This window comes from Pipistrellus hanaki (genome assembly GCF_964339955.1).
Source record: "Pipistrellus hanaki genome assembly, chromosome: 14".
Classification (NCBI taxonomy): domain Eukaryota; kingdom Metazoa; phylum Chordata; class Mammalia; order Chiroptera; family Vespertilionidae; genus Pipistrellus; species Pipistrellus hanaki.
The window spans coordinates 4,163,145-4,307,323 of NC_140516.1; the positions used below are offsets into that span (position 1 = coordinate 4,163,145).

Here is a 144,179-nt window from a genome sequence, read left to right on the forward strand (position 1 = left end):
GCAGCCAGGCCCGAAACAGCTCGCTCCTCGCCTGTCCCTGCCCACGGCTGCCTCTCAGACATGGCTGGAAACTTTTGCGGGAACTTGAGGGTCTGCTGAATCAAGTGATGAAGGCTTAGATCTGGATGTGTTGAGTTAGTATAGCGCTGGGGTGTTGATCTGTGAGTGCCTTGGGTGGGGCCTGGATGAGGCTGGTTGACCTATTTGGAAATGTCTTTTGTGTGAAGTGTATCATTGGGCATGTGGAGGTATTATTGATATGAGAAAATGCTAAGTAACAGATTTACTATCTGAAAAGGGATTTACTATCGGGGAAAGGGAGGGAGGAAGAGACTGAACATAAACTGTGCACCTATGGATGAGGACAATTGGGGATGGGGAGGGGGCAGAGGGTGGGGTGGGAACCTAGTGGAGGGGGGAAGAAATGAGGAACCTTTGTAATAATATGAACAATAAAGATTGATTAAAAAAGAAAGAAAGAAAGAAACATGAAAAGATGCTCAATTTCACTAATCATTAGAGAAATGCAAATTATAACCAAAATGAGATATCACCTCATACCTTCAGAATGGCTGTCATCAATAAATCAACCAACAAGTGCTAGTGAGGATGTGGAGAAAAGGGAACCCTCATGCAACTGTTGCTGGGAACATAGACCGGTGCAGCTTGTGTAGAAAGCAGTATGGAGTTTCCTCAAAAAATTAAAAATAGAGCTGCCTAGAACCCAGCAATTCCTCTTCTGGGTGGAATACCTGAAGAAACACAAAACACAGATTTGAAAGAATATATGCACACCTATGTTCATTGCAGTGTTATTTACAATAGCCAAGATTTGGAAGCAGCTCAAGTGCCATCAGTAGATAAATAAATGTAAAAGCTGTGTTACATTTACACAATGGAATGCTGCTCACCCATTGAAAAAAATAAAAAATAAAAAAAGGAAATCTTACCCTGTGAGACAGCATGGTTGGGTTTAGAGAGAATTATGCTAAGTGAAATAAACCAGTCAGAGAGACAAATATCAAGCGATTTCACTCATAGGTAGAATCCAATGAACAAAATGAACTAACAAGCGAAATGGAGACAGGCCCATAGTCAGGGAGCAGGCAGACAGCTGTAGGAGGTGGGGGAGATGTTGGGGCCTGGGTGGTTAGGGAGGAATTGAGAAAAAAAAGAAAAACTTATGGATAGGAACAACAGTGTGGGAATTACTGTGGGGATATGAAAGGGGGTAAAAGAGGGTATGAGATAAAATAAAATTTTTAAAATGAACAGGAAAATATGAAGAGGAAAGGAATCATACATGAAGAAATGTTTAAAATCACTAGTGATTGGACTTCCGGCTTCCTCAGCATGTAGCCTTTCTGGCTCCTCTGTCTCTGTTCTGGCTCCTAACTGCTGGGTCCATCCTGAGGTAACAAGACCAAGAATATGGGGTGTCATGGTCTCTGCCACACAGACATGCGGACGATGCTGGGCGACCTTGCCCAGGTGACCTGCACCAGGCCCGGGACAGGGCTCCCACCTCACCTGCAGCCTCTGCCTGCTCCACCCATAGAGTCTGAAGGCAGCCAGGCCAGGTGGTTAGCTGAGTGTGACCTTTGATGATGAGCCATGTGCTTCTCCTGGGAGAAATGGAATCTCCTGGATGAGGCTCGGAGACACCTGCACCTGGATGTGATGCTGGAGAACTTGGCACTTAACACCTCCTTGGGTTGCTGGTGTGAGGTAGAGGATGAGGCACCTGTGCAGAGCGTATCTGTAGAAAGTGTCGCAGGTCAGGATTCCCAAAGCGGACCTGTCTTCCCAGAGGGCCCACCACTGTGAGAGGTATACCCCGGTGTTGAAAGGTATTTTGATCTCGGCTGAGCACCAGGGAATGCATCATGGACAGAAGCTGCACAGGCTTGGCCTGTGTGAGAAACAATTAAATTTCAGTGCAAACCTCCCTCAGCACCAGATACAGAATATGAGACATAAACCCTTCACAATCAGTGTGAACAGAGCTTCCATTGGGAATGACTGCAAATTTCATGTGTCTGGGAAGCCATTTATCTGCTGGCAGGTTGGGAAGGACTTCCTGGCCACTTCAGGATTCCTCTAAGTACAAACCACTAACACTAAAAAAAAAATTCAAATACCGGAACCAACTGTGTGGCAGCCTTTCCCAAGTGAAAGACTCATTACAACCTTAGAACGTACAAAAGCTTTGTGGTACAAACACAAACTTGTTCATCAGCAGAGAGTCCTCAATAGAGACAGATGTTACATATGCAGTGAATGTGGAAAATCCTTTGGCCAGAGCTACAGCCTCATCAGATACTGAGAGTTCACATGGAAGAAAGGCCCTATGAGTGTGGGAAATGTGGAAAATCCTTCAGCAAAAGCCATACCCTCAGGAACCATCAGAGAGTTCACACTGGAGAAAGCCTTATTAATGTAGGGAATGTGGCAAAACCTTTACTCATAGCTCTAACCTCATGAACACCTGAGTTCACACTGCAGAAAGGCCATATGAGTGCAAGGAATATGGAAAATTCTTTATCTAGAGATTCCTTCTCTTAGGACATGAAAGAGTTCACACTGGAGAAAGGCCTTATGAGTGCAGTGAATGTGGGAAATTGTTTAGCCAAAGATCCCCCTCAGTGATCCTGGGAGAGTTCACTCTGGTGAAAGGCCATATGAAGGCTATGATGGTGGGAAATCCGTTAGCCATAGCTCCAGCCTCACTAAACACCAGATAGTTCACAGTGGAGAAAGGCCGTATGAGTGTGGGGAATGTGGGAAACCCCTTTACCAAAATTCTGCCCTCCTTCAACACCAGAGAGTTCATACTGGAGTCAGCCCTTATGAGAGTGGGGAATGTGGAAAGTTATTTAGTAACAAGACCAACCTCAATAAACATTGGAGAGTTTATACTGAAATAAATAAATAAATAAATAAATAAATAAATAAATAAATAAGATAAGACAAAATAAAATAAAATGTGAATAAGGAAAATCAAATTAAGATCAGGATGAGATTTTACACTTATTTGATCCCCCAAAATTAAAAAGTCAGCTTCAAATGTTGACATAAATCAGCAGATTTTTTTTTTACGTTGCTTGAAGAAGTGATATTTGGTACAATAGGTAGAATTCCTCATTATATGTATAAAGTGTAAAAAAAAAAAAAAAAAAAAAAAAAAGCCTTACCAGGAAGCATATGTCAGAATGTTGATAGCCACAGTGCTGATAATATAAAAACAGAATGTCTTTTTGCCGAAGCCGGTTTGGCTCAGCAGTAGAGCATCGGTCTGCGGACTGAAAGGTCCCAGGTTTGATTCCGGTCAAGTGCATGTACATTGGTTGCGGGCACATCCCCAGAAGGGTGTGTGCAAGAGGCAGTTGGTCGATGTTTCTCTCTCATTGACGTTTCTAGCTCTCTATCTCTCTCCCTTCCTCTCTGTAAAAAATCAATAAAAAATAAAAAAATAAAAAATAAATAAAAAACAGAATGTCTTTTGTTGACCCCAAGAAGAGCATACTTGACAAAGGATTTTTCATGGTTCACTGGACTCAAATTTATAACCAGAGTTTAGCACCTATTTGTTCACCCAAGCTGCCAAGCCTCCTGCACTGTACTCCTGCTATCTGGGTCAACCCTTATAGAAGTCCAGAAATCAACCAATGGGCTGAAGACCTGCCTCAGCCAATGGGGCTGTACTGCTGTATCTTCATTTGCATCTTCACCAACCAACGAGAATGGCTGACCAACTCATCAGGGCAGTGTATTTTGGATCAATAAAACTGTGAGGCTTTGGAGTCCTCATTCGCATGACAACTGACCAATCAGGGACCAGAGGCTGGAACTCCTCCTCATAGCCAGCTTCAGCTCGGTGTCTGTGGAGCCCACTTCCAGTTTCCAGTGGAGACTGCCTTTCCCCAGCTGGAGCTGCGTGGGTAGAGCTAGGGCAGAGAGCCAGTGGAGCGCAGCTGTGCCACCAGGGCCTCCTCCCGGGCTGCCTCCCAGCCACACGATTCCACCACGGACTGCCCCACTGCTGAGCTGTCCCACTGCCATGCTGTCCCACAGCTGAGCTGTACCACCACTGAGCACTCTCACAGCTGAGCTGTTTTACAGTTGATCTGTTTGCTCTGAGTCAAGTCTATCCCCCCCTTGACTGTGCCCCAAGTTGGGATTCCTGTAGGCATTGAATTGGTGGCAGTGGCCTTCAGTTGACACTTTCAATAATAGAACAGATCAGTTGTGGAATGTTCACAACATGACATGTTGTACCATGGTGAAAATTAAAACACAGCTAGATGCAGTAACACAGATGAAACACAGCAGTGTAATATTCACTTTAAAAACCACGTCCCAGAATATAATGTACTACAAGATGCTCTTTGTATTAAGAACTCAAAATAAGTAATGTTGTCCTAGAAATGCATGCTCACATACACAAAACAGGAGAGTGAAACGCTGGGGAACCCGTGCAGTGGTTACTCAGCTGGGGCCGTGGGAAGCAGGAGCTGGGCGGGCTGGGATAGATGGGAAGCAGTGAGCTGTCGGAGGTCCTCTCTCTGGCCGAGCAGCGGCTCCCACCTGCTTATTCTTAAGGACACAAACACCTTGGAGTCAGTCAGGACGGGACAATGACGGGCATCCTGAGCCAAGAATTCCCGCGTATCCAATCCTGAGCACCTACGCAGTAATCGAAGAAATACTAGAAAGAATGACAAAACCAAATGCTTTCTTTAAAAGGGTCCTTTGAATAGACTAGTAAAAGAGACAAACCGCCAGCATGATATGAACATGAAGAGAGAAAAGTCACAAAAACAACCTTAGAAATATAAAGGAGCAATTACAGATACAGTTAAAATTTCAATACCATGAAGAATCAGATAAATAACTCAATGCCAATAAATTTGAAAACCTACATACAGTTAAACATTATCTACAGAAATAGAACTTAATAAAAGTAACATGAGAAGAAACAGAAATGCAGAATAGATTCATATCTACTTATTTAAGTAGAATCGGTAGCTACAACTCTTGCCACAAATATATACACAGCAAAACAGGTGCATTTTCTCAGATTTCAAGGAACAAATCATCTTATACAAATTTCTTCAAAGAGTCGAAAAGCAGGTAACTCTCCCGATGCAACGTATGTTCTAAATGAGAAAGTACACGACAGGAAACCATGGGCCAGATGCCCTTATGAGCCCAGATGCAATGAGCCTACCCCAAAGAGTGGGGAGTGGAGTCGAACAGTATTTTCAAAACAGAAACAGAGTAGATTTATCACAAGATTCCAAGGACAGCTTCACCTTAGACAACAGAGAAGTGTGCTCCATCACATTAAACAATTAAAGGAAGGAATAAAACCACTCTCCTCTCAATAGATATAGAAAGAGCATTTGTAATAATAGTGATTATAATAATGATTCTCAGTAAAATCAGAGAAGGAAATTTCCTTAGTCTGATAAGGCCAACTATCAGAACCTAAAGAAACAATAGAGGATAGTGAAACTTTGAAATTATTACCTTTAAAACAGGAGTACACATTTTTACAAAGGAAAAAGAGGAAGAATCGAGATAAAACTAATCGATCTTAGAGGATTTAATTACCAACTGATTAATACATAAACAAATCATGGGGAAATGTAATTTTTAACAATAAAATTTATAGATATCTTTGAATAAATCTAACAAAAAATGTTCATGAACTTATATTGGGAAAAGCATAAAACTCAGCCGAAACTGGTTTGGCTCAGTGGATAGAGCATCAGCCTGTGGACTGAAAGGTCCCATGTTCAATTCCGGTCAAGGGCATGTTCCTTGGTTGTGGACACATCCCCAGTAGGGGGTGTGCAAGAGGCAGCTGATCGATGATTCTCTCTCATTGATGTTTCTAACTCTCTAACCCTCTCTCTTCCTCTCTGTAAAAAATCAATAAAATATATTTTTTAAAAAAGTATAAAACTCCATAGACGGATTTAAAAGACCTGCATGAATGGAGAGTTTTAACAGACTGTTCAATATCATAAATATAATAAATTTCATAAAATAATCTATAAATCCCACCTAATTCTAATCTATATCCAAATAAGATATTTCATATAACCTTAAGTCATCAGCACACATTATAGTGAGCAATTGAACTCCTGGTCTTCCAGTCCAGCTCCCAAGGGGACACTTTGCATGTTAGCCTTTGCTATACTAGAGGCCTAGTGTGTAAATCTGTGCACAGGTGTGGCCCAGCAGGCCCACCCAGCAGGCTGGGCTGACAGGTGGGAGCAGATACGGGCAGTTGGCCGGCCAGCCCAACCCCTGATGGGGGTGTTGGGGGCTGATCGGAGCCTGGATCAGGCTGGTTGGCTGCCACAGTGTGTGTAGTAGCCACAGGTCGTTCTGCCTTTCCGGTTGCTGGGCTTTTATATATAGAGACTAGAAGCATGAAGCATGAAAATTGTGCAAGGGGCTGAGCCCTCGCAGCCCCAGCAGCTTGCCTTGACCCTCACAGCTACGGCTTCATCCAGAACGTCATCTGGAAAGTCATTGAGCTGTCTGGCCTACTTAGCATATTACGCTTTTGTTATTATATTGATAGATAGATGCCCAAAAGTGGAATTGATTTCTATTTTTAAATTTTTAAGGAATTGCCATATTGTTTTTCATAGTAGTGGTACCATTTTATATTCTCACCAACAGTGCATAAAAGTTTCAATTTTTTTGCATCTCTATAGACTGTTAGGTTCAGTTGGCTTATAGTGTTGATCAAATCTTTTTTTAAACTATATTTTTTAAACTTTTTCACAGAGAGGAAGGGAGATAGAGAGCCAGAAACATCAATCAGTTGCCTCCCACACACTCTCCACTGGGGACATGTCCGCAATCAAGGCACATGCCCCTGGCCAGAATCAAACCCAGGACCCTTCAGGCCACAGGACAACGCTCTATCCACTGAGTCAAACCAGTTAGGGCAGTGTTGGTCAAATCTTGTTTCATTGTTGAATGTCTACCTACTTGCTCCATCCATTATTGAAGATGAGGTGCTGAAGTCTACAAGTATTGTTTATTTCTCCTTTATTTCCATGAGTTTTTGCTTCATGTGTCTTGGTGCTCTCTTATAAGGGGCATATATGATCATTATATGTTCTCAATAGGTTGACCCTTTACTAATGTCCCTCTTTTTCTCTGGTAAACATTTCTTAAATTTTGAAGTCTATATTGTCTGATATTAGCACTTCAGCTTTCCTATGGTTGCATGATCTTTTTACGTTCTTTTTGTCTTTGAATTTAAAGTCCCTTGTAGACAAGTTACATCTTTTTGTTAATTCAATCTGACAACCTCTGACTTTTGATTGGATTGTTTAATTCACTCACATTTATTACTGTACTGGAGGCCTGGTGCATGAAATTTGTGCAGGGGGAGCAGAGGTCCCTCAGCCCGGCCTGCACCCTCTCCTATCCAGGACCCCTCAGGGGATGTCTGACTGCCTCTCGCAATCTGGAACTGCTGGCTCCTAACCGCTGGCCTGCCTGCCTGATCACCTCTAAACCCTCGCCTGCCTGCCTAATTGCCCCTAACTGCTCCCCTCCTAGTCTGATCGCCCCTAACTGCTCCCCAGCTGGCCTGATCGCCCCTACTGCCTCTGCCTCGCTCTGAACTCAAGATCCAGGATTCGCTCCTGTGTCTAGTTGCAGGTTCCTGGGACCCAGGCCAGCTTTGCCCAGGCCGGCTGCAGCCACAGGGGACTGTGGGTCGGTGGCTTTGCCTGGGCTGCAGCCACAGGTGCTGGCACCCGGGACATAGGGCGGGCAGCTTTTCCCTCTCCTGGGCCACGGGTATAGGCACAGCCATTGTGCCTGGGACAATAGGGCAGGCAGCTTGTCCCTCTTCCGGGCAGCAGGTGCAGCTGCCGTGCCCGGGACCATGGGGACCGCAGAGCTTGCGGACTGTCCTCCTGGGCCACAGGCATAGGGGCAGCCGCTGGCACTTGGGACTGGGAAATGGGCGGCTTGTCCCTCTCCCAGGCCACATCCTGGCTGGTTCCCATTCCTCTCTCATGAGCTCATTTGTGCCTTGTCCCCATTTCTTTCTCCCCAGTGTTGAGTGTCTGAGCCATTACAGTATGACAGCGTGATGACATTTGCATATTAGCTCATTATATAGGACTAGAGGCTTGATGCACAAAATTCGTGCACAGGGACAGGGGGGGAGAGGGAGGGTGTCCCTCAGCCCAGCCTGCACCCTCACCAATCTGGGACCCCTCAAGGGATGTCTGACTGCTCATTTAGATCTGATCCTGGTGGGACCAGGCCTAAAAGGGCAGTCGGACATCCCTCTCACAATCCAGGACTGCTGGCTCCCAACTGCTCGCCTGCCTATCTTCCTGATTACCCCTAACCGCTTCTGCCTGCCAGCCTGATCACCTCCTAACCACTCCCATGCCAGCCTGATTGATGTCTAACTGCTCCCCTGCCAGCCTGTTTGCTCCCAACTTCCCTCCTCTGCTGGCCTGGTCACTCCTAACTGCTCTGCAGGGTTGATTGCCTCCAACTGCTCTCCTCTGCAGGCCTGATCCTCCCCAACTGTCCTCCTTTGAAGGCCTGGAGCCTTTCAACTGCCCTCCACTGCTGGCCATCTTGTGACCACATGGGGGCAGCCATCTTGTGTGTTGGAATGGTGGTCAATTTGCATATTACTCTTTTATTAGATAGGATAGAGGCCTGGTGCATGGATGGGGGCCAGCTGGTTTTCCCAGGAGGATGTCCTGGATCAGAGTGGGGATTCCTTTGGGGTGTGGGGTGGCCTGGCAAGGAACCTGTGGTGGTTTGCAGGCTGGCCATGCCCCCTGGCAATCCAAGCAGAGGCCCTGGGATCTGGGATTTATTTATCTTCTATAATTGAAACTTTGTAGCCTTGAGCGGGGGCCTGGGCTGGCCAGGGTGTGCAGGAAGCTTGGCTGGGAAAACCCAAGCCTCCTGCTCTCTTTGTGGCTGCAGCTATCTTGGTTGGGTTAATTTGCATACATGCTCCTGATTGGTTGGTGGGCATGGCTTGTGGGTGTAGCGGAGATATGGTCAATTTGCATATTACTCTTTTATTAAATAGGATTCATTCGGTGCAAGAGAAAACAGTAAAGGAGTAAAAGAAAGAAAAAAGACATAAGATATATAGAGAATAAAAAATAAAGGCCCAGCCAAGACCAGTTTGGCTCAATGGATAGAGCGTCGGCTTGGGGACTGAAGGGTCCCGGGTTTGATTCTGGTCAAGGGCATGTACCTTGGTTGCGGGCATATCCCCAGTAGGGGGTGTGCAAGAGGCAACTGATCGATGACTCTCTCTCATTGATGTTTCTAGCTATCTCTCTCCCTTCTTCTCTGTACAAAATCAATAAAATATATTAAATAAATAAATAAATAAATAAAAATAAAAAATAAAGGCCCAGATATAAACCCAACTATCCTAATAAAAGAATATGCAAATTAACCATCATTCTGCTACACCCACCATCCACGCCCACCATCCAATCAGAGTGAGTATGCAAATTAACCCCAACCAAGATGGCTGCAGCCACAGAGAGCAGGAAGGAGGCTTGAGTTTCCCAGGCAATAAAAAAAGCCAAGCTTTGCGCCTGCCCTAGCCAGCCTAAGCTTCCACTCAAGGCTACAAAGTTTCAATTATAGAAGGTAAAGAAATCCAAACAGAAATGGCGGCAGCCATGGAGCAAGCAGGAGGCTTGGCTCTGCTCCAGGCTACAAAGTTTCAATTGGAGAGGTAAATAAATTCCAGATCCCAGGGCCTCCACTTGGGTCGCCAGGGGGCATGGCTGGCCTGCAAACCACCACAGGTCTCTCGCTCAGGCTGCCCCATGCCCCAAGGGAACCCTCACCCTGATCTGGGACACCAGCTGGCCCCCACCCGTGCACCAGGCCTCTATCCTATCTAATAAAAGAGTAATATGCAGATTGACCATCACTCCAACACACAATATGGCTGCCCCCATGTGGTTAAAGATCCTGCCCCCATGTGGATATAAGATGGCCACCACAAGATAGCCAGCAGTGGAGGGCAGTTGGGAGGGACCAGGCCTGCAAGGGAGGGCAGTTGGAGGTGATCAACCCTGTAGGGGAGGCAGTTAGGGGTGACCAGCCCTGCAGGAGAGGGCAGGTAGGAGCAATCAGGCTGGTAGAACAGTTAGGCATCAATCAGCCTGGCAGGGGAGTAGTTAGGGGGGTGATTAGGCTGGCAGGCAGAAGCAGTTAGGGGCAATCAGGAAGGCAGGCTTGTGAGCAGTTGGGAGGCAGCAGTCCTAGATTGAGAGGGATGTCCAACTACCTGTTTAGGCCCCATCCAGGGCAGCTGGACATCCCTTGAGGGGCCCCAGATTGGAGAGGGTGCAGATTGGGCTGAGGGACACTCCCCCTCATGCACGAATTTTGTGCTCCAGGCCTCTATTAAATTATAATGTGCTATTTTAATTTACCAATGATTTCTTCACTATTTTTTTTCGTTGTTTTCTTAGTAATTGCTCTAGGGTTTACCACATATTTCTTAACTTATCAGAATCTATTACAGATTTATACTAGTTTAATTCCAATCCTGTATTGGCATTATTACCATATAGCTCTATTGCTATTTCCTGTTTTCTGCCTCATTTTGATGATACATATTGTTAGAAATCCACATCATTGTTATAACTATTACTTTACCATCTGTGATCATTTCATTAGCCCATTGTAGCCTTGCTTGCTCCATACACCTTCTTGCTGTTATTGGTGAATGTTACATTCTTACGTGATAGTCCCAGCAATATATTATATACATGTTATTTTATACAATTGCTTTTGGAATCAGTTTAGAGGTGAAACATACTGTCTCATTTATTTTTATTATAAAATCTACTTTTACAGTAGCTCTTTGTTTCCATAGATATGCATTACTACCGTGTTTCCCCGAAATAAGACATCCTCCGAAAATAAGACCTAGCTCATGGAAAGATAAGACATACCCTGAAAATAAGACCTAGCGCAACTTTGAGAGAAAAAATTAATATAAGACACTGTCTTATTTTCGGGGAAACGGTATCTGAAGTCACTGGCTTTCAGTCTAAAGAACTTTAATAATCCTTGTGAGGCAGGTCTGCTAGTAACACCTTTTCTGTTTTTATCTCAGCAAGTCTTCATTCCATCTTCATTTAAAAAATATATATTTCAATGAGTTTTTACAGAGAGGGAGAGGGTTAGAGAGGTAGAAACATCAACGAGAGAGAAACATCCATTAGCTGCCTCCTGAACACCTCCTGCTGGGTATGCCCGCAACCAAGGTACATGCCCTTGACCAGAATCGAACCTGGGACTCTCTATCCACTGAGCCAAACTGGTTAGGGCTAACCTTCGTTTTGTAATACCTTTGCTGGATGCAGAACTCTTCATTTACAGTTTTCTCTCATTGAGCACTTTGAGTGTTACCCTTACCTTCTGGCCTCCATTACTTCTGAGTTACTGTTAATCTTGAAGTTCCCTTGTAAATGAGGTATAATTATTCAATTTCTACTTTTAAGATGTTCTTTTTGTCTTTGATCTCAGCTTTCCACTATGATGTGCCTGTGGGTCTCTTTATATTTATCCTTTTTGGAGTTCATTTAGCTTCAAGGATGTTTTTCAATACATTTGGAATGTTTTCAGTCATTATTTGTTTGAATTTTTTTTCTCCTTTCTCACTCCTCTCCTCTGGTACTCCCATTATGTGTACATTGGTGCACTTAATGGTACATCACGTTTCTCCAAGGCTTGGTACATTTTTCTTCATTATTTCTCTTCTATCTTCTTTGGATAGCATCTCTATCAATCTATCTGCAAGTTGGCTGAGTCTCCTGCCATTTCAAATCTACTTGAGCCTGCCTAGTAAATTTTTAATTTGTTGCTACACTTTTTAACTCTATAAATTTAGCCCCTGAACCTTGAAGCTGGAGAGGATGAGAAATGCTGGCAGCATGCCACTCCCAGTAAGATACTGTTTCCTTGACTGGTAACTGAGCCTGGGAACCCAATTTTGTGAGCTAAACATACCTGAATTATAGCATCTCTCATCACTGAGATGGGGACAAATAAGTTGTGGTTCAAAAGTCATGGACTCTCACTGTAGATTTCTCGACTAAGTGTTTATTTGTTTGCAGTATTCCCTTAAGACTATTTCTGGAAATAATAAATTTTGAGGTGGTGGTGGAAGTGTTTGTCTGTCTTTTGAAATTGTGTCATTATAGTTGCTTTCTGAATAGCAAGTCCACCGTGTCCCTCACATTGCCATTCTGGAGGTGGAAATCTATAAGATGTTCTAAAGTTGGAAAGCTTAACTGTGTATTTTATGATATTTTGAGAGATATTTAAAGGAGAAAAATTACACAATCAAATGAACAGATGCAGAAAAAGCATTTAATACAATCCAGCAGTGTATTCTGGGCTGCAAAGAGCATTTCCTTAACCTGGGAAAGGCCATCTGCTAGAAAACTGGGGGTCCCAACATGTTTACACACCTAACAGCTAATAGCTCAATTTTGAAAATGAAATGTATTTTAATAAACACTGCCATTATAATTATTCAAAGGGTGTGTATACATTTTTGAGGACACCATATATTAAATGGTAAAAACCTAGAAGCTTATCTTCAATGTCAGGAATAAGACAAGGAAGCCAAACATTGTTGTTTATACTCATTATCATATAGGAAATGTATAAAATATAAGTATTAGAACGGAAGAAATACAGTTATCATTATTTACAGCTGATATAACTGTCACATACAGAATAATTTATAGATTACCAGAACTAGTAAAAGTTCAGGAAGATTGCTAGAAGTCAACAATAAAATTAGAAATAATTTTTAAATGTTACTGTAGCAATCAAAACTATAGGATTATTAGGAATAAATATGAGATATGCATAATCTTATAAAATATCAGTGAAAGACAAAACAGAATTATGTCTTTTTAATAAATATGCATTATAAATAACCTATTCATACATGATAAACTCAATATTATAATCACCCCCAAGCAATCTGTACAGTCAATACAATTTCAAAAACAACAAAATCCAAATATGAGAGGTGATCCCAAAATTTATATAAAACAAAGATCTAAGAATTAGAGCATTTCTAGAGGAAGACAGGCAGGGTTCATTCTATCATATATTGATAGTCAATTATAAAGCTACAATGATTAAAACAGTGGGTTACTGGCAGTTAGATATGTGGACCAATTTAATGGAACACAGAGCCTAGAAACATTCCCATAATGTTTCCCATAAAATACATAAAAATGGAATATAATGTTTTTCTGAATATTCAATAAAATTGAATATTAGTTCTTCCTCAACAAAACTAATAATGGAACTCCCCTTTGACCCAGTGATATCACTTCTAGGAATATATCTTACTATCCGAGGAGAAAATGGTGGCCGAATAGGCAGACCTGTTGGACACCTCATCCCTGGGCCAAGCTGGAAATACAACTAATTGGAGAACATTCACCTGGATTTCTAACTGTGGTCCAGCTGAGGAGGTGACCTATACCAGGAAGAACAGGAGGACCTGAGATTGGCAGGAAGGACAAGATGAGAGGTGGGGAGACGGGAGAGGAGGGACCTGAGCTACAGGGAGAACTATTCCAGGGGCATAGGCAGGGCTCCCCACACCTGCCTGCCGAGGTGCTTCCCGACCCACTATAGTGCCACCTGCAGTGCCTGTATCATCTAAGCAGCTGCAAAAGACAGCAGGACTGCTGGCAGCAGAGTCTAGACCTGGCAGACCAGAGCCAGTAGGGGACAGAGCCACAGTTTCAATTGTCTTTAAAAAAAAATCTATAAACCCAGAGCACAGAAGTTTTCATTTGTAACTACACACCTGAGTCATTGCACAGGGAAGGAGGCGTGGATTGAGGTGCCTGAGGACAGGCGGGGGTGGGGGGAGTAGGGCAGGGAGACTTGGAAAAGCCCTAGCCAGGAGTCCTGCATTGCATCATTCAAATGCTTGCAAACTGAAACGGCCATTTTCCCTGGGAGGAGCTTCCAACTCCCAACACCCAGAGGGCAGGTAAATGAAAAAACAAAAACAACAGCAAAAAAAATCTACCCCAGGTGATACAGCCTGCCACTCCCTGCACTGTACTCCCTGAGGAAACAGGCAGAGACCAAGCTTTCAGGTCTGAACAGTCTCTAGGAGCCCTCAGTGACTGGACAGGAGGAGCGGCCGCCTGCCCACTATTCTAGGAACCAGCCTGCTAAGAACTCCAGGGTCCCAGCTGACCCCATTGGTCTCCATACAAGGATCTCTGTCCAAACAAGGGCAAGTGCTGGCGAGGATGTGGAGAAAAGGGAGCCCTAATACACAGCTGGGGGGAATGCAGACTGGTGCAGCCACTGTGGAAAACAGAATGGAGTTTCCTCAAAATACTAAAAATGGAACTGCCATTTGACCCAGTGATGCCACTTCTAGGAATATATCTTAAGAACCCGAAACACCAATCAGAAAGGATATATGCACCCCTATATTCATAGCAGCACAATTTACAACAGCTAAGATTTAGAAACAGCCTAAGTGCCCATCAGCAGATGAGTGGCACATTTACACAATGGAATACTGTGCGGCAATAAAAAAGAAAGAACTCTTACCATTTGCAACAGCATGGAAAGACCTGGAGAATATTATGCTGAGCAAAATAAGCCAATCAGAAAAAGATAAGTATTACATGATCTCACTCATGTGTGGAATCTAATGAACCAGACAAACTGATGAACAAAAATAGACCCAGAGACAGAGAAGCATGAACAGATGTTGAACCTCAGAGGTAAGGCAAGGGTGGGTGAGTGGGAAGAAATCAACCAATGAACTTGTATGTATGTATAACCCGTGGACACGGGCAATGGAGTGGTGAGGATCTTGGTGGTAGGGGGACGGGAGTGGGCTGGAAGAGGTTAATGGGGGGGAGAGACACCTATGTAATACTTTTAATAATAAAGATTTTTTTAAAAGAATATAATGTAGAAGTGGTCTTATGGATTAGGAGGAAAAGAATAAATATATTTTTTTAAAGGTACTATGAAAAATAACTACTTTATGGACTTTACAAGAGAATTTGTGAGAATGTATTCATGACTTTAGGTCATTAAAAAGGCTATTAAATAAGTAAACAAAACAAAGTATGGATAGACTAAATTTTACTGTATTTAAATTAAAAATTTCTGTATAATAAATGACAGCATAAACAAAGTAGATACCTGGATGTTCCAATTTCTCAGATTTTTATGTAAAATTTAAAAATTCTTACCCAAAACTAAAAATCTATAAAATACCTAGAAATAAGCTTAATATGAAACATGCAAGATCTTTATGAAAAAGTTATTTTATCCAAGAGCATAAGATATTTTAATTAATAAAGAGACCTATCATGATACTAATGGGAAAAATTATATTACAATTAAGTCTATCTCCACAATTTTAGTGGAACTTAATAAATTAATTCTAAAATATGTACAAGAATAAGACAATGGAAGAAGGGGGAACGAAGGGGGAACTTGCCTATAGACAATAAGACGCATATGAAGTCAAATGACAGTGAAGAGCACGGTTGGTAGGACAGACATCTAGATCCATTGTCCAGAAATAGGCAAATTATCATATGGTAAACTTGGCATTTCAAATAAATGAAGAAAGAAATGGACTAGTTAATACTAGTTGGAACAATTGCCTTTACATTTTTGCTTGTAGGAGGGGAGGAACCCTTAAAGATAAATAACCAAGAGTAAAACCAGGCAAATATGACATAAACAGACAACATACAATAGAGGATCTATAAATGACAAGAAAATATGAAATTTTAGTTTTAAAAGTAATCAGGGAAATTCAAGTTAAAAGCAAGATTATTTCCAACCACAAGATTGGTTAAAAAAAAAAAGTATCTGTTGTTGTCAAGGATGTAGGGTATGGTCCTTTGAATAGAACAGTTTCAAAGCCCACACCTCTCCAATCTGGGACCCCTCGAGGGATATTCCACTGCCCATTTAGGACAGTCGGACATCCCTCTCACAATCCAGGACTGCTGGCTCCCAACTGCTCACCTGCCTGCCTTCCTGATTGCCCCTAACTTCTTCTGCCTGCCAGCCTGATCACCCCCTAACCATTGCCCTGCCAGCCTGATTGATGTCTAACTGCTCCCCTGCCAGCCTGTTTGCCCCCAACTTCCCTCCTCTGCTGGCTTGGTCACCCCAACTGCCCTCTCCTGCAGGCTTGATCGCCCACAACTGCCCTCCCTTGCAGGCCTGGTCCCTTCCAACTGCCCTCCACTGCTGGCCATCTTGTGGTGGCCATCTTGTGTCCACATGGGGGCAGGATCTTTGACCACATGGGGGCAGCTATCTTGATCTTGTGTGTTGGAGTGATGATCAATCTGCATATTACTCTTTTTATAGATAGGATAGAGCCCTGGTGCATGGGTGGGGGGCCAGCTGGTTTGCCTGGATCAGGGTGGGTGTTCTCTTAGGGCAGGGGTCGGCCTGAGCAAGGAGCCTGTGGTGGTTTGCATGCTGCCATGCCTCCCGGCAACCCAAGCGGAGGCCTTGGTATCTGGAATTTATGTACCTTCTGCAATTGAAACTTTGTAGCCTGGAGTGGAGCCAAGCCTTCTGGTCTGCTCCATGTCAGCAACCATTTCTGTTGGGGTTTGTTTACCTTCTATAATTTAAACTTTGTAGCCTGGGCCAGGGCAGGTGGAAAGGTTGGCTTCCTCTGTCACTGGGGACAACCCTAGCCTACTCTCTCCAGCTCTGTGGCTTCTGCCATTTTTCTTGGGATTTATCTTCTATAATTGAAACTTTGTAACCTTGAGGCCTGGGCCCAGTTAGACATCAATCAGGGTGTGTGGAAAGCTTGGCTTCTCCATTGCTGGGAAAACCCAAGCCTCCCTCCTACTCTCTGTAGCAGCACCCATCTTTGTTGTGGTTAATTTGCATATTCTTGCTGATTGGCTGGTGGGCGTAGCAGTGTGGCGATTAATTTGCATATTACTCTTTTATTATATTAGGTAGGCTATAATAAAAGCCTAATATACTAAGGGTGCTCAACCACTCACAATGATGTTCACTGACCATCAGGGGGCAGATGCTCCAACCAGTAGGTTTGCTTGCTCAAGGTTAGATAGGTTAGATCAAGACGGAGAGCAAGATGGGTTGGACACAACCCGAGGTCCCTCCCGACTGGCCAACCTCCCGGATCCCTCCCCTGCCTGGGTCGTACACCAGTGGATTCCCTTGGCCTGACCTGCACCCTCTTGCAATCTGGGACCCCTCGGGGGGCACACTGACTGTCAGATAGTTACATCTATATAATAAAATCCTAAGCAACCGTTATGGCAGAATGACCAGTCGCTATGATGTGCACTGACCACCAGGGGCAGACGCTCAATGTAGGAGCTGCCCCCTTGTAGTCAGGGTTCTCCCACAGGGGAGCGCTGCTCAGCCAGAAGCCAGGTTACAGCTGGCGAGCGCATGGCAGTGACGGGAGCCTCTCCCGAGCAGTGGGCAGTAAGGAGTGAGGGGTCCCAGACTGTGAGAGGGCACAGGCCCGGCTGAGGGATTCACCCCATACCGTCCCCATGCATGAATTTTGCGCACCGGGCCTCTAGTCTCCATTAGAATTAAAAATATACTTGATTTTTATTCCCGCAATTCTATGAAGGTAGAGGTGTCATTATAGGAATGAAGACATCTTGCATATAATGTTAAAGAAAAAATTAATTGCAAAATAAGGATATAATCCCACTTATGTAAATCACATGCATTGAAATAAACAAAAATGGCCGCTGCAATAGAGACTCCAAAGAACAGCGATTTAAGCAAGTCAGAAATTAATTTCACTCTAAAGTTACAGGACAAAGGGATCTTCCACCTTAACACGACTTCTGCCGATGCCATGCCACTGCTTAAGGTCGCACTTGCATCTCAGCCAGCAAGAAAGGGGAATGACAGGATTGTGCACTAACTCTTAGTTAAAGACCTAATCTGGAAGGTCTACTCACGTCCACTGCCTGGTCATGTGGCCACAATTACTGTAAGAGGCTTGGAAATAGCCTTTAGCTGGGCAGCATCTGTCCAGATACAACTTTATCAGTAAAGGAAGGAGAACCGTGTAGATTTCAAATGATGCACACACACTTCCCACTGACTAACTGTATCAGGACTTCAATCTCTCTTAGGCTAATGACTACATAAATAAAAATACCAGAGGACTTCTCAGAAACAAAACAGTCCTGAGCTGGGCTCCCTTCTGAGCCAAGTACTCAAGTTTAAAAATCCCTCCCATGACTTCTAGATAATGATGGCGAATGAGGGAAACATAGAACCTTTCTCCTCTGAGATATAATGAATCGCTCTATAAATAGAAAAAGAAATGAACAAACCAGAATCCCCCAGAACAGCAGAAAACCCCTGTGGTAATCGCGACTCGACTTCCCCTGCCAAAGCGGAGGGTGCTGGCCAGCCTGCTGCCCAGAACCTCAGAATGGAAAAGTAACACGTCCTCACCAGAGCTGCCTGCTGCCCGCAGAGCTCCTGCCCCCACGCCCACGCCCCTCTCGCGGTGGCAGGGGGAGCGTACAGAAGACCCGGACACAGCTGCTCTTTCAGCAGGCATGGGGCATGGGACGGAGGAAGGCCAGCATAACACATGAAAGGAGAGGACCAACAGCAAGTCAGAGAACACAAATCCAAGAAACAAACATGTAGCACTGAATAGCCCTAGGACAAAAAGTCTAAGACTACAATGACTTTAAGAAAAGACTTCAGGCCATGGCCGTTGTACTCAGTGGTTAGAGTGCTGGCCCTGCACTGAAGGGCCCCAGTAGGGCTACATGTAAGAGGCAACCATCAGATGTTTCTCTCTTTCCCCCTCCTACCCTCCCTTCCACTCTCTGCACAAACAAAAAAAATTAAGACTTCATAGTTGAGATCTTAACGTAACAATGAGAAGGAAACAAGGACAAACAGGCTCAAACAGCACCGTCACAGAGCTGCAAGCACATGGCTGACAGCCTGTGAGAGCAGCTGAAGCCCCTCTCCCACAGGAGCCGTCACCAAGGCCACGGAGATGGAAGCAGCACAGACACACCTGACACAAAGCCCAGCGCCACGGAAAGCCGCAGCCCAGGACAGGAATCCGGAGGTCACCTCGCAGCCGAGCAGAGAGGGCTGGGATGGCTCACCGCACAGCACCCACCGCGGATCCGGGTGGCTCTGGAGTGCTGTTTGTTCGCGCGTGTGTGTTGGTTGTGTTATCTGTACTTACTTTTGGTTCTGCTTGTTTAGTCTTTGTTTTTGAAGATAGCATTTCATTTTCCTAAAACCAACAGTCACCGCAGGGACTTCGATTGCTATAAAGCTGAGTACACTGCAACCTTCTACAAGCACGTCTTGTTTACCCGGGCTATTTCGTGCTTTACTAACAAGAATACCTGCCAAATCAACAGCATCTTAAAAGAAAGACCATTTATAGACAATTAAGATGATTCAAAAGATAAATCTCTTCTTTTTTGAAGTGGCAAATGATAAATGTAAACATTTTAAAAAGTTAAGCACCAAAAATAATGCTGTTATCAGATATTGCTAAATTAATTTATTGAGCAGGTCTCACCGAATAGAAGACAGGTTTTAGTGCAAGGAAATAATTCCTGCGATTCCGGGTCATAGACTTCTCAATGAGAACAGCATGCTCGGGGACAGTGGCTTTTGGGAAAAGGAATAAATGTGTCCAAGGACTGTCAGGCCCATGGCTTTATAACTAATTCATAGCATCAAAAAAATCAACCCCTGTGCTTATAAATCCTTAAGTCCCAAAGAATTTCTTCTTCCTTTAAGTTTTAACTATGAGGTAGCTATCATTCAAGTAAACATCAAATGCAGCCAACCTCTGCTGACAGACATGAGCACCAGTCTTAATTATTGGAAATCGCCACTGGAAAGTCAATTGAAAGTTTAGAAATTAATGTTAATCAACAGTATTCTGGCTTGAGTTTCCAAATTCCTTCCCCACCAGAAGTTCTATGAAAAGTGCAGAGGTTTCTCAACAGTTCTCGAAAGACACAAGACTGGGAAACTGATAACTTGGACTCGAACTCCTGCAGAACCTCCTGCGTGCTGGCCTGGCCATCCACCCGGGCCCGGAAGGCAATGAAGTTCCTCATCTCCACCAGGAGGTCGTCCTGCTCCGTGCAGGGGGGCGGCGGGGCGCCGGCCTCGTGAGGGGGCACGTTCTCACTTTCCAGCCGCTCCGGCAAAATCAGGTGGTTCCTGGCTCTCATTTTAGCCAACAGAGAGGACGACGCGAGGGCCCCGGACGAGGACTCCACAGCTTCCACGTTTCCACTAAAATGCTCTGAAATGAGGTCTTTCCCGTCCTTCTTCACGATGGCGTCCTGCAGAAGGAAGAGCAGTGAGTGCACTGTACGTCTCAGGTCTCACTACGGCCCGCTCTCTCCCAGAGCTCTGAGGGACACATCCGTGGTGCCCGGGCCAGGGGTCCAGTCCGGGGAAGAATGGAACACCAGATACCCCAGAGGGAAAGGAGAGTCACCGTCTAAACCCGCCTGCATTAAAACCAACAACAAGGACATACCCACAGCTACACTAGGCACTGGCGGCCACTCTGCGTTAAGAGGCCGAGGGAGCAGAGGGGCTGGGAGCAGGAGCCAGGAAACTGCCTCCAGGAAGCTGGAGTTCCGGGGGTCCTCCTCTTTTCCTCCCAGTCTATCCCTGTCTAGGCTGGCTGTGGGGCAGGAACAACATGGAGCTGTACTCTTCTTCACTTGTTATCATTTTACTCTTTACTAATTTATACCTCACGTGTTACCTTAAAAACAAAGGTTCTCTATTCGCATTCATGTAAAATAGGAGCCTGAACCTGACAGTTCCAAAGGTTCTCAGTAGCACAGCCTTAACCAGAGGACCAGAGAGAGCACTGAGGGGCGAGGCCCGGCTGCTCTGTGGCGGAGACCGTCAGAGCTCCGGCAGCCGGTGAGTGCCAAGCGCCCCAGGCCTTTGTTCCAGAGGGCAGGGCAGTGGTCTTTGGAAGCACGGAGCCTCCGGGGCGGCAGGCTGCAGGGGCCACGCCTCCCACCTGTCACCTATCCCTGTGTGACTCCCGCGCCACCACCCCCCCCCACCCCCGGGGCCTCCACACACACACATTAACTTTCTCAGCGCAAAATAGAGAATTTGCTCCAGATCGTGAGTTAAAGACTTTTTCTGTTAGGAAGTTAGCTGGCCTTTTAGATTGGAATAAAGGGGTTCATAAATCAGAGCAGACAGCACAAATCGCAGGTGGCATTAGCCAGCGACTTTTTCACTTCCGAATCGGGTTACATTTTCCTGGGAATGCAATCAAGTCTCCCAGGTGAGAAGCGGACAGCGATCTCATTACCTGGCGTTTCTGCTGTGAGGACGCCGAAGGACGCTGCACAGAGAGGCTGGAATTCCTTTTCTGACCAAACCTACTCCTAAACAAGGAAAGAACCAGGTAAAGTGTTTTAGTGACTAAGAGATGAAAATGCCTTTCCAACAACTGAACTCCTCCTGGAAGACGTTTTTCTGCGTGCCTCTTCCTTCGCAGCCATGGCCGCCTTCCCTCCGCTTCATTCTCCTGGGAGAAGCCCTCAGTGTGCGTGTTCAGCACTCGGGCCACCGCCTCCCCGGGGAGGGAGGCCCTTCCAGGAGAGTGACTGAGCAGCACAGCCACGCCCCTGCGGAGCTGGCGAGAGGTCTTATGAGGCTTAACGGTGATTTTGCATCTCCTCCTGGTTTTAACAAAACGGCTCTCCTTCCCCCTGAAAGCTTGTCTTTGGGAAGAAGGACAAAAGCGAAGAAGGTGAGGTTACAAACGTGTTTCTCTGAGTCCCACAAGTTGGCTGGCCGTCCCTCCCTGAGGCCTCCTACTGTTTATGCCTGCCCTGACTATGCCCAGCAGACAGCCTGGCCTATCCCAGCACAGCCTTCTCTCAGCCCAGCCTCTCCCAGCACAGCCTCTCCCAGCCCGGCCTTCTCCCAGCCCGGCCTCTCCCAGAACGGCCTCTCCCAGCCCGGCCTCTCCCAGAACGGCCTCTCCCAGAACGGCCTTCCCCAGCCCGGCCTCTCCCAGCTCAGCCTTCTCCCAGCCCGGCCTCTCCCAGCCCGGCCTCTCCCAGCACAGCCTTCTCCCAGCCCGGCCTCTCCCAGCCCGGCCTCTCCCAGAACGGCCTCTCCCAGCCCGGCCTCTCCCAGCCCGGCCTCTCCCAGAACGGCCTTCCCCAGCCCGGCCTCTCCCAGCTCAGCCTTCTCCCAGCCCGGCCTCTCCCAGAACGGCCTTCCCCAGCCCGGCCTCTCCCAGCTCAGCCTTCTCCCAGCCCGGCCTCCCCCAGCACAGCCTCTCCCAGCACAGCCTCTCCCAGCCCGGCCTCCCCCAGCCCGGCCTCTCCCAGCCCGGCCTCCCCCAGCCCGGCCTCCCCCAGCCCGGCCTCCCCCAGCCCGGCCTCTCCCAGCCCGGCCTCCCCCAGCCCGGCCTCCCCCAGCCCGGCCTCCCCCAGCCCGGCCTCTCCCAGCCCGGCCTCCCCCAGCCCGGCCTCCCCCAGCCCGGCCTCTCCCAGCCCGGCCTCCCCCAGCCCGGCCTCCCCCAGCCCGGCCTTCTCCCAGCCCGGCCTCTCCCAGCCCGGCCTCTCCCAGCCCGGCCTCCCCCAGCCCGGCCTCCCCCAGCCCGGCCTCCCCCAGGACGGCAGGGCAGCCCTTTTCACCTTGTTCCCCCTGGGGCCCCGGAGACGCCCCGGCGGCCGGTCCAGGTGGGCACACCAGACGCCACGCCCAGACAGCGCTGCCGGGAGAGCCTCAGTGCCTTCAGCGCATCCTGGGCCACTCGGTTGGCCTCCGCCTCCACCAGCACATAGTCAGGGCTGGCTCCATCCATGATGGCGTCGTGCTTCATGACACTGTGCACGCCAACTAGCAAGAACACGGAAACAGGAAACGTGTTAGTTCGGGTGGGAAACAAGCGCCGTTTTCCTTCCGCAGCCTAGCATGTTGCAGGTAGAGGAAAACAATGAGTATTTTTGCTCACTGAGACCCAGACACTTACAGGCTGTGCCATTACCTTCACCCATGGTGTGAGCGAGGGCCTATCACTGTCCCTGTTTACAATGATGGAAGCATGATGCTGCGATCATAACCCCAACATCACCTCTTCCCACCTAGCTGAGAATTTTAAAGCCTTCTATGGGATGGTATAGAAATTATATCTCAATAAGCTATCTTTCTGAATCATTCAAAAGAAAACAATTTTTTATTGAAGGGAAAAATATAAACCAGAATTATAGAATTTCTAAAATATAATAACCATGAAAATATTACACATTAGACTGATTTAATGTAGTTATTAGTGAAAAATTCATAGCCCTAAATATTTATTATCAATAAAAATAAATGAATACAAAAATTATATTTTCAAGTCAAGTGGTTTTATAAAAAGCAAAAAAAATTCACCAAAACACAATAAAAACAAAAACATAGTGAAGAAAGTAATGAAGATAAAAGCAAAAATTTTGAAGTAGAGAACAATCATGGATCTAATTAATAAATCAAAATCTTGATTTACTAAAAAAAAACACAAAAAAAAAATAGACAAACCACTAGCTTAACTTGATCAAGAAAAAAGGAAGGTGTGTGGGGGACATAGAAAATTAGAAATGACAAGGGGGAAATTATCTTGAAAAAGAAGTAAATTAAAAATGAAACATTTCAAGAGTATTTTCTATGTCTCTATGCAAATGAACTTGAAAACTAGACAAAACAGGTAATTTGCTAGGAAAACAGATCAATAACAAGTTACAGGAAAGCATCAGGCCCCTACGGTTTCTCTCTGAAATGCCGTTAAGTCCTTGAACAAAGGACCATCCCAGCGACCTGTTCAGTTCAGGCCTAAACAGGACCACACCCCTCTGACAACTAAGCTGGCAGGACGGCCTGTCCCCAGGGTCCTGACACATTGCTGAGACTCCTTCCTAATTGTTCTCCCCTGACATTAGCCATCAGCTTTCCTGCTTCTAGATACCTGCCTCTGGCCATTACACACACCCCAACCTTGCTGCAATCTCCTGTGGTTGGAAAATCAGATAAATATAACATGTAGGGAAATTTCCTATTAATGTTCAGACCGGACAAATCATTTAACGTATTGCACCCCTCCCGCAAGTGCTTATGTCAAGTACTACCATTCTCCAAAGTTTCAAATCCTAGGTCTTCAAAAGGGAGAGGTGAATATAGTTTTCAAAAATGTCAATACATTTCAAATCTTAATTTCAGAAAAAAAAGTTACTTCCAGCAGACAGCACTGTCAGCAGAGCCTGCTCGTGCTCTGTCCCAGCACACCTATGGCAAACTCAGCACAGGATGGCCTGACTTCTTTTGTTTGTTTATTTCGTTAATCCTCACCCATTGGTTTTTAGATAGCATGAAAGGGAGGAGAGAGGAGGAGTGCGCAAGAAGCATTGATGTGAGAGAGACACATCTATTGGTTGCCCCCTGCACATGCCCCAACCAGGGCCGGGGATTGAACCTGTAACCCAGGTACATGCCCTTGACCAGGAATGGCACTTGGGACCCTATGGTGCACGGGCTGACACTAACCACCAAGCCAACACCGGCCAGAATGGATTACCTGATTTTTTGAAAAGCTTTTCTAGAACATAGTCATCGTGGTTCTGCTGTGTGCTCTCATGCTCATTTTCACTGTCCTGCTTCCGGTACTTTCTTTTCTTCACAAGGTGTGGAATTCGAGTTCCTTCGAACTTGGCGTCTCTGCGGCACTTGGAGCTCTTAGGCTTTTGCTTTGGCCTCAGAAGTGTCTCCTGGGCCCCTTCTTCTGCCACACTGTGTTTTGTTTTCGACTTGTGCTTACAGAAGGTATTGCCCATTTGTCCATTCTCACAAAGAGGTTCAGTTTGGACCTGGCAGCTTTCTCTTTTATCATCAAGACCCTGCTTTTCACCGATCCTTTCTCCACCAGATGTCCTGCCCATGTCACTGGTTCTTGGAGAACGTGCACACTGCCCCTCTGCGCTCGGCACTGGTGAGTCCTCCAGTCTACACACCGCGTCTGTCTCCTCAGCAAGGCTGTCACCGCGAGCTCCAGTGCCAGGCATCGGAGGGGCCTCTCGCAAAGGGTCCCCTTGATTAGAAGGGACTGCATTTACAGCAGCTCCTCCAGCTGTGGAGTTCTCTGCTAACGCTGTGTCACCGCCGGCCGGTGCATCAGGATCGGGGAACTTATTGCATATTGGAATGTTATGGTCTGTTCCAGAGGCCAGCTGAAGTTTTCTTTTTAAGTGGCATTTGGGTGTTTGAACATCTGAGCCAGTTCCTGTAAAAGGAAAAACACACTCGTGTTACATTTTGTAATTCTTATATCAGTTATTCCTTCAAGTTAAACGATCTTCTGCAATACCTGCAAAAATAGCACTTGTTTCAGTGCCCTGGGAAGCATCAGGACTGGTCAGAGTGAACAGCTCATAAAGGTCATTGGACTTGAAGAACCGCCGCTGCTTCGGATCCTTTAGCACTCTATTCGTCAAGAACTGCTTGAAGATTTGTCTAAAGATAAAAAGCAAACTGGTATGAAACAATATTCAGCTCTACCTCAAATGCTAATAATAAAACTATGTTAAGAGAGAGATGATAACTGCGGTATCCAGGTGTTAAAATGCCTAAAACTTCTAGCCTTGGACATTAACATTCAAAAAGTACACAAAACATCAGTGTCTCCCATGTTCTATAGAATATAGTTAGAAATAATGCCTTATTATTATTATTACCCCATAGGTTTCTGCAAATTCCAAGATTCATCACACTTCAAGAAACACCTTTTCCACACAATCAAGTGGCGCACAGCCTGTCTACGCTGCAAAAGCCAGCCTTGGACTCCTGGACTAGGGCCCCTTCCCGTGACGGGCTCAGCAAGCCCCGCCTGGGCTCTGCAAAGTTTTCACATGGAGCCACCTCACCAGCTTCCACCTACTGAGCCACACCCATGCTAAAGGACCATGCCACTGTCACTCTGGCTCAGATCCCTCCACAAAGCAGCCCTGCCCCCTCAGTGGCTTATTCTTCAGGCGAAGGCGTGTATTTCTAAGCGAGAGCTCTCCCTCTCAGGACTCAACTGGTCTCCAGCCCTCTCAGAGCCAGGCCCCTGAAGAACATGCCCGGTTCCACATGGGATGTGGCTCAATAGTCTTTAGCAGGGGAGGGCAAAACTGGCAGAATCTCCATCCCACTGTGTAAGTGCTCCTTGCTCAAATCCCTCTTCTTCACAGAGAGAAACGGAGGAGGAAACAGGTGTCCTGGTCAACCTTCCTCTATGGGCATCTGAGCCAAAGTGAACAGAACACCCACTCTATTCACACCCACACCGATCACACCCACATGCTATGTGTTAGCATTTCAATTCTGTCACGCCTTAAAATTTTTCTGAAAAAAAGATGGCACACTATAGTAGGCAGGAAAATTTCTTTCAAATAACAATAGTATAAAGTTTAAACAGAAGCAGTCCTTGAAGTTTAGTAAAGTAGAACAATGACCATGTTCAAAGACACCTTTTAAACAACTCACAATAAGCCATTTAAAAAAACTAAAAGTAAGGCTTATTTTAGTAAAAAAAAAAAAAAAAAATATATATATATATATATATATATATATATATATATATATATACACACACACACACACACACACACACAAATACATACATACATATATATATATATATATATATATATATATATATATATATATACACAAAACAAAAAATTCAAAAACCACATTATCCCTCATTATAGCAACCGTTGCTTTATAAAAGACGCCTGCCTGCCCCGCGGTGGGTCCTGTCCTGCACACACATGCAGGAAGGTGGGCCAGCTGCACTGACCGGTGGTAGATCTTCTCCTCGATGGTGCCCGCGGTGAGGAGCCGGTACACCGTCACCTGCTTCCTCTGGCCGATCCTCCACGCGCGCTCCCGGGCCTGCGGCAGAGAGCACGGGTCAGCAGGGCCTCCCAACGACAAGCACTGGCTCAGGGAGGTGGCTGTGCTGCCCTCTGCTCCCAGTCAGAGTGCTGGCTAATGAGTGCACACACCTCAGGCCCGTTAGGAAGACAAACTGGCAGGTGACAGAGGGACCGCCATCTCTGCCTGAAAAACGAGTCTGTGGCATTCCCTTTCTCAGACCTGGCAATGGAGGCTGAACAACAGAAGCGCGTCCTCCTCAGGCAGAAGCCCAGCAGCAACTCGGAGCGCAGGGCCCTGCAGACACCCAGGTGGGGCCCATAACTGACTGCCGCCCGCACAAAAACCCGAGATAACTTCACTCCAAAGCTTAACCACTGACAGCCCACTGCTGAAGCTGACCATAACATAACCAGTCGGTAAACACATACCGTGTATGTTGTATGTACTATATACTGAAATCTCAGAATAAAGTAAGCTGGAGAAAAAAAAAATCTTAAAGAAGACAAAGGATATTTACTGTACTTATTTTTAAAAAGCCTCAGATAAGTGGACTCATGCAGTTCAAACCCGGGTTGTTCAAAAGCCAAGTATGTCACAACACACTCCTTTTTAAAAACGAACAGACCTGCGTGTCTGTGCTTGGGTTCCAGTCGGGGTCGTAGATGATGACTCTGTTGGCTCCCGTCAGGTTGACTCCGAGGCCACCCACCCGAGTGGTCAGAAGAAACACAAATATGGACGTGTCCTAGAGTGAGACACACAACACTGAGTGCACGCACTGAGGACCAGAGAGACCCTTCACCTCTGCCGCCCGTACTCCACCCACGGGAAATGGTCCTGATATAAGGCCTGGGCTATGGACTAGAGACCTGGGCAGTCAAAGATGCCATCTCACAACTCCCACTCTTACTAGCAATATTAGTTGACATGTAAAAGTTGGGTTTTCAAGAAAAAATACACACACATCAATAATCCAGAAATGCACAGACTTAAAAACAAAAATTCCCCTCCCCCTTCTGCCCAACCCAGACCCAGCCGCTCAGGCGGTGGCATGCCTGCTCCTGCACCCAGCAGCAGCTTCGGCATCACTGCATCACCAGTCACCTCGTTGTATCTTGTGATCAGTGGCTGTCTTGAAGCTATGGTCGTGGTACCATCCATTTTGAGATAGGAATACTTCTGGGCTCTAAGAAAGACTTCAAGTATGTCCAACATCTGTTTGGGAGAGAGGATGGGGGATAAGAGTTTAAAAACTAAATGCACACTTCTGTGTAAACAGTCACACATTTCCAACAGTCACATTAAAAGGGTTTCTTGCTTTGAGGGACATAAATTGCTATGAGTATTTTTGGGATTTCCCTGTTAATTTTTGTAAGTTTTGTTAATAGCATTTACTTGAGTTCAGCCCCAAACTCGCTCAGACCCAGAATCACATGATAACTAAGCTTTTTTAAAAAGCCAACTTCTGGGCACCAAATTTAGAGAGAGGGAGAGAGAGGGAGAAAGAGAGAGGGAGGGATATCTAAGCTCCCAAAGAGATTAATAGGCTGCCAACTCAGTATCAGCAGGTAGAGCTGCTGAGGGGATCATTACTTTAGAATAGATTATATTCTGTATTTTAATTATAAGCCGTAAGGAACCAACTTGTCTCCTGCATGAGCTTTGTCTGCTCACCTGCCTTGACTGGGAAAACAGAAGTACTCGCTGGCCCTGCTTGTGCCATATCTTCAACAAGGACTCAACAACGATCATTTTCCCAGAACGTTTCCAGTATCCAAACTGATCTTCCTCTGGTTCATTATCGGAAATGCCTCTGAGAGTCTTGGGGCCTCCAGAAAAGAGATCAGGGTGGTTGCAGATTTTCCTCAGGGCTATCAGTCCAGAGAAAACCTAGGGCATAAAAGAACATGTGCACTCTAGAGGACTTGATGTAAACTCAGTCGCTCAGGAAGGAGGGGAGGAGGCTGTTCGATACGGAGAAGGAATTCTTTACTCGCTTCTTAGCTTCCTCCCTAACCACAGCATATGAGGAGCTAGAAGAAATCAACCTTCACTCACCTTCTTTTCCTGATGGGGCAAGTTCTCCAGAAACAAAAAAATTCTACTGGGCCAAACATGTCTGTAGGGGTCATATTCAATTACTGATTATCTATTTCCCTCACTAGAAGAAAAGGTGTGCAGCTCACAGCATCAGAAAAACTTGATCTATAAAACTGACTCATCTTTTATGAACAAATAAAAAACGTCAGGAGAAACCAAGATGGCAGCACAGTAAACACCTGAACTTGCTGCCTCGCACAACCATTTCAAAACTACAACTAAAAGACAAAATGGACATCATCCAGAACCACAGGAAGGCTGGGTAAGTGGAAATTATACAACTAGAAGGAAAGAGAAAAGCACACTGAGACTCAGAGGAGCTGAGGAAGTAAAGTGCAGAGATACGGAGGTGCGTGCAGAAAGGGCCGGCAACTGAGTACACGGCTGTCTTTTTCAATCCGCAGGGAGACACAGCTCCCGACTGCTCTGAACTCCAGTTCCAGGTGAGACACTGGGGAGCCAGACTCATACGTGGAGAAACTGGACTGTCGCAGTGGGCAGAACTTGAAGGCGGCTTTCTCTCAGAGGTGCTTGCAGTGATTACCGTGAGACACTAAGACCCAGGGCCTCTTAGGAAAGGGCTGATGGGAAGCCATTGTTGTTTGCTCCTGAGACTCCGCCCCACCTCAGTTGTGCACAGAGGCTTTTGCATATGAATGGCCTGGTCTTTTGAAATCTAAACTTACCTAATAAACTGCAGCTAAGTCAGAGAGACCCAGAACATCCAAAAGAAGGCCCAAGGCCCCACAGCAGCTTGCATTATTTTACAGCTGGGCCTCATCTGAGCACCTCCAAAACCCAAACAAAGAAGAGGAATCTGCAGATATCTCCATAGCTTCTGCTGGGTGGCCTCAGGCGGAGGCTAAATTAGCACCTCCTTGGAGATCCAAGAGCCAGTGTACCCAGGGGTCAGAGTAGGACCATCAAGATTAAAACTCCTCAAATCCATAAGGGATACACTCAAGAGGAATTCTCAGTGAGTACCAAAGCCCCACTGAAGCAAGTCTTGCCTCATAAGGGTGTCTCCAGCACAGAAGTTCTCCCATCGTAGACACAGCTGATCTTCACAGCCAGTTGGCCTGGAGGTCAATTCCCACCAGTGATACCAACAACAATAAGGCTTAACTACAAGAAGACTGTGCACACAGTCCACGAAGGGGTGTATCAAGAGTGTCCATCTCAGCCAGGACCGGTTTGGCTCAGTGGATAGAGCGTCGGCCTGCGGACTGAAAGGTCCCAGGTTCAATTCCGATCAAGGGCATGTACCTTGGTTGCAGGCACATCCCCGGTGGCAGGTGTGCAAGAGTTAGAGACTTTTCTAACTCTCTGTCCCTCTCAATTCCTCTCTGTGTAAAATCAATAAAATATATTAAAAAAAAAAAAAAAAGTGTCCATCTCAGATAACTCGGGAGGCTGAGCCACTGGGCCCTATAGGACACCTAGCACACAAAGCCACTATATCAATACATAAAGCCACTATATCAACACAGGGAAGCAGCCAAAATATGGAGAAAAAGAAACAGGTCACAAATTAAATGGAGGAAAGCAAATGATTGGATATAGAGTTCAAAACCATGGTTATAAGGTTTTTCAAGAATTTTCTAGAAAAGGCCAATAAATTTAGTGAGACCCTTGAGGATATGAAAAGGACCAACTAGAAATTAAGCATACACTGACTGAAATAAAATATAATATACAGAGATCCAACAGCAGACTAGAGGATCACGAGAACCAAGTCAAAGATTTGAAATATAAAGAAGCAAAAAAACATCCAACAGGAAAAACAAAAAGACAAAAAAATCCAAAAATATGAAGATAGTGTAAGGAGCCTCTGGGACAATTTCAAGCGTACCAATATCTGAATTATGGGGGTGTCAGAAGAAGAGATAGAGCAAAATACTGAAAACCTATTAATATTTGAAGAAATAATGACCAAAAACTTCCCCCACCTGGTGAAAGAAATAGACTTACAAGTCCAGGAAGCACAAAGAATCCCAAACAAAAGGAATCCAAAGAGGACCACACCAAGACACATCATAATTAAAATGCCAAGGGCAAAAGACAGTGAATCTTGAAAGCAGCAAGAGAAAAACTGTTAGTTACTTACAAGGAAGTACCCATACGACTGTCAGCTGATTTCTCAACAGAAACTATGTGGGCCAGAAGGGAGTGGCAAGGAATATTTAAAGTGATGAACAGTGGCAAGAAATATTAAAGTGAAGAACCTACAACCAAAATTACCCAGCAAAGCTATCATTCAGAATTGAAGGTTAGATAAAGAGCTTCACAGACAAGAAAAAGCTAAAGGAGTTCATCACCACCAAACCAGGATTACATGAAAATGCTGGGGTATTCTTTAAGAAGAGGAAGAAGAAGAAAAAGGTAAAGGTAAAAACTATGAACAACAAAAAGACATCAAATACCAACAAGTGAATCTAAAAATCAAGTGAATAAAAAATCTGAAGAACTGAATGGACTGGTGAATATAATAGAATCAGGGACATAGAAAGGGATTGGACTGACAATTCTCAGAGGGAAGGAGGTCTGAGGGGTGTAGGAAGAGTTTAGACAAAAATCTTACACCTATGGATGAAGACAGTGGCAGGGGTTAAGGTATGGGGTGGGGTGGGGAATCAGGTGGAGGGGAGCTAAGGGGATGAAAAAAGAGGAACACCTGTAATAATCTGAACAATAAAGATTTATTATATTAAAAATAAAAGAGTATAGCAGTGATGCCCTGGCAGTCATGGCTCAGTGGTTAGCGTGAGCCATGCACTAAGGGGCCATGGGTTCAATTCCTGGTAAAGGGCATATCCCTGGGTTGCAGGTTTGCTCCCCACGCCTGGGTCAGTATGTGTGCAGGGGCCAGTTATGTGTCTCTGTCACATCAATGTTTCTCTCCTTCTCTCTCTCCCTCCCTCCCTCCCTCCCTCCTCCTCTCTCTCTCCCCTTTCCTTCTACTCTCTCTGAAAAAACAATGGAAAAAATATCCTCAGGTAAGGATTAAATAAATAAAAATTAAAAAAGAGAGAGCGAGAGACAGTGAACCCCTGACTGGTGCTGGTATCCAATCTGTATCCGCTTCCAAGCTGTATCCAAGCTGGTATCCGCTTCCCTTCCTGTCTCTAGCTTCTCTCACTTTACTGACCTGCATCTCTCCATTGAGAATTCTGTAAACTTCTTTGGAATCAATGAAATTTTGGTAGACTTTATGCTGCTCATCTGTAAGACGGCAAAATAAGACCTATGGGGGAGAAAATTAAAAAAATAAATAAAAAACACTATAATTTCAAAAAACATTTTAACAGAATAAAATAATTAAAATATCAATGAAATTTCCTAATCCAACAGCACAATGTATGCGATTTTAACAATGTATCTCTTGTTTAAAAAAACAAAATGAAGCCATATCTCAGAACTGAAGAATGAGTACAGTTCCCGCCTCTCATCAACCCCTATTTCTGTCACCTGTCCACCTCCTGGTCCCCACCCCACTGTCCTGAGACTCCCTGACGACTGGCTTCCTGCTCACAGGAGAGCTCAGGACCAGGTGCTCAGAGCTTGCTCCATCCTAGCCACCACATGCTGGGCGGCTCACCTCCCATAATGCCCCCTTGCCTCAGGCCAGGCCCACACCTCTGCTCCCAAGGACTCTGCAGGGACTGGCTGACTCCTCCCCATCCTCCATTTTCTTTCCTCTTCAATGTTTGCAAATACCACTTGAGTAATCCTTCAAAAACAGAACCTGAGTGTTTATAATTCTTCATTTCTTAAATTCATATTTCATTCCTTTAAAAATGGCAACAGAAAAGACTCTCATCTCAATCGCAAATTAATTGCACAAATTATTCATCAGGTGCCTAGAGTCTGCAAATCTGTTTTAGGTGTCATGTAGAACCCGATGATGGGAGAGACAAAATCCCGCCCTCGGAGTCCAGCCTAGGAGAGGCTCCAGTGGAGCCTGGTGAGGCCCCCAAGTGGAACCTCTGTGTGCGCACTTGCGGAGGGGTGGGGAAACCTTCAGGCAGAGGGGCCTCAGGTGCAAATGGGAGGAAAAGTGGGGCATTTTTTAAAAATTGGAAGCAATTTGCCTTGGCTCCTGCATGGAATACAGGAGGCATTCTAGGATTCCACAGTAAAAATAGTGTTGCAAATACATTAAATCGGTATTCTTGGTGAGGAGAGGGATATCGGAGGTATCCAGCAACACTCCCCAGTCTTCTCAAAGAGTACTGGGGAGTGCCGATGGGCAGGCCATTGGACGACCCCACTGATTTCTGAGGATGTGAAGCAGAGAAGAGAATGAATCACCACAGCCACTGGTTGATGGGGAATCGGAGGCAGGCAGAGGGCTGTGGCCTGAGTGGCCGGCAGGGGTGGGAGCCTGTGGGGAGTGCTAAGACCACAACTAAATCTGGAGAGAAGTTGTGCTGGGAAGCGAAGAGACGGCCTTGATGAAAGTAGCCTTGATGACCAATCTCCCAGATCCTTTAGAGTTTCAATTCTCAAAATCTACAAGGCCTTTATTTTTAGATGCTGAACAGAAGGTGTGGTCATCTATTGAGATAATAGGACACTAGGGTGAAATTTAAAAGGATGATCCCTCAAAAGCCCGTCAGAAGATGTCACTGCCCATCAGGGGATCTTCCTGTGAATTTCCTCTCAAGTCTTCCCCAAGCCCAGTGACCCTATCACACACCTGTATATACAGATGTAGATCAGCCTGCCCACAGCCCCTCAACCACTCCTATCACCCTCACCAATTCTGCATCTGAAACAAGTACAGAGAGGTACACCATGCTTTAGGAATACTTTGATAACTCCTGGATTTACAGACCTGTTCATTTTTATCCGGTAAAGAAAGACTCATCTTGACATCTGACTTCATTCTCCGCAGAAGGTATGGGTTTATGGTATCTCGTAAGACACATGCACACTTATAAGCAGTTTTAACCTTTAATAAGACAAAAGGAGACACAATTACTGTATGTTTAAGGAATGCATTTGTTCCTAACTCTCAATTGATTCCAATGCTTAAAAAAAGAATTTTCAAAAGAATGACCAATGATTATACAAAATTACGTAGTTGGAAATGGTTTGGAAAAATTAGTGTAAGTCCAATATGTTCCAGGACGTGGAAGCTTTCATAATATCAGTAAAAAACACACCTTATTAACCAAAGTAAAAGCAAAAGAACAGCTGGTCATTTTCTATACTTTGCCTTAATTATTACTGTATAGTTAAACCCCAAAATAGAGATTTATTTGGTTCCCAAACAACCTCTAGGGAAAAAACTGCTTGCAAACAAATCTCTATTTGCAATCTCATATTCTCCAAAAGCTACAAGAGGATGGCTACTCTGCAAGCTGAAGATCAAAAGGCAACCGGAGGGAAGCTGCAGCAGTGGAGGCAGCCAGATAATCAGCAGAGATTACTGCCCTTTGGAGACTTCAGAAAGTGAGTTCCAGACAAGCCCTATGATCCCAGAAATGAAAGGTCGCTCAGGTCTGCCACGGAGCATATGGCTCTGTAATGGAGCAGCCACATGAGATGGTATTAACTACGTAGAAAAACAAAGGCCCACAGCACAGAAACCACTCTGCATTTCATTTAAAGGCAAACAAAGAATTCAATAAATTATTGATATTTAAAAAATCTACATAGGCTTAACAACCTACTGAATCATTATTTAATGGAAAGAGAAAAATTCTAACTAAAGCTTAATTTTAAGGAAGTTAGCTGCAAAATGAGCGGTTGATCATAATACAGAAAAATTCATGTTACAAACTTAACATGGTAAAAATGAAAACATTTAAAAGATCCTATGAACACCTCAAGTATGTATACATGTATGTGCATGTATGTGTGTTTCTCTTCTGTGATATTTTTGCCAAAAAATTCAAAACCTGAATCCAATCACAAAGAATGAAAGGCAAACCCAAAATGAGTCACATTCTATAAAAAAAACAAGCTTATGGTCTTCAAAAATGCCAAGGTAATCAAAAGGCATATGAAGTTAGAGGAACTGTCCAAAATTAAAGGAGACTAAAGAGACACAGATAATATAAGAATTGACAAAATGTAAATGACATACACGTTACATAACAAAATTCTATCAACATTATATTTCCTCCTGATTCTCATGTTTATGCTGTGGTTCTGTTAAGAAAATGTCCTTGTTCTTAAAAAATACGCACTGAAGGATTTAGAGGAAAGAGTACCACCTGCAACTTGCTCTCAGATGATTCAGAACCAAACAAATCTGTGTGCAGATAAAGGTGGTGAGGAGGGAGGAAAGAGAAGATCGAGCAAATATGGCAAAACGTTAGCTAAACACGAACAGCTAGTGAATCTGGTGAAGAGCATGTAGTTCTTTCTAAGTTCTGTCGAACTTGAAATTATTTCTGGCCTAAAAAGCCTGTCAGATGATGTCACTGCCCGTCAGGGGATCTTGCTCAATGGTGAACACCTACCCATGAACCAGGAAGTCACGGTTCGATTTTAGGTCATGGCACATGCCTGGATTGCAGGCTCAATCCCCAGTAGGGGGGCGAGCAGGAGGCAGCCGATCAATGATTCCCTCTCATCATTGATGGTCCTATCTCTCTCCCTATCTCCCTTCCTCTCTCTCTAAAATGAATGAAGACATGCTTTTTTAAAGATATTATTTTTAAATTTAAAAAAACACCTATAAATAAAGAACAACAGGGATTCAGTGGAGGAAGAGAGCCCTTACAATAGTTAATTAAAAATCATTCATTCTCAAGATGTAAAAGGTATTGAAATTATTGTTGACAATCCTCTGATAGTAAAGGTCTAAAATTCTATTTTTAATCAAGTATCTCAAACATGTGAATGTCTCTTTTGGTGAAAGGCTTTTTGTCAAGGCTCAGCCTTGACCTGAGGTGCAGGCCTCCCCTTGAGGGCTGTGCAGAAGCCCTGCCTCTCACCCAGAATGGAGCCTGCTCTCAGGTCAGCTGTCCATGCCTGTGACAACCCCATTCTCCCAGGCGCCAAGGCCTAAAACCTCAGGGCTCCGCAGCAAGCTCACCACCACCTATCCCATTTCCTTTATCTTGGCAGCCTCCACAGCTCATTTGTTCTGCCTAAAAAATTGCCTCCACGGGCCCTGCTCTCCACCTTCTTTCTCAGCACCACCACCCAGGTCCAGGTCCAAGTCCAGGTCTAAGTCCTCATCATCCTCATCCCCAGGAGTCCTGCAGGGTCCTCAATGCAGCCTAAGTACCTGACCTGCAGCCTGAGAACCCACCTGCAGCCTGAGTACCTGACCTGCAGGCTGAGAACCTGACCTGCAACCTGAGAACCCACCTGCAGCCTGAGAACCTGACCTGCAGCCTGAGAACCCATCTGCAGCCTGAGAACCTGATGCAGGCTGAGAACCCACCTGCAGCCTGAGAACCCACCTGCAGCCTGAGAACCTGACCTGCAGGCTGAGAACCCACCTGCAGCCTGAGAACCCACCTGCAGCCTGAGAACCTGACCTGCAGGCTGAGTACCTGACCTACAGGCTGAGAACCTGATCTGCAGGCTGAGAACCCACCTGCAGCCTGAGAACCTGGGAGAACAGCCCTCTCCCGTCTCCGCTCAGACAGCCTCAGTGGCTCTTCCTTGCCTGAGCGCCTCTGCCTCCCTTTCAAGGCTCCCCTTTCCAGAGCTTTCCTGGTGCTTTCCTGGTGCTTCCCCACAAACACCTCCAGTCCAGTCAAGTTTGTCTCTACACTGCCCATGGCCACCTAAGGTGGCTGTTGCCTTGTTCTCGGGCCTGTTTTCCCGAAATCAGGATAAGAATACCTGTCTCATTAAGTCTTCCCTGATCAGTTTTCTCTGGTTTTCCCTCCCAAGACTTTATACTTTATAAGATGTACTACCCAATGTGCACTAAATTATATGCTGTCCGGAACTGATTCACTCTTGTTTCATAATTTGACTGCTCTCAAAATTTTTTTTAAAAATATATTTTATTGATTTTTTTACAGAGAGGAAGAGAGAGGGATAGAGAGTTAGAAACATCGATGAGAGAGAATCATCGATCAGTTGCCTCTTGCACACCCTCTACGGGGGATGTGCCTGCAACCAAGGTATATGCCCTTGACTGGAATCGAACCCGTGACCTTTCAGTCCGCAGGCCAACGTTCTGTCCATTGAGCCAAACTGGTTTCGGCATGCTCTCAAATATTTTATGTGATTTTTAAAAAATCATCTGGAAAAATATGAGCTATTAAGCAAATATAATTTTGTGATTTTTATTAGATACTAATTTATAGGCTTGGCCATTTCCCTCATTTCTAAATAGATTCACTACGAAGTATAATATTGAAATATAGAAATATTAGCAGTGTTACCTGTACTGGGGAGGCATTTGAGTATCCCCCCATGGTGATGGGGACTGAGAACTGCTCCATAAACACAGGTAACGTGCCCAGCTTCCCTGGGAAGACAAAGTCAAAGAGCGACCACAGCTCACGGAGGTTATTCTGCATTGGTGAGCCAGACAAGATGATGCGATGAGGAGTGCGGAACTATTTTGGGGAAGAAAATATTTTCTTATTAAATTCAGCTCTTAACAGATGATCACCGACCTTACCCCAAAACACTCCCACTCTATTTTGTTATTTAACACATTTAGTATCATTTTGGTCTTTCCAGAACACAGGAGAGATTTTATAAAATTTTAATTCTTCAATTACATAAGAGAAGAATTATTTCTTATTGTTCTAGCTGAATACTATGGATTTGAGTTAGATTTGGATACATTCTAACATCTGATCTATATAAAGATATTAAGTTGTATGAGCAATTAGAATTTAAAAAAAAAAACAAGACTAAGAGCAAGAATGAAGAGTTGTCTGTATTAAAGCTAAATTAAAGCATAAGGAATTTCAAATTCCTTATGCAAAGACACAAGGAAAGATTTAGTAAATGAGTTACTAAAATCAGGGAGTTTATTCTCTAGTAAATATTATTACCACCTAGAAATCCCCCTTGTTCCAAGAGATCATACCTGTTTGCAAGCAAGGGTGATGGCAGCATTTGGATTTCGAATTTTGTGTCCCTCATCCAAGATCACATAGTGCCAGTCATGCCTACTAAGATCATCTTGCCTCAGTCGGATGTAGGAGTAAGAAGTGATCAAAATTCCGTGACAATGAGCAATATCTCGAATTAGTTTCTCCTAAAATGATAATTAAATGGAAAAGCAAGTTTTAAATAAAAAGTTAAATTAAATAAGCAGGACTCTTAAAATGACAATCTTCCAATCACTGTGCAATCTAAAGAACTTTATGAATATGTATACAAACACAATGCAGACAATTGTAGTTATACATTAGCAGCAATGGCAGGTTACTGCAGGTTTCATTCATCTGTAAGTAGCAAGTACTAACATAGTCATTATTGGGGGAAAGGGCTCAAAAGAAGACTAAATAAATTATAACATAAAAATACTCAATTGTTATTTTTCCAAAACTTTTGTGTCAATCCTTGTTAAACTTAAAACAACAAGGTAGATAGAAAGTGATTTATTTTAATAAAAAAGCTAGAAAATGAGAGAAAAGCCAACAAGACAAGATAAACAAATCCAGGAGTTCTAACAACTATAGCATGAATTCCAGGAGAATAGAGTCGAAAGAATATAAAAGTAATCATTTTTTTTTTTTTTAAGGTAGAAAAAAACCTGAGGAGAGACTTGGGTCTAGAGAGCAAAACATCCAAGAGTGTCAGGTGGAAGGAAACACTGAAAAATGCCACAGACCTAGGCAAATACCTATTAGATGTCTGAACTCCAAAAATAAAGAAAAATAAGAGAAACTACTATAGTTTTTAGTTAGAACAAAAAACGATTTCCTTCTGAGGAAGGACTAACTGTGTTGAATATATTTTAGGAAACATTAAAATTTTCAGAAAACAGCTGGTCAGTATGGGTCAGTGGTTGAGCACTGAACTATGAACCAGGAGATCACGTTTCGATTCCAGGTCGGGGCACATGCCTGGGTTGAGGGCTCAAACCCCAGTGTGGAGGAGGCAGCTGATCAATGATTCTCTCTCATCATTGATGTTTTTATCTCTCTCACCCACTCCCTTCATCTCTGAAATCAATACAAATATATTTTAAAAGTTTCTTCAGAAAACAACTGGAAAATCTTTCCATAATTCTAGGGGAAAGCAGTGACCCGGGAACTCTGCACTGATCCGAAGAAGCAGTCATGCTTGAGAGATGCCACCTCAGACAGGCAGGGGCAGAGCATAAGCAGCAGGAGGCGGGCTGGTACAGTGGGCAGCAGTGGGCCAGCGCAGGGCTGCAGTCTCCCAGAGAGCACAGCGAGCCCATAGACGGTGGGCCAGAAAGCTCATCACAGACGGCGTGCTCAAAGCGTCTCTGAGAGACAGAGGCCCCATTCCTAACCCCACTTCACAGATAAGGAAATGAGCTCAGAATCAGTAAATAACATATCAGGTCACACAGCTGAGAAGTGGTGGAGTCAGGATTTGAATATAAGAAGGCAGCCAATTCTAAAGCTTATTAACTAATGTTATGCAACACTGCCTCTAACTTTACCATAAAAGAAAAAGAATTTTAAGGGAAAATTACATGTAATATACATTCCAGTTCTTAAAATAAATTATTAAAACAATACTTAAGTAAATATTAAAACACTGTTAAATACTAATAAAAACTGTTGAAAATTTAAAATATAAAAGGGATATATTAAGTGTTACTATAATTCCAGTTTAGTTTAAAAAAACCTAGAGAGAGAATAAGGGAAAATAAAAGAGTACTAAAAATCCTACCCTGTCCAAAGGTAGAATGGGGCTTAGGTGATTGATACAGTTTAATTTCTTAACCACAAGAGAAAAATACATTGAAATACATTTATAAACCATTTATGCCCACTTTCTGACTCATATTTGCTACTCTGGCACGACTATGAAAAAAAAGAAATAAGATTATAGAACTAGCAAACCATTGTAGGGGAAACAAGACAAAACATGCCAAGGGTCTCCATATGACAGCGGGTAACAAGCAGCTAGACTTATCACTGGGTAAGTACGAAAAACATATGGGAATTATCAAAGAACTAGAGGTCCAGTGCATAAAATTTATGCATGGGGGAGGGGGTTGGGGGGTCCCTCAGCCCAGCCTGTACCCTCTCCAATCCGGGACATCCCTCGCATAATCCGGGACCACTGGCTCCTAATTGCTCACCTGCCTGCCTGCCTGGTCGCCCCTTACTGCCCCCCTGCCAGCCTGGTCACACCCAACTTGCCCCTCCCTGCCAACCTGATCACCCCTTACTGCCACCTCCCTGACAGCCTGGTCGCCCCCAACTGCCCCCACCCCCCGGCAGGCCTGGTCACCCCATGCACCCGCTGTTTGGTCATTCCATCGCCCCTCACTAACCCCCCTGCCGGTCTGGTCGCCCACTCAGCCTGTTTGGTCGTCTATTCGGTTGCGATGGTCGCTTAGGCTTTTATATATATAGATACCAAGGAAATGCTAACAAAAAATAGGGCATTATAAGAAATATAAATATCAGATAAAAAGAACTGAACAGAAAAAAAAAAAGGATATTTTATATTTTAAAGGAAACAACATCAAGAAAGAAGAGCCATGAAACTTTACCTACCAAAAAAACACAAGACAGGAAAGCAAAGCCCTGAGTGCTACACTGACAAAGTGGCATAGCCACAGCCTTCAGAGGACCTGACCACTGCCTCTCAGGGTGTGAAGAGAAAAAACATTCAACAAAACAAAAATTTAAAATTAAGATACAAGGGATCTGAGTGTATTGGGGCTCTCAGCAGTGCTCAGACCACAGGAGGAACAGCCTCTTCACACCTCAGAAAGGCTGGGCCCAAACCCTGCAGTCATGCAATCTGCTGAAACAGGAAAACGAGAGGATGGCTAACACAAAAACTAGTGAATCTTAAAGAAAAAGCCTGACAGAAATGATAAAGCAAAAAATTAAACAATTCTTTGAAAAGACAAAACAAAACAGACAAACCTCTAAAAAGTCAACCCAAGAACACACAGACGCGATACACAGCATGAGAATTGGCAAAGCAGTGTCACCGCAGATGCAAAGAACACCAGATGCTAGAGGACACCAGATGCTAGAGAACACAGATGCTAGAGAACACCAGATGCTAGAGGACACTAGTTGCTAGAGGACACCAGATGCTAGTCAATAGTGTGTGCAATCTAATGCCAAAAGATCACATCTGACAGGAGACGACTGTTGACAAAATAAGCCACTAAAATGGGCTTGAGAAAAATGAAACAAACCAATCAGTATACAACACCCAATGGTTTTATGAGTGAAGTAGGAATCCATCCTGTTAAACTGTCCCAAAATACAAAAGATATAATAAATTCCAAATCTATACATTTAATATAAAGCTAGCGAGAAACCAAGATGGCGGCATAGGTAAACACCTAACTTCAGCCTTGCACAACAATTTCAAAAAAATACAACTAAAATACAAAATGGACATTAACCAGAACTACAGGAAAGTTGACTGACTGGAAATTCTACAACTAGAAGGAAAGAGAAAACCAGAAGGAAAATCAGAGGAGCTGTAAAAGCCTAAGGTACAGAGACACTGTGCGCGCGGAGAGATGACAGAGCTGGAGAGGAGGGGCAGCTGAGTGCCTGGCTGATGTTCCCTAGCGGGAAGAAGATAAAAGCTCTGGACTGTGATGAACCCCAGACCGACAGCACTGAACCCCAGATCTAGACCAGACCCTGGAGACCCAGGCTCATACAAAGGGAATCTGGGCTGTAAGGCGGAAACTCAGGGGAGCAGCGAAAGGCAGTCCAGGAGGCATGCACGTTGCGCGCAGAGGATGAACTGTTGACTGTGCCACTGGATTGCCATAGCAGGAAGGAGACAAAAGCTCTGGACTGCTCTGAACCCCACTTCCAACCCCAGTTCCAGGCTCATTAGAGGAGAGATTAGACTGTCTGGTAGCGGGCGAAACTTGAGGGCACCTTTCTCTCAGAGGTGCTTGCAACAAGTATCGAAGGACACTGAGGAACACAGACTCAGGAACCTCATAGGGCGGGGCTGACAGGAAGCCAAGGCTGTAGGCTCCACCCTGAAACTCTGCCCCATCCAAGCTGAGCACAGAGGCTTTTGCAATTTCCCAAGTCTAGTCGAATAAGGCTGTCTCCTAGCATAGACACAGCTGATCCTCACAGCCAATTGGCCTGGAGGTCAGTTCCTCCCAGTGATACCAACAACAATCAAGACCTAATTACAACAAGGTTGTACACACAGTCCACAAAGGGATGCACCAAGAGTGTCCACTTCAGGTAATCGGGAGGCTGACCCACTGAACCATATAGGACACCTTAGCACACAAAAGCCACCCTACCAACTCAGGGAAGCAGCGAAAATCCAAAACAAGGAAACAGATCACAAACGAAAAAAATGGAGGATATAGAGTTCAAAACCACGGTTTTAAGGTTTTTCAAGAATTTCCTAGAAAAGGCTGATAAAATAAATGAGACCTATGAGGATAGGAAAAGGGATCAACTAGAAATAAAGAATACATTGTCTGAAATAAAAAATATTATACAGAGTCCTAAAAACAGGATGGAAGGTTGTAAGAATCAAGTCAAAGATTTGGAACACAAAGAGCCAGAGGACACTCCTCCGCAGAAGCAAGAAGACAAGAAAATCCAGAAAGTTGAAGATAGTGTAAGAAACCTCTGGGACAACTTCAAGCAAACCAACATCAGAATTATGGGGGTCCCAGAAGATGACAGCGAGCAAGATACCAAAAACATATTGGAAGAAATAGTGACAGAAAATTTCACCCACCTGGTAAAAGAATTAGACAAGTCCAGGAAGCGCACAGAACCCCAAACAAAAGGAATCCAAAGAGGACCACACCAAGACACATCATAATTAAAATTCCAAGAGCAAAAGACAAAGACAGAATATTAAAAGCAGCAAGAGAAAAGCAGGTAGTTACCTATAAAGGAGCACCCATACGATTGTCAGCTGATTTCTCAACAGAAACCATGCAGGCCAGACAGGAATGGCAAGAAATATTCAAGGTGATGAATAGCAAGAACCTATAGTCAAAAATACTCTACCCAGCAAAGCTATCACTCAGAATCGAAGGACAGATAAAGAGCTTCACTAATAAAATAAAAAAAAAGCTAAAGGAGTTCATCATTGCCAAACCAGAATTATATGAATTGCTGAAGGGAGTTCTTTAGGAAGAAAAAGAAGATCAAGATAAAAATTATGAACAACAAATATGTAACTATCAACAAGTGAATCTAAAAACCAAGGGAATTAAAAAATCTGATGAACAATATTAACTGGTGAATATAATAGAATCAGAGGTATGGAAGGGGAGTGAACTGACGATTCTCGGGGAAAAGGGGCGTGGGGGGAGCGGGAAGAGACTGAACATAAACTGTGCACCTATGGATGAGGACAATGTGGGGTGGGGAAAGGGCAGAGGGTGGGGTGGGAATCTGGTGGAGGGGAGCAAGGGCAGGGGAAAAAATGAGGAACATTTGTAATAATATGAACAATAAAGATTTATTTAAAAAATAATAATATAAAGCTAGCAAAATTCTATTTTCAAAACTGACATACACATTAGAGATTCATTACTTTATAAATAAAATTTAGCAACATAAGAATAGACAAATATCAGGAAACCTAATTCAATAATTCATGTAAACACAATCATATAAATTTTTACAACTTTAACATCTTAAAAATTGATATTATATTAATAAACTAGGCTTAGAATATTTTTAATTAGAGTATAAAAGGATATAACAAGTGCAAAAAATTTATGAAATAAAAATAAAGAGGAAAACAAACAAACAAACAAACAAACAAACAAACAAAAAAACCTTCCAGCAAAGGGCCAGACGGCTTCACAGGGGAATTTTATCAAGCATTCAAAGAACTAAAACCTATCCTCCTCAGACTATTCCAAAAAATTCAAGAGGAAGGCACACTTCAAAGCTTTTTCAATGAAGCCAGCATTACCCTAATCCCAAAACCAGATAACGACAATACAAAGAAAGAGAATTACAGGCCAGTATCTCTGATGAACACAGATGCTAAAAATCCTCAACAAAATTCTAGCATATCAATCCAGCATTACATTAGAAAGATCATACACCATGACCAAGTGGGATTTATTCCAGGGATGCAAGGCTGGTACAATATCTGCAAATCAATAAACGTGATACATCACATAAACAAACTGAGAGAGAAAAATCACATAATCTATCAATTGATGGAGAAAAAGCATTTGAGAAAATCCAAAACCCTTTCCTGATTAAAAAAAAAAAAAACCCTCTCAAAGTGGGAATAGATGAATTATACCTCAATATAATAAAACTAGAGGGCCAGTGCACGGAATCGTGCACCAGCGGGGTCCCTCAGCCTGACCTGTGCCCTCTCGCATTCAAGGACTCCTCTGTGGATGTTGGACTGCCAGTTTTGGCCCCATCCTCACAGCCAGGCCAAGGACCCCACTGGTACACAAATCCATGCACCAGGCCTCCAGTATGCATATAAGATCTTTGTTTAATCTCCTTCCACCCTCCCCTTTGCCCCCTTCCCTCTGAGATTCATCAGTCTGTTTCCATGCTGTGTGGTGAGCATCTGCCCACTGGTGGCCAGTGTGCATCACAACTACAATCAATCTTTTAGGCAGATTAGATATAGATATAAATATAGATATAGATATAGATATAGATATAGATATAGATATTAGATATAGATATTAGATATAGATATATAGATATATAGATATAGATATAGATATAGAGATCCTTATAAGACAAATCTACCACCAACATCATAATTAATGGGCAAAACCTAAAACCATTCCCCCTAAGAACAGGAACAAAACAGGGATGCTCACTCTCACCACTCCTGTTCAACATAGTAATGGAAGTGCTAGCCACAGTGATCAGACAAGAAGAAGAAATAAAAGACATCCAAATTGGAAAAGAACTAAAACTGTCATTATTCACAGATGATATGATATTGTACATAGAAAATCCTAAACACTCCATAAAAAAACTACTAGATTTAATAAATTAATTTGGCAATGTAGCATGACACAAAATTAACACCCAGAAATATATGGCTTTTTTATACACCAATAATGAACTCACAGAAAGAGAAACAAACAAACAAAAAGTCCCACTTATCATTGCACCAAAAAAAATAAAGATACCTAGGAATAAGCTTAACTAAGGAGGTAAAAGACTAGTACTCAGAAAACTATAGGACATTGAAAAAAGAAATAGAGGCAGACAAGCAAATGGAAGAATATCCCATGTTCATGGATTGGTAGAAACAACATCATTAAAATGCCCATACTACCCAAAGCAATCTAGATTTAATGCAATCCCAATTAAAATACCAATGGCATATTCACAGACCTCCAAAAAATCATATGGAATAAAAAAATAAAAAAAAAGACCCCGAATAGCTGCAGCAATACCAAGAAAGAAGAACAAAGTTGGAGAGATCACAATACCAGATGTCAAGCTGTATTACAAAGCCACTGTTCTCAAAACTGCCTGGCACTGGCACAAGAACAGACATATAGACCAATGAAATAGAACAGAGAACCCAGAAATCAATCTAAGACATTATGCTCAATTATTATTTGACAAAGGAGGCAAGAATATACAATGGAGTAAAGACAGTCTCTTCAATAAATGCTATTGGGCCCTAATTGGTCTGGCTCAGTGGATAGAGCGTCGGCCTGAGGACTCAAGGGTCCCAGGTTCGATTCCAGTCAAGGGCATGTACCTTGGTTGCAGGCACATCCCCAGTAGGGAGTGTGCAGGAGGCAGCTGATCAATGTTTCTCTCTCACCGATGTTTCTGACTCTCTATCCCTCTCCCTTCCTCTCTGTAAAAAATCAATAAAACATATTTTTTTAAAATAAATGGTGTTGGGAAAATTGGATACGTGCAAAAAAATGAAACTAGACTACCAACTTACACCATACACAGAAATAAATTCAAAATGGATAAAGTACTTAAACATAAGACAGGAAACCATAAAAATCTTAGAAGAATCGATAAGCAGCAAAATAGCAGACATTTATCAATACAGCATCTAAGACAATGGGAACTAAGGATAAACAAATGGGACTACATCCCAAAATAAACAAATGGGACTACATCCAAATAAAAAGCCTCTGCACAGCAAAAGAAACCACCAATAAAACAACAAGAAAGCCCACTTCATGGGAGAACATATTTGCCAATGTTATATCTGATCAGGGCCTAATCTACAAAATGTATAGGAAACTCATACATCTTAACAAAAGAAAGATAAGCAATCCAATCAAAAAATGGGCAAAGGACTTAGACAGACACTTTCGAAAGTGGATATACAGAAGGCCAACACACATGAAAAGATGCTCAAAGTCACTAATCATCTGAGAGATGCAAATAAAAACGACAATGAGATACCATCTCACACCTGTGAGAATGACTATGACAAGTGCTGGCAAGGATGGGGAGAAAAGGGAGCCCTCGTGCACTGCTGGTGGGAACGCAGCCTGGTTCAGCCGCTGTGGAGAACAGAATGGAGTTTCCTCAAAAAACTAAAAATGGAGCTGCCTTATGACCCAGTAATCCCACTTCTAGGAATATAGCCTAAGAAATCAGAAACACGAATCAGGAAGGATATATGTACCCCTATGATCAAAGTAAAACAACAATAGCTAAGATTTGGAAACAGCCTAAGTACCCATCAGCAGATGAGTGGATTAAAAAACTCTGATACACCTACACAATGAAATACTATACTGCTGTATCCATTGGCAACAGCATGGATGGAACTGGAGGGCATTATGCTAAGTGAAATAAGCCAGTCAGAGGAAGATAAATATCACATGATCTCACTCATTTGTGGAATATGATGAACACCATAAACTGATGAACAAAAATAGATCCAGAGACATAGGAGCATCAAACAGACCGTCCAACTTCAGAGGGAAGGGGGGGGGGTGCAATAAGAGATAAACCAAAGGACTTGTACACATGCATATAAGCATAACCAATGATCACAGGCACCCAATGATCACAGGCACTAGGGGGGTGAAGGCATGTGCCCAGGAGTGGAAGTGGGCAGGGAAAGGTCAATGGGGGGGAAAAGGAGACATATGTAATACTATATGTAATACTTTAAACAATAAAGAATTTAAAAAAGAATGAAGAGGAGGAAATTGTCTTCTCATCTGTCACAATAAACTTAATATTTCCGAGCCAATAACACTGCTTTAGAGAATAACTATAACACCTGTGCCTATTAAAGGTTTGGCAGGTGAGAGCAATAACATTATGACTGGTATTTTGCCATCTTCCTATTCACAATTTTCAGTGCCTGCACAATACTACATTAAAGGCTACCCTGACTCAACCATTTCCTGACTTCCTACTTACGATGAATGCAGCAGTAAACACCTCCGGGCTCACACTCCTTCATCGACTACACCACTACTCTGCGGGCACCGCCACCAGCAGCTGTCCAAAGACACAGCGCTCCCCCTCGAGCACCACAGCCCGCCTCCAGGACTTCTGGAAGCAGTGATGGTTTCAACATGAGCAAACGAAGACCTGGACTGTTCCAGGCGCATTTCACTCCAGGCACAATGCTGTGTGCGCACACAGAGAGAAAGGAGATGAAGACAACCACAACTGCTTAGGGCCTGAAATATCCCAGAAGTTAAGTCACTGATATCATTTCCACTGGGTCATGGCCCAGCCCTGCAAACGTGGACCCTGCGATCCCGACGCTCTGGACAGCACTTCACCAAGTTACACAAATGAGATTCCAACCTCTCAAATATGTACCCCTGGTACCATATTTAGTATCCTTTTTATGTTTAAAGATTAAAGTTTATCTTTTAAATTCTGTAATGTTAGCTATAACTGTATAATGAGTAAGGATTAAGAAGGCGCTTTTAAAAAAATTAGTAAAATTTTTAAATGCCCCCACTGAAAAGATAACCTCCACACACAATGGCTACTGGTAAAAAAGCATCCAAGGCCATCTGCTTTCACCTGATTCAATCACAGAATTCTGTAACTGCTAAGACTGGAGTTTCAATAATGGTGAATTGTTGAATATTACGGATGGCTCTATCCAAATACTTAAGACAAATTATCTCGGGCGGTTTCAAATTAAAAGCTTGTAAAATATGTAACCTCACTCCTAGTTTTTGCAATTAATAGGGTACGTCTGCAATTAGCCTGACTTACTGAACGCAGTGCTGCTGTCATTAAAAGATGTCTGTGCGAGAGCTGCTGTTATTACGGAGGCTCAGGAGACCAATCGCTCCTAGAGGGCAAACAGTGGACTGGTAGGAAACAAGAGCCATAAATCACACTGTCAGGCGCCGAGAGCGGAGGGGAGCACCGGCACATGAAGGCCATTCACAGCAAGCACAGCATGGCAGCTTCCCAGGCAGGATTTACTGCACCTGTAATTAATTAAAATTTCCTTCAAGCTAAATCTTTAATAAACAAGGATTTGTGCTGACAATGAAGAAAAAATGGCTCCAGCAACATAATTTTACAATACACCTCACAGAACAAGCATAGCATCTATCATTCCTTGTATCAGGTGAGCATACCATCGGAAGTTAATAGGAATTACATCACTTTGCGTAGTAATTTGTGTACTTGGAATGGGTCTGAAATATTTAGGAGGCACCGCGTGGCCCTTTTCTTTGTTACGGTTTCATGCTCTTTCAGCTTTTAAAAAGCCAAGTCTTTTTACTCTGTTTCAGAAATCAGGACTTTTAAGAGCACACGATAACAGTTTTATCAGATGCCCATGTTTTCTGTGGTTTTTCCTTTCATCACACGTTGTAGTTCTCAAAAAGAATTTTATCACTCTACTTCACTGTTTCCATTTGGGGCCAAATGTCTGGGCACGAGGAAAGGTCTATCCGTGAATGACCATGAACATTTTTGATGCGTTTCGATGGAATCATCAGATTCCAGAATGTATTTTCTTCCTCAACAACTAAGATAGAGACCTACAATATTTTGATTCTAGTAGTAAAAATTCCCCAAGTAAATGTAAGCTTTGCACATGCCATTTCACAGGAATCACACTGGGTTCATAGAGGCTAAGTGACTTCCCCAAGATCACTAAGTGATCAAATGACAGATCCAAGATTCAAACCCTGGTCTGGTAATTGGCAGGATCTACACCTTTAAGCCATTGTATTTCTCACTCTTTTTAAATATATATATATATATATATATTTCAGAGAGGAAGAGAGAGGGAAAGAGAGATAGAAACATCAACGATGAGAGAAAATCATTGATTGGCTGCCTCCCACACACCCACCACTGGGAATCAAGCCTGCAACCCAGGCACGTGCCCTTGACCAGAATCGAACCTGGGACCCTTCAGTCCACAGGCTGACGCTCCATCCACTGAGCCAAACCAGCTAGGGCTATTTCTTTCTTAAGCCTCTAAATGCCATGAATTGATCAAAATAAAATAAAATCCTTTGAATTATCTAAAATGTTCCACAGAATTACTATATCCTACATAGAAGCATAAAATGAGACATGTGACAACTGTTTCAGAATATAAGCAAGAAACTTCTCGTTATACATCTTTAAACAAACTGAAAGAAAACTCCTTAATAATAAGTGTTTCAACAGTGTTAAAGATAACCGCCACCTACTGTGAGTTATGGCAGCAGTATCACAAAACTACCTTTTTAAATTCTTTTCATATATTTTCTTTCCCCAATAAAACAGTTAGCTTTTCAAGGCCAATTAAAATCATATATCCATTTTGGGAAGCCGTTACAGCATCAAAAACATGGAACATCATGTTTATAATTATACAACAATCAATACTAATTTGTCTATATTAGGAAAAAGGGAGCACAAAACATGAGAAAGGGAAATTTTTACTCGTATTAAGTAAGATTTTAACTGACCACTGAAGGAGATTCAAAAGACTAGAAATGACTTTATCTGATTGGACCATTTGGTTGAATATATTAGTCACACTTTTTTTTTTTTTTTTTTGCATGGTAGCTGAGTTTTTATTTGCTATCAAAGAGAATATGAACAAAGATAATAGAGCATTGTGATAGACGTGGGAAGCTAACAGGCTATTTAGAGAAGAAGAAAAATAGATGCACCCCATTTAGAAATTGTTTGTTCATTTAAATATGTTCTCTAAGTGCAAAAATTTCAAAACTTTATGTCATACCAGCTACAACAAATCATTATGAAAACTAAAGGCCCAGTGCATGAAATTTGTGTCTGGGGAGGGGGGAGTGTCCCTCAGCCTGGCCTACACCCTCTCTAATCTGCGACCCCTCAGGGGATGTCCAGCAGTCAGACATCCCTCTCACAATCTGGGACTGCTGGCTCCTAACCACTCCTCTGCCTGCCAGCCTGATTATTCCCTAACCACTCCCCTGCCAACCTGATTGATGCATGATTGCTCCCCTGCCAGAGTAATTGCCCCCAACTGCCCTCCCCTGCTGGCCTGATTGCTCCCAACTGCCCTCCCCTGCCATGACCTGCCTTCTCCACTGGGCCCTGCCTCTGTTGTGCCATCTTTTTTTGTGTGTTTTTTTTTAATATATATATTTTATTGATTTTTTACAGAGAGGAAGGGAAAGAGATAGAGAGCTAGAAACATCGATGAGAGAGAAACATCGACCAGCCGCCTCCTGCACACCCCCTACTGGGGATGTGCCCGCAACCAACGTACATGCCCCTGACTGGAAACGAACCTGGGACCCCTCAGTCCGCAGACCAATGCTCTACCACTGAGCCAAACCGGCTTTGGCTGTTGTACCATCTTGTAATAGCTATCTTGTGATGGCTATCTTGTGGTGGCCATCTTATGACGATATTAGGGCGTGATGCATGATAATATAAATCTATTTGAATGATAAAGATAAATCTATGATATTTGAATGATAAACAGAACAATTCTGGCATGATTACTCTTTTAAGTATTTTTAAAGAGAAATTCTCTTCTCTTTCCTATTCTCCCCACCCTGAATGTCCATATGCCAAAGCACCACTGTTACATTTAGACAGGACAAGCAGAGGGCACAGAAAGCTGGAGAAAACGAGAAAACGAATCTTAGCCAATAAGGATAGAAAGGAGGGCAGACAATAGATGCAGGGTGAGAAGCTAAACCGGCAAAATATTTGAAATATGGTTAAGAAACATAAATTCTATTGCAATTGAACGCACTTCTAAACCAATAGGCGAGCATGGGATGGCAAAGATCTGTACATACAAGAATGAAAAGACAGAGCAGAGGGATCAAACACCACTTGGGTACCTAAATCCAAAAGCCAGAGTTCTGATCTTGGCAGTGTTACTATCGAATAATAGGCCTGGGTAAGGACTTAACACATTTTTTTAAAAAAAATATATTTTATTGATTTTGTACAGAGAGGAAGGGAGAGAGATAGCGAGTTAGAAACATCGACGACAGAGTCATCGATCAGCTGCCTCTTGCACACCCCCTACTGGAGATGTGCCCGCAACCAAGGTACATGCCCTTGACCGGAATCGAACCCGGGACCCTTCAGTCCCCAAGCCGACGCTCTATCCACTGAGCCAAACCGGTTTCGGCAGGACTTAACACATTTTTGATGTATCATCACAAATAGCAAAATGATATTAGCATTCAAAATAAATGATTTTGTTTCTAAGTCAAGAGTGTGGTTTGAAAGAGAACATCATTTTGATCTTTCGCTTGACAGCTTACATCTTTAGAGATCTGAGTTTGGTTTTTAAAGAAACCTGAAGTGATCTGCTTTCCTACATAACCTCCAGGAGACAGACAGATAGATAGATGATAGATAGATAGATAGATAGATAGATAGATAGATAGATTGATTTAAAAATAGATTTAAAATATATATATTTAAATATATTTTATTGATTTTTACAGAGAGGAAGGGAGAAAGAAACATCCATCAACTGTCTTCTGCACACCCCCTACTAGGGATCGAGCCTGCAACCAAGGTACATGCCCTTGACCAGAACTGAACTCAGGACCCTTCAGTCCGCAGGCTGGCACTCTATCCACTGAGCCAAACCAATTAGGGCAGATCTGAGATATTCTGTAACAGAGAAGGAACTGTAGAGTTAAAGGTCAGAATAAAACCACCATTCTACTGCTTTTCCTTAAAGTTTAGAAAGGAACTTAAAGTTAAAGTCCTTGGTGAACTGTAAAACACTGAGAAAATTATGAACAATCACATATCGGCATGTGTCAGTGTACGCAAAACAACCTCGGAAGCTAAAATCACTATAAAGGAAGTGAAATACAGTATCTGTCCTTAAGCTTCCTCTGAACAAGTTAAGGAAGCAAGCCTTACCAAGAAACACTGACCAATGTCAATGCTACTTCCATTAATGAGTCAATGTATTTCATTTACATGCAGGGAGTTCTTCAGATTATGCTATCTAATAAAATAGTGATATGCAAATTGACCATCACTCCAACACACAAGATGATTGCCCCTATGTGGTCAAAGATCCTGCCGCCATGTGGGCACAAGATGGTCGCCACAAGATGGCCAGCAGGGGAGGGCAGTTGGGAGGGACCAGGCCTGCAAGGGAAGACAGTTGGAGCGATCAAGCCTGCAGGGGAGGGCAGTTAGGGGTGACCAGGCCAGCAGTGGAGGGAAGTTGGAGGTGACTGGGCTGCAAGGAAGGGCAATTGGGGGGACCCAGGCCTGCAGGGGAGAGCAGTTGGAGGAACCAAGCCTTCAGGGGAAGGCTGCTGGGGGAGAGAGGGGGAAAGACCAGGCCTGCAGGGAAGGACAGTTGGGTGTTACCTGGCCTGCAAGGGAGGGCAGTTAGGGGTGACCAGGCCTGCAGGGGAGGGCAGTTAGGGGCAATCAGGCTGGCAGGGAAACAGTTAGGCATCAATCAGGCTGTCAGGAGAGTGGTTAAAGGGTTATCAGGCTGGCAGGCTGAAGCGGTTAGGGGCAATCAGGAAGGCAGGCAGGCGAGCAGTTGGCAGCCAGCAGTCCTGGATTGTGGGAGGGATGTCCCAGATTGGAGAGGGTGCAGGCTGGGCTGAGGGACACCCCCCATGCATGAATTTCGTGCACCAGGCCTCTAGTAATTACAGAAGATATAATACATAGGTGAACCGTGATCCAGGTGAAGGTGTGAAATATATACACTTCACTAGCCCAAAGAAAAGCATAAAGATGGACATATAAAATGTTGCCTTTTAAAGACAAACATCAACTAATGGATCTTTCTACAGAATTTTGCAAAACAAAACATTAAGAGATGTCAATAGACAATGGAAGTGAAAAAAGAATACCCAGGTTTACAAGGATGGTGACAGGATGGTTATAATTTATTTTGATTAGAAAAACAATATAAACTGTTATTTTTGCCCTGGTGGGTGTAATTCAGTGGTTAGAGCATCAACTCTCTAACCAAAGGGTTGAGGACTTAATTCCCATTCAAGGAATCAATTACAGGGTTGCCAACCATGGTAGGGGTATGTGTGTGGGAGGCAACCAATAGATGTCACTCTCACATCAATCTTTCTCTTCCTCCCTTCTACTCTCTCTAGAAATCAATGGAAAAATATCCTCAGGTGAGGATTTAAAAAAACACCAAAAAAACCAAAACTGTTATTTCCATGCTGCTAAAATATACTTTTTTAAATCACAGCATTATATTTTAACTCAGTTTGTATTCTATTTATTATTTAAAATTCAAGGCAAAGTCAGTTGGTTTTAACAACAGCTAGTACACGTAAGATTGCATCTCACCAACCTTGAGCTACCAAACTATGGATAGTACTAATGCCCTTCATCAAAAGTTCTGCTTACTCATAATCACAAACAAGTTAGGAATTTAGGAGAAAGGAGTACTGGCAAAATTACAGAAACCCTGGGGTCTAGTGGCTCATGTGTGTCTCCCTCAGAAAGGCCAACATTCACCAGCTCTGTCATGGTCCCTGAGAGCTCACTCAAGAGCTCTGACACTCAGGGAAGAAAGAACTCAGAATAAACAGTTACTTCCCGTCAATAAAACAACCTGCGAACCCACAGTGAAAACCTGTAATTATTATTTATTCCGCAAATGCTTATGGGCATTGGGATACAAAAATGCGGAACACACAGTCCCTACTCTATGCAACTTACAGTCTAGATGGTGAGACAGATAATAATAAAAAAAGCATAACACAACACATCTATGCTACCCCTAGGAATACCGATAAACCTCCTTTTAGATAATGTGGTTAAAATTAGGAATAAGTGAGGAAACACACTATCAAAATACAGTGATTATAATTATATGACAATCAAGGATTCAAAGAACAAAAAACTAAAAAGCAACAATGCAAACTGTAAAATTCTCAAAATGGCTTTTGTTCATTGAAAACATGTTTTAAACGCATATTAACAAATGCTTTTGCCAATTAAAAGTTATTATGACCTTTTGTACCCATCTTCCTAAAACCGTTTGAAGCCACCAATACTCCCACCCCGCCAGGGGACTGTTCGTGAGCCTGCCTTCCGGTCCCCTCGTGCTCCCAAGCTGAGCCTGTCTGTGCCCAGCAGGACAACCAACCTGTCTCATCATCACTAGGGGCTGGAATAAGCCTACATTCACAACTGTTTTCACAATACATAGCTCAAATTAAATTAGTAACAGTTTGCATGGAGAGAAACACAAAAACACACACTTGATATCCATGGGTCAAAGAAAACAAGTATGCAAATGAAAGGCTTAAAGAGGAAACAAACAAAAGGTGTGAAGTGCAGGTGTTACCTTTCTGTGGGTGTAGGAGCCGGTTTCGTGCAGAACAGCCACTCTGAACGGAGGCCACCAAGTGTGAAATTCCTTCACCCACTGATGCATCACTGTCGTAGGGCAGACAATGATTGTCGGACCCAACCCCTCAAACCTGCACCAAAATGTCCAAGAAGAAAATACAACCATAAATGACAGCACAAGGATGATCAACTGCCAAAAAATAAAAAAGAAACAAAAAGAAAATTAAAAAAAAAACAAAAACGGAAAATCCTAGCTATGGAAATTTGATATGTCCTATAAAGAAAAAGCTGCTAAGGTTAAAACCTCGTCAGTGAAATCCCCACCATCCCATTTATCAATTGGTGAATGCAGGTATTAAGAGAAAACACTAGCCGAAACTGGTTTGGCTCAGTGGTAGAGCATCCCAGGTTCGATTCTGGTCAAGGGCATGTACATTGGTTGCGGGCACATCCCCGGTAGGGGGTGTGCAAGAGGCAGCTGGTTGATGTTTCTCTCTCATCGATGTTTCTAGCTCTCTAACCCTCTCTCCTCCTCTCAATAAAACATCAATAAAATATATATATTTTTTTTTAAAAGAGAGAGAAAACACTAGCTAACACATTGAAAGATAACATCTATGCTCAAAGGTTGAGCATCGACCTATGAATCAGGAGGTCACGGTCGATTCCTGGTCATGGCTCATGCCCAAGTTGTAGGCTTGATCCCCAGTGGAGGGTGTGCAGGAGGCAGCCAATCAATGATTCTCTCTCATCATGATGTTTCTCTCTCCCTCTCCCTTTCTCAATGAAATCAATAGACTTTTTTTTTTTTTTAAAAGATAACATTTAAAGTAAAAGTCATGTAATAAAAATACTTTTCTCTCCTCTATTCCAGATTAATGAAAAGATTATACAATGTATCTTAAACTAAGGGAACACAGGAGTGCCTTCCATTTGTTTGACCCTTTATAGTTTACCACAAGTTTTCACCCACAGAATTCCAACCAGCCTCACAGCCCTGGAAATAAGCAGGACGGAAATGCTCGGTGTTCAGAGCCCAGAAGGCTGGCGTGCCAAGGCCACGTGGTCACCAGGAGAGGGGCAACGCCTAGAAGTCAGTTTTCCACATGCTGCTCGCTTCCCAGGTGATACACTCCTGGAGGAGCATCATGGTGGCCGTCGCTAGCGGTAAGACCAGGCCATCAGGCGCAAGCGCCTGTTCTTGTGGAAACAACTGAGTGCAAGCAAGAGCCGTCCCAACAGCCCCCGTCCACCCAGCAATCCCAAAGAAGCATCTGTCCCCAGCAGGGAAAAGGAGCCTCCTTTTCCTCTTTATTTCCTCTTGCTACTTGCACACCCACAAATACAGGAAGGGTTGACTAAACCATCCTGTTCTTCAATGCAGCACAGGTCAGTGGTTAGCGCTGCCTGGGTCTGAATCCCAGCTCTGGGCACACTAATTCTGTGATCTTGGGCATATTGCTTAATCTCTCTGAACCTCAGTCTCCCATCTTAAAGTGGGAATAACAGTACTGATCATATGGTTCATGTAAAGATTGAATCAGTCAATATCTGTAAAGTGCTTACAGTCAATATTGTACCACACAGTAAAACTGTAAGTGCTTGTTAAAGAAAATGGAATATCATGTAACCATTAATATTCTTTCTGAAGAATATTTTAAAATCTGGAAAAATGTTCATAGTAAATCTTATAAAAAAAAAAAAAAAAAAAAGACTTACACACAGGTAGCTGATAGAGGGGTGTGACCACTATCCCAGCATGCCTTTGCCCTAGCTCCTGCCTAACGGAACCAGTGCTTGCAGCATCCATGCTTCCTTCCAGAGGTGTGCCTGCGGACTCAGCGCTGTCCGGCTGAGTGAAGAAGGGGGAAGCAGGGGTCCCAATTCCTCTCAGACTGTCAGCACACACCACTCCCCTGGCAATGCTCACCAGTCCACTGAGAGGCTGGGAACACTGGCCCACCCAGTGATGGTAGTCTCCCCTTATCTGTGGTTTCACCTTCTGCATTTTCAGTCCAAAAATGTTAAATGGAAAAGTCCAGAAATAAACAATTCTAAAGTTTTAGACTGTTCTGAGTAGCCCAACTGTGATAAAATCCCACATCTGGCTTCAGCTGCGTGTCACCCCTTCGGCCAGTGTACCTGCGCTGTATCCACTTCCACCCACGAGTCACTGAGCGGCCATCGGGCTCTCTCATTGACTGTCATGGTACCACAGTGCTTGTGTTCATCACCCTCATTGCGGCCGCGCTATGGCACCCTGCCCACACCACTCACCTTCTGTCCTCCTCAGGTACACCACCCACCCCACACCATCACAAGAAAAGAGAGTGGGAACAGTAAAAGACATTTTGAGAGAGAGGTCACATTCACACATCTTTACTGTAGTACATTGTTATCATTACTTTATTTTGTTACTAGTTACTACTGTTCATTGCTTACTGCGCCTGATTTATAAATTACACTTTATCATAGGTGTGAATGCACAGGGGTCAGGTCTTCGCTGGGACCTTGGAACACACCGTGTGGGTGAGGTGCTGCCCCTTCTCAGCGGGGGGCGTTTCCTGTCGGTCTCCTGCTGCCTGTGCACAGGAACCAGCCCAATGGCCACGGGCAGCTGGCTACAGTGCAAATCGTATGGCCACAAGGAGAAGTGTGAGCACCCGGGGTCCCTGAGGCCAGCCCAGCCCACTGCCCGGCTGTGTCACTGCCACTCCTGCAATCTTCCCCGCAGGGACAGCATACCTCCTGGGAGAGTGTAACCTGTCTGGAAACCGGGCTTTATTTCCTTACAGTCACAAGATGCTGATGCGCTGTGAACCACAGGCAGCTGAGTCCGCCCTCCTGCCCCCCTTCCCTCCTGTGACAGCAGAACCGTGTCCCTTCTCTCAGCGGACACAGCCGCTGGGCCTTGCTGTGAGCCCGGGCCCCACCACAGCTGCCGCCCACATTAGACTCACGCAGCTTCTGCTACAAGAGGAGCCAACACTGTCCACACACTGCTGACCTCCATGCCCTCTCCTCACTCTGGAGCAGTCCGGGCACTTTTTAAACTGCCCTTCTTGCCGAAACCGGTGTGGTTCAGTGGATAGAGCAACAGCCTGCGGACTGAAGGGTCCCAGGTTTGATTCGGGTCAAGGGCATGTACCTTGGTTGCGGGCACATCCCCAGTAGGGGGTGTGCAGGAGGCAACTGATGGATGTTTCTCTCTCATCGATGTTTCTAGCTCTCTATATCTCTCCATTCTTCTCTGCAAAAAATCAATAAAATATATTAATTAATAAATAAATAAACTGCCTTTCTTCCCCTCCCCTACCTTTTTCTACCCAACAATGTGTTGCCTAAAGTTAGATGTACACTGCACATTCTTGCCCCCTGTTACCTAATTAATTTCCATAGTTTCAATTACTCCCTCACACGGATGACGCCAAATCTAGGTCTCCAGCCCAGATCTCCTTCCTGAACTCCAAAGTACCATATGCTTGGATGTCTAACTGCTGTATCTCCACTCGGATGTCCCCATGGCATCTTCCCCTGCCCTCCGCATGTCTCCTAATCCAATGGAAAGAACTGTCACCTATTCTCCAGGTGCCCAATTTGGAAATCCAGCCTCACTCCTGGTCAGCCCCTACAGCTCTCCAGCATATCCAACCTATCGAGTTCAGGTCACGTCTGGCTCCTAAATCCCTCCAAAAGCCACCTGCCTGTGCATCCACACTGCTGACGCTCAGTTCTGGCCACTATCATCTGACCCAGTTACTGTGTGTACTAGCATGATCAGTTCAAAAAAGCAAAATCTGAATGCTTCATCCCTTTGCTTAGAAAAGCCTTTTAATGTCTGCCTGTTATTCTAGGTACAGTTTAAACACCTCATCTGGCCTATGAGACCACGAGGATCTATCTGAGCTCTGCTCCCCTCATCAGCCTCACCTCTCATGGCCCCACCCCAACATTTGCCCCGAGACTCAGCACTCCACCTGCCCGGACTGTCTTCAGTTCCCACAAAGAGCACAGCCTGGGCCTCTCACTCTTTGCCTTGCCCCTTCCCATCCTTTCATCCTCGCCACTGTCTGTTTGTCCCGCAGACCCCAGCTGCCTCTGTAGCTTGTCCTGTCCTTCCTCTCCAGAAGGCTAAAGACCCTCCCTCGGTGCAGCACACTTATGAGAACCCGAACTACCCAACCCAATCACAGCACCACATTCCTAAGCGCCTTTCTTCAAACCATCTCAATGCCTAAGCCATGGGAAGGAATTAATGAATACTGGCTTTATAAATAAAAATATTTTTAAAGGTTGGCAGAAAATATATTGAAATGTTAAAAGAGATAATTTCTGAGTTGGGAGATCATATGTAATTTTTATTTTCTTGCTACAGCTCAATAAATGATACCTGAACTTGAAAAAAAATTATAAATCAGAGTAAATTACACAGTGCTTGAAATAATAAAAACAATATTGTGCGAAACTGAAAAAAACCTTATAGTTCTAATAGAAAAACAAGCCATAACCCACTCTCTACTCCAAGGTGACAGAGTTTCCCCTGCTTCTAAACCCTTCCAACCTACAGCCTCCATCCTGCCTGCCCTAGGCTCTGCTCAAAGGCTGGGGCCACAGAGGTCAGAGGCTGCAATCGACTCTGGCACTTCCTGCAGAATTCCCCCAACATCTCTGCTTCTCACTGAGACAGGTCCTGGGAGAGTGTGCCTCTGCCCTGGCCCCTTCCAAGACAATATTCCTTTCTAAAAGGATTAAATGCACCAGCTTATCTCCTCTAAGGGGAACAAGAGTTACCATCAATATGTACTTAGCAGGGATTAGGAAACAACCATTCAATTCTGTCTAAAATAGTTAAAAACAAATTCACTTTCAAATAAGCATAAATACACACATATGGAGTTTTTATTAGGTTCTACAGCAGTTTTTCTGCAAACTGCTACAATGATGACTCACATTTTGTCATTTAAGGCCAATATTATTATACTTTCTGGCTGAACATCTGTGTGAATTATTACGCCCTTCAATTTCTGTCATTCTTCCTTTACTTAAAGACTACGGAGGTTTACAGGCTGAGTGGACAACTAGGAGCAATGCCAACCCTGTTCCTGAACCAAAGAAGGAGCAATCAAATTCATTCACAGTCACACCTACTACCCTACCCTTTCCAGCCCTCAACACTGGTGAGATGACCACTAGCAGTGCCAAATATCCTAGGCCAGTGGTCGGCAAACTCATTAGTCAACAGAGCCAAATATCAACAATACAACAATTGACATTTCTTTTGAGAGCCAACATTTTTAAACTTAAAACTTCTTCTAACACCACTTCTTCAAAATAGACTCGCCTGGCCATGGTATTTTGTGGAAGAGCCACACTCAGGGGTCAAAGAGCTGAATGTGGCTCGAGAGCCACAGTTTGCTGACCAGGTCCTAGAGGATTAGCATCAATTACCAAACTGGTTACAGCTCCTTTCATCCTCTATTACCATTGATTACCTCACAAATTTAAGACAAGCCAATAGTGCCAGGGTCAAATATGTCAACCTGCAGGATGGAAATCTGCTATTCACAGCCCAGAACTTACCAGAAAATACAAAGCAAAATGTTTACTTCTGAGAGTTTATTAACTTTTCAAGCCATTTATTTGTAATTAGAAGTTTACTAAATGATAGTTAAGACTTTAAAATATTACCTGAAGTTTGAAAGATAATTTCTTTCTTCTCCATCATAAAATTTGAGATGTGTCTATCATAATATGAATGGCAACGTGAAAATAAGGTAATATGCGTATTAGGAACTGGGAACACAGTGACCAGTATAGACTTTTATTAACCACATCATATGTTTCTTCCCTCTTAAAAACAAACACACAAATACATTAAAATAAACCACCCAAAATTTCTTTTACCACGAAGTTTTGCTATCACAGAGACTCACACTATTTTAATGATCATGGGCCTTAAAATCACAACTAAGACCACGTCAAGTGAGGCCCACACTGCACAGCCCGTTTCTAAACCGCCTGCACAGCTTGGAGGATCCGGGGGGATGTGCACAGCCGATAAAGCAAGGCCGGCTCACAGCACCTGACAGCCCCGTTTCATTCGAGCTTCATCTGACTATTCATCTGACTCTTCCTTCAGGACATGCACACCGAGGAAAACAAAAATTCACTCCGTGTCAGAGGAGGACATGTTATAGAGCTGTACACAGGTTGCTCTGGCACACGGGAGTGGGGGGCCCTCAGTGCACCTCTGTTCGTACAGAGCCTCATTGTTCTGATGATATACAACCGCATTCTGGGAAGCACTCGTACCGATACTATTTCAGTGAAGACGGTCTGGGCTATAGTCCAACACGTCACACGATTTCATTATGGAAAGAGGATATGCGCATCGATAGCTAATTGATTACAGCTGTTCTCATCATTAGCCCTGACTTCCCTCCCACAATTGTCACTGCTCGGGAGGCATGTTTTAATTTTTAGATCAAAATTACACTGCAGGGATGACTTTAGGTTTCCTAGGCCCAGAGGACTAGGTTCCATACAGGTTTCATGATAATAGAAAAGGAAAGGAGGAAAAGACACGGGAAATAAGAAAATCCCAGAAATCATTTAAGGAAAGAAAGACAGTCCTAGAAAATACCTAGTTATCAAATAACCACAACAACAAAGCCCAAGTGGAGTTACAGAGCCAAGCCCCTTTAAGAGCCATTTAGAACAGAGAAGGCATTTTCACAAATCTAAACTAATGGCAGTCCTAGAAAAGAAAACATTAAATTCAACTCTGACTTCTCCCTGGCTAGAATGTCTTCACTTCTTTCCAGGCAAAATGTACAGAATTCTAATATTTGAAGAAAAACCTCTTCTTCCTTGTAATAACAACAAAATGTTTAGTATTTTAAAATTGCCAAGTGATTTTCCCTTTCCCACATTTACATAAATATTTCTAAATTAATAAGAGAGTAAGAGATAAAAACAAAGCACTAAACTCTGAAGGAAGCAAGTTCTTCCCTCAGTAGCCTATGGCTTGTGTTTGGCGCTCTGCTGTACACTGCGAGGAACTGAAGGAGAGCACCACACAAGGACCCTCTGCAGTTGTGACTTCAGACACACTGATACGATTTAAAAGGTGTCTCCAAGTCATATCTAGAGAGTGCCTGAAGTTTCCACCACATAACCATCAGGAAAATAGCTTGCTTTTACTCCTTAGATAAGCCTATTGGAATCTAAGAAGCTCTCAGTATTATGCAAAGTGAAATAAGCCAGTCTGAGAAAGACAAGTATCACATGATCTCACTTATGTGGAATCTAATGAATAAAATAAACTGAGGGACAAAATAGTTCCAGAGACACAGAAGCATAGAAAAGACTGATGAATCTCAGAGGGAAGGTGAGTGAGGGTGGGAAGTGATCAACCAAAGAGCTTGTATGCATATCCGTGGACACAGATAATAGGGTGGGGAAGGCCTGGGGGGGTGGGGGAGGCAGGGAGGTGGGCTAGAAGGGGTTAATGGAGGGGAAAAGAGGACATAAGTAATACTTGCAATAATAAAGATTTTAAAAAATAATAAGCTCTCAGATTAACTGGCTTCAAGAATAACCCACATAATTTACTTAGCATTATTTTTCCTAATATTAAACTATACAAAGTGAATTTACAGCTTAAATATGGAAACAGGCAGCAAACTGATTTTAAAATAAAGTATCTCAGTCCTGACATATCAAACTAACACTTTAAAATTCTTATTCTTTCTGAGTACTAAAGCTTTAATGGTTTATTTAAATTCCTAAAGAAAATAAAGATTAAAATCTAAACACAGTTTTCTATCATTTTAGCATTTCACGTAGTCACTTAGGCTGTGGCCTTAGCATTTCTATAAAAACTTGGAAGAGGGGGTAGAAAGCTTAGTGAGCAGACAAGTAATATCATTTTAAGAAATCGCTGTCTATAAATGCTCTCATGCACACTGACTGTAAAAGAAATTCGTGAGAATGACTTTTCCAAAGCCCAACTTTCCCCATGAATAGACTTTTGTACTTACTGTAATGCTTACCTGGTCTCCTGCCAAAACAAATATTTTAATATAAAATTTAATAAATGGAACTAAAAGTATCATGTCTAATTTAAAATTCCATATTGTGTAAACTATTGATATTAACATAATTGAGTTTGTAAACAATCCATTTGTAGCAGCTAACCTTAGACAACTGTATTGACCCAAAATATCTAGTGGGGCTCATCTGCAAAATGAAGCCTCAATGCCTAGAATTCATTAAAAGTGTTACATGTTTAATTTCTCCTGCCCTACAGCTCCATTGTCTCGTAAAAATTTTCCTTTGATCTCCCCCACTAAAAGAATTAAAGGAATATTGTAATTGAAATGTCATCAATAATTCACAAGACCCTCCTCCACAGCAATACATCTGATAAAATATTAATTGAGCTCCACAGACTGACAGTCTGCAGAGGAGCACTTGCCTGTAATTTGAACCACGAGTTCTGATCTTGCTGTAGCTCAGACCTGCCAAGAAGGCAATTATCTGGATGGTCTTGCCCAATCCCATTTCGTCTCCCAGAATTCCTCCTGCCTGCTGGCAGTGCAATTCCCACAGCCACCTAACACCTGTCTGCTGGTACCTACAACAACAAACACCAACAAGAAAAAGAAAATGGCAAATGGTGGATAATACAGATCATAACACAAAGTACTCATGAATTAATCATTTCACTATGTTCTAGTACCAGTTAGAGAAACATGCTGGATGTGTGTTTTACATAAGTACTATATTTATAAGGTCATACATTTTTTATTATCTAGGCCTAAAATCACAAATTTTTCTTTACTGAACATTAACACATTTCTAATTAAACTGATAGATGGTGTAATTGGGGACTATTTTCTTTCCTTTACAACATTAAAAATAGCTTGGTAGAATAACATAAGCTCATTATCTTTTTCAGTATCTTCCTGGAAGGAGAAATCTCAAATATTTTTAGTTTTTAAATTTTCAATAATTTTCTATTAACAACAAGCATGAACAGCATCAAAAAGCAGGCCACAGATTACCAATTTACAGCATATATTATTGAAAAGTCACTGGTAATCATATTTCTTTTGTTGTTATTAATCCTCACCTGAAGATATTTTGTTTATTGATTTTTAGAGAGTGGAAGGGAGGGGAAGAGACAGAGAGAGAGAAACATCGATGTGAGAGAGGCACACTGATTGGCCGGGGTGGAGCCTGTCACCAAGATACATGCCCTTGACCAGAATCAAACCTGATACCCTTCAGTCGATGGGTAGATGCTCTATCCACTGAGCCAAATTGACTAGGTTCATATTTTCCTTTTATAAGAAAATTTAAATTAAATTTTAAGATGATAAACAAGACTGAATAATAGGGTTCCTCACAAAATTAATACATAACAAATGATTCTGTCATATTATTAGCATATGCAAAAAAAAATTTTTTTTAAATCAACAATAGCCCTGGCCAGTTTGGCTCAGTGTATAGAACGTCAGCCTGCGGTCTGAGGGGTCCTGGGTTCGATTCTGGCCAAGGGGACATGCCCTGGGTTGCAGGCTTGGTCCCATGCAGGAGGCAGCCAATCAATGATTCTCTCTCATCATGTCTCTCCATTTCTCTCTCTCTTTCTCTTCCTCTTCCTCTCTCTCTCTCTCTCTCTCTCTCTCTCTCTCTCTCTCTCTCTCTCTCTCCCTTCCCCCCCTCCCTCCCTCCCTCTCTCCCTCCTTCCCTTCCTCCCTCCCTCCCTCTCCTTTCCTCTCTGAAATCAATAAAGATATATTTAAATAAATAAATAACTTATTTGACACTGCTCATTTAAAAAAAATCAACAATAATAGCACAGTCCCCTCTAAAAAAAAAAAAAAGAAAGAAAAATGTTGGTATTTTCCTTTCTCAATGGTATATTTATTTAATCTATAGTCTAAAAATAAAGTTTAAAAAAGGGAGAATGCAAAAAGAACTTTTAAGAGTTAACATCATGGAACAGTATAAAGATTACATGGCAAATTAAAAAAAAAAATCTAAAGCAAAGCAAAACCTCCACCTAAGTTGAAAGACAATGAAATCCAAAGGATTTTTTTTTTTTTTCAGGAAAATATCAAGACTAATGAGCTTCCCACCTTAAAAGACAATAATTTTATTTTACTGCCCAAATGTTTTGGTATGTGGTATGTCTACCTAAAATCTCATTATGACTACAGTCCTTATTGAACTAGCTTTACTTAGTCTTCTTTCATATCATAATTAACTTTCCCCAGAATTTTGCAAGTCAATTCCAAAAGTTTGACTTCAGCTGTTGCCATTATTATCTATCACATTAGGAAAGCTTAGAATGAGAATTTTGCTGCTTACTAGGTTTGCTAATCATAATATACAATTTGAATATGCACCCTGGGAAAAAAGGATTAAAAATCAAAACATATTAAAAAGTGCACTATGAATAAAAGATCATTTAATTTGGGAAGAAGGACAAGTTCTACTAGCAAGTGGTAGGCAATCAGAGAATATGGCAACTACCCAGGGAGGCAGCAGGCCAGGTGGCTGGAGAGAGCCTCAAAACCCCCTGCAGGGAGACTGCATGCCAGCTTTATAGTCAGGAAAGGAAGGCACACAGAGGTTAAGTAACTTGCCAAAGGTCACACTGTTAGAAAAAAATGAGCAAGGCAGAACTGAAATCCAGAACCTCTGATTCCTATCACTTTGGAGATAATCCTGACCAGCAGTTCTCAAGGAGGGGTTACTCTGCTTTGTAGGGGCCAGCTGGCACTACCTAGAGGCAACTGTCATTGTTCTCTAGTGGTGAAAGCATGAGATGCTGGTCAACATCCTACAACACAAAGGAACAGTCCCTACAACAGAGTTATTCGGCCCAAAATATAGTTGTGCTAAAGAAGAGAAATCCAGCTCCAGAATAAAAGCTGGCTGTGAACTGGCTATAATACACTAATCCCAGCTTTGGAAAAGGATGTATTCAAAAAACTCAAATACAGAACTAACCCTTTATTTGTGGTTTCACTTTCTAACAGTTTCAATTACTTGCAGTAAATCACGGTCCAAAAATACTAAAGAAAAATTCCAGAAATAAACCTAAGTTTTAACTTTGCACACCATTCTGAGTAGCATGCTGAAATCTCAAGTCTTCCCTCTTTGTCCCCCTGGGCCATAAGTCACCCCTTTGTCCAGCATTGCCCCCACTGCACATGCTCCCTGCCTGCTAGTCACTTAATAGCTCTTAGTTATCACATCCACTGTGAGATATTACAGTGCTTGTGCTCAAGTAACCCTTATTTTACTTAAAAATGGCCCAACCACGAGAATGGTGCTGGCAATTCAGACTATGTATGCCAAAGAGAAGTGAAAAGAAAAGTTTGGTACTATCCACAGTTTCAGGCATCGATTGGGAGTCATTAGGGAAAGTTAAAGATTTTTACCAATTACTGTACCATAGTAAAGAAATTATTATACTCTGCTTCTCCCATGAGACTAAAACTTCACAAAATTATTGCAGATAATTGGTATATTTTGGCATTGTCACACTAATCCAAGATTGCATTAACTAGTGTAGCTAAAAGTAAGGTCAAAAGGGTGAAGCTTGCCATTCGATTGCTAAATTATACAGATGAATGCATTTGCTGGGCAAACTTTCAAAACAGAATTTTAAAAGTTAAACATGATCTTACAGAAAATATCACTTAAATGGGTAATTGTACCTTCTGACTCCCTTGTGTACAATTCTCTGTTAATCTAATTCCACAGAGTGCAGTAAATACAGGAAAAATACATATCTATAGTTTAAAATTAAATTGCCTTACCTAAAATATAATCATAAAATAAAAATGGAGGCTACCAATCATATTACTTTTTCATATAGCAGAAGAAAAGGAACAGAAGTTTTATAACATTTGTGAAGTATATAAAAACCCTGTTCTTGAGAGATAAAAAACAAAAACAAAACACTTTCCAGAAATGTGCAATTAAGATAAATTAAAAAAACAAACAAATGTGCTGAAGCCGGTTTGGCTCAGTGGTAGAGCGTCGTCGGTCTGCGGACTGAAAGGTCCCAGGTTCGATTCCGGTCAGGGGCATATACATTGGTTGCAGGCACATCCCCAATAGGGGGCGTGCAGGAGGCAGCTGGTCGATGTTTCTCTCTCATTGACATTTCTAGTTCTCTCTCTCCCTTCCCCTGTGTAAAAAATTAATGAAATATATTTAAAAACAAAAAAACAAAAAAAAAACAACAAATGTGCTAACATTAACTACAATAAGGTTAATAGTCATAATAGTCAATACAATAAATCATATACATTCTTAGTATGTGAAGTTTGGTTATTTACTGTGAAATTTTTTTGCTAGAAAACTTCACATTTATTTTTTTTAAAATGCAGATTCAACTTGAGTCTTGAGGATATTTGCCAAATGACTCTATGTATAGAAGTATCTTCTTTGATAAATTACCTTAATCTGTCATTTGGCCCATTACATAGTAATTAATCGCTTCAGAAAAGATGAAAAGAGTTGCCAATAAACATCTTTATTTACCTTTCCATAGTTAATTTTCATTTTGGGGAAGCAATAAACAAAGCTGCCACCTCTCCAAGCAATAAAATCTATGAAAATTACTAGATTCAGATTTTAATTTCTTTGCAGTTTTTCTGTCTAGTTATGGCAACCCAACCAAGACACTTCAGCACATCTTTAGGATTCGGCTTTTCTAAATGTTTAGTGAGATAAAATAATTCTTCCTGTACTTGCTTTCTCCCCCACACTCCAAGAAAAATTAAAACTATAAAAACTCTTTGAGATGAAATATAAAAAGCATGCTATTTTTAAAAAGACATCTTGCAGGAGTTTAAAGCATGGCTGACAGGTAAATCTATTAAGATTAAACATAACCATTTCAAATAAGTTTGCATCCCGCACCCAACTACCAACTGATGACGAGAGACAGAAAGAAGCTATTTAATGGTTTAACTTCCTATATGTATCTAAGAAGCCTTCCTGAAGTACTTGTTAAGCAAGTCCCCAGAGTGATGAGACTGAAAGTGTGCCTCAGTATTCATTCATCACGGAGACGGCCAGCGCCGGGCAGGCTTTCCGCATGCGCCTCCATGCGGCATCCGGTTCTAACACGGAGGCCACTTCACATATGAAGCATAGTCAGTTTCAAAGAGCAACTCAATCCTGAAGGTGTTTGTCTATATCTTCTTTTTTGACATTAGGACATCTACATAAAATATTTAGATGCGCATTTGGTCAGTTCAAAAGTATTATACCCTTAGGTACAATATAGGGCACTCAGAAAATAATCTAAACAGTTTTTTTATTCCATATAGAAGTAAAAAACCTTCCCAATATTGATTTTAATATAAAACTCTTCTTAACCTGATTTAACAAATTAGAGGTTTGGTTCCTAAAAACTACTAAGAACAATAAAATAACTCAGTGTAGATGGGTTTTAAATGTGCTGCTTTTAGTCTGCAAGACAGGTCCATATAGATTCATCAGTTTACAAACATACCCAACGCGCACTGTAGTCAATTTATTATCATCTAATTTTAATGAACAGCATGTGGCTAAAATTTCATTTGACAGCATCTATTTGCAATAAATTGCTGCAAGTACCTAAGGGCCTACAGGTAACTGCTATGTAATTCCTAAAATATTAATCTGCACACAACGGCTTGATGACAGAATAAAAAGAAAAAACACATGGCACATACTTGAAAAGCTTTTTGAACAGGAAACCTGGCACTTTAAAACCTTCATCAAACTCAGCATCACTTTCCTCAGAATCATCTTCAAGCTTCAGACACTTCTCTTTGTCCTGCAGTCTCAGCTTATTCCATCTCCTACATGAAAAGAAAAATCATATTTCCATTATTTTGATTAGAAGACAGATTAAAATAGGTCATTCTAGATAATGCACAGGAAAAAACAGGCAAGTTAGACTGATCTTTTTTCGCCCAAAACACCAATATTCAAAGAAGAAAAACAACTAATTCTCTTTTCCATCCTTCTCAATTCAATTCTTATTTGAATTATTGTAGCTGCACTATACAAATATTTTTAAGGTCCCAATTCATTATCAAAACTACCTGTTCCTCATTTGGAATACACCCTGAGGGAAAACTTCTCTGCTAGTTCCTAAGATATATGAACTTAATTTTACAAACGATTCAGTGAAAATTTCAGTGTGGCTAAGTATCTCCAAAACAGCAGTATAACAAAAAATATTTTATTTCTAATTACTATTTCTGTGCTAAAAATATGCTAGCAATACCACAAAACAGCACAATATCTTGAATATAAGGCAAATTTTTGGTCAATCTGACTATAATTGGGTTCACACATTGATTACTTAATGGGAGGGCATCAATAATATAAAAGTACTGATAATTATACCAATGAGAAAAAAGTGTGTTCACCAAATAAAATCTAGGTTTCAAATTTAGTACATAATGCTTTTCAAATATAAAATAAAATGAATATTTATACAATATTTCAGAAGGATAATACCATCTATCTATATAATAAAAAGGCAGTAACCATAACAACCGAAAGCTCAAAAGAACACCGAAAGTTAGTCCTGCAATCAGTGCTGGATTGCAGTAGCCACCCAGCACTGACTGGGGGGGGGGGGGGGGGAGGGCCTGTGGATCAGGGCAGGAGAGAGGCCTGGAAAGAGAGGCAAGGTCTGATCAGTCCTTGCCTCTCTCTTTCTCTCTGGGCCTCCTCAGGGGCTGCTAATCAGCCCTACCTCTCTAATCAGGCACAGAGATAGGCCTAGAGATGCTGACTAGCATAAAACTGACCAATCAGAACCAAATCTGGGTGAACTTAGAGGAGCCAATGACTGTCTAGGAAGCAGAGCTTTTGATGCTTACTGGCATAGAAATCGACCAATCAAAACCAAATCTGGGTGAACTGTGAGGAGCCAATGGCTGCCTAGGAGGCGGAGCTTTTGACACTGACTGGCATAAAAATTGACCAATTAGAACCTAATCTGGGTGAACTACAAAGGCAGAACCTAAGCTGGGAATGAGGAGGGGTTTTAAGGCAATTGGGGGCGAGATCAGGCCTGCAAGGGAGGGCAGTTGGAGGCAAGATCAGGCTGGCAGAGGAGGGCTGTTGGGGGTGACCAGGCAGGCAGAGGCAGTTAGGGGTAATCAGGCAGGCAGGCGAGCAGTTAGGAGCCAGCAGTCCCAGATTGCGAGAGGGATGTTTTACTGCCAATTTAGGCCCAATCCCTGTGGGGTCCCTGATTAGAGAGGGTGCAGGCTGAACTGAGGGAACCCTCCGAATTTCGTGCACTGGGCCACTAGTATATATAATAAAAGCCTAAGTGACCATTATAGGGGAATGACCAGAACAACCGGTTGGTATGATGTGCAATGACAACAGGGGGAGTGTTGCTCTGCCAGAAGCAGGGTTCATGGCTGGCAAGTGCAGCAGTGGTGATGGGAGCTTCTCCTGCCCCCACGGCAGTGCTAAGGAGCAGTAAGCTGAGCAGTCAGCAGCCTGTTGCTAAGGAGCAGCAAGCCTGGCATTAAGGAGTGAGGGATCCTGGATTGTGAGAGAGATGTCCAAGGGGTCCCGGACAGTGAGAGGGCACAGGATGAGCTGAGGAACAACCCCCGCCATGCACCAATTTCATGCACCAGGACTCTAGTATACACATAAAAGAACAAAATGTGTAAGATCTAAAAGTCTCAGCAACATGCCAAGGTTGTTGGGAAGTTGAAGCCAGTTAGCCAACCTAATTCTGTATTCATATAACTACAATGGACACTGGTGTCACAAGTTAGAAAAAAAAAAAAAAAAAAAAAAAAAAAAAGTCAATAGCCTCACATTTTACTTTTTTCCATTTATAAAAGGATGACTTTTTAGTAGGCTTGCAAGTGACATTTTAAATTCCATAAAATGGTGGAAATAAAGCACTGATACTGATAAATGCCTTCCAAATAAAAAGCTCACAGCAACATATGTAAGAAGGCATTTATCTGCCTCTCTTGCAAGAAAAACATTGCACATCTAAGGGGAGGTAAAGGAGAAAAGGTTAGAATGATATTGCACATGGTGGATTCTCCGGTATCAATTACCAAGCCAGCATGGAGGCCAAACAGAGCAACAGGTGATCCACCCAGGGAACTGCTTAAAACCTCCTTTGATAAATTCTTGACTTGATGAAAATTTCAACTCTTCAAAGTAGCAAAAGGAAGAGTTAGTGAAGTTTAACCGAAACCACTAAGGAAGACAGGCTGGTGATCTGAAACTGCTTCTCAGGGCACTAAATCAGCATTGCTGGTAATTTCCAAAGAACAGCAAACAGAAGAGGCACAAACAGTATATGGACAAGTCTAAGGAAACAGCTGTTATATAAGATTTAGTATGTGACAGTCTTTTTATGTAAAAAATTAATCATCTTTTTGTGCTTAACTTCTAAAGACAATCTCTTCCTCTCTTTTATTTGTATTTTTCTTCCTTAATTTCCAGGCAACTGGTTAAATGAAGAGTGATGCGGTGGGCTATGTAACAGCCCCTGCTATTCTTCATTATAAACTTATTAATAGTTACATGCAATGGCATACAGCCGTGGTTCTCAACTGACCGTGCTCCATTGCCCCCTTGTCACAGGGGGATTTGGCAATGCCTGGAGACATATTGGTTTCTTCAACTACTAGCATAGAGCTGGCTGAGGCCAGGGATTCTAAGCACCCTACAACGTACAGGACAGTCCTCTACAACAAAATGTTAGCTGATCTCAAAGGCCAATAGTGCCAAGGCTGGAAAACCCTTCCATATAGGTATCCTTTAAAGTGGAACTTAAATATTCATACCTTTTCTTGACATACATGTATGAATTCTTGCTACTCACTACCTGAAATTTAGCAAGCAAGCAAATTCAAATGAGATGTTCCTCAGTATCCAAATTCTTACCATCAGAGCTCAAAACCAAGGATACCGTACGTAGAAAATTTGTGGATAACATAAAATTTGTGGAAAAATCACAAAAACTATCACAGTACTTAAAAAGCACTTCATTTGCAAATACTCACAGACAATCTTATAAGAAAAAAAGAAAAACACCAGAAGTTACTGGCTTTTTAAATCTGGCTTAAATACTTTATATACAAGAAATTCACTGACAGATGACCAACATCTCCTTAGACTCAGCCCATACATCTTTGTGGCTGTTAAATTTCCCACCACATCACTCTGTACCAACAGGGTATCAGCTTCCTCCTCCCTCTCTGCCTCCCTCTTAAATGCAGGCATCGTGTCAGCACAGAACACAGCACCTCGGAAACCACAGAAGCCACTATAGAAATGAATGCATCCCAGCGTCATCCGCTTCATAAAGAAAGATGACAAGAAACAAACATTTATTCAGCTTGGCTAAAGGATGACTGAAGGTGGTGGAGAAAAATCATTATTACCTATAAATATTTGTATCATTGTGAAGACAAATCACCCAGTAGAATCATATACGTACACATTATGAGAGACATAAAATACCAGCTAAAAAACCACATGCCCATGTGGCTCAAGCTAAGAGATTCTCTGTTCCACAAAGCAGCAATTCCTAGGTGGCTTGTAGCCAAAACAGACCTGCCCATGCCACTAGAGTCCACGCAGGGCAGCGCCAAGCGCGGGCTGACAAGAAGCACCAGGCACGCTATGGAGGAGGAGGAGAGCCAGCGTCATCTGAATCCTGAGAGAAACAGGTGCTGTTCCATCCTCATTGCCCTCGAGGGTCTCGTGCTCTTTCTCGCTCTCACAGCCTGGAAGGCGGAGGTTCTGTCTGGCCAGCAGATGTCGAGGGTATTCTGTGCTGTGAACACTGGGTTAGACATGCATTAAGCGCAGGCCCAAACATAGAGTCCTGGTCTCAGTGGTCCAGAACCACATCCTGACTGCTGTTTATTAGCTCCCTAAACCAAAGCAAGTAAATTAATCTGTTTAGCACCTAAGTTTCCTCAACTGTGAGATGGGGAGAACAACAGCGTCCATTTCCCTGGGTTTGGGCGAGAATTACTGTATTTTTCGGACCATAAAACGCACTTTTTTCCCCCCAGAAGTGGGGGGGAAAAGTCCCTGCGTCTTATGGTCCAAATATAGCCTACACATATACTGTAAAAAAAAAGTTTTTTTACTTGCCCGGCTCTGTATGGTCTCTGTGTGCTTGCCCGGCTCTAAAATGGTTCTAAATGCTGCTGTTTACTTTACAGGATTGATTACATGTGTTTATGACTGTGATGTTGGGTTTTAATGCACATAAAATATTTTAGGACACTATTTGTTTCAGAATCTTTTTTTCTTCATTTCCCTTCTCTAAAAACTGGTGTGTCTTACGGTCCGGTGCGTCTTATGGTCCGAAAAATATGGTAAATGAAGTGTCACATGTAAAGCACTTATTAGCATAAGCCTAAAATAAAATAAATGCTAAGTGAATTAACCTACCATTAGATGTAATGCTACCTATATGTGTGAAACCCTCCACCACCTGAGGCAGGAGCCATTACTATGCCCACAGAGGGGAACAAAGGAATATGTAGTCCAATACAATTGCACACGATACTGCAAAGCACCACCAAATTTGACAGAACTCCTGAACAAGTCCATCTGAACTAAACTAAACAGGTTTATCAAACAGATGCTAAGTAGATTATTACAAGTAACATGATCAGCATGAATAAAGACAGTGGCCATCAGAGGGTACCTGCTGGAATACCTCACTTTAAAAGTTCTGTAACAGACTATTATAGTGAACTGTTGTGAAGCAGGTCCATCTTTTATATAACAAATGACTTTTCTATAACACAGAATGACTTAAAATTAGTTGATGGCAGAAAAATAAGATCCGGGCCCAAGAAATCTGAAATCTTAAACATTAGAAATGGCTCCAAAATGTCTAAATTCTATAGTTACATTTTTGGAAAAGAAATAACTTTTTCCTGTTTTCTATTCTCATTTTAAAAAACTCACACATGTAATAGTCACAGCTGCAGCCGCATAAAACAAAGTGGGCCTGGTGTTTCTGGCAGTCTCTAGCTCCTCACACAACGACCACAGTCAGCCCGCTGTTGACTCCACTGGCAGCCACTTAGAAGAGAACCTAGCAATAAACATAAACTTCAATTCCAAGCAGATGCAAGCAGAGAAAACACTCCCTGGTTCCCCCGCACTCATGCAGAATGAGAACCGGGCCCAGGCCATGAGGCCTGGGGCTGATACCACAATAACCATCTATCAGTAGCAGCACGGACCCAGAGCCATACTGCTAGCAATGCGGGCACCAGTTGAACTGTACCAGAAACAATACTTCCTCCAGTTGTAACTTACTGGGTACCTTGTCAATGAAACTCTAACAATACACTGGAGAGCTAGTTGCCACCACTTAAAGTTAATTTACTTCCAAAAGAGAAATTTCCAGCATGGCAAGAGTATTCCATACACACAGCGGAAAAACACAGAGAGGTGGCAGAATGTCATCCCTTGTGGCCTCCTATCTGTGCCTCTGCATTCCTGCACTGTCCCCAACCTCCCCTGCTCCAGCACATCCCGCATCTGTGGACCCTTTACACCTCTGCCCAACTAGCGCCTCCCTCACCAGCCAGTCAGCCATCATGTCCTCCAGGTGCTTCCTCAACCCCTTGGTCCCTCAGGCATGCCCGCTGTCTCTGCTAGTATCTTTTGAAATCCGTATCTGTCTCCCCTTCAGGCTGGGAGCCACTTGAGAATAGAGACTGTCTTAGTCATTTTTATATCCCCAGAGACTAGTATAAATGCCCACCTCACCACAGACACTCAATAAATGCTGAATGAATGAATGAATGAAGTTCAGAATTGGGCTGGAAATAAGGAAAAATCAGGGTTGGAAAATGATTTAAGTGAGTCACTCAGAAATGGGTTCAAGAAACTTCCAGTTCCATCTCATTTACAGCCTCCCTCCCCTGCATTTCCCACTCCCACACACGTGACCTAAGGAACTACTACTGGCTGTAGCAACTGGATAACAGGGCCAAGGTCCACTATGAAGAATCAGCCAGGCCAACAGCAACTGCAAGGTCAGAGAAATTCTAACTTAGAATTTTATACCCAAAAATGTTATATTGAACATAAAAATGTTGTAAGTCATCTTCAAGTTCTAAGTTCTGTCTTTGGGGTCTCCCAGGGGATTCACTTTGCAGCTAGGTTCTGCACAGGGGCTCATGGGAAGAATCCGAAGCCCCAAGGTAAAGCCCAAGCTTCCCTAGGGCCAGGTGGAACCGTGGGCAAGAGATTAAACTTTTTATGTAAGACTTTGTCTTCTGATAGAGGAAGAAAGATGTTAACTAGCCCTAGCGTATATTTACATTAGCAGAAAGAAAATGCTTTTTATGTTCCCACCTTCATCTTTTTCTGTAATCCAGACATATAATAATCACAGCTGCAAGCAAATAAAATGAGTGAGTGTGTTATTCACCTGGGGGGTGGTTCTAACTCCTACAGCCTCCCTTCCCCAATGGCAGCCACCAGAGGAAAACCCAGTAAAAAAAAAAAAAAAAGATTTAAGACATCCAATGAGAGCAAGATATAGGCAGAGAGCTGCACTATAGATCTGCAATAGGTAAGGAGAGGTCTGAACCTTAAAAACATCATTTAACAATTACTGCATTTGTCTCCTTGACTACAAAGTGAACAATATTAGGTTTTTATAAAACTAAATGAGATTATATATGTATTATACCCTTTGGATTAAAACTGCATGTTGTTGTTTTTTACACAGCATTCATGTCAGATGCTTTTATAATTATTGGCAGATTACACACACAAAAAGGTAAAGCTGAGAAATTTTAGTTAGCTGCAGGTTAAAGGTGAATAAACAATAAAACACATATAGCAATCTTGGACAGGCAGGAGGCCATCCTGCTAGCCTATCCCTACTGCCAGCCAAAATCAAGATCACTGTATCCACTCTGGACAGAACATCCTGCACAACCAGGACAGCAAGAGTGTGTAAACCCAGCCTTACATGGCACAACAGAAGGACCCGGAACACTAACCTTAGAACAAAGAGATCTGTGAGGAACCAGTGTTATCTTGACATACCCACACTTAGAACCAATGAAGTTTGAAGAATAGTCCCTGGGCAGATGTCTAGTGCCCCCTAGTGTGTTCAGAGGAAATGTCATTTTTTTTTTATTTTTCCCCAAACTACTGAAAATGTACTTATATTTGTCACTAAGTGATACTTTATCACTGAGTGTTAATCATATCAATTAAAAAATGTATGAAAAGTAAGAAAAGCCTAAAATCAACAAAACTAAGTTTGTAACAGCTAATGATTTGGCTAAGCATATTAAAACCAATTGTGAAACTGCCTTTTACTTTAGAGAGAAGCCACCTTTTCGTATATATCAATATTTATGATTCTCATGGACCCCTTACCAGCTTGATGGGAACTTTGTAGTAATGTTTCACCCAGTGGGCATGCAAATAACAAAAACAGCTAATATTTACTTGGCCTGACATTTGCCAAGTATCTTGGACATATTATTGTTTGTAATTCTCATAATGCCCTTGAAGAAGGTGCTGCTGTGATTCACACTGTATGGATGAGGATATCCACAAAATCTCAAAGCTACCAGATGAGACTTTGGCATTCTGATTTCATGGCCTGTGATTTCTAACCTCTGCCAAATATCACTTCTTTAAATAATGTCAGCTAACTCTGGTCAAGCTGTGTTTTGAAATTATACATACAACCCTAGCCGGCTTAGCTCAGTGGACAGAGTGTCAGACTGAAGGGCCCCCAGTTTGATTCCATTCAAGGACATGGACCTTGGTTGCAGGCTCCTCTCACATAGATATTTCTCTCTGTCTTTCCCTCTTTCTCCACTTTCTCTAAAAATCAATTGGGTGAGGATTAATTTTTAAAAATATAGAAATTATACCTACTTACATACAAACACACCATCATAGCCTGCCCAAGATCAGCAATGTGAAGATTCAAACCCAGATCATCGGGCTCCAGAATCTGCACTCCTTATTCTTACATAACCTTGCCTCTCAAAATGTATTTTTCAAAATCCCCAAAACTACCTTTGCTAGTACCAAGCAAAGAGTAGATAATTATTTCATTAATTGCTATACAATGCAAACAACTACAATATACAAGAGCAAATCAAATTCTACTAAACCTCAATTCAAATTTGTCTCAAAAAATGCCATTGCTAAAGTTTAAGGAGGAAAAAGATGGTTTTCATTTTCGCGCAATAATGTGATTTCTTCCCAACCTCAATACTGTGCACAATGAGTCCAAACTCACTTTTCACTCGGCATTTGCCATCTGTCCAAGGAGCAATAAAATCAGTTTAGTTCTTTGACTATAGATAATCTGGATTGAACTGATGTATAAGACACATTTAATATTAGACAATCCAATATACTCAACTGCCTACACAACCCACAAAAAATGGAAAACATACCTATTAATAGGAACTGTCAAATTATTCATAAACTTGAGATCATATATTAACAAAATGCTCTCCCTGAAACAAAGTCACAAATTTTACCTTACTGCTCTGTCTTCATTTTTACATTGCAAGGCCACCAAGGCCAGAGTAGTTTGGATCTACGTGGACTGTGAGGAAGTCACAATGATATAGTTAAATCACTCTTAATACAGGGTGAAATTCCAATCTGAGGATCATTCTCCACTGACTGCAATATCCATGAAAGAAATTCTACAACAGAAGCACAATAAGTACAATTTGACTTTTAAAAGTATATTCAAGGCACCAAGCTGGGTATTTAATATCGTTTGCATTTCTGCAGCGCACTGGATTCTCTATTTCAGACAGCTCAGAATTCCTTACAGATTACTCTAATTTGCTAAATTGAGATACTCGGTGTTTTACTTTTCTTATCTGCCTTTTTATGGTCTTTCTGGGTGGACTTAATTGGCACATCTAAGCAGATGAAATAGCCTCAGTTAGGAGTCCAGATCGCACAGAGTAAATTAAGACTGATGCAGACAATTATGCACTGGAGCTGAGAATGAGAGGTGTATGCAGAGCACAAAGCTAAATTAGTCTTCATTTGTGTCTTAGCTTTATCATTTAAAAGAAGGCAAGATGCACCCTAAGAAAATTCTTTAAGGCAGTAATTTTTGCTTCTCTTCAAAACACAGACTTTTTGGCCCTAGCTGGTTTTGCTCAGTGGATAGAGCAGACTGAAGGGTCCCAGGTCTGAGTACAGTCAAGGGCACATGCCCAGGTTGTGGGCTCAATCCCCAGTGGGGGTGTGCAAGAGGCAGCCGATCAATAATTCTCTATCACCATTGATGTTTCCATATCACTCTCCCTCTCCCTTCCCCTCTAAAGTGAATAAAAAAAATTAAAAAACAACAACAACAACAACAACACCGCCAAAACCTGTGTGACTATGTGGATAGAGCGTCGGCCTGCGGACTGAAAGGTCCCAGGTTTGATTCCGGTCAAGGGCATGTACCTTGATTGCGGGCACATCCCCAGTGGGGGGCGTGCAAGAGGCAGCTGATCGATGATTCTCTGTCATCGATGTTTCTAACTCTCTATCCCTCTCTCTTCCTCTCTGTAAAAAATCAATAAAAATATATATTAAAAAAATAAAAATAAAAAAATAACACCGACTTTTTGGTTGATCTCTTACAACCCCTGTCCCCTAAATGTGCCGGTGGGGCGCGGGGGGGGGGGGGGGGGGGGGGGGGCGGCGCCCAGGAGAGGTCAACGGGGAAAAAGAAGACATATGTAATACTATAAACAACAAAGAATAAAATAAATTTAAAAAAAAGAAATACAGACCCTTAGAAGAAAATCAAAAAGGACATAGTTTTATTTCTTGAGAAAGAAATTAAGTCCCAGAAACTAATTATATTTAGGTTTCTAGATCAAGTCCATATTAAACTTTTACCAAATTCAGATTTTTAGGAATCAAGTGATGTTGGTTATTTTTTTTAATTGGGATATAATTGACATATAACACTATATTAGTTTCAGGTATACAACATAAGATTTGATACTTGCGTATGTTGCAAAGTGATCCCTACAGAAAGTCTAATAAACATCTGCTACCACACATAATTATAAATTGTTTTTCTTGGGATGAGAATACTTAAAATGTACTCTCTTAGCAACTTTCAAATATGCAATACAGTATTACTAACTTAACTGTAGTCACCATACTGGTTTGTGCTTTGTGTGTGTGTGTGTGTGTGTGTTTAAGTCAAGCTCTACACGGTAATTTGGCCTTTATGTAAGTGCCACCTAAAGGTGCTGAATCCTCACCCAGGGGAAACCAGGATCCAAATGATGGACCCATAGGGACAATCCCAGCACAAAGGGAGACATCTCTAGACATCTCCAGTGCACTACAGAAATGCAAACTATGCCGAAACCGGTTTGGCTCAATGGATAGAGCGTCGGCTTGGGGACTGAAAGGTCCCGGGTTCGATTCCGGTCAAGGGCATGTACCTTGGTTGCGGGCATATCCCCAGTAGGGGGTGTGCAAGAGGCAGCTGATCAATGCCTCGCTCTCATCGATGTTTCTAACTCTCTATCCCTCTCTCTTCCTCTCTGAACAAAATCAATAAAATATATTTTTTTAAAAAGAAGAAAGAAATGCAAACTATATGAAATACCCAAACAATAAAATGGAGACAGAGCACCGGGGAGAGTGGGTCTGGGGGCGCGGCCTCCAGCAGCATTTCGGGGAGCAGTGGAAAGCATGCAGCAGGCCTCCATGGAGCAACGGCGGAGCTAGTTGCGAAGGCCAGGCTCTCCTGAGTGCACTGCACCCGACCCAGCTGACAGGCTGCTTCCACCTGACCACACCAACGTCAGGCCCCAGATTCCTTCAGCTTTTTGAGCTCAGGTTCCCTCTCCTAAGGGGCTGTGAGGTTTAAACCAACGAACCCACATTACACGAAGCACTGCAAAGTAGTCAACATTCAATAATGTTAGCTATTATTGTTCTCATATAATCTCCTCCCATCCCTGCTCAAGCCATGGAGCCTCCAAATTTCCAAATCCAAAAGACATTTTTCAATGTTTATCCTACTTAGCTTGACACCTATTAGCAACTGAAAATGCTGAGTCTTCCCCTCCTAGAATTATGTGTGTACACAGCCAAACCCTCTGAACAAGACTCAGCGCACTTTTGGGCTCAAAGGGGAGGACAAAGAAACAGTCTTCCCAAAGGATTAAGCCTTACAGAGCGAGGGAAGATATTCTTTAAGAGTTACATAATGAATGGAGTCATCAATCCTTTTGAGCTCAAAGTTATTCATGTAAAATAAAGTAAAAAATAAGTCAGAAGAAAAAAATCTTTAAGGTAAAAAACGAGTTAAAAACCAGTCACATCAGCAGGCATCCCAGCTATGGCTTCAGGTGACACCAGGGTCATAAGGCAAATTCTATCTGCATGGCCAGGGTGGCTCAGTTAGCTGGAGCGTCTTCCTATGCACCGAAGGGTTGCAGGTTTGATTTCCAGTTGGGCACAAGACTGAATTTCGGTTCGATTTCCAGCTGGGGTGCATATGAGAGGCAGGCAATTAATGCTTCTTTCACATCGATGTTTCACTCTATTTCTCTGTCTCTTTCTTTCTCCCTCTTTCTCTCTAAAATCAGTAAAACATATCCTTGAGTGAGGATTTAAAAAATTCTATCCACACCGTACTTGTCAGGTCTAGACTCCCTAGCAATCTCCCCAAATCCCCATCCAACTGGTTTTTTTGGTTTGGTTTCAATCAGGAAGATAAAGGCAGCTATATGCTGATTCTTGGCACCACCTTGTGGTCACATCTAGATATTACACATTCCACATCATTCCACAAATGGAAGGAAACATATTTACACAACCCTGTCCTGGCTCCCAATCCCAGTTCTACCTCTTAAGAAATTATTAAAACTGCAAAGACTGACTTGAGGCCCTGGGTTAAATCAGAAAGTAGGATCATAGTGCTATTATCCAGTCCCAGGAAAGGTTAAACTGTAGAGGAGGCTTGGTAGGAAATTCCCATAAGCATCAGCTAAAAAAAAAAAGATACCTAGATAGAATTGATCTTGAGCTAATAAAAGACTTATGGCACAAACTGAAAGCATAAAGGATATGAGACGTCTAAGAGTCACCCGCTTTCATGAATTTAAAAGAGCTTTATAATTAACACATTGCGGGCGGATCACCAGCATTCTCATGTTTTCATATTACACAGTGTTTTACATAAATGTTAAAGGCATGCCTTAAAATTAAATACCCATTGCATTTTGGAGTTATTTATTACATGTTCTTAAAAGCTAATATCTTTTTAAAGTATGACATTTTGTAAAACATGTTTTGTACTCATTCAATAGAAACTTATCTGGCCACTGGGAAAAGCTAGCAATAAAACTACTGGTGCACAATGTGTTAACAGGGCCATAATACAAAGTTCAAAAAATGTGGGACGGGGGGCAGGGGGAGCCAGTGTGTGTGTGTCATGGAGCCAGGTCAGCTGGTTTGAACAAGACCACGATACCTGAGATTGCAAGCTGGGTGCATCACACCAGAGTCAAACCTTACATGGTAGAAGACTAGACACCCATTCAGCATCCAGGATACTCATGCAAGCCAATTGGAGATTTCAAACTCTTCTTTAAACATGTTGCCAATCCAGATAAGTCCAAATAATTATCCTTCTCCTTGCTCTACACCTAGGGGATAACACTCCTTCCTTAGTGCCTATAACTTAAATCTGCCTGGCCTTGCTGGATATGTATCCGCTCTCAGGACTGGGGCCAACTAGCCACTGGAACCTACACGGACTGTTACCCCCACTTTCCTACACATAAAAATTATGTCTCGCCAAAGAGAAGAATAGAAAATACAATCAAAGCCAAAAAGATTTTCTTCCCTTGTATCAAAAACAACTAGAAATCTTACACCTCTAAAATTCCACCCCAACCTTGTTCACCAATTTAATAAATGTAAGAGGCACCCAATTCCCAATTTGTATTCCCAGCCCTTCTCCTGGCTCCCTAAACCAGGGACCAGTGATAGGAAGCCTGTCCTCCACCAGTGCTCACACGTGTTCACTGTCCCTGCCCACAGACAGTCCACACTAAGGGATGAGCCTAGGACTACAGTCCTCTATAGGATGAGAGGGAACTAATGAGTTAATCTACTGGCCCAAAGGACTGACTATTAACAGCCAAAGTTACAACAGCTCCAGAGAGTCATTCCACTGTGGGTCTAACTTGACTAGACCTTCCTTATTCCTTGATTTATCTCAACCAGACCTGAAATGTATCCACTAAATGCCCCTGGTTTCCATCACCAAAATCATTATCTTTGAGAACCTATCAGATCCACCCCATTTCTTGAAAGATACTTCCCAGAGACCACATCCATACCTTAGCCCCCACAAATGTGGCAGCTCCACAAATATGGCAGCTCAAGGAATTTGTTTACTCTTTTATCCAAGAAAAGAAAATAGGGCTACCTGACTCCATAGGAGGGAGGCAGGAGAGCTACCAGGACAGGACGGGAGGTCATGAGGAATGCACTGTACCTATATGGGACATGACTCTCACTGGAAAACACCCCCCCCCCCCCCCCACGGGGCCTACACTTCATCCGGGCATCGAATAGCCACCTTTCCCTCCACCTGGACGGCGAGGCCTTTGCACTTTAGGGTACATAACCTCACACATCGACACTGCCTCACGCTCCTGCCAGTTCTTAGTAAAGATTATCCAAGAGAGCATGCCTCTCATTCCCCTCTTCATGGTGCTTGGTGTTGCCGCAGGGGCAGGGAAATGAGCTACTGGAAAACTAGCCTTCCAGGGAGAATTCCAACTCTCCCTAGAAACTGCAGATTTCTTTGAAAAGGCTTACAAAACAGGGCTTTAGACTTACTGACTGCTGGGGGAGGCGGAGTGCGTGCATGAACCTAAAGGAAATCTGGTGAAGGGATCCCTCCGTGCTGAGTCACTCAGCGCTCTCGGTGAGCTGCAGTGAGACTGGTGAGACAGGAGACCAGCAGTACTGTGCTCAGGGAGACAGTGGAGAAACTGGGACCATGCACTGTTCTCTGCTCACTGAAAAGGTGTGGCAACACGCAATGCTGACATTACAAGGAACACGCTCACCTTCCCTTTTACCTTATATCTCACTTGCATCATATACTAACGAAGTCATGGAAATAAAAGCCAGAGTCAGTCTTTAGCATAAAAAAAGGACAGTGAATAGGACAGGTATGCTGTGTATATGAAGTACATTTCTGGCATGACAGTGGTTTATAATTCTGTAGATATCTACTTTTCCAAGGTAGGGAGGGAGGATTTAAGAAACCAAGCTTCAACAATAAAGATCTTAAAAAAAAAAAAAAAAAAAAAAAGCAGCAGCCAAGCTTATTCTTTCACATGTTAAAGCTTAAATTTCAGCTCTTATTTGAAGTAAAGTCCTTCAAAATTACTTTCCTGCTTCAAAAGAAAAAACAAACTATCCAGCATACTCAACAGTAGTCAACTTTTCCTTCTCCTGAACCTTGTCACAGGGTGTAAAGGCACACATCTCATGCTGCAGGAGCCCGCATTTCATCCTCCCAAACCCTTCACCTAGGACAGTAGTCGGCAAACTCATTAGTCAACAGCCAAATAGCAGCAGTACGACGATTGAAATTTCTTTTGAGAGGCAAATTTTTTAAACTTAAACTTCTTCTAACGCCACTTCTTCAAGATAGACTCGCCCAGGCCGTGGTATTTTGTGGAAGAGACACCCTCAAGGGGCCAAAGAGCCACATGTGGCCGACCACAGACAGACCTAGGATTTTCTTCTTGGACTTGCCCCAAATCTCAGGGAAGACCCAAAAGTAGAAGCATTTGGGTCGGCTCCATTGAGGACTCAGGGGCTCTGATGGTTTGAGTACACTAAGCCTGCAGGAAGTCCGACCTTTGGATAACAAGGATCTAATATATTAAGCTGGGTCCAGAACTCTTATTTATTAATAAACCTGCCACCTAAGATAATGCAAGCGGTACAACCTGTTTATAATAACCTCCCAGACTGACCTTAATCGCTGTTTGTAATAATCTTCATCTCCATCGTCTCGGCATCTCACTCCTTTCCGACCTCCTCCTTTGGCAGCTTCAGCTTCTTCCCCAGAACTCTCCCCGTCCATCTCCTGCGCTGTTGTTTTCTTCTGCCATTTCCGCCGCTTGAGCACAGGCCCCAGCTCCGAGTCGGTGCCTTCTGCAGACAGGTCCACCTCTGCCGCCGCCCGCTCCTCCTCCTCCTCACTGGGTAAGTACTCGGACTCTTCACCCTCAGAATCTCCCTCTGCCTTTGGCCTCACATCAGACTCCAAGCGTTTCTTTCCCTTCGGCAATCCCACTTTCCCCTGGAACTGGAGAGCCCGCTTCTGGAGTTTTTTGATGTGCTTTTTCAAGCGCTTGTCTGTTTTCGAAAGAACTTTGCTTCTCTTGTTTGGTTTGTTTTCACTGAGTGTTGGGCTCAGCTCAGAAGTAACCGAGGCTGGAGTTTTCTTAGATGCTCTTTTATTACAAACTTGCTTCTTCCTTTCAAAAGACAGTTTTGCTTGATCTGCCAAATACTTCTCAAAGCCGGATGCTTCGTTAAGCATTAGTTTCCTAGGCTTTCTCTCCTGTTTCTGAGGGATCTGGGTACCAAAAGGCGTCATCTGGCCAGTGCGGATGAGCTCTTCCCAAGCAGTCTCCTGAGCAGGCATGAGCATGCCGCCGACGCAGGACGGCCCCGCCTCTGAAAGAGGGACACAATGCATTGGGCACCAGCGCTCTCCAGGAGGACAAGGAATATACTCAGCTACTCAGTAAACAGCAGGCTCCTACAATTAATTAATATTAAAAATATGCCAGTAATCATTAATGCCTGGCTAATGTGACTCAGTGGCTGAGTGTTGACCCATGAACCAGGTCATGGATTGGATTCTCAGTCAGGGCACATAGATTTATTTCTTCATTTCAATCCTTATGCTTTTTATTTCTCTTTTTCCAATACTACACTGTCCAGTACAATGTTTAACAGAAAAAGAGGAAGTGAGTACTTCATCTCCTCCACATGAGGAGCAAAACCTACTTCCACATGAGGAGCTGGATCGCACAAAGAGTCCTACACACTCTGTTTCACTGCCTTTCAAAATTGAGCGCAGGGCACAAGGGACTGAGAAAGGGCAGAGGAGGAAGGTCGATAAGAGAGAACACGAGTCTGAAGTGCTGGCTGGTGCCCCAATGGAGAGATATAATAGGAACCAAGAGCTCAGAAAAAAGGCAAGTCCGTAAGTCTACAAATGTGTAAGAATTTAGAACCTAGGTGCCCGCAAAAGTCAGGGAGAATTGGATAAGATTATTTGGGAAGAAGTTCAACAAGAGGCTCAGCAAAAAATCCTGAGAACAATTAACTTTTAAGATAAGGCCAGTAGGCCAAAAATAACTAAATAGGAATGGTCTGAGGGCGGAAAGGAAAGCCAGTTGAAAGACAGGAATCCCGGGAAACACGGGATTTGCTCATGCAGGCCAGCGGAGCAAGGGTGAAAAGAGGCTTTTGGATTTGTAACTATTAATCCAATTAAGGGTGAAAAGAGGCTTTTGGGGAAGTAACTATTAATCCGGGGCAAAGTTTTATCAAAGAATCAATAGGAGGTGAAAGACAGCAGCAAGTTTTAGGCAGCCAGACAAGAACAAAAATCCGTTACCAGTGAGAACTATGGTGCCTCAGCAGCAGAAAGCATGGCTTTAAAAGTGCACATCTTTAATATTATTTCTGTTGCCTCAATTAATTCTTCATAATTCTCGTCTTATTAAATAAATTTCTGGAGCTAGTAGAAAATATTTGCTTGAAGAGCTTAAATGTTAAGAAGCCTTAATTTTTATTTTCGAGTAATAAATGAATGAACAGCTACAAACAATTTCTAAACATACATACATACACACTGACTACAGAGGTATTTCATTTCAGACCTTATGCATTTTCTCAAAAGGTTTTCCAAAAGACGCCCATCTTAGACAGTGATATAAACAAAATCATGGCCATTGTATACCTGAAATGAAGCTATCTTTCCTTAAACAACAAAACTGATGTTTGGAAAGCCTATCAAATATGCCTCAAAAATATATGTGAAATCAATCCTATGAATGCTGATGATGTTGGGCTTACAAATTGTACCTCAATTAAGGTGTCAGTTGTCTTTATAAAATTAATTATACAAAAATGTAAGAGTTCTAATTTATTAAACATAATACGAAATGTGGACCAGCAGCCAATAGTAGACTGACTTAAAATTTCACTTTCACCTCTAACCTTGGTTCTGCAGGTGTAGAGAATAAAATTTTCCTAAATCAGTTTTGACACTAAGGCAAAGAAATGTCTTTTTCAGAAAACCTAGGCCAGGACTCACTCCTGGCCTCCAGTGTCAGCTGGGAGCACAGAGACTCTGCTCCCAGGACCTCACCGGCGTCCTCCTCCTCCGGACCGGCATGCTCGAGTTCAGCCTTTACCGCCACTCCTCCCAGGAGGGCCTGCAGGCGTTTCTGCTTTGCTGTGATCTTCTTTAGCTGTTGTTCCTTAAATGGTAAATGTGAATACAGAAACATCAATGCAGTGATCTATTGTTGCAAATACAAAAGACAGCGTTACAAAATTTTTAAACTTTAATCAAGAGAAAAATAAAACAGAAATTCCATATATATATTACTATTAATATCGAGAACCTCATTTGAGCCACTGCCACATTTCTAGCAGGAAGTAGGACTCAAAGCATTTCCATCAGGCACGCATCCCTGTCCCACCCACCCTCCCAACATAGCTTTTGACAGGCCCAGAACTGAGGTTCACTTGTACTGACACTCCGCTGATTTGGGGGTGGCACTGCTCTACTTGGTTCCCCCATTACAACTGGGTAAATCAGCACACTCCTCTGTGTTCGGACCTTCACAGCCAACGGGCTATGAGGTCAATAGGCTGGAGGGTAAGAAACTTAAATGTGAATGTTCAAAAGTTCAGTCAGTCCCCTTTGATAACTTACCATATTTATGATTGTTCTTTATAGAATTCTACCCAACCACAAAATTTTAAAGGAAAAATATATTTCGATATCCCTTTTTACCCCAATCACAACAGACTCCTCTGTCTTGTCACCCTCAATAATCAAAGCTCAGATATGGAGATATTCCTACAGCCTCCTCAATTAACAAGGCCTGTGGTACTCAGTTCTTCCTAAAGTCACGAATGTTTAAATACCAAACATGAATGTGGGGCAAGGAAAATCATGAATATAAAGGCCACATTAGAATGACATGTAATTTATTTGCAGTTTTTCTCAGCAAAATCTTATTTTAAACAGCCTTTCTCTTGAATAGTCTATCTCTAAACATCAAAGAGCTGTTAAAGAAAGACAGGGATATATAACTGAGTTGGGCTATTATCTAAAAAGTTCTAAAGTTTGAGCCTCTCCTCTCCTTGAAACTCCTGCCCACCGAAGCCCAAGGTCAGAGAAGGTCTCTGCACATTAAACCACACGCTCCCACAGAGGCCAGATGCTGCCTTTCTGATTTGGGAAGACCAACAGCTGCTTCAAGCCACTACTAGCTGTGACTCTGGGGCTGCTATTCCGGAGGTGAGAGAAGATGGGGTGGTGCAGATAATGGACTGGTGATTGGAAAGCAAAAGGAGGAACTGAGTCTACACACATCCCCACTAGCACAGCGTAAGTGAAAGATGCACAGACTCTACTCATTACAATGAATCAGTTGCAAGCACAAGGATATCTGTTAGTCATAAATAAAATGATCAAATGGCAGAAATAAAATGATCAAAATTAGTCATTCCTATCTTCTGCAATGTATTTCTAAAAGTGTTTCAAATCTCTCTCTCTCTCTCTCTCTCTCTCTCTCTCTCTCACAGACACACACACACACACACACACACAAAATGTCCTAAGTAACAGATAATCCCTACCCTTAAGTTCTACGACTCTAAATGCAGACGCAGTGTGGCTGGATGATGACTGAAATACCTGAGGCCAGCCTCTCAGAACAGTGAGCACGTGTTCACTGCTCCTGTATCACAGGAAAGAGTGTAAACAATCAATGCAAGCAGGAGCTAAGCAGGAAAAAAAAGAAAGTTCATAAAAAATAAGGAGGCTAATTTAGGTAAAAGAAAATAGTGAGGCAAGGAAGGCTATGAAAGTACACCAGTAAGAAGGCATGCAAAGCCAAAAAAACTTTTTCTCAAACATGTATGTATGTGTGGGAGTATGTCTGTATGTATTTTTTAAAATATTCTAACAAAGGATATTAAAGGGAAACAGTTGAAAAATTAAACATACATAAAAACTCAAAATTTTCTATTATAAATATTTGTTTCAAATCTTATAAGTACTTTTCAAATCCTTCCTGAATTTTAAATGTCTAAATGATGACTTTTTTCAAGTGTTATTTTGAAATCACCTTGTTATATTTTTGCCGTTTTACAGAATCTAGTTTCCTGTTGATGTCTTTGTTGGTGGCAGCTTGAGGGCTAAGTTGTTCAATAATTTTATTGATTTGCCTTAGGGATGTCGTACATGACCTGAAAAATAAGATAAAATGTATCTTATTTTTAAGAGTAACATTTCTAAGAGTACAATATAAAGATTGAAATACTAAAAACATGCCTCTCTTATTTCTTATTAACTAAAAGAAACTAAACCAAAATGCATAGTCTTCTTGGCCATAAATAGAACTTGAAGTGTTGTTAGAAGTTTAAGATGACTAGTGTCTTTTTTTTTTTTTATCTGCTTCTTTAAATCAGCTCATTCCACTTTGTAAGCTGATTAATTTATCCTATAAGCTTTTAAGTGACTAGTTTATTCAAGAGACTACTAAAACAATGTGCAATAAGTTGTCCTTTTATATGAAAAGATGAATACATTTTTAAGACTACTTTTTATAGAAGTTTTAGGTTCACAGCAAAATTGAGAGGAGGGTGCAGTGATTTCCCATATACCCCCTGAGTCCCCTATTGTCAACAACCCCATAGGTGGATTCTAAAAGCCCATTATGAAAGTCTCTCAAAGCTTGGAAAGTACTAAAAATGCTTAAACATTTTCTTGGATAAGTCAGACATCTGTGGCAATATTTTTTCTTTCACATGACCAGAAAACATATTTGCGGTAGTATTATGGAGGGGGAAAAAATCGACTTTTAATACACTGCTCCTAAAATAGACACCACAGAATTATAGCTCCTAATTTTCAAAACACAAATTCAATATTGACATTTGTGTAACTTGCTGTTGTATGCTTTCTGGGTTTTAGCATAAAAAAGATGTTATCAATGCAAGTGACCGGCAAGCTGAGGACCCCACGCCACCACCCACCTGGTGCCAGGGCCTGAGGCTCTGCAGCACTGTGCCCGCCACCTCTGTAAGCAGTGGACACGTTTCTAAGGTCAAATGTAAAAGGTGTGTTCATCACAAAGAGTTGAGGTGCTCACACCTGAAGGTCAGACTACAACTATTCGAGAACATCTGCAACTCAAGAGACCAAAAGAACATACCAGAAAACTTAATAGAAAGCATGTCCTTTAAGTGCCAATAGCCACCTGTACTTCAGCCCTCCCCAGCGGGTAACCAACAGCTCCATGTTCCTCCTTCTCCTCCCCTCCCACAACCACCCCCAGCTAAGACTGCACCACCCTTCCATCAACCCTCCCCTTCGCTGCCTGGAACACTGGCCAAGGGAGAGAAGACTAGCAATGGCGTGAGCACTCAATCCTGCCCCCCTCCTAGCCCAGCCAGAGTCTCCCCCTTCTCTACCAACGTGTTCATGCGTTATGCTCTTCAGCGCCCAAGTCTCCTCTAACACACAAATGAAATCCCCATGGGACTTCATCTTCCCTTACAGTCAAAAGTAGGAAAGAAAGAGCAGAGAGATATTTTTCCTTATTTCCAGAAATGCAAAATCTGAAAAATTACTAAAGGACATACTCATTTTAAGGGAAAGAAACTACAAGATAGAGGAAATGTGAGGGGGCAGGTGTGCTCCTGGGTTCTCGAGCAGGACATGTAAGAACTGAGAGTGATTCTGTACACGTGCTTGTGAGCTCCGGGTCACTCCTCTGCATTATGCACAAACAGGCAGCTGTGAGCTGTGCATACTGCTCCGGAGGGGAAGGGCTGAGGTTCAAACACAGATCAATGACTGCCCTTTTGATTCTACCCTCCCTATGAGAAATCCTATAAATCTCCTAATATTTCTGGGATACTACAGCTAGCACCTGAATTTCTCCTCCCTTGTACACACAAACTCTGCAATTAGAGAGAAGATGGTCCACACTCACGCGAGGTCATCCAGGACGGACTGGTACTCCTTCTCTGCATCCGCAAGCTGGGCAGCATGGCTGGCCTCCTGGAGGGCACTGTCCACCTGCTGCAGCACACCTTGCTCCAGCACGTCCTGGTCATAGACGTCCACACCCAGCCCCTGCAGCTCCAGGGCCTGCGCACTGGGCTCCACCGCCTGGATCTGGTGTCTGTCGATGTGCAGCAGCGCAGGCTTTCTCCTCGCAGCTTCCCACGGACACCCCTCCGTGGAGCTGGAGGGCCCACTGGCAAAGGAACAAGAGGGGAGGCTCTCCTCCATCTCTGCATCACCGTCATTTTCTTGCTTAACTGTCATTTTTTCACCATCACTGACACACTGGCTCTGTAAGCAGTCTTGCTCCTGAGTTTGACTTAAGTTGGGAATTCTCTCATTCGTCATCTTTTACAGACTACCTAAAAGTAAAAACAAAACAAACAAAAATAAACTTTCAATAAGCCTTTTCTGTTATATAGAAAGGATAGCTACACAGTTTCCTGAATATTTTATGAAACAGATTGATTTTTCAAAAGATCAAGTAAAATCCTCCAATTACACAAAAGTATTACTTTTCTGAAAAGCTTTATATCTTATTGAGTTCTGATAATAAGAAAAACCAAAAGGAAAAAAAATGCAGTGTCCCTGACAAGGGACATTTGGGTGGCCAGCTAAAAAAGCTGACAACCAAAGTCCTGAGTGACCCCTAGAGTCTTCTCCATCTCACTGGCGCTTCCCACGTTAGCCTCTCCACTACACTATGGCATAAATGACTTACATTAGAGTGGCATGAACAACCATGATGTATAGATTTAGATTTAGATTTATGATGTAAGGAGAGAGCTTCTATATGAATCTGACACTAGAAACTTTGAGAATGAATATTTATTTACTCCAATAAACAGAAACAAGAGATAATCTAACGCCACTCAAATCAGAATCTGAGAAAAATAAAAAATAGTCTCAAAAAAACAACTCTATTTCAATGTGTGATATAATTTCTCACCTTAGGATTGACAAAAACATAAAGCCAAATAATATCTAGTATAGACCAGGAAGATATACCCTCACACAATGCTGGTGAGAATATAAATTAGTAAAACTGCCACATTTTCAGGCAGTTGCAATAGTTATTAAAATTTAAAATGCATATGACTAGGTATTTATTCCAGAGAAATGCATATATGCAGGTATGTTTATTGTAGCATGTTTTAATAGATTAATGTAGGCATTAGGTATATTCAGTGATACTGGTATAAGTCTTGTAAAGTGAAAAAAGCCACATAGTATAAACACATCTATGGAAAAAACTGCATCTGTGTGTATGGAACACACTCAACGTGATCTGGAGAGACACACTAAACCTACAGTAGTTGGGAGGGGAAGCAGAAGGAGCAGGGAGGAATACAGAGGAAGGGTCACATTTCCAAGTACTCAGGAATTCCTTGAATAAAAATATATCCACTCTATTGCCTGCATAACTCTAATAACTAGATTATAAAGCAAGACATTGACCAAGAGACAGCCTTGCTTTTCATTTAACTGGGAATAAACTAAGGTTTCTTTCAGCAATGAACTTATTTCTATGAAATGACCACAAGTACCCCCAATAGCCCCACTCCTTCCTCATCAGACAAAAAGATCCCAGAGGCCAAGCTGGGATACAGATGCCAGGAGCTTGGCAGCACCCTGCCTGAGTAACTCCCTCTCTAGCGGGAAAGAGTGTCAAAACAACACAGCAGGACGGATCCATACAGATGAACAAGAGGCCACGTGGACACAGAGGAAGTGACGATGCATTGGGTACGATGTTCAAAAGACACGTACAAGATTTGAACACCTGGCCCAGGGTGTGATACAGAGGAGGTGCTCAATATATGCTGAAAGGAAGTCAGGTTCAGAGAGGAGTCTTAAATAACAAGTCTGGTCTGGACTATTGAGTCACTGGTGAATTCAGTCACAAAAAATGAAATCTCTGAAAGGAAGCAGACTGAAGCAGGCAGAGGTGCTGGTGGGAAGTTATATATGCCAGGTATGGGTCAGCATGCAGTCAGAATGCAAATCTGGGCTCAAGAAGAAGACATGACAGGGACCAGAGATTCTTTTAGAGGTTAAAAGTGAACAACAGAGTAAGAAAGTTCCTCCTGCCAAAACCAGTTTGGCTTAGCGGTAGAGCGTCGGTCTGCGGACTGAAAGGTCCCAGGTTCGATTCCATTCGGGGGCATGTACATTGGTTGTGGGCACATCCCCGGTGGGAGATGTGCAAGAGGCGGCTAGTTGATGTTTCTCTCTCATCGACGTTTCTAGCTCTCTATCTCTCTCCTTCCTCTCTGTAAAATATCAATAAAATATATTTAAAAAGAAAAAAAAAAGTTCCTCATTTTTTTTTGGCTTGATTATTTTCAGGAGAAAGAATTAGCTTAGTGCTCTATCATTAACTAGTCTCCACTTTCAACAGAGGCAAGATTCTTAATACTGGCTGAAATTTAACAATTGTTTTCATTTTTCTTATTTGTATGTATGCAAAGATTTGATTCTCAGTTAAAAAAAAACACAAATTCAAATATTTACATAATAATATAAAATAATACATTAAGTAATTATGTTAGATAATAAAGGCAAGGTTGAATAATGTTTGCAGAAAACTTCTAACAGAAAAGGAAGAAGAGGAAATAGTTAAAAGTGGAAAATGAGATGGCAAGTTCACATAAGGAAACTAGAGTCCTGTGGATTTGGAAATTAGCAGGTACTGGTTATCTTAGTTTAAAAAAAAGTTTCAGTTGAGCAATGGGGACAAAAACCAGGCTATAGGGAGTTGAGAAGTGAGTAGCCACCAGTGGGTAGCCTACCCTCTAAGCCTTAGACTCTAAGAGTTTGCCTATGGAAGTGCAACAACTGAAATGATCCTATATAATAAAAGCCTAATATGCTAAGTCCAGTCATCCATACACTTAACCACTCGCTATGATGTGCACTGACCACCAGGGGGCAGATGCTCCAATCAGTAGGTAAGCTTGCTGCTGGGGTCCTGCCCATCTGGACTGAGGAAGATGGGCCTCACACACCCTGAAGCCCTCCTGGTCCCTCCCAGCCTGATCGTGTAGTCACAGGGTCCCTTGGCTTGCACCCTCTCGCAATCTGGGACACCTCAGGGGATGTCAGAGATCTGGTTTTGGCCAATCCCACAGGCCAGGCCGAGGGACCCCACTGTTGCACGAATTCGTGCACCAGGCCTCTAGTACTGTAATAATGAGGTGGGAGAGGAAAACTAGGTCAGGAAAAACTATTAACATGTCATAGCTGGAAAGGGAGCAGGAAGATAACCTACTGAGAACACTGTACCAGAGACTTATTTGTATATGTATATATAAAATATATGTTAGTATAGTATACACACACACACACACACACACACACACGTGTCACTGTAGTAACTGTTGTTGCAAGAGGAAAGGAAAGGATTCTTTATGACAAAGTAACAGAGGGACCGAACTGACACTGTGGAGGACAGGGAAGCCTCTCTGATAAGGATGTTTAGGCCAGTATCTGAAGAATGAATGAGTTAATCGGCCAAAAGTGGAGTAAACGTTTTTGCAAAGAACAGCATGTGTAATTCCTAAGGCTGGTCAGGGCTGATGCACTTGGAACGTGGAAGGAATGGGCACAGTCAGCGTGTACTTTACATTCATTGTGCACATCTAACGCTCCGCACAACTCAAGTCATCTGGGGAAACAGTATCTTCGTTGTCCTCCCCTCACAGCACCAGTTCTGTGGGCGATGGGGACTCGGGGCTGGAGCCTGGCTGCAGGCATACGAGGCTGAAGGCGGGGGAGTGAAGAGGAGGGTGGGCGAGGACCAGACGGCACGGGCGTGGGTAACCCGAGCTTGGACTTGAGTGCAAGACTCTTAAGAGTTTTGAACACGGTGATGACAGCATGGTCCAAGTGATGTCTGTGGACTGCTGTGCCGATAGCAGACTGGAGGAAACGGCGCACAAGGAGCTGGGAGACACGGGTGAGAAGTGACGCGGCGTGGGACAGGGTGGCAGCCGTGACGGGAGACGCTCCGTGGGAAACCACCTCGCAGCTTCCCGTGCGGACGGCTCTGCCCTCCTGCTCTCTGCCCTCCTGCTCGGCAGGGATACCAACGCCCGGAGTGCCCGACTGCATTCTGCCCGATCCTCTGGGTCAAACAACAAACGGCCCTGACATTCAACAAGGATCAATCTGGGCCGAACAGACCCTGCGCGCGGGGCCTGTTCCAGGCCCAGAAGTGAGGCTCGGTCGCAGGCTCACCCGCCGGGCCCGCCCGTTGGGGGACCTGCCACCCGGGCGCGCGCCGCGGCGTCACTTCCGACCGCAGGTGGGCGGCGCGGGAGGCGCGCCCGGCCCCCGGACAGGCCGGGGCTGGGGGGCCGCGGGGCCTGGCTGCCTGGCAGCACGAGCGAGGCCCAGTCACTGCCCGCCCGACGCTCGGCCCGGCCGCGCCGACACTCACCCAGGGCCGCGAGGCCGCCAGCAGCTACACGCAGACTCCGCCGCCGCGCGCGCAGCCAGGACTCCGACTGGCAGCGGCCGAGGCGCATGCTCCGCCCCCAACGGTGACGCGCGCGGCCTGCGGGGGCGGGGCCAGGGCGGGGTCTGCGGGGGCGGAGCCAGGGCGGCGCCGGGCGGACTGGGAAGGCGGTCCGGGCGGTTTGAGGGCTCCGTGCGGCTCCGTCTTTCCACCTTTGACCCGGATGTGGATGACGCTCCCGCGTGTATCTAGTTGCTGGCGCTTCATTCCTGATAAAAATGCCTCTGTAGCCGAGGCTGGTTTGGCTCAATGGATAGAGCGTCGGCTTGGGGACTGAAAAATGCCTCTGTAGGTGTAGGAAGACGGTTGTGAGCATTAAAAGACATGTTTTTAGAGAGAGAGGGATGAGAGTAGACCGTGCGAATGTAAACGCCCACAACCGTTCACACCCCAGAAAGAAGGCTAGCGTGGGAAGTGCTGCCCATTTCATAGCCGCGCAGGCTGTGACCTCCCCTGGTCATCTGGCTCAGCTGTGAGCAAGGAGAACTTGGGAGAAGGTTCTCCGCTGTCTGCCGTCCCCCTCCCCACCAACCCCTCCACCCCCACACAGACACCTTGGGCGGGGTCAGAGTGTGCTCATAGTGGACCTACAGGAATGTCTTGATTGCATTAGTGACTCAATAATTTAATATCTGCCCTCAGATCAAAGAGAAGGAGGATTTTGAGCCAGGTGAGAATTTTAGATTGGAGCATTTGAAGAAACAAAGGCCAACACACAGGTTCAAACAAAAGGGGGAAATTGAAATCACCTAAGGCAGGAGTAGCCCTGGTGGGCCCGAGGTGAACCCAGTGGCAGCGGTCAGCCAGGGATTCTAGCCGGGAGGGTGGACTTTCCAGGGGCCAGAATGAGAAAGTCCTCGAGTGACAGCGGACTGGAAGGGATCTGTGGGGCCTGGGAAGGAAAGTGCCTTCCTCATTTAGAAGACTGAACAATGGGCAGGGTCAGGAGTGGACTGGGTAATGCTCAGGAATAGCACCATATCTCTGTTAGCAAAGCTGATGTACTATGTTTCTGTCATACCACATGAAAGTGTAACTTGTTTTTTAAGAGGGAATAGAGACTTCTATTGGTCTTGAATAAAATACTGCGAATAGAAAGGCATTTGGAAATCTTGTGACAGCTGCCAATAGTAGTTTTTCACGCTTGAATCTGAAAGCAGAATTTTCCCCAAATATATAGTGGTCCCCAACCATTTTAAGAATTAGGCCCCCTTTTATATGTACTAGTTTGGAGAGTCCCTATATACCAGTCAGAATTTGAACAGGTGTACATTAAACTGAGTTAAGGAGAATTAATAACTTTTTAAAAAATATTTTTTATTGATTGCAGAGAGGAAGGAAGAGAGTGAGAGAAGCAAGAGTGATGAGAGAGAATCATTGATTGACTGCCTCCTACACAACCCCCACCAGGGATGGAGCTCACAACCCAGACATGTGCCCTGACCAGGAATCAAACCGTGACCTGGTTCACAGGTCGATGCTCAACCACTGAGCCAGTTGAGTAAGAATTAATAACTTTCACAGAGCTGTAGGCAGGGGTTGGGAAAACAACTGAGGATGGCACAGTATTCCTAGGGCTAAAAGAGACAAGATGCTGTGCCCATCTGTTATGGGCTAGATTGCATCCCCCCAAATTCAACTGAAATCCTAAACCCCAGTAACTGAGAATGTGACTGTATTTGGAGAGAGGGTCTTTAAAGACCTTTAAAACTTAATTAAATTAAAATGGTATCATTAGGGTGAACTTTAATCAAATATCACTAGTGCACTTCTTCATATGTAATCAAGAGAATTGAAAGTATAGATCCACACACAAAAATGTACACAAAGAGTCATAGCAGTGTTATTTGTAATAGCCAAAAGGTGGAAAAATCCAAAAGTCCATCAATGGATGAGTAGATAGACAAAAGGTTGCATATTAATACAATGGAAATTTATTCAGTCATTAAAAGAATGAAGGACTGATACATACTACAACATGAAAACATCATGCAGTGTGAAAGCTAAACACAGAAAACCACATGCTATATTACCCCATTTATATGAAATGTCCAGAAGAGACAAATGCATAGAGACAGAAGTACACAAGTAATTGCCAGGGCGTGGGGGAAGGGGAGTTGGAGAGTGGCTGTTGAAGAGTGTGGGGTTTTTGGAGGGGTGATGAAAATATTCTGGAATTAGTGACAATGGTTACACAATTTTGCAAATATCCTAACAGCCACTGAATTTTACTCTTTAAAAGTGAATTTTATGATGTTTGAATTATATCTCGGAAAAACAATTTGAAAAAAAAATGATTTAATGTCTACCCAGTAGAGATCCTCCACTCAGAGTCAGTCTCAGACCTGTGACTCCAGAAGACACATCAACACCACATCAGACACACCAAAATGCACCATGACCTCCAGCAACTACTAGGCAGCACCATACAGAATCATTGATATTTGACTATTTTTACCTATAAAACGGCAATACTATATGATCTCATATTTGTTTAGATCTTACTAAGACACCTAAAAAACTTATTCACGCTCATCAGACCTGATCAGTAGAATCCACGGCGTCCACACACATTGCTAGCATTCAAAAGAGATGTAGGAGTGAAGCAAAAAGAGACTCATTCCTGCTTCCACCAAGAGCAGGTGATTCCTAAGTGGGGTCCTTCTTCACACTACCCTAGCGCATTGCCCTTACGGGCACAGAACCTGGGCAAAGAGGGGAGGCTGGGGCAAAGGGCAGACTACGGGCTCTCCTTTGCCAGCAGCTCAGGCTTCTGAAAGTCTGGGCAGAGGATCATAACACTCAGATAAGCTGAATATTTACCTGAAAGGACACAGGTTTTAATCCTGTATTCAAATACTAGCAAGCTTACTAAGCCTGACCTGGATAAAATTTTCTGGCAAGAGATCAAGTTTTCTTTTCAGAAACAGAAAAAGAACCTGAAAGAGCAATGCTGGTGGCAGTGGTCATTAGGGAGGATCACTTCTGCACATTGCTGGATTAAAACCCCTCCATTTGGCCTGTTACGTTCTCATTCATTTTTCTCACCCTCCTATCTGGAGCTAGCAATGCCTCTGGCCCTTGCACAGTGGAGGAATGAATGTGAGTCTTTGCTCATGCCTCTGCTTCGGGTGGTCAGCATGGTGACAGTCTGTGAGTCCTTTGTGGGTCGGCTCCGGGTCCAGCCTTTTCATAAGCTTTCCCAGCACTCTTCTTCACGCTGCAAGAAGTCCTCCTTGCTCTCTGTCCTTAACTCCAGCACAGCACTCACTGTTTTGTAGCTGCTGGGTCAAGAGCCATTTCCCCTGCCATCAGGGAATGAGATCTCTGCTGCCCCCCAGGGCCCTGGCTTTTCCCCTTCAGAAGCACAGAATGCCACTCCTCGGCCCTCTCCCACAGCCACTAGGACTGCCAGGTACTAGAGAGATGTGGCCACTGCAAGATCTCAGAGCCACTGGCTATTCCAAGGTTGTGTGAAGTGGTGAAGCTTCAAAGATTTGCCCCCTCTAGCCTAGCAGGAGCCCTACCCACAGCCCACCTCATTTTAGAGAGGTCTGAAGAGATCCCCAGACTCTTGGAGATGCTTTTTAATACTTCCTGTTCTTTGCTGATAAAATGTTAATCCATTTGTGGCAGCATAAATAAAATCAGAGGGTTTAATTAAAACTAATGCATGAGTGAGTGGAGAGCAGCCCAGTCGTAGGAAATAATGGAAGGTCGCACGGGGAGTGCCTGGGTTAGCAGAAGTGTGGGGCAGCCAATGGGGCCCCAGAGAGCTCCTCTGCCCGGTGCAGTTTGCCAGTAGGTGGAGTCACCATTTTGTTGTGTCTTAGGAACTACTTCCACACAAACTGTTCCAGTTTTCTGGCCCTTCCCAAAAGAGGGAGGAAATGAGTAGCCTGTGCATTCTCTGCTCGTCCTTGGTGTGCTTTCACAGGCGCCCCTTGATGTCCTGTCTCGTGGAGCAAGCGGAGTAGTGGGCACAGTGAGGGGACCACATGACAGGTATTGAATGGGCAGCTGCCTCAGTGCGCAGAGCTGTCCTACACTCCACCTGACTTTCAAGCTTTCCTGGACAGTCACATAGAAAGATGGTCCATAATTGCCAAAACCGGTTTGGCTCAATGGATAGAGCGTTGGCTTGGGGACTGGAAGGTCCCGGGTTCGATTCCGGTCAAGGGCATGTATCTTGGTTGCAGGCATATCCCCAGTAGGGGGTGTGCAAGAGGCAGCTGATCGATGACTCTCTCTCATCGATGATTGTAACTCTCTATCTCTCTCCTTTCCTCTCTGTACAAAATCAATAAAACATATTAAAAAAAAAAAAAAAAAGAAAGAAAGACGGTCCATAATTATTTGGGCTGAGATCTGAAATCGTATAAACATGAAGTTCCTTTTGCACAGTTTTACTAAGGTATTTTCCAGATATGCAACTGAAAGGGGACAGAAATAGAATGTTGGGGCACAGCTGGCATTGTAATAGTAATCATGCTCTGTTAACCAGGATTATTTTATTCTGATTAAAGAAGGCACATTCTCACCTGGCTGGCAGCCGCACTTGGGACCCCAGAGCCCACCTGGAAATGCAGCCCCCTCCCCATTAGGAGCTTCCTATCATCATGGAAAGATTAGCTTTGCTGCAGACACCAGAATCACCAGCCCTTTTTGCATACCTGCAGGCCTGTTAATTACCCATTTGGCCCATCCTTTGGCTAGTTCCCCCTATAACCCCAGACCTTGCATATCCCTAAGCCCTTTGAAGACCCCAGTCCTTTTGCATATCTGTAAACTGCCCATTTGCCCTTTTGCCTACTTTCCTTCGTGCTTCTACCTATATAAGCAGCTGGTTTGTGGTGGGCTGTAGAACAGATTTTTGTGGACAACCTGCTGCTCTCCCACACTGCCAGCAATATTGGAATAAATGCTCATATATGATTCAACCCTGCCTCTTCTTAATTGGCTTGAGTAGTAACAGGCAGCACGGACGCATTGTTTGTCCAGTTACACACCTGCTGTGTGAGCGAGGTAAGCTGGGACTTTGTCAGCATTTTAAAAGCCGCATCTCAATGCCAGTATTCTTCCCTCTCGGGTAAAGCACCTGCATCAGGCAGTCTGCACTGTAGCTTGTCACTGAATGTGATTCCACGTACAGATACAAGCATTTTTCTATTCATTTTGTCCCTGTCCAAGCATGTACATGCTGAAATGAATAATATTTTATTATTAATTACTTCCCCTTCATTTTATCCAGCTAGGGCATTATACAGTCACACCTTGTTTCTCCCACATCTCCTATCTCAAACAATTTGGTTCTCAACCAAGTTGTTCACAGTTGTCAAATCAAATTTCGGGATTTGATCTGACAACCCTTTCTTGCTGATAACTCAGCTGACAAAAGCTTCTCTCAGGTAACAGACAAAGGAGGATTAGCACCGTTTTAAAACATAAAGAGGTCATTAAGAGTGAAGGAAACAAGGATCACAGACCCTTGAAGTGATAGAAAATTTGTTGTTGATTTGGATAAAGGAAAAGCCAGTGACAGCATTTCAGAGGCAGTGATATATGAACATGGAAAGATGCTGCATCCAACCTCAAGGACACCCCTCGACCGAGGCTGGAAGTGATTCCTTTAAAACTGGGAGGGAGTGGTTTGATAAATTTAAGAAAATATGTGTTTACTCATAGATTAAATAGTACATTGGACAAGTGCTATACATAAGAAAGGTTAAAACGAATCATTTGGGGGTCTAGAATGGATTGATTCGATTTACATTATTTCTAATGGAAAAAAATAATTTGGTTTTTGAACAAAACGTTTCTCAAACAGCCTTCAAACAAATGAAGTTAGAAAACCAAGGTTCTGTTGTACTGATATTTTAAAACTGTGTGCATATGTGTAAAGGTATTAAGAAACATTTTTTATAGAACTGGTTGCATTGGATTAGATGGGTCACGCCAACTCATGACTGAGAACATTCTGGAAAATGTGCCCTCCCTTTGCTCTTCCTATTTCCTGTCCTCTGATAGATCCTCCCTTTCTCCCACTGATGTAGGAGAATGAGGTAAACTCCACCTGCAGCCGCACATTCCTGAGCACTGAACCACCAATCAGCACCTGCCAAATACCCTAAGCCCCCGATTCCTAAATCCCTACCGTGTTTCCCTGAAAATAAGACCTCCTCCGAAAATAAGACCTACTTACAGGTTTCCTTCTGAGTGAAATATAAGGCATCCCCCCAAAAATAAGGCTCCCCCCACCCCAAAGGTCCAGAAGTCCCATCCATATTTGGGGACAAAGAAGCCAAAAAGATATAAAGGAAAAGCATCCACCAGATTGTTTTGCTCAGACTTTGAGAGGCAACTCCTCTGAGTCCACCGGCATAATAAAGCTGTGTAACTCCATTTCTCTAAGTGTTGCTTGGTTTTTCTCTGGTCTTCTATAACATCACTGCAGCATTGAAGATGGGTGGGGCCATGAGAGAAGGAACTCAAGCCCCAGCTGCCTTTCAACACAAAAACAGGACTATAGTTCTACAAGAACTGCAGCCTGTCAACAGTAAGTGTACTTGGAAGCACATCCTTCCCCCAGAGCATCCCGTCCTGTCAACCCCTTGATTTTAGCCAGTGATACTCTGAACAGCCAACAGTCTCTTCCAGTCATGCTATGCCAGTCTTCTGACCTACAGAACTGGGAGCTAATGGGTGGTGCTGTTTTAAGCTGCTAGGTTTGTGATAATTTGTTGTGCAGCAATAGAAAATTAACACAATCGAGCACTGTTTTCCTGAGGACCATAGGCAAGGTGTTTAGAGTGACCAGAGAAGTAGTACCTGGAAGGAGTTGAAGCCAAGTCCCAGGTTACCTCGCTCACACAGCAGATGTGTAGCCAGACAAACAATGGTCTGTGCTGCCTGTCACTACTCAAGCCAATTAAGCAGAGACATGGTTGAATCATACATGAGCATTTATTCCAATATTTCTGGCAGTGTGGGAGAGCAGCAGGTTGTCCTAATGAAATAGATATTTATTTCTCACATTTCTGGGTTGGGAAATCCAAGCTCAAGTGCCGGCATGGTAGATCTCATCCCAAGGTCTCTTCTCTTGGCTTGGGCATGGCTGCCACTTCACTGAGCTCACATGACCCCTTTGTGCACATAAAGGAAGAGGAGGAGCCACACTCTCTGCTTCTCTTCTGGTAGCATCATTAACCCCATCATTGGGACCACCCTCAGGACCACATCTACTAGTAATCACCTCCAGAATGCCTCATCTTTAAATTTCCTCATGTTGGGGGTTAAGGGTTCAACATACAAATTGGGTGAAGACACAAACATTCAGCTCATAATATAATCCTTTGCCCAGTTCCTGGACTGGAGCCAATTTGGTAACCTGAAGCCCATTGACTGAAGGAGAGGCCAGGCCCAGCAGGAGGGATCCTGCAGTCCTAGGATGATTTCCCAGCCCTAAGGAAGCATTTCCTTGAGTGCTCTATCTTATCCCTAGAAGTAATAACAGTTCCTCATATTCACTATTCCTGTGTTCTTTACTAGTAAAGTGATCTTTATTTTTCACTACCCAATCTCTTATTACTCCATTCCCCTGTTAGTGTTTATAATTCTTCATATTAAACTCTCTGTATTCAAATTAATGTCATTTATCTTCCTTGATTGAACCCTGACTGATACAAAATTGGTGCCAAGATTTTATCATCCACCCTCTGATATATCTCATATTTGTTTAGATCTTACTAAGACACCTAAAAAACTTATTACTTCATGTTCATCAGACCTGATCAGCATAATATTGTCAATGTAGTGGGCCACTGTGATGTTTTGTCAAATGTCAAGATGACCAAAATCTCTGTGAACAATAATATAGTAGAGAGCAGGAGATTGGGAAAACTCCGAGGCAAGGGTGTAAAGGTATACTACTTATTGTGCAAGGTAAAAGCAAATAAATTCTGGCGATCTTTATAAATCGGTATGGAGAAAAAGTACCAGCTAGGTCAATAGCTGCAGACCAAGTGCCAGGAACTGTGTTTATTTTTTTCTAGTAAAGTTATCTGGGATAGCAGCTAAAATTGGAGTCCCCGTTTGATTAAGTTTACAGTAGTCCACAGTCATTCTCCAAGATCCTTCTACCTTTGCACAGACAAACTGGTGAGTCATATGGGGATGTGACAGTCTTCATCACCCCTGTTTCTTTCCAGTCTCTTTGGTAACATTAATCTGCTTCTGGTTCACTATCTTGGAGAAAGTGCAAGTGCTAAGTATGTCTAATTCAATTATACATTTAAAAAATTTTAAATAACCCCAGAGTTGGTTTATGGACCAACAGGGCTGGAGTAATATTTACAGCGTTTATTTGTGGAAATGATGCAGGGGTTTTCTCAAGCGACTTCTTCATTCAAGGGACTGAGTGTGTGAATCACCTTAAATCTAAAAACAACTTGGAAAGCCATGACTCAAGTCAGATTTTAGTTACCAGATCAAGAATTTTTTCTTATATAGATCAAGGAATACTGTAGTAGACTCTTCATGTATTTCATTCTTAAGAACACTGTTACTAATTGGCCATAGCCAAAGACCTCTGTGGGTAAAGACATTCTGAATGCCTGTGCATTCTTCTGTCCTCCACAGTAGATGTGTCTTTGGCCTTTAAGTGCTGCCTCTTGGCCTCCTCTATTCTGAAATCTCATCCTTATTGCAACCAGAGAGCCCATCTCAATGCCTGCATTCCCTATAGTCATAGCTGACGTACAAAAGAAGGCAGCCACAGAGCTGTTCAAAGGTGCAGGTGTTCTGATCACCACTGTACTTCTCAATGCCTTAGCAAAGGGAGTGTCTCTTGGGCCTTCGCCAGGACATGGGTGGAGGTAGAAGTAAAGGTACATGATAAATCCAGCCCATAATTCCTATCTGTCTAGCCTTTAAATCCCATTCTCTGTATCATGCCAGGACAGCTCTATCACTCCAGCCTCATTACCAGTAAATCTAGGCCAGATTGAATCCGAGTTTCAGTCAACCAACCAAATAGGCTGTTAGAATCACCTCTAGCTGTGTGAACTAACACATTAAATAAATATATAGATATAGATATAGATATAGATATACAAATATCTGTATATATGCCTTATATACACAAACATATTAGCAAAATAAAGAAGGAAATGCACATAATAATTATAGTCCTCATACTGAGAGACACCCAAAAGGGTCTTCTACATTCCAGATATACTCTTCCTTACCTCCACTGTGACAGTAGTTCAATTTCCCCCTTGGTAGTCATGATCAATCACCACAGCCAACACAATAACTGCCTATTTGCATGTTCAGAGGCATAAAGAGTCCAAAGTGGCCAGAATATGATTTTTTCCCTTTTATTGAATTTATTGGGGTGACACAGGTTAACAAAATTATACAGGTTTCAGGTACATAATTCCAACTACCATCTATACACTGTATTAAATAAATCCAGCCCATAATTCCTATCTAGCCTTTATATTCCATTCTCTGTATCATGCCAGGGCAGCTCTAGCACTCCAACCTCATTAGATTTACCATGCCAAGTCAAGTCTTTTTTTAAATGTTTTTAATAATATTTAAAAACAATTTTTATTAGAGTTGAGATACAGTATAATTTCAGGTGCACAACCCAGTGATTGGAAATTTATACAACTTACAAAGTGATCATCCCAATAAATCTAGTACCATCTATCACCATACATAGTTATTATAATATTATTGGCTATGTTTCTTATGCTATATTTTACATCCCCATGACTATTCTGTACCTGCTAATTTGTACTTCTTTTTTAAATTTATTTTTTAATTCTTATTATTGAAAATATGACATATGTCCCCTTTATCCCCCATTGTCCTCTCCCAGCCCTCCCTACCCCCCAGCTCAGGCCTTCACCCGCTATTGTCTGTGTCCATTGGTTATGCTTATATACAAACAAGTTCTTTGGTTGATCTCTTAACCTCCCCCCTCCAGCCCCACCCATCCTCCCTTGCCTTCCCTCTGAGGTTGGATGGTCTGATGATGATATTAACCTCCAGTTCAATGCAATTATTATTGTGTCTCCTGATGGAGGCATTCCTTCCTTTGGGACAAAGACCTCTCCACAGCAGAATCATGGGAGCAGGAAGAAAAGGATTGCTAGTGGGTCACAGGAAAAAAGTGAGTGGTGCTGCTCCCATTTCCATTCCTGTAACCAGTCAATCCCTGCTATTGGAGACACAACACCAGAACGCACACAGTCTTCTGGAGGACCTTACCCCAGCCCTGCAAACTCCTGTTACCAGCTGGCACTGAAACCTCATCTTCAAAAGGCCATTCCAACGTGCTCTCAAGCCAGTTGCTTCAGAATGGTGGGGAACATGGGAAGACCAGTGAATTCCATGAGCCTGGGACCATTGCCTCTCTCCCCGTGCTGTGCAGCAAGTTTCCTGATGAAGCCATGCTCTGTGGAATAGCAGGAAGGTGAAGAAGGCATTTTGCAAAAACATAGGTGGTGGTTTTGTCAGAAACATTGCATGCAGAGAGAGCAATCCACATCCAGATTGTTTATTCCAGTAAGGATAAAATGCTGCCCCTTCCATGGTGGAAGTAGTAATCCTATGTAAACAACTTGCCGCTAGGTATCTGGCTGGTCGCCCCAGGAAATGGTTCCATAGTGGGGACTCAGGGCTGCTCTGTGCTGCTGGCAGATTGTGTACACAGTGGTGGCACAGCCAAGTCAGCCTAGGAGGGCAGTTCTCATTGCTGGTCCCACACATAAACTCCATCCCTGCCTCCATGGCCAGTTTGTGCATGGGCCCACCGGAACTGACCGTGATGGCTGAGGAAAGAGGCTGAGTGGTATCCATAGGATGGGTCACCCATCAACTTGTTTATTAAAATCCTCCTCTGCCAAGTTCACTCTTCGGTGATCATTCACATGGGACACAAACATATTCACACTTTTTGCCCATTCAGAGAGTTCTATCTACATTCCTCTTCCCCAAATTTCTTTGTCACTTGTTATTCAAACACGTGCCTTCCAAGTCCCTGACAATACAGTCAAACCATTAGCTCTTGAATCAGCATATAATCATATCTTTACTTCTCCTTCCAAGCAAAGAGGACAACCAGCGCATTCCTCCAAATTCTGCCCAGTGCAATGCTTTCCCTTCATGTGTGTTCTTCAGGAATGTCCCAGGAAGGACCGAAGGTTGCAGCTGTCCACTTGGGGGTGGTGCCTGCATGTCATGCGAAGCTTCTGCAAACCAGTCTTTTCTTCCTCCATCAATTGGTCATAGGAACTCCTCTCAGGACACCGGTGCAGGTTGGGAGAGAGAAGGCAGAGCCGCAGGACAGGGGATGGTGGCGTGTGGGCCACTTCTTCCTGTCATTGCCTTGTACCTTGAGGGGATGCTCGGGCCCAATAATGTACACACCACTCCCATCTGCTCTTGGGATGTCAGCATGCACACCCAGCTTCATGGTACTATGAATCAGATATTCCCAGTTCATGAAGGGCAGCTCAGGTCACGTGGTAACTTGGTGACCCAGGGTGAAATGTGCCATCTTTACAGAGACCCAGGATCAGGCCAAGAGCTGTTTCTGAGAAAAATAGTTATCTGTGGAACGTGGCAGGGCTTTGCTCTAAAATCCTAAGGGCCTGCACTGAGACTCACCTACCGTAGAAATGCCTGCTGAAGTCTCTAACCATACCCCTGCCTGCCGGTGATGCTGCCGTTGTTGGAAGACTGACACAATTGTAAGAAACGTAGAGCAGATAAGTATGGCACTTATTTTTCCACTTGAGTAGTATCTTCTCCCATGCTCCATAAATAATATTTTAAAAATGCAGCATCACACTGTGTTAAAGGTCTGAGTATGTATTCTGCCCTTAACACAGCCCAACGGCAGGGTTACGATGTGCCCGCTGTGCCCGCCTAACACAGCTCCTTGGGTGTGGTTCTGTGGAATGAGTGAAAGGCTGGCATTGAGGCCTTGGAAGGAGGACCTGCCAGAAAGTTTCTTTCTACTTCCTGAGTCCTGAGCGCTCTTGTAACTTGGTTCTCAGAAGTGGAGGGAGGCGCCTGCAGCAGCATCGTGAGTGCACTGGTTAAACACGGGTTCGTGTCCCCTCAGACCACCAGGACCGAAGGCTCAGGTGGGCCAGGAACAGAGCTGTCACCCCACTTCCCTGGGGACCTGACACCTGTGGGGAAGAGCCTCTGGGCCCTCCAGGCCAGGGGAGGCATTTCCACTCCTCCCGCCTGGGGAAGCTCTTCTCCTTCATTCTCATCTTCAGTGCACCTGCAGGGTTAGTTCCCTATGCTTACCGCCACCTCCTGGTTATTTCTCTTCCAACAATCCGGCCTACCTTGTACCCCAGAATAACCATTGTGGGGTCCAGTGGTAATATTTTTCATAGACTCACACTGTTTCACATTTCCCACTCAGGAAAGGTGGAATTTTATCTGTAACCGGCTGTTCTAGCCCAGTCAGCACAAAGAATTGATAGGGAGTGAGAAGTAAAGGTACAGAAATCAACACAGGTCCCAGAAAGAATCCCAACTTAAAACAATATTCAAGACAACCATGCACCGCGCTCTCAAACAATTAATGCCTTAGCGTCACAGCTTTAATTTTTCAAAAGCTAAAATCCTTATTGAGGATGAAGGTTGGGATTCATAGCCGGGGTGGTGAGTTGATAAAAGAATTAAGGCCCTTGGTCCAGGGGAGAAAATGCCAGGCTCAGCAAGATTCCAAAGCAGAAGCAATTTGAAAATGGTTTGGAGATCAATTCCCAGCCCGAAAGGTCTGAACAAACCCAAACCAGAGCTTTTTACACAAATGATTAGAAATGAAAGCGAAATTTTTGTCAAAACAAAGATGTGTGTGCAGCATATTGGCCCCTTGGTGTCATTTGAGGGAAATTAATGTGGAGGCCAAAGAAACGGAGTCTGCAGTCTGCGGGCCCTGGAGACCTGCCTGCTCTTTTGTTCCTGGTGTAGCAGAAACAAAGGCTCGCAGCAGCCTTCCGGGAGAAATAAGTAAGATTAATCAGTAAAGCAGGCGGCAACCTAGTGAGTCATCTTTGACATCACAAAACTCAGCAGCACGAGGTTGTGGCCTGTCAGGCCTGTGCGCTCTCAGCAGAAGCAAACGGGCTGCCCAGGGCATTAGGCCGGCCGAGGGAAAGGGACAGGAAAGGGCTGCCCGGGGTTATTGACTTGTGTGGGTCTGCTTCTGTGAGGAGACTTCGGGTGAGGTGCTGGGTGGGAAAATAAAGGTTTGGGGCTCATGCTCCTTCCCCCTCAGGAGCCCCGTTTCTTCTATGCACATGAAGCTCCCAAGAAGGCTGTGTTTCCATCCAAACAAACCATCCACCGGGCTTTCACTTCTGGAAGACTGGACGGCAGGGGCGCAGCATGAGCCCAGCCCCGGCCCTCGTGAGGCAGGGCCTTCCATGGCAGAACAGTGTTTGCAGTGGCCTGTGTCCCACGAGCGGCCAATTCTCCAGCCCGTTTGGCACCAGCCCCTGGGACCAGCCTTATCTAGCATTAGCCCTCCTTCCCACTGTGCACATGCACCTGCTCCCCTCAGCCCTTACTTCCCTTGAGTCAAACTCTTCTTGTCCCTCCCCTCCCAACCTGGGTTACCCCAAATTCAACCCAGGCAAGGCCTGGGGCCATGGTGTTATCCTCACAAAACCAGAGTCCCCTGCAGGAGGTGGCCCACTTTACCCAGCGCCTCAGATGTCTCCGGCCCGCCACCCTTGGCTAGCAGATGCCAAATCTCTTCCGTGGGGAATTATGGTTACATGGCAAGCCAGGCCACAGCTTCCCCAGGCACTTACTTTAAACACCCCACAAGCTGAAACCCCTTCCCTTTGCTGACTGATTCCATCCAGATAGTGGACAGTATATCCAAGAGGCCTAGAAGGTTCCTCTTGGTTAAAGCCTCCTAAAAGAACAGCCAGGCCCTCCGCGGAGCACAGCCACGCTCTGTGGGAGCAGTGCTCCCTGCAGAGCTCAGACCACATCACACCAGCTGCACCCAGCCACACCCAGAGCTCTCCACCCACTGCACCCCTGCAGCGTGCGCTGCCTTTCTGGCTAATTCCACGGGCTCTGCTACAGCATACAATGTCAGGGCACACAGACCCCTCCCCTAAGTGGCTGATTCCAGAAGTCCAAGGCCAGGGCTCGGATCTGGCCCTCCTTCCTGGACCACGTGCTCCTTGTTCATGAATACAGCTAGAGCAGAGGTCTCTGGGCCTCTGCCTCATGACAGCCGCCGGGAGCAGGAAAGGGCCTGAGCTCTGGAGCAATGCAGCCGGCCGTGCACCAGCGGGTGTCCCGGCTCAGTCCCTGCTGTCCATCCTGACGAGTGGGTTTGCATCTCAGAGCCCTGGTTTCCTCACCTTTCGCTAAGTCAGGGAATTATTACTATTCTACTCTGCCTGAACTCTTCTAGTCACTGGGACATAGCAGTAAATAGCAAGGGTACAATCTCCACTCTCCTGGGCTTCTATTTTAGTACAAAAATAAGACAAACAATGAACAAATGAACAAGTAAGCAAGTGCAGCAACGTCAGCCAGTGGTGCATGCCATGCAGGAAGTGCTCACGACACAGGGACTGTGGCTGAGAGGGACTTGGACAGCTGGGCGGAACTTGGACAGAATCGTTAGGAAAGGCCTCTGAGGGGCCATCTTTGAGATGAGGCCTGAAAACCAAGAGGGAGCCAGCTGTGGGAAGATCTAGAGTGAGGTAAGAGAAAGCAAAGCTTGCTGAGGTCACAGTGGATTCCAGGTATTCGAGGGGCAGCAGGGCAGTAGGAAGGAAGCGAGGGGAGTAAGGGGGTGATATGGTCCAAGCGGTGGCCAGGGCCTGGATCATGTAGGACAAGCATGTCAAACTCGCACCTGTAGGCTACATGGGGCCACAACAAATATTTTTGCAGCCCAGCCAATATAACGGTATGTAAGAAATGTTTTAATAGAAATGTTGTAACTTAATTTTTACAATATCCTGTTATACATAATTCTATATAATAAAAGCCTTATATGCAAATTGTCCCCTCCCTGGTCATTCCACTGCTCACTATGACATGTGCTGACCACCAGGAGGTGGCGCAGAGCATGGTAGGAATCAGCAGCACAGCATTGGCAGTGAGAGGCAGTGAAGGTGCTGCTGAACCCAATGGGCCCCATCGTGACCTGGACAGAGGCAGGATGGTGGAGCAGGAGAGGAGGCAGTGCCAGGCCAACGTGGGATGCCAGGCAGGGCTGCAGGGCTGTGAGGCAGGGGGTGGAAGCTGGGGCCCGATCTCTGAAGGCCACCCAGAGGGACCCCATCTGTGCACAAATTAATGCACTGGGCCTCACTTCAGACTACAACATTCGCTAATGACTGATTACTATAATTGTATTGCATTCATTTCCCTTACATATCTATGTGCAGGTGCACCATTTCTCTCCACTAATACCAGCAGTGAATATTTTTAGCAGCCTACTGCCATATCATTAGTCTTGGACTCACTTGTTGGGTGTGTGCAACAGGAAATACTTTGCTTTCAGAGAACAAGAAAAATAGGTTTATTTGCATTACGTTTATTAATTTGTGCAGTTATTTACTGTCTGAAAAGTTAATGTTCAAGAAAAAAATATTAATTTTTATTAAAATGTTCTATTATTTTATGTTAACAATGACTCATTTATTTCATCCCTTTGTATTCAGCACGTCTCTATCAAAGCACACCTACGTTTCTATGAAAATTGAAGCTTTTGTTTTCTTGCGGCCACATAAACTTGAGCCTTGTTATTTGGCCCATGTTAGCCTTTGAGTTTGACATGCTTGATGTTGATGTTGCTATAAGTAAGGCCTTGTGAGCTACAAGGTACTCCCTGCTTCTATTTTATTGAAGTCTTAATAGAAAACCATTGGATGATTTTTGGTAAGAGGGTGATGCCAGGTTTCAGTTTCCAGAACTTGACTCTGCCTGCCTGCCTCCTAATGGGTAGAGGGTGGCAGGGGCAAGGGTGGAAGTGGGTGGGAAGCAGTGACTACTAGGCAGCTTCTGCAGTTGTCCAAAAGAGAGTAGGATGGAAATAGTGGAGACAGAGAGCAGGGACAGATTTAGATTACACTTTGAAATAAACCTGGCAGATCTTGCTGAAGGATTTGATGCGAGGGTTAAGGAAGAAAGAATTAGGAATCAGCCTAAGAACTTTTGCCTGAGCCACTAGTTGGGGGTGGTGTCATTTACAGAGAAGGGGAGGCCTGGGAGTGAAGCAGATGTGTGCAGGTGGGGAGCAGACAGGAGCAATGTTTTGGCTAGGTTATGTTTGATAGACCTCTTAAACCTCTGAATGAAAATTCCAAATATGCAGTTGGATATATGAGCCTAGAGTTGGGGAAGAGGTCCAGGGTAGAAAGATGAGTTTAGAAGGCTTCAGTACATGGATGGAATGTTGTCATGAGACCAGATGGAAGCACCTTGAGGCAGTGTGTAAGCAGGAAAGGTGGACTCTGGAGCCTCCAACATATGAAAATGAAGATGATAAACCAGCAAAGGAAACTGAGAAACTGGGGTGGGAGAAGCATTGGGAAAGAAAGAATATCATGAAAGTCAAAAAAAGGAGACTACTCCATGAAGCAGCAAGTGGCCCACTGTGTCTGTACCACCCCTTTGTTCATGGGACCACTTCAATGACTGAACAAAAGTGTATGCACAAGCCCCCGTGGGCCATCCCAGAAATGTGCACAATGACTACTGTTACTTAAAAGGCCCACTGCTCTCTGCTTCCAGGGCCTGCTGCTCTCATAAGACGCCTCTGTGCCACTGTGAGCCATTATGCTCCAAACTGCCAGCAACTTGTATAAAAGGGAGAGCAATCACAGCACTGTTTTCCTCATGAAGTCCGTTAGAAATTGCAGTGATAACTGGGTATTTAGCAGAATATGGACCAATATGTTTGTGTAAGAAAATTACCCAGGTCTGGGAAAAGAGCCAACCAAAACTATTAAAGGACACAATGCCCAGATCTCACATAGTGGCTGGAATAGTGCCTGTCCGGACCAGGCAGACTGGGCAAACTCATAATAAATAATACCGTGTTTCCCCGAAAATAAAACATCCTCCAAAAATAAGACCTACTTACAGGTTTCCTTCTGAGTGAAATATAAGGCATCCCCCCGAAAATAAGGCTCCCCTAGGCTCTGTCTTAGAATGAAAATTAATTTACCGTAAACTGGTCGCTAGGGCCGCCCCGACTGGCGTCTAGCAACCAGTGACGTTAGGCAGAGTCCTGACGTCACTGCTGTGTGGAAGTGGAGCGGAGGTCGGAGGTCGGAGTGAGTGGTGAGAGAGGGGCTGGAGAGAGGAGGAGACTTTCGCAGATGCATGTAGAAGAACAGGAGGATTAGAGCGATGGGACGTGGCAAAGGTGGTGAGTGCTGGTCTGTCTCTGGTGACACTACCTGATGCTCGTGGTCGCACTCATGATGACTGAACATTCTCAGTCAGTGGCAGACCCTGCTCCAGCCCAGATCCAGGCCCCAGCAAGCCCAGTGACAGTCCCCAGGCAGGTTCCAGGGGGTAAATGTCTGATAAAGGGGTAGGGGGTATGTCTGGTGAAGGTGTTCAGTGGCACAGGGATGGGGGGAGGGGGATCACTTAAAATGACACAGGAGGATCAGAGGGGTTACTAAAATGGTAATCCCCCCTCTGATTCTCCTGTGCCATTTTGATTCCCCCTCTGATCCCACCTGTGTCATTTTAAGTCAGGGGTCTTCAAACTACGGCCCGCGGGCCACATGCAGCCCCCAGGGGAGTTTGATCCTGCCCGCCAGGTTTTTTGGGCAGTGAGCGCAGCCAAGGTGTTACAGTAGGAATTAGTAGTTCATATAGTCCGGCCCTCCAGCTCTCTGAGGGACCGTGATCTGGCCCCCACTTTAAAAAGTTTGAGGACCCCTGTTTTAAGTCATCCACCTCCCCCCACCTTGATACCCCAATTCCTTTTTTTTACTCCTAGAAATGAGCACAAAAAGAAAAAGCTACTCTGTGGAGTACAAGAAAGGAATAGTGGAAGACTCTTGGGGCCAAAATCTTACTGCTTTCTGCAAAGAGAAGATGTTGAGTATCCAATTGGTCCAAAAATGGCAAGCAGAGTACGGTAACCTCATTGAACAAGTGGACAAGGGAAATTCTAAAAAGCACAAGTGTGGATCAGGTCCGCAACCATTATCTTCCGAGCTGGAAGACCTGATCTGTGAATGGGTTGTTGACAGAAGAGCAAAGGCTTTGGTTGTGAATAGGGCTCAGATTCAAGAATTTGCCATTGCAATGGCACCACAGTTTGACATAGCCCCTGAAGACTTCAAAGCATCACAGCACTGGCTGGATAATTTCCTTCAGCGAAGTGAACTGTCTTTAAGAAGATCTACAATATTGTTTAGGTTGGAAGATACTCAAGTTATTAAGCGAGCACTTGCATGACCGGTCACCAGGAAGTGCATGGAGCACCTCGCAGTTCCTCTCCCATGGCCCACAGGTGCCTATCACAGCAAGACTGATGGCAGGCAGGTGGTCAGGAGGGGGGGGGGGGGGGCGCGCAAGGTGAAGCAGGTACAGTGAGGTCATTAGCCTTTGGCCAGGGGCCAGACGGATGCCTAATGAATTCACTGCTGCTGCAGCAGCAGGTGGGGCCTGATCAGCAGCCATTGCAGCTGCTGGCAAGGCTCGGAGAGAGAGGCAGGGTCTGATCCGCAGATGCTGAAGTGGCTGTGGATCAGGCCCAGAGATAGGCCTGGAGAGAAAGGCAGCTGTCAGTGGGGCCATTCTGGATTTCCCAGAAGAGCCAATGGCTGCCTAGGAGACAGAGCTTTTGACACTGACTGGCATAGAAACCGACCAATCAGAACCAAATCGGGGTGAACTGTGAGGAGCCAATGGCTGCCTAGGAGGCAGGGCTTTTGACACTGACTGGCATAGAAACCGACCAATCAGAACCAAATCGGGGTGAACTGTGAGGAGCCAATGGCTGCCTAGGGGCGGAGCTTTTGATGCTGACTGGTATAGAAACTGACCAGTCAGAACCTAATCTGGGTGAACTTTGAAGGCAGAACCCAAGGTGGGGGCTGAAGAGGGGTTTTAAGAGCAACAGCTTTTGATATAAGGTGTAAGAAAGCGGTTCAATTTTTTAATAAATGGTTTGGCAATATAGTGCATATGGTTGGCTATCAGTCCAGATATAGGGATTATGTATTTTTGCCTGAAAAGAGTATCTCCTCCAGCTGAAAAAATCTCTTCCCCCCCCCCCCAATTTAAGCAATCCTATCCTATATAATCTATCTATACTAATAAAAGGAAAATATGCTAATTTGACTGGGTCAACTGGCCATCTTCCAGATGTCTGACTTCCTTGTGAACAAAGCCATGGTGATGGGGACTGAGGCAGAGGCAGTTAGGGATGATCAGGCTGGCAAGGTAGGGCAGTTGGGAGTGAGATCAGATCAGCAGGGGGCAATCAGGCCAGCAGGAGAGGACAGTTGGGGGCAACCAGGCCAGCAAGGAAGGGCAGTTAGGGGAAATCAGGCAGGCAGGGGAGCAGTTAGGGGTGATCAGGCAGACAGGCAGAGGTGGTTAGCAGTTAGGGGAGATCAGGCAGGGAAGCAGAGGGGTTGGGGCAATCAGGAAGGCAGAGTGGTTAGGGGTGATCAGGCAGGCAGGCAGGTGAGTGGTTAGGAGCCAGCAGTCCCAGATTGTGAGAGGGATGTCTGACTGCCAGTTATCCCCAAGGGGTCCCTGATTAGAGAGGGTGCAGGCTGGGCTGAGGGAACTCCTTCCCCCATGTACAAATTTCCTGCACCAGGCCTCTAGTGCTATTATAAGATTCTTATACTGAATGTCAGTGTTTCTCAACCATACCTCTATTGACATTTTGGACTAAATAATATTTTATTGGGGAGACTGTTCTATGCATTGTAGGAATTTTAGCAGCATCCCCTTTTCTGCTCACTGGACAACTCCAATCTTTAGACATTGGCCACAGTTCTCTGGAGGACAAAATTGTCTCCAGTTGAAAACCACTACTGCATGTGAAAAGGTTTCATGTCACTTGAAGGTAGACTGTGATAAGCTAAAGATATCCGATATAATGAAGATGTAATATGCAAATTTACCATCACTCCAACTCACAAAATGGCTGCCCCCATGGGGACACAAGATGGCCACCACAAGATGGCTGGCAGGGGAGGGAAGTTGGGAGGGACAAGGCCTGAAAGGGAGGGCAGCTGAGGGCGACCAGGCCTACAGGGGAGGGCAGTTAGGAGGGGGGGACCCAGGCCTGCAGGGTGGTCAGTAGGAGGGGGGATAACCAGCTCTGCAAGGGAGGGCAGTGGGGGGAACAAGGCCTGCAGGGGAGGGCAGTTGGGGGCGACCAGGCCTGCAGGGGAGGACAGTTGGAGGTGACCAGGCTGGCAGGGGAGGGCAATTAGGGGTGACCAGGCTGGAAAGTGAGGGAAGTTAGGGGTGACCAGGACAGCAGGAATGGGCAGTTGGGGGCAACCAGGCCTGCAGGGGAGGACAGTTAGGGGCAACCAGGTCAGCAGGGGAGGGAAGTTATTGTCAATCGGGCCAGCAGGGGAGCAGTTAGGTGTTGGTCAGGCTGGCAGCAGAATGGTTAGGGGCAATCAGGCAGACATGCAGGCGAGTGATTGGGAGCAAGCAGTCCTGTACTGTGAGAAAGATGTCTAACTTCCCATTTAGGTAGTTGGACATCCTTCGAGGGGTCTCAGATTGGAGAGGGTGCATGCTGGGCTGAGGGACACCCCCCACTCTCCATGCATGAATTTCATACACCGGACCTCTAGTATTCTATAAACTAGAGCAATCACTAAAATTACAAAACAGAGAACTAATAGGCCAAGAAAAAAGATAAAATTAAATGTTAGAAAACATTCAATTCAAAGAAAGTATAAAAATAATATAAAAGGGAACAAAGAACAGACAGGGTATATAGACACAATAAAATGATAGACTTGAACTTAACCATATCAAAAAATCCTATTAAATGTGCTTTAAACATTCAATTGAAAGGCAGAGATGGTCAGACTGGATAAAAAAAGCAATACCAAAACTATATTCTGCCTAAAATAAATGTACTTTAAATATAAAGACAGAAACAGATGAAACATCAAGGTGTAAGAAAAACATATACCATACTGATCAAAAGAAAACTGCAGTGGCTATCTCAATATCAGACAAAGAGGATTTCAGAGCAAAAGATAATATCAAGGATGAAGAAGATCATTTCATAAAGGAGTCAATTTATAAAGATGTAATAATCATAAACATTTATGACCCTAATAATATAGTTTCAAATACATGAAGAAACATTGATAGAACTGTGATGATAAATAAACAAAGCCATAGGGTACTCAGAAATTTAAATACTCCTGCACAAATTCAAAAACAAGCACACAGAAAAGCAACAAAGATGCAGTAGACTTGAGCACTCTCAACCAACTTGACCTGTTTGACTTTATAGAATGCTCCACAGCCAAGTACTCATTCTGCTTAAGTGCACATGGAACATTTTCCAAAATGTTCCAGGCTAGAAAATAAGTTGCAATACATTTAAAAAAAGATTGCTGTCAGAAAAAGTGTGTTCTCTAATCACAGTGGAATTAAGTTAGGAACTCATAACAGAAAGATATTGGGAAAATACCCAAATATTTTGAAACTAAATAACATACTCCTATGTTATTTAGAAATATAAAAATTTCTAAATGGATCAAAAAGAAATCCAATGGGAAACTAGAGAGTATTTTGAACTGAATGAAAATTAAAATGCATATATAATATTGGGGGAGTGAAAGAGAATTATTGCATTAAAAACCTATATTAGAAAAAAAAAAAGATCTCAAATCAATGACCACAGTTTGCATCTTAAGAAATTAGAAAAGGAAAATCAAATTTAAAGATGAAGGAGAAAAAAATAATAAAGCTCAATAAAGAAATCAATACAATTGAATAAAAAGAGAAAAAATCATGAAACCAAAAGCTGGTGTTCTGAGAAGATCAACAAAACTTGATAAACTAGCCAAATTAATGAGGGGGAAAATTGCCAATATCAGAAATCAGAGAGGTGATTTTAAAAGGATAATAAGGGTATATACTATGAGCCACTTTATGCCAATAAATTTACAATTTAGATGAAATGGACACATTCTGAATAAATTTTGGCCACGTTTTTGCTGTGTCCTTATCCTCTTTTGACTTCTAAATGTTGGAGTGCTAAGGAGCCCAGTATTTGGCAATCTTCTGTTCAGTCTACTTTCATTTTCAATGTGATCTCAATTATCCTATATCACTAAACACCATCTAAATGCTGATCACTCCCTGGTTTGTTTGTTTGTTTGTTTTCCTTTCAGGCTGATCTGTCTCCTAGCACCTCTGACACATGTATTCAGCTTTCTACTCAACAGCTGTATTATACTATCCCACAGGCATTTCAAATTTATTTGTTTGTTTGTTTGTTTTTTCCTCACCCGAGGATATTTTTCCATTGATTTTTAGAGATAGAAGAAGAGAGAAGGAAAGACAGAAACATTGATGAGGGAGAACCACATCGATTGGTTGCCTCCTGCATGAGCCCCGAGCTGGGCCGGGGGGCGGGGGAAGAGCCTGCAGCCCAGGTTTGTGCCCTTGAATGGAATTGAACCCAGGGTCCTTCATTCTATGGTCTATCTACTGAGCCACATTGGCTAGGACGGCATTTCAAATTTAAATGTCCAAAATGGATATGCTGATTTCCTCCTACTCACAAACAAATTAGTCCCTCTTTCCAGCTTCTCCATCTCAATAAATGCAACCATCATTCTTCCAGTATCTTGGCCTAAAACCCAAGGAGTTCAGTTCCAATCCAACAACAAATCCTCTCTACTTTCAAAACATATATTCACTCTAATCTCTTCACCATCTTCACCACTACTACTCTGGCACAATCCACCATATCTTGTCCAGACCTGTGCCACAGGCTCTTAACTAGAATTTCTACCTCTACTCTTGCTCAGTCTCTGCCATCTATTCTAGAGGCATAGAGATTTAATGTCCACAGATTCTCTGTGTGCTCCTTCACACTCTCCTGTACCCTTGCAGTTGAGCTGTAAGAGATGAAGCAGAAGAGATGAAGGTAAAGCTGAAACAGGAACAGCCCCTGTCTAACCCCTCCAGCTCAGTGGCCACATACTAAGTAGGTAAGTTAAGGATGAAACCAGTCTGCCCTGGTCCTCAGTTTAGAAGGGTGTTGCCCTAGAGAACTACCAGACTTGCAGGGCACTTTGCAAGAACATGAAATTAATGTTATTCATCTAAGACACTGAGATTTTGGGTTTTTCTTGTTACTGCATTAAGCTTATTCTATCCTTTCTAACCCAACCTTACAGCATAGTAAAAGGTGAATCTTTTTGAACATTTATAATCACATTTTTAAAACTTATTTTATTGAAATGTGATTCACATAACATAAAGTTAACCATTTTATAATAGAATTTAGTACATTCACAATGTTGTGTAACTACCACATCTATAAAATGCTAAAACATTTTCAATTCTCCAGAAGAAAACTGTTTCATTAAACTACTGGAGGCCGGGTACACGAAATTTGTCATTGGTGGGGAGGGATCGGGGGGCAGGGAGGAGGGTAGGGGGTTGTCCCTCAGCCCAGCCTGCATCCTCCTGCTTCTGCCTGCCAGCCTGATCACCCCCTAACCACTCCCCTGCCAGCTTGATTGATGTCTACCTGCTCCCCTTCCAGCCTGGTTGCCCCTAAGTACCCACCCCTGCAGGCCTGGTCACTCCTAACTACCCTCCCCTACAGGCTTGATCACTCCCAACTGCCCTCCCTTGCATGCTTGGTCCCTCCAAACTGCCCTCCCCTGCTGGCCATCTTGTGGCGGTCATCTTTGACCACATGGGGGCAACCATTTTGTGTGTTGGAGTGATGGTCAATTTGCATATTACGCTTTTATTAGATAGGATAGAGGCCTGGTGCACAGGTGGTGGCCAGCTGGTTTGCCCTGAAGAGTGTCCTGGATCAAGGTAGTTTTATGCCAGTACATGCTTTTTTGATGACTATGACCTTGTATTATTGATTAATAGCAGGTAGTGTAATACCTCCAACTTTGTTCGTCTTTCTGAAGACTACTGTTGCTATTCATGGTCTTTCGTAGTTTCATATAAATTTTTGGAATATTTATTCTAGTTCTTTGAAATACACCATTGGTATGTTGATAGGAGTTGGGTTGAATCTATGGATTGCTTTAGGCAGTATGGACATTTTAATGATGTTAATTCTTTCTATCCATGGGCATGATATATGCTTCGAAATATTTGTATCTTCTTCAATTTCTTTCTTCAGCATCTTAAAAGACCTGTACAATTTTTGAGTACAGGTCTTTTATCTCCTTTGTTAAATTTATTCATTGGTAGCTTATTGTTTTTATGCAACTGTAAATAGAAATGTTTTCTTTATTTCCCTTTCTGAAATTCATTATCCTATATAATAAAAGGCTAATATCAAATCGACCGAATGGCGGAACGACTGGTCACTATGATGTGCACTGACCACCAGGGGACAGATGCTCAACACGAGCTGCACCCTTGTGGTCAGTGTGCTCCCACAAGGGGAGCACCACTCAGCCAGAAACTGCATGGCTGGTGAGCTCAGTGGTGGTGTCAGGAGCCTCTCCCACCTCCTGGGCAGCACTAAGGAGGTCCAACTCCTGGCATAGGTCCACTCCCTGTCAGTCAGACAACTCCCCAGGGCTCCTGGACTGTGAGATGGTGCAGGCTGGGCTGAAGAAACCCCCTGAGTGCATGAATCTTATACACTGGGCCTCTAGTTGGTATATAAAAATGCAACTGATTTCTGAATAGTAATTTTGTCTCCTGCTACTTTCCTGCTATCATTTATCAGTTCTAACAGTTTTTTGGTAGAATATGTAGGGTTCTCTACATACAGTTTCATGTCATCTCCAAATAATTACAATTTACTACTTCCTTTCCAATTTAGATGCCTTTTTTTCTTCTTCATGTCTTATTTCTATGGCTAGGTCTTTGAGTACTATATTGAATAAGAGAGATGAAAGCAGAAATCTGTCTTGTTCCTGATCTTAAGGAAAATAGTTTTAGTTTTTGCCTGTTGAGTATATGATGTTGGTTATGAGTTTGTATATATGGCCTTTATTATGGCGAAGTATGTTTTTTTTTCAAAATATGTTTTATTGATTTTTTACAGAGAGAAAGGGAGAGTGAGAGAGAGTTAGAAACATTGATGAGAGAGAAACATCAATAAGCTGCCCCATACTGGGGATGTGCCCACAACCAAGGTACATGCCCTTGACCAGAATCAAACCTGGGACCCTTCAGTCCACAGGCCGATCCTCTATCCACTGAGTTAGGGCTGAAGTATGTTTTTGCTATTATCACTTTGCTGAATTTTTACCATAAACTAGAGGCTTGGAGCTCAAAATTCATGCATAGGGCAAAGGGGGCATGTTCCTCAGCCCCGGCTGCATCCTTTCCAATCTGGGACTCCTCGAGGGATGTCCGACTGCCCGTTTAGGTCTGACCCCTAACTTCCCTTCCCTGCAGGGTTGATCACCTCCAACTGCCCTTGCTTGCAGGCCTGGTTCCTTTCAACTGCCCTCCCTTGCAGACCTGGTCCCTCCCAACTGCCCTCTCCTGCTGGCCATCTTGTGGTGGCTATCTTGTGTCCATATAGGGGCAGGATCTTTGACCACATGGGGGCAGCTATTGTGTGTTGCTGTGATGGTCAATCTGCATATTAGTCTTTTATTAGATAGGATAGAGGCCTGGTGCACAGGTGGGGGCCAGCTAGTTTGCCCTGAAGGGTGTCCAGATCAGGGTGAGGGTTCCCTTTGGGTGTAGGGTGGCCTGAGTGAGGGGCCTGTGGTGGTTTGCAGGCCAGCCACACCCACTGGTGACCCAAGCAAAGGCCCTAGTATTTAGAATTTATTTACCTTCTACAATTGAAACTTTGTAGCTTGGAGTGGAGGCCTGGACTGGCCATGGTGTGCAGAAAGCTTTACTTCTTCCATTGCCAGGCAGGGGCAACCCTAGCTTCCCACTCTCTCCAGCTCCATGGCTGCTGCCATATCTGTTTGGATTTGTTTACCTTCTATCATTGAAACTTTGTAGCCTTGAGTGGAGACTTGGGTAGGCAAGGTCAGGCAGAAAGCTTGGCTTCCTCCATTGCCTGGGAAACCCAAGCCTCCCTCCTGCTCTCTGTGGCTGTAGCCATCTTGGTTGGGTTTATTTGCATACTAGCTCTGATTGGCTGGTGGGCATGGCTGGTGGGTGTAGCGGAGTGGTGGTTAATTTGCATATTACTCTTTTATTAGGTAGGATGGAGGCTGTATTTTGTCAAATGTATCTGTAGCTATTAATATGATGGTATAACTTTAATCTTTCATTTTGTTTAAGTGGTGTATCGTTAATTGACCTGTGTATATTGTACAAACTTTGCATCCCCAGAAATAAATCCCATTTGATCATGGGATATAATCTTTTAAATATAATGCTGGATTCAGTTTGCTAATATTTTGTTGAGGATTTTAGCATCTTTGTTCATCAGTGATATTGGCCTACACTTTTCTCTCTTTGTAGTATCTTTATTTGTTTTTAAAATTAGGATAATGCTATTCTCAGAAAATGAGCTTGGGAGTTGTGAAAGAAAAGAGCCACATGCTAACCTGACAAGCTCAGGGAAGGCCTGCATGGCAGTCTTGCAAACCCAGAGACCTAAGATAACCACAAAAGATGGTTTGAAAATTAAATATCTAACAGGCTATAGTAGGTGGTCATGTCCCAGATATTTTCCCAAAGATCAACTTTGATCTTTTTACCTCTAAGAGCCCATTTGCCTTTTTGCCTCTAAGATAATATATCTGTGAGATGTCTGGGTAACTTCCCTTTTTCCGGAGCCCCTGGGGCACAACCAAATGTGGTGGGCGCCAGGATAGATGCTTCAAATTCCTTTGTTATCATGTTAATTGTTCCTGCACTCACCTGAGTACATGTCCATCATTTTACTTTTTATCCAATCCCAGGGGTTTCCCACTGCTTTGCTTTCTCCCGCCTCCTTACTCCATCACCAATGAATTTCATGTAACCCACCTATGTCCCTCCTTTGATTTCAGTGTATAAATAGAGAAATGTAACCCGCCATTTGCTCTTCGGAGCATTATCTCAATCCGTTGAGGTTCTGCTTCCCGGCCTATGTCGACAGTAAGGCTCAAATAAACTCTTTAAAAAATTCTTTACAGGTTTCAATGTTTTTTTTTTTCATTAACAGAGTCTTCCCTCCTCTTGAATTTTTTTGTAATAGTTTAAGTGTAGGTTTTGGTTCTTCTTTTTATGTTTGGTAAAATTCAGTTGTACATCCAGGAAGGACTTTTGCTTTCTGAGAGTTTGGGGATTACTGCTACATTAGATTTCATTAGTTGTAATCAGATTTCTGTTTCTTCTTGATTGAATTTTGGAAGATTTAATTTTTTAAGGAATTTATCTATTTCTCCCAGATTGTCCAATTTTTTGTCGGATAATGTTTGTAATATTTTCTTATAATGTTTTGTGTTTGAAACCAACATTGTCACTAGTGTGAAAAGGGAATCCAGAAGGCTGGCCAACCTTAATCGCTTTGAATGGTCAGAGCTATTAGCTCATTGTTTAGTTGAGACATTGGTAGTTGAAGCAACTTTTATCTGTTAATCATATGTAAATTCTTGCTGATTTTCTATTGTTGGAATTTCCTGCCTAAAGGATGTGGGTGTATCTCAGAACCTCAATAAAAGGGACGGCAAAGGCCAAAGCAGGGTAATCCTCCCCCTAGAGGTGGACTCCGGCCTGACCCCCCATTTTCCCCAAATTAACTCTTTTCCAGTCTCTTTTCTTTTGTGTGAGGCCTTCTCCAAAACATGGAACCCTGAAGAGGAACCCTGAACCATGCAGGACATAATAAGGGATCCCACAGTTTTGTATTTTTGTGATGTCAGTTGTTACTTCCTCTCTTTTATTTTTGATTTTCTCTATTTGGTCCTCTCTGTCTTTTTTCTTGATAAGTCTGGTAAAAGGTTTATCAATCTTATCTTTTCAAAGAACCAGCTCCTGGTTTTATTGATCTTTTGTAATTTTTAATAAACCCCTTTTCATTTATTTTTTCCCCCTGATCTTTATTATGTCCTTCTTTCTACTGACTTTGGTCTTTGTGGTTTATTTTATTTTATTTTATTTTATTTTATTTTATTTTATTTTATTCTAGTTCCTCTAGCTGTAAGTTTGGATAATTTTTTGTTTTGTTTTTAGATTTTTTTTGTTGTTGTTTGTTTCTTGGAGTAGGCCTGCATTACTATGAATTTTCCTCTTAGGGCTATTTTCACTGTTTTCCATAAATTTGGGATCATTATGTTTTCATGTTCATTTGTTTTAAGGTATCTTTTGATTTCTTACTTGACCATTCATTGTAGTAATATGTTACTTAGTCTCTATATGTTTATGTTTTTCAGTTTTTTTCTCTTTTAACTGATTTCTAATGAAATATAGTGGCAACCATACTTTGGTAAAAACTGCTGTTTGAATTTTAAACCTGCTAAGTCTGGCTCTTGCATCTGATTAAAACACTGGGTACTCACCTCAGCTTCCAGGTGGAGACCTGGAGGCTGAGGCAGACCAGGACCACAGGAGACTGATTCCCACTGACTCAGTAGCTTCAGGTATAGATACTGTAGATAACCTTTAGAGACTAACCGCTGAGCTCTGCTTCTGTGTTATCGCTATCGCAAGATAGGCCACATTCCAATGTCCAGCAGGATGTGACTAGGAAGGACCCTGCAGGCTGATCCTAGTCTTTAGAACATATTCTTTAGGAGTTAGAATTTAGAACAAAGGAAAATTCCTGTGGTTTGAACCTTTAAAAGGGGCTGCCTACCCCTGAAATGGTGCAGTCATGCGGAAACCACCTGCGTGTGGTGTTGTCGAAGCTGTCCTGACCAGATATTTCAACAAATTCTTGCCTGCTTTTTTTAATTAATCATCTGCCTCCGGTGGTCTTATTTTGAACCCAGGATTCGACCCCACAACACTAGTTTCATACCATTACAATCAGAAGAGATGCTTGGTATGATTTCTATCTTCATAAATTCATTGAGACTTATTTTGTAGCTTAACATGTTGTCTAACCTGAAAAATTTTCCATGTACACTTGGAAAGAATTAGATTCTATTACATTGGGGTGAAATATTCTAAAAATATTAGTTAAATTTGTCTGGATTTAATTACTTTCAAGGTTATTGTTTCCTTGTTGATTTTCAGTCTGGATGATCCATCATCGATATAAATGGGGCATTAAAATTCCCTACTATCAACACCTGGATTTTAAAATCTCCTTTAGTGATTTTAATTAAAGTCAAGTTTGAGAACCACTTACTTCTAGGATGATGGAGGAAAAGGATGAAAAAAAACTAGATCTCTGAATCACCACATGGAGCAGAACCTCCTGTTGACTTGTAATATTTATTTGGGGCCTTAGTGTGAGAGAGAAAATTCTCTATTCTTTAAAGCCATACACTTGATGATTGTCCTATTAGAACAATTTTAGCTTATTAATAGGAACATGAGCCAGAGTTAGTGGTTCACCCTATTCTGCCCAGTATTTCCTATCTTGGTCACCTTAGATATATTGTTCCACTTCAGCTTAATTATGGGGTTTTAAAGTCTAGTGCAAGTCTAACTGATCCATCTCAGCCACCATGAAAGGCCTTCTAACTAAGGGAGCAACAGGCACACTAGAAGAAAAGGGCTTGTACAGGTGTAAGTGAGTGAAAAGCAAATGAAATAAGAAGGAAGTAGGATAGTCTAAGAAGTTGGAGTCCCTTGTCAGAGAGTGAGGGACAGAGATTATACTCCCAGGAGTAGAATAGCATCATTTGGCACAAGCTCATGGCCACAGCATGGGTTTGAGCAGCCACCAGGTAGTGTAGGTGAGATCTTGTGGTCTAGGGAGTCAAAGTGCCATGAGACGTAGGAGGATAACATTTTCCCCGGACTATTTCTGCCTCACTTTGCCCAGAGCTTTACCATTATGTGCTCTTAGCCACACAGAAGGAGGGACAACCACAAGCAGATTATAATAAAAAGGGGCCTTTCCCTGACTTTAAATTTCAAAAGCAAAGAAGGCCCTTAGATGACATAGGCAATGAATTTAGGATAAAAACATGAATAAGAAAGAGTAAGGACTCCACCCTTTCTTAGGTTATCAGGGGAACAATAAGAGTATAGATTTAGGTGGGGCTGAAAGAGAGTGATCCTGCATGCTGCTCTCAGGCATCAGGATCCAGAGAAGTCTGTGGGGTCTGTAAACAGAGACAAGCTGCACATACCTCCTAGTACAGACCTTGGAGAAGCAGCAGGGGCAGTCTACAATGAGTGGCTAATTTAGATGTCTACATAGAGGGGATCTTGGGCAGCCTCTCACCTTCTAAATGGGGTAGAGATGAAGTACAGAGGTAGAAAACCAACCTCTTAGCCCAGCAGCAGTAGGGAGAGGAAAGCCATGGAGTACAGACTACCTTCTGATCCTAAGGGTAAACCAGAGTTAACCAGACCAACAAGGAGGAGGAGCAGCCCTGGGGAAAGGGAGCCAGCTGCTCAGACACCCACAAGTTGGACAGGGCTGGAGCGAGTGATTCCTGAAAGCCAAGATTATCACAGGAAAGACAGAAAGGCAGCCGGACCCTAAGAGACCACACAACAGGGATGAAGGATGCTTTTCTCCCTGTCCTATGACCTGCATTCGCAAATGACACTAAGGACCAGAATCTCTGTCTTCATCAAACTTTAGCCTCAGCCACAAGGAGAGGGGGTGGAATCTGTGTTGGCTAAAATTAGGGTTCCCTCCCTGCCGCAGAGTCGGGGCTGGAATTAGAATAAAGGACATTCCTGTTTCTTGTACACCTGAATTGTGGACTGGATCCTACCCATTTGTAGGGGAGCACAGGGTGGTAGGAGAGGCAGAGGGTGGAGGGTGAGGCAGGCTGTGCACTGGAGGAAAGACAGGGACAGGGTGGCTGTCACCAGGTCTTCCTGACTCCACAACAGTGGCCTTGCTCTTCTGGACTCATGTACTTCTCACCCTCCCAGAGCCTGTCAGGGTGGTGCGGTGAGCAGGGAGGCATCCTAGAATCTGTCAGGCTGGCAGCTGGTCTCTGCTCTGGGCTGCAAAAGGAGATTCAACTGCTACCAAGATCCCTTTTGCTCCTTTCTTTTTTTTTCTTTTTGACTCACATAACCCGATAGCAAATCAATGGATTAACTCAGTGAAGTAACCAGGAAGTGACCACCCCTGTCTAGGCCATTCATTCATTCATTCATTCATTCAACTGACTTGTATCCCAAGCAGCAACAGAGGGAGCTCTAATGCTACCACCATCGGTGGGAGACTCACAGCGGAGGAAGCCACTGAAAGGTGAGCGGTGAGAGGCAAATATGATCATGGACAAGAGCGGGTACAGTGAATGATTTCATCACTACCATGTACAAGGAAAGGCTGTGGGGCCTGGGACCTGGAGAGAAGCCCTGGCTGGTTTCCTGTGTCCTCAGCACTCAGAGGGACAGGTGACACAGGACAATGGATGGGTGGACAAGTCCATGGACAGATGAAGGTACTGTAGCTTCAAGCAAGGCAAAGAAGACTCAGGGACCCAACAGGATAAAATAAAATAAGAAGCAAATTCAAATCTGTATACAGGCCGCTGAGCCCGGAGCTAACCTTGTTCCATGCTGTTCCCTCTGCTTGGGATGCTGCTTCTGAGGGGATGAGCTGCAGTCAGGCTGAGAGCCGCGAGAGGACAGATGCACAGGCTCCGTTCCACCCTCCCTCACCGCCCAGCCACAGCCCTCCAGCCTGGCCCAACTCCGTGTGGGCGTCTGAATGCCATAACCCTGAGGTGGCATTGGACTCTGCCCTTTTAACCCCACCGACACTGGCCACCAGCCTGGGTGGGGGAGAAATTTGTTAAAAATAGTCAATATGAAATACAATAAGTAAAATAGCATAGATAACAATTTTAATGGACTAAAGAAATGGATGCATAAATAATAACAATGATTCCTAAAGAAAACGCACAGAGGTAAAAGTTATAGTGGCAAAATGTGATGACTTTAAAAGCCCAATACACAAGTCAAATCTTCACTGGGAAATTTACAAGAAAAATAATTTATCCCAGTGAAGGCAAATTTCGTAAAATAAAAGTTAAATAAAGAGGCAGATGGAACTGCCACATTGGAGGCACAGCATGTCATTCTGCAGCTTGACCAGACAGTGGCAGCAGAGACCAGCAATGCACTCACTCAGGACGGGGGCCCAGCCTGTTCTGGGAAGACAGGAGATAATTCTGCCGGGGCAAAGGAAGCCCGCTGGGAACTTGGTAGAAATACAAACCCAAACCATCAGAGCCAGAGGCTGCTGGTGCTGCAGCCCCTGCTGTGCATTTTAACCAGCCCTTCGGGGGACACTGCTGCCCACGCAGGAGCCCGCAGCCAGGCACCTGCCCGTTTCCTGCACAGGGAGCGGGCACTGCTGCAGGCTTGGCTTACGTTCCCTCATTGCACCACCCAGCTCTTGCCTCGCCCCTGCGCTGGCTCTCTGTCAGACTGGGGGGCCTGCTGCTTTAAACCTCGTCCAGCTTGGATCAGGGATGGCGGTCAGAGTCCTGTGCCCGTAAGCACCGCTCCCAGGCCGGCCACTTGGTCCCCGCGGTCCTGGTCTGGCCCCTGTGGCCGCCCTAGCTCAGGCCTGACCCTCCTCCCCGGCCTGGGAGCTTCTCTCATGATTCCGTTTCGGTGGCATTTTCCTGTCTGTCTCCGGTCTACTCTTGGGAAGGAACCCTGTGGCCAACCCGGGGAGCAGGCCCGCAGTCCTGAGCCCTTCCCTGCCCAGCCCTGGCGTAGAGGTGAGACTTGATGTGCCAGGAGCTCGCTCCCCCTAGTTCTTCAACGGGTAAGTTCGAGGGAAAAGCCAGACCCGCCCCACATTCCCCAGGTCTGCCCCAGTTTCTCCCAGGAAAACCTGGGCTGTGCCCAAGTCACACTCCCTGAGCATCCCTCAGCAATGACTGGAGGCAGGTGGTGGATGGAGAGGCTGCTGCCTGCGGGAGCCTCGGGCCCAGGTCTAGGCACAGCCGCGGAGAGAGCAGGCTCTGGCAGAAGGCAGACCTGATCCAGGCAACCCTCTCTGCAGGTTGGCACAGGTCACCAAGCCTCGCCATGCCTCGATTTCCAGACCTGTACGATGGCACCCAAACCACCTTCCTCACAGGCTCGGTAATGTCTGGCAACCCGCAGCGCCTGGCAGGCTCTTGGTACTTGGAAATGCCCTCCCTTCCCGCCGAGAGCAGCGACCTGTGCCTCGGAGCGAGCCGGGACCGTTGCCCCCTGGGCCGACACTGCAGAGCAGAGGTCACAGCTCAGATGCCTCCAGGGGATGCAAGGATGCAGGAGACAGAAAGGAGGTGGGAGCGCGATGTGCCTGCGGGAAGCTGCTGACCGTGTGTGCCGTCCAAGCTGACCGCAGCCCAGCAGGCTGTCGCCAGGGGGACAGAGGCCTGGCTCTTCAGGCTTTCCCATTTTCAGTAGAAACCGAGATGCTTACATGAAGCCCGGCTACAGCCTGCCGCCTGAGGACCACAGCCTATGGGACTCGGGCCCTGGCTACTCAGGGTATGACAGGCTGAAACCATCGCTGCGGCCCTCCAGGAGGCCACAGGAGGAGGGAGGAGCCTGGTGTGGCATCTTGGCTCTGGCACTCCCTGGCTGGGAGGTCTTGCACCATGATTGCCAGCACAAGCTGCTTCTCCATCAGTAAAGCAGGCCCAGTGATCACACCTCCGGTGCCGGCCTTCACGGGGGTTAGGGAAACAGTGAAAGGGCTGGAGACTTGGACCTGAGGAATCCTATGAATCAGTGACAGCAAACCCCGTTTGACAAAGACCATGAGGGCCACGCCATGGGAGTTGGGCTGTGAACCTGCTGCCGCCAGGGGGGCTGCATCTGGGCAGCTGGGGGCCTCCTTCCAGCCGGGTGCCGAGGCGGCTGAGGGTCTGGGGTAAGAGCAGGATCTAGGAACAAGTTTAGATGGAGTGTTGGACATGGTCAAGACAGAGCAAGGCCGTAGGCAAAGGCAGTCTGTGCTGAGAGATGGGCCCAGGGTCCTGTTTCCTTAGGAACCACAAAGGTAAGACCGAGTGGGGCGTCATGCCTGAAAACCCCTTATCCAAAGCCCATCCCTGGGGGGACATAGGGACAGGCCCTCCGAGCCACCGGGAGCCCTGGCGGGGTTCTCCTGTGATGACTGGGACGTCTCCTTTCCAGCCGTCTTTGCTTTGAGAGCCATCTCTCAGCGCTGCCCCGGCTGCCCCTACAGCAGGCTGTCCTGCGGCACAGGTGCCCGCCGGCGCCGCACAGGCCGAGCCGGGCCCGGAAGCAGAAGGCCTGGCCTGAGCCCGGCTCTGCCACCGCCTGGCTCCATGATCTTCCCTCACTTAGCCTCTCAGAACCGGTCTGGGGACAAGCAAGATCCACGATCCCTAATCGGCAACTTCAAAACCTCAAAGCAGCGACAGCCAAGACAGTTTGTGACTCACGAGGCTGGAAGACCTGTGTTGACCTGATTCATCTGGTAGCAAACCTGCCTGAGCTGCCGTGAGTCTGTTTTTGGCCTCCATTAATTCCTCAAAGTGTGAACACTTGCATCTTTCCCTGCAGGAAGCACGGAGGCAGTGGATATGGGGCATTGCCCCAGCTCCCGCTGGGAAATCATAGCAGATACATATACGCACCGTCTTCTTGTTAGGAAAACATTTTCAGTTCCCAGAACCTCAAGGCCCAGTGTTTTGGGTAAGGATTTGCAGGCCTGTGGACGCCAGCTCTCCAGGTGCCCCGGGAGACCGTGCCATGTGGCAAGTTGCTCCTGCAGGAGTGGCTGCACGCCATTAGCCTTCCTCCTTCCCCGATTCCGGGAGCTCCTCCTCTCCCAGCCTCACCCCTCCTCTGGGCATCCCCAGCTGTGGGGCTGTCCTCACAGGGTAAGCCCCTCTTCCCAGGAGAGACTTATTACCTGCCCACTCCCCCTCCTCCGGGCACCCTCAGACCCCGCCCTTCAGCTCACCTCCAGGCCCTCACTGTACTCCTGAGTTCGGGAGCAAGGCCAAACCAACTCTCAGCTTGGCAGCATGCTCCTTCCCACCCAGGTCTCCACACCCAGCTCCCGGGCTGCAGGGCTGGTTAGCAGGGAGGAGTTAATGGGTCACATCTCTCCCATCACTCAGCACCCAGCGGCAGTGCCTGCTGTCTGGCACCATGGAGCCTGCTCCGTGGGTAACTCAGCACATGGGAGGCGGGGGGAGGGGGGAGCTTCCAGGAACTCCTGGCCCTCTGGGCCTCCTTCCCGCCAGAGTGACTGCGAGAACAGGTGAGTGGAGCGGGCCAGCTGCTGCGGGAGCGGGAGGGGGTCTCTACCCAGGAGGTGGTCTTGGATTTTCACCAAGTCAGAGCCCACCCAGGCTGCACCCCCGGCAGCGCTCAGTCCCCTGGGGCCAGGCACTGACCAGCATCCTTGACGGGGCGGGGCTGGCTCTCTGCTGACGTGGCCTCCAGCGTGGGAAGAGTCCGGGAATGGAGGAGAGCCACCAGCCCTAGAAAAGAAGGGCCCAGAGCAGGGGTACATGGGGACAGTCTCCGTGGGCGGCTGGATTGAGATCCCGGACAAGCTGAGCGAGGTCAGAGGTCAGTCTCCCCGGGCTGAGGCCATGGCTCAGGTCACTTGGGTTGTGTCCCAGCACATTCTCGGTCCCACAATGGAAGGTGTCGTCAGTCCTCCCCTTTCCTGTTTCCATTCTGAGTTACACACCATCCGCTCAGCCTGCCACTTCCTCCCTCCCTGCTTCTGCGGACAGGGACTCCTTCCCTCATTTCCCCTCTTCTTCACCCACCTCTGCCTCTGGGCTTTCCTGCATCTTCACTTTCTCCCTTCTTCACCACCATCCCTCCTGGTTAATTCAACAGCCCCTCAAGGGCCTTGGAATACCAGCCCCTGCCACCTCCAGGGCCCCCTCCCCAGGACCTTGTATGTAGCTTTTGCTGCACGTCATGCATTGTCACTCAATCATGCTGCTGGGTGCGAGCAGGGAAGGGGGTGAGATTCCCCCTCCCTCCAGCCCTCCCGGAGCAGCAGGGGTCAGACTAGGAGGCATCCCATTCCTCCCCGTCCGCTCCACAGTGTCCCCGGCCCCTCTGTACACTCCAGCCCAGCAGCCAGTGCTGGCTTCTTCCCTCAACTCTGTACAGGACCCCTTCCCGTGTGCCCTCCTAGGACATCCATTCCAGGGAGGGGCCAGACAGTAAACTCACCCCATCAACTCTGCTACAGGGAGACACACGCTGGAAAATAGTAACAGCCAGGGGGGATGAGAGGTTCTGGTGCCATTGTAAGTGAGGTGGTCTGGACACTTTACACCAGAGAGATGAGAGGGGGTGAGGGAATGAGACCTACAGGTGGACTCCTTTCCTGGCAGAGGGGAGAACATGTGCAAAGGGCCAGTGGGTGGAGTGGGCATGCCAGGACCTGCCTGGGGACACTGGGGGTGGGGTCTAGACCAGAGCACCCCGAGGCTGATGGATGGGGTGTCACACTGACTTCTAATCATGAAACAAGGTGGTGCTGCCCCCATGGCTGGTTGGGTTGTGGTGTGTGTGTTTAAGGTAATGACCCTGATGCTGCTGGGGGGGGGGGGGGGGGGGAAGAAGCATCCGTGGTTGGCGGGAATGGAATCTGGCATCATGCTTTTGCAAAACCACAGGCTCGATGCATTAAGACTGTGAAATGACCCTGCGTTTGGACCAGTCTTTCCACGTCTGGGACTCCAGCCTTAAAAAAAAAAACATAGGGGTCCTGTATGGCTCCCCTCAGTTCTCCTTGGACAGCTATTGGCTCCCCAGGGCCTGGCACACTGCCCCTCCGGTCCCAGGACTCTGCACTCACTGTCCCACCCACACCCATCCTCTGGCCAGCACCTGGCACAGTATGTGACCTCCATCTTTTCTCTCCTCCAACTTCCGGCCAAGCACAGCTCAGCCAGACTCCACCCACTGCTCAGAGAAAGTCCTGGTCCTCTACCTTTCACAAACAGCCAGGACTGGTCCTGTGCCAGGGCTCTCCCCATCCCTCCTCCTGGGGCCTGAAGCTGGGCCAGCCTTCACTCCCACCAGGAATCCAGGGTGCAGCCTGGTGGGTGCTCCATATGGGGTTCAGCCTTGGCTTTTCCTGGGCCCAGGAGTTCTCAGTGGATCCCACACCTCACAAAGGAGGCTGACAGGGCTCCTCAGGGTGAGTCTTGGCCCTGCTGTTCTCCCTGCTCCCAGCCACGGGGAAGGACAGGGGCCTTTTGAGCCCATCAGCCATGCAGACCAAACTCTCCAGCAGGGAGGCTGGGACTGGCAGCATCGGGCCAGTAGAAAGATGTCCGGCCATACAGTGTGCCACCAGATAGCACCCATGAGATTCAGGTGAGAAACGGCAGCTCCGGTGGTCCGCCCTGTGCCAGTCTGGCCCGGCCCAGAACCCCCAGATGCCAGGCTGAAGCCTCACTGCCCATAGGAGACAGACATTCCTCCTCGGAGGGATACAGACGTGTGTCATCAAGTGTTGGTTTGAAATTAGCTTTAAATGAAGTTTAATTAATAGCATCTTCATTACCTGGGAAAACAAAGCTTTTGTTGATCTTTTTTTTTTTTTTTCTTAAAAAGTATTTTATTGATTTTTCACAGAGAGGAAGAGAGTCAGAAACATTGATGAGAGAGAATCATCAATCAGCTGCCTCTTGCACACTCCCACCTGGAATGTGCCCTCAACCAAGGTACATGCCCTTGACCGGAATCGAACCTGGGACCTTTCAGTCCCCAGGCAGACGTTCTATCCACTGAGCCAAACCGGTTTCAGCTGGTTGATCTTCTTAACACTGAAGCTGATCATGTTTTCAACCCAGTCCAAGTGCCGGGCCACTGCCCTCCCAGCTGCCGCCCACCCCCGACCCACTGCTGGTCCCACACCTGTGAGAGGGGCCACCCTTGCCCACATCTGGACTAGGCAGTCTCTGCACCCCCACACCTCACCCTCGGAGCTCCAGGACTCTTCAGGGGTGACCTCCCCCCACCGACGCCCAGACAGCCTCGAGCTGGGCCTCTGCAGGGGCGGACTCAAGTGGCAGTACCGCTGGAGTTGGGGCCAGTCAGGGTGTCCTGGGCCACCTGCCCAGGCCCCAAGGGGCAGCTCTTCCCATCAATGTGGGCGTTTCCTCCAGAACCTCCCTCACCAGGAGTGAGGGGTCCAAGGCCCCACCTTGCTGGCCCAGATTGCTCCCTGAGACCCCTTCTCAGGGCTCACCTGGCCACACAGCCACGTAGGCCCGGATCTTCAGATGAGTTTCAGCATCGTTTCACCTCAGCAGGAGAGTCAGAGTCCGGTCGCCTGCCTCCCCGAGCACACTCCCAAAGAGTGCTTTCTCTCTTCTTGTTCCACACATGCCAGGCGCAGGCTGGTGCCGGGACACGGAGGTGACAGGCCTGAGAGGGTCATAGCTCATGGATGTGCCGCACTGGCCATTGTCAGCACGGTCACCGGTGGTGGTCAGTCCTGCCCGCGCCTCCGCTGGCCTCCCAGGCTCCGCCCTGGGCCTGGTCCAGCCTCACCCCCCGAGACGGACTGCAGGTGAGGAGGGACCCGCACTTTGGCACAAGCCAACTGCCGGTCTGGGTCCCAGCCCCCACCAGCTGCAGCCAGGTCCCTTCCTCTCCTGCTGGCCACTTCCCGAGGGGTGTAGGGAACTGGGAGCCGGCCCTGCAGTGGCTCACATGGTCTCCTGACCCCCAGCCCTGACCCATCTTCAAGGCCACATGGGCGCGTGTGGGGCGCGGGCTCTGCGGCCACTCACCAGGTGCGAACCCCAGCTCTGCTGCTTGCTAGCTGTGTCCCCGGAATGAATCACTTCCTGTCTCCGTCTCATCCATATAGATGGCAGAGGGTAACAGGCGGGACACTGTGAGGCTGTGTGAGGAATAAGTAGGCTAGTGCCAAGCTTGCCAAACTGCAGGTGACCAACCATTTGTTGTTTATAAAATCAAGTCGGTGGGTTGTGACCAGCATTGAACATAGTGGGGACGGGCGTGTGCCTTGCTTCAGGGCTTGGTGCACACATCCACATCTGTAGGTGGCGCCACTGCTCCCAGATGCTTTCCCGCCTGGGGGCCCATGGCGGCCACAGATGTTAGTGGATTAGATGTAGCCCGGTGGGAAGAAGACACGCAGTCAGGCCTGAGAACCCTCCTGGCAGTGCCAGGGGGAGGCCTGTGCACAGGGGCCAGGGTGCCCCCCGGAAGCAGTCTACTGCAGGGAAGGAGAACACAGGCAACAGCGGGTGCAGGCCCTACAGGGCCAGGGGTCTGACAGCAACGCACCGCAGAGGTGCTGGGAGGCCAGCGTGGGACTTGGCCCTCGCAGTGGGAATTGAAAGCAGAGGATGACTAATGTAACAAATGCCCTTTGAGTGCTTACAATGAGGACGGTTTATGTTTCAAAAAGTTGATCATAAGGACAGTTTAGGGGTCAAGAGCTGGTGGCAACAGTGGAGGCAGGGGTCTATTGAGAGGGCACGCTGGCCAGGGGCAGAGCAAGGACAGAGGTCAGAATAGAAGGAGGAAATGGGTGTCACACGGCCTCTGTCCCTGGAGCTGGGTGGTCCCCAGCATGCAGAGGGGGTGGCAGCCATGGCCCACGCACAGCACAGGGGGGCGGGGGAGGGGAGAGCAGGGCTGTGACGGCCATGGGAAACATGAATGCCACATGGGCAAGTGGGTAAACCAATGGGCACACCAGTGCGTCTGTGGCACAAGCTGCTCCCAGATGCTGCAAGCAGACAGACAGGTGACCTTGGCCTGTTCCTCAGCCCCTGTGCTGCCAATTTATGAAATGGGGCCTGAGGAGGACTTGGCTCAGAGCAGTGTCTGCGACTGGAAGCTAATCATGATAAAAGCTTCTTCCGGGTCTGGCTTAGGGCCAGGGCTCACACGAGGACTGCCTTCTCACCCCTCTTCTCACGGGTGCACCTGGAGCAGGCGGCCTGGGGAGGGGCCGACCCCCAGCCTCTGAGACAGGCCAGGGACGCTGGGCTGCCCTCGCAGTGCCCTCCGCCCTCCAGGCCCAGGTTTACTGCGCAGACCCGTCCACAGGCCTTGGAGCTGAGGACTGGCAAGTGCAGTCCAGCCCTGTCAGCAAACGGGGCCTCCTCCTCACCCCTCCACCATCCAAACGGGCCCCTCTGAGAGGGAATCTGTCTTCAGAGGCCTCAGGACAGCTGACCTTGAACCTGTGGCCACATTGCCCAGCACAGAGGGTTCACAGCACTCAGAGGAGATGGTCACTACATTCCCCTCCAGAACGAATGTCTGCCTTGGACTTGCACTGAGTCCTGTCACATGCAGGGGAGCAGGGAGCGGGCGGACTGATGCTGCAGCCTGGGCAGCCCACACCTGCAGGGGCAACCGTCCCGAGGCCATTCCCTGCCTTCCCTCTGTGCTGGTCTCCGAGGTTTCTTTGTCCCAAAATTACACTTTTCAAGTCTAAAAAGGGAAGTGGCTCTGACTGGTCAGTGCTTGCTTTCCCGATCAAGGCAAGCTTCCCAATCCAGCAGAGATGCCCGACAGCCTTCCTCTGTCTTCTCGGGCTTCCCAGCAGAGCCAACCCTAACGTGAAGGGCAGCATTTCCCTGAAGTATCCCTTCGCCCACCCAATGAGTGCTCGGGGCGTTTTCCAGCGAGGCTGCAGTGTCCGCCTGCCTTACTGAAGTCTGCGTCCAGCTCTCCCCAGGGGGCATCTGGGAGACTTGTCAGGACACTTTAATTTCCTCTGAGTGTCCCTCCATCCATTCCTGGCTCAACAGGATTTTGGCACGATGAGGAAGCTCATCCTTTCCCAAAGTGACAGACTCATTCTTCCGCTGCACAGGGTTCTACTGGGCGGGCGTGCTGCGTCCCAGGCACTGAGCATAACCGGCCACCTCAGCCCCGTCTGAGGGCGCACACTCTGGTAGAGGAAACAGACACGTGACCTCCTCCTCGTAATGAATTGGGACAGGGCAGTCACAGACGCATGGTCTTGGCACAAAGAGAGAGAGATCAGTTTGTTTGGTTTTTTTTTTGGGGGGGGGGGATGACACAAAGAAGCATGATTTGAATATAAAAGATGAATAGAGGTCATTTAGGCCTTAAAGAGGGGTTAAATTAACAACATCAACTCATATACTCCAACACCAAATCCTCTGAGGCATTGTCAGTGCACCCACTTTATAGATGTAAGTAAGGTTTGGAGATATTAAGTAACTTGAACCAGGTTAGAGACTTAGCAGACTTGCAAAGAAGGAGCAATTCCGTACACCTTTTTAAACAAACAAACAAACAAACAAACAAACAAACAAAAAACATAGACCCAAAGCATTTAAGTAAATTGGCTCAAGGTTAGACAGGAGGAAGGTTTTGGAATTAGGAATCAAATTCGGGTATCATGCCCTAGCCAGTTTGGCTCAGTGAATAGAGTGTCGGCCTATGGACTGAAGGGTCTCAGGTTCGATTCTAGTCAGGGACATGTGCCTGGATTGTGGGCTCAATCCTTAGCTGGGGGAGTGCAGGAGGTAGCCAATTTATGATTCTCTCTCATCACTGATGTTTCTATCTCTCTCTCCCTCTCCCTTCCTCTCTGAAATCAATAAAAATATATATTTTAAAAAATCCAGGAATCATGTTGAGACTACAGAGATAGATGGATTACAGAAGCCCTTTTATATCCAGCTAAAGAGTCTGGATGCTTCCCTATTGATGCTGAGAGGCACTGAGGGGTCTTACTTGGTGCAGTGGCTTCGTGTCACCTCTCATTTATCCTACCCAACAAGTGTAAATTACAAATTCCAGGAGTGAAAAAATAGCAACATGTCTAGGGCAAAAATATTTTATTTAATGGTGTTATCCTGTTTAATGATGGTATTTTATCTAACAAGAATTCCTACAACTCAGGAAGAAAAAATCTAATAAAAAATGTAGAAAGAAAGTTATAGGCAATTTACTAATAAAATTCAAATGACCATTGGTAATAATAAAAGCATATTATGCTAATTAGACTGACATCCTTCCTGATGACCTTCTGGTCGAAGCCAGGGCTGCGAGGGCCGAGGCAGAGGCCGCCACCGTGGTGGCAGGGGACAAGCTCTTTCCAAAATTTCATGCATTGGGCCTCTAGTTAAACATATAATGAAACACACAATGAAAACAGCAATGAATACCATTTTTCTCCCATCAGATTGACAAAGGGGATTAAGAAAGACGAGATCAGGAGTTGGCAAGACATGGTGCTGAGTAACATGTCCTCACTCTCAGCTTGCACAGGTATATGTTTATGCAGCCACTTTGGAAGGCAATTTGGAAATTTCTTTTAGAAGTGAAAACTTGCACAGATTGCTGCAATCAACCCCGTGTTTGGCGTATCTCCTGGGGAAGCATGTCCACAAGCACACGGAGACCCATCGCAGCATCCTCACACCTGAAAATTACAAACCACCTGAATGTCCATCAGAGGAACATAACTGCACGTGCGCAGCGTGCTCATAACAAAAACACTATGTGGCAGCTAAGCACACCGAGCTATTTCTGTACCAACTGCAGTGGCTGTGTTGTCGAGTGGAAAAGGAAAGAACTACAGAATGATACATTTATGACACATGTCGGAATATATTTATTTAAACATAAAGGCTGTTTATCTTACAATTTTTATGGGTTCATTGATATGTTTAAAACACCCACAAAAACAGTAGCAGTGGTGGTTTCTTTTCCTTTCTCTCCCTCCTCCTCTCTCCCCCAGTGAAGGAAGATTGGTTACTTTCTTGAAAGTCCAGTGATAGCTTCTGGGAGGTGGCAGAGGAGACCAGGGTTTGGGGCCACAAATGAACATTCATAATGTCCGAATTTCTATGAGCATCTGTTATAGTAATAGTAATAAGGATAAATCCAATATTGAATAAGTATTAAAGTGTGGAATTGAAGTGTGATATCTGAAAGTATGGAATGGAATGTAAACAAACTGATAAGCACCCTTGAGTGACCTGTATGTAGGAAATAAAGTGATCTGTACCCCATATGAAAGGCTCCTGGGACCCACTGATAAGACACACTGAAGACACATAAAAAGAGGAAGCTCCACAGAAGATCAGAGACGTTCATTTGGGGCACACTGAAAAGCTGTGGTTCTGGGACTCCAGTCCCAGGCAGCCAGGAGTCCTGAGGTCTGGAGCAGTGGGAAATGGCCCACATCTTTACAGGATGGGGGTGGGGGGGGGCGGTTGGCTGGGTCTGGAATCCAGGGACAAGTGGAGGGTGACTGGCGGCCCACTGTGGGTGACGATTGGGGTTGGGGCTGATTGTGGGCAGGGATGGTGTCCATGGAGGAGGTAGACGACCCTGGGAGACTCATTGGATTGGGATGGGAAGTGGGCAGAGGGAGTGAGAAACCAAGATTTTGAGACCCCGCTGCTCCACAATATTTCACAGAAATGTCGGGAGTCAGAAGGAAAGCAGGGAGGGACCGCCCTTCTCAGACCCACAGAGAGGAAGGAGCTCTGCGGCCCATCTGCAGTGCAGGGGCTGCTGTCCTCTCCTTCCCTTCAGAGCTCAGCCCTCTCAGGAGGCAGGCCGGGCTCTGGGGAAGGGCTGGCCAAGGGCGGGCAGGCAGGCACGCAGTCCTGGCTCCCAGCCACCAGACTCACAGGCTTCCGGGAAAGGCTGACGGGAGGCTCTGTTCCTTGGAGTCTGAGAATGTGTGGCTGGGGAAGCCTAAATTAATTAAGTGATGCTGCGGCCCCAGGCGCTCCTGAGGAAGGCACAGGGTGGGTAGCAGGGGAGGCCAGCGGCTGCGCGCCCTCCCCCAGCACTGGAACCCAGAGAGGCTCGTGAGCTTTGTTGGAACTAAGCCTGCACTTAAGTGCTTCCAGGGAAACAAAGAAATAATAAATCAGGAGCAGGTGCCCCGCCCACATGCTGCCATCACCATCAACCTGCTTCTCTGCGGAAACATAGTCAATTTGTGTCTCGGGGACCAGATGTCTCAGTGAAGCAACAATTGACAAGGCCCTGGAATTGACTTGGCCCATGACCTTCTCAGGGTCAGCTGACACCTTCCTCAAATGCCAGATGCCAGAGTAGCACCCCCCTCACACACACAACTCCTCCAAGACCACTCTCCCCCCCCCACACACACACACACCAGACCTCACCCAGCACAGATGCAGAAAGGTGGTCCTTCCATCCCCTCCCAAGATCCCATATACCTGGAACCCCGAGTTCTCCACTAGCACACTCCACAGGCACAGGTCCAGGTGGAAAGGACCTCGCCCCAGCAGACAGAAGCCACAACGATATTTAATGGATAAATTGAAATGTAGTCACCCAGAAACCACCATGGTATCTACCCCTACAAAAGCATAATTGCCTCTGTAAAGTGCCAGACATTGAGCTAGTTACTCTCAGTAAGTTATCTCCTATTCTTCAGCATCCTGAGCAGGGCAGCATGGTGGCTGACAGTGAATTCTGGAGCAGGCAGCCTGCATTGGAATCCTGTCCCCACTGCTTGTGAGCAACCAGGGCACGGATAAATGATCACCCCGCAGTGTCTCTGCCTGCAAAAAGATAATATGAAGGCTAGTAAGATGATTAAATGAGTCAATGTTTGCAAAAGATTTAGAACTGTGCCTGGCACATTGAAAACACTTCGATGTGTCTAATAAATAAATTCCTTCCTGTATTCATTTGATTTACTTTGCATACCAGATAGGCTCTGAGTAGCAACAGTCCCTAAATCTGGCTGAGAAAGGAGAGGAAAAAATGCTTCCCTTTTCTCCAACAGAACTGGAAGGTAAGTTCTCTTAGGCCTGAAAGTTATGCTCAAAAAAAGGAGTCTCCAGGAAGGAATTCACCAGGAGTTCTGTTAAGGAGGAAGCCAGGGCACAGGAAGATCTGGTTGGCAAGTGGTGGAGTCAGAGTCAGCACCCTGGACAACTCCCCCAAGGCCAACGCAGGAGGGGTTGTTCCCATGTCCTGCAGAGGCTCAGGCCCAGTCCTTTGGCTGAAACAGAGGGTCCTCTCCTCCCTGCAACTCCTGCCCCCTAGCTCTTGGGGCTGCTGAGGGATGGGGGTGTGAAGTTGCCTTCTGAGCCTGAAGTTGGAGAGTAAAGGAACTCAGTGTCCCTGGGGATCTTCATTGGGCCCTCTCCCCTACACGTCCAGCTGCCACCTTGCAGATGGAGCAGCAGAAGTGTAGATCCTCTACCCTGGATCTACACTGAGATCCAGGGTAGAGGGAGGCCGTGTGAGGACCGTGAAGCGAGTCACACAGCCTGGGTTCAAATCCAGGCTCTGCAGCTGGGGTGGTGGGCCGGTGAGTCGCTTCTCTATGCCCACTTTCCCGTCCGTAAGGCAGGAGGAGTAGCACCAGGATTGCGTGAGGATTAAAAGAGCACACAGAACACCCCGGCACAGAGTGTTTCATAAATGAGTCTGCTTCCTGCCGCTGGGGCACGGAGGACTGGAGATCAGGCATGAGCCCAGAGATAGCATGGCTCCATGCTCAAGAGCAGCCTGAGTCATGTGGGCCGGAGGGCTGGGAGAAGGGTCTGCACTTTGAAGACCCTGGAGAGTTTCTCTTATCTAAGATTCCACTGAATTCTAAGTTCTCCAGCCACTAGAGAGAACACGTCTGCTTTAATCCCCCCCCCCCCCCAATCAGACAGGGCAAACACTATATGCATAAATCATAACTGGTCTGCAGGCTGCCTCTTTCAGAGCCTCATACTGGGAGGGTCAGAAGAGGCCTGAGGTTTCAAACTAAATGACTGGACAGCCAACCAGACAGGTGACATATGTGTGCAAAGCCAGTTAGAGGGAGTGCCATGAGCCAGAGACTGTGTGTACCGACTGAAGGCCCTCAAATAAAATCTATAATAATAAAAGTGTAATATGCTAATTAGACCGTATAGACAAATGATCTTCCAGACAGACGTCCTTCCGGACAACCTTCCGGATGAAGCCAGGGCTGAGATTTCACAGATTTAGTGCATCGGGCCTCTAGTGTAAAATAATTATCTCATCCCCACAGAACCATTCTACAGCCCCATTTCTGCTCAAGGACTCAGTGAGAGGGCTCTCTTCCCCCCCTTCCTTAAACAGAGGCCACGCTGGAGCCAGGGAGAAGCTGTGACTTGTCTCTCTCCCTCGACAGGGAGCAGGTAAGCAGGAGCTGGCAGCTCCCTCCCTGGGGCAGGGTGAACGGAAAGACTCTCACCTGATGCTCTGTCTCCATCATCTCATCCCACAGCCATCTCAGCCGCAGAGCCAACTTTCCGATGCCCCCAGTCCTCCACCAGCCAGGACAGAGCCCAGAACCACACAGCTCCCCCACCAGAGGGACTAGCCAGGAAGCCAGGCTGCCCGGTAGGTACCTTTTCTCTGCTTTTGCAAGACCTACGCTGTCAAAGGAAAATAAAGCAGCACGTTTCACAGATGATTACAACAGCCAGCACTGCCACTGTCTTCCGCTATCAGACACCCTATCAGCAGCACTCTTACCCCATCTTGCTGATGGAGCAACAGACCAGAGCGGGAAGCCGCTCCGGGCACCCTGACTAACGGGAGAGCTGAAGCCGCCTCAGCCTTCTCCCAGGCATCAGGTGCTCCCCAGGGAAGGGACTCAGGGGAAGAAGCTAGATCTTGTTTCCCCGAGGTGAGAAGGAGGGAAGAGTGCTCTCGGACTCTGGAGGGAGAGCAAACTGGGATCTCCACCAGCAAGCCTCCCAACCTCCGCTGCTCAGAGCCCCTCTCCGGCTGCCGGGAGCGCGGGCTCAGGGGCCACCCAGGGTCAACGCTCTCATGAGGACGCCCTGGTCTCCGTGGGTGCGGCCCTTTCTGAAGGTGAGGGAGCAAAGCGGCTGAGTCCAGCCCCGGGGACGGGGGTGAGGGGTGCGGGGGAGGAGGGAGAGGGGAGAAGGGGAGTAGATGGGGGAGGGGTATGGGGGGGAGGAGGCAGAAGGGGGCTAGGGGAGGAGAAGGGGGAGAGGTGTGGGGCGTGGAGCCTCAAAGGTCTTTCTTACAGAGAGGACCCAGGCCACACCACCCTGGAGCCCACCCAGGACTTGGAGGCAGCTCTGGAGACTGGGGATGGGGGTGGGGGTGGGGGTGGAACTGGAGGTAGGGAAGGGGTGGGACTCGCCTCGCCGGAGCCGGAGCCGAGAAAGGGATCCCTCCCTGGAGCACACTGTCCAGAGGGGAAGGGGTGAGGAGGAGGGAAAGGGGTGAGAAGGAGGGGAAGGGGTGTGAAGGAGGGGAGGAGGGGGAGGGGTGAGGAAGGGGGAAGGGAAGAGCCGGGGCTGGGGACCAGGACAGTCACTGGGGAAAAGGGGAATGCTGGCTGGGAGTGGGTGACGAGGGAGTGCGAAGTGTGGGAGCGGCAGGGCTGACACCCCGGGCCGGTGGGCGCAATGCCCCGTTCCCCCCATCCCCCAGATGCTCGCAGACCCGAATCTCTGCTGGGACATCCTCCCAATGGGCTGGTCCTCGGAACCCGCCCGCAGTCTCTGCGCTTCGTCCCCCCTTTCTCCTCCCCCCCTTTCCAGGGCGCAGGGGCCAGGGGACGTGGCCATACGAAGGCTTGGGGGTCTCAGTACCCCGCGCCCCTCCCGTCCCCGCCCCACGATCCAGCTGCTGGAACAGCTGGACACCCCGCGGCTCACCTCGGGGGGGCCGAGAGGGGTGGCTCCTGCCGGCGGCGCGGAGGTCCGGGCGGAGGCGGAGCGCTGAGCCCCCGGCGCGCCCTCTCCGCTGCCGGGACCAGCGGCTGCTGCGCGCCCCCCGGAGGGCAGGGGGCTCAGTCCTAACGGGGAGGGGGGCGGAAAGCCGGTCCTCGTATGGAGCACCGCCACCCTCGGAGGCCGGGCCGGGACTCTGCGCACCGAGACCCCTCTCCGAGGGAGACCCCCGCGGCCGCGCCCCGCCCCGCCCCCGCCCCGCCGACGTCGCATTAGCATGAGCGACGCCAGTGGCCGGGGCGCCACTCGGGGGCCGGGACTCACCGCGTCACAGCCCCGAGTGGAGAGGGAAAAAGGAGGAGAAGGCTGCGGCGGCGGAGGAGGCAGGAGCCGGCGCTCGGGGCGGGAGAGCGGCGGCCGAGCGAGCAGCGGGCGTGGGGGCAGCAGCGCGCCCCTCGGCCCGCGTGGTTCTCTCCGCGGCGGGGCGGCTCCGGGGGCGCCGGCGGGCAGCGCGCTCCGCTCCGGCCCCTCCGCGCGCCGCCGGCCCCAACGCCCCTGCACGGCGGCGGCGGGCCTGGGGCTCCGCTCCGAACGGCGGCGGCGCCCCGCCCAACAGGGTCCTCGCCTTCCCCGGGGCGCGGGGACATGAGCCCGGCGGCCGCCTGAGGCTCCGGGGGCGCCGCGCGCGCGGACCGCACCCCGAAGTCCAGAGCGCTCTCCTCTGCCCGCGGGCGCCGCGTCCTCTCTGAGCGGCCGGCGGGCGATGGAGCCCGCGGACCCCGCCCGGGAGGCGGCCGCCAAGCTGTCGGAGGCGGTGGGCGCGGCGCTGCGGGAGCCCCGCAAGCAGCGCCGCCTCTTGCTGGTCATCGTGTGCGTGGCGCTGTTCCTGGACAACATGCTGTACATGGTCATCGTGCCCATCGTGCCCGACTACATCGCCCACATGCGCGGCGGCAGCGAGGGCCCCACCCCGACCCCGGAGGTGGAGGCGGAGGTGGCGGCGTGGGCGCCCACCCTGCAGCCGCCCGTCCTGGCCAACGCCAGCGCCGCGGCCAACGGCTCGGAGCCCCCGACGGCCGCGCCGCCCGCCGGGCCCGCCCTGCGGCCCCGCTACCCGACGGAGAGCGAGGACGTGAAGATCGGGGTGCTGTTCGCCTCCAAGGCCATCCTGCAGCTCCTGGTGAACCCGCTCAGCGGGCCCTTCATCGACCGCA

The 144,179-nt window shown here is 45.1% G+C and overlaps 2 protein-coding genes across 4 annotated transcripts in view; one reads left to right on the forward strand and one right to left on the reverse strand.

Moving 5' to 3' along the window:
- Positions 1-12,415: 12,415 nt before the first annotated feature.
- ERCC6 (ERCC excision repair 6, chromatin remodeling factor) lies at positions 12,416-95,023 on the reverse strand. 3 transcript variants are annotated; one of them, XM_084904717.1, is made up of 21 exons: positions 94,919-95,023; positions 90,404-90,839; positions 88,532-88,652; positions 86,536-86,647; positions 84,119-84,827; positions 68,768-68,896; positions 63,496-63,654; positions 55,012-55,147; positions 38,183-38,353; positions 37,524-37,700; positions 33,998-34,114; positions 32,309-32,404; positions 28,735-28,950; positions 28,165-28,275; positions 27,686-27,805; positions 26,981-27,075; positions 25,505-25,650; positions 24,719-25,420; positions 22,803-23,007; positions 21,461-21,536; positions 12,416-20,456 (listed from the first exon to the last, which is right to left on the reverse strand). In XM_084904717.1, exons 2-21 carry the CDS (start codon positions 90,823-90,825, stop codon positions 20,034-20,036), a joined length of 4,443 nt encoding a protein of 1,480 aa, XP_084760843.1. In that variant the 5' UTR covers positions 90,826-90,839; positions 94,919-95,023; the 3' UTR covers positions 12,416-20,033. The 3 variants fall into 3 exon arrangements, with proteins under 3 accessions (XP_084760843.1, XP_084760845.1, XP_084760844.1); XM_084904719.1 differs by having other exon boundaries at positions 90,404-90,835; positions 94,919-94,982; XM_084904718.1 differs by lacking the exon at positions 94,919-95,023 and adding an exon at positions 93,529-93,640.
- Positions 95,024-143,254: 48,231 nt separating this feature from the next.
- Positions 143,255-144,179, forward strand: part of SLC18A3 (solute carrier family 18 member A3) — a 2,196-nt gene continuing 1,271 nt past the window's right edge. Inside the window, exon 1 of the mRNA XM_084904829.1 lies at positions 143,255-144,179. This exon is cut by the window's right edge and continues 1,271 nt beyond it. Coding sequence (XP_084760955.1) covers positions 143,729-144,179 — 451 coding nt within the window. The 5' untranslated portion in view covers positions 143,255-143,728.

Bases quoted from the DNA above. Each gene is read 5' to 3' on its own strand.
- ERCC6 (XM_084904717.1), bottom strand. From the start codon at position 90,825: ATGACGAATGAGAGAATTCCCAACTTAAGTCAAACTCAGGAGCAAGAC. The intron at 88,653-90,403 runs GTGAGTGTGGAC...CTTATTTTTCAG, and splicing joins TCCGTCCTGGATGACCTCGC to GTCATGTACGACATCCCTAA. The intron at 32,405-33,997 runs GTCTGTAAATCC...TCTCCCCCATAG, and splicing joins TACCGGATAAAAATGAACAG to GTCTTATTTTGCCGTCTTAC.